At 43.4% G+C, this 104226-nt stretch overlaps 5 protein-coding genes across 15 annotated transcripts; 4 read left to right on the forward strand and 1 right to left on the reverse strand.

Moving 5' to 3' along the window:
• Window positions 1-8873: 8873 nt before the first annotated feature.
• LOC149306950 (POU domain class 2-associating factor 2-like) lies at window positions 8874-27698 on the reverse strand. Of its 5 annotated transcripts, none has more exons than XM_089537493.1 (6): window positions 27550-27698; window positions 23003-23264; window positions 19255-19364; window positions 12989-13031; window positions 11884-12182; window positions 8874-10617 (listed from the first exon to the last, which is right to left on the reverse strand). In XM_089537493.1, the coding sequence occupies exons 2-6, from the start codon at window positions 23010-23012 to the stop codon at window positions 10210-10212; spliced, it is 870 nt and encodes a 289-aa protein (XP_089393619.1). In that variant the 5' UTR covers window positions 23013-23264; window positions 27550-27698; the 3' UTR covers window positions 8874-10209. The 5 variants fall into 5 exon arrangements, with proteins under 5 accessions (XP_089393619.1, XP_089393621.1, XP_089393622.1 ...); XM_089537495.1 differs by lacking the exon at window positions 27550-27698 and adding an exon at window positions 27244-27322; XM_089537496.1 differs by lacking the exon at window positions 27550-27698 and adding an exon at window positions 25998-26056.
• LOC149306951 (histone H4 transcription factor-like) lies at window positions 26190-36165 on the forward strand. Of its 5 annotated transcripts, none has more exons than XM_089537490.1 (10): window positions 26190-26246; window positions 27538-27716; window positions 29101-29327; window positions 30851-30962; window positions 31948-32100; window positions 32699-32776; window positions 32869-32989; window positions 33210-33348; window positions 33819-33943; window positions 34273-36165. In XM_089537490.1, the coding sequence occupies exons 2-10, from the start codon at window positions 27551-27553 to the stop codon at window positions 34745-34747; spliced, it is 1596 nt and encodes a 531-aa protein (XP_089393616.1). In that variant the 5' UTR covers window positions 26190-26246; window positions 27538-27550; the 3' UTR covers window positions 34748-36165. The 5 variants fall into 5 exon arrangements, with proteins under 5 accessions (XP_089393616.1, XP_089393618.1, XP_089393614.1 ...); XM_089537492.1 differs by lacking the exon at window positions 26190-26246 and adding an exon at window positions 26279-26304; XM_089537488.1 differs by lacking the exon at window positions 26190-26246 and adding an exon at window positions 26317-26548.
• Window positions 36166-36230: 65 nt separating this feature from the next.
• Window positions 36231-43076, forward strand: LOC149306952 (inactive serine protease PAMR1-like). Of its 2 annotated transcripts, none has more exons than XM_089537500.1 (7): window positions 36231-37978; window positions 38243-38375; window positions 39342-39476; window positions 40654-40821; window positions 41384-41587; window positions 42310-42370; window positions 42935-43076. In XM_089537500.1, exons 2-6 carry the CDS (start codon window positions 38288-38290, stop codon window positions 42321-42323), a joined length of 609 nt encoding a protein of 202 aa, XP_089393626.1. In that variant the 5' UTR covers window positions 36231-37978; window positions 38243-38287; the 3' UTR covers window positions 42324-42370; window positions 42935-43076. The 2 variants fall into 2 exon arrangements, with proteins under 2 accessions (XP_089393626.1, XP_089393625.1); XM_089537499.1 differs by having other exon boundaries at window positions 36232-37962.
• Window positions 43077-49563: 6487 nt separating this feature from the next.
• ABCG4 (ATP binding cassette subfamily G member 4) lies at window positions 49564-84570 on the forward strand. The gene is made up of 15 exons (XM_089537529.1): window positions 49564-50258; window positions 54241-54479; window positions 73419-73536; window positions 74732-74864; window positions 75578-75628; window positions 76206-76351; window positions 77146-77269; window positions 77453-77567; window positions 78298-78437; window positions 79057-79155; window positions 79916-80084; window positions 80913-81013; window positions 81554-81712; window positions 82689-82807; window positions 83830-84570. The coding sequence occupies exons 2-15, from the start codon at window positions 54251-54253 to the stop codon at window positions 84053-84055; spliced, it is 1929 nt and encodes a 642-aa protein (XP_089393655.1). The 5' UTR covers window positions 49564-50258; window positions 54241-54250; the 3' UTR covers window positions 84056-84570.
• Window positions 84571-92153: 7583 nt separating this feature from the next.
• On the forward strand, window positions 92154-103455 carry NLRX1 (NLR family member X1). Of its 2 annotated transcripts, XM_089539154.1 has the most exons (9): window positions 92154-92365; window positions 95808-95954; window positions 96939-97014; window positions 97826-97923; window positions 98828-99444; window positions 100090-101510; window positions 102031-102117; window positions 102297-102548; window positions 103073-103455. In XM_089539154.1, the coding sequence occupies exons 2-9, from the start codon at window positions 95831-95833 to the stop codon at window positions 103389-103391; spliced, it is 2994 nt and encodes a 997-aa protein (XP_089395280.1). In that variant the 5' UTR covers window positions 92154-92365; window positions 95808-95830; the 3' UTR covers window positions 103392-103455. The 2 variants fall into 2 exon arrangements, with proteins under 2 accessions (XP_089395280.1, XP_089395279.1); XM_089539153.1 differs by lacking the exon at window positions 92154-92365 and having other exon boundaries at window positions 95795-95954.
• The last annotated feature ends 771 nt before the right edge of the window (window positions 103456-104226 follow it).

The raw sequence follows: 104226 nt of genomic DNA on the forward strand, positions 1-104226 counted from the left end.
TTGATGAAGATTTTGCAGAACGCAAAAGCTGGCACACTTTTGAGGAATTTGGTTTCGTCCCAAAGATCTGGCTGGCCTAATCCCATCTCAACCGCAACAACATTCACATCCGTCTGCTCACCTCAAAAATTGTTCTGTGATTTCTGGAAAACACCCCAACATCCAGGGATTAGAGGATTAATTGTTTTAGAGGATTTCATTCAGGGAACATTAAAGTACTAGGAGCTGGGGTCTTGGAAGTCCTTTATGGCAAAGTCTTGAGATTTAGGTGGGGCCAGATGGAATCACTAGATCCAAAAAACACACTGCAGAAATAATCCAGTTTGAGACTGCTTTAACTGCACTGGCTCAGCACTAGGGAATCTTGGGAACTGCAGTTTTGCGAGGCATTGAACCTTCTCTGTCAGAGAGCCCTGGTGCCACAATAAACTACAATTCCCAGGATTCCCTAGCACTGAGCCAAGGCAGTTCAAGCAGTCTCAGATTTCTGCAGTGTCTTTTGGACCAAAGTCAGTCACCCAAACTCCACATATCATGGAATTACCAATTCAGAGAGATTATATCAGAAATTGGCATTTGTTCAAATCCTCTGAATTTTATATATATAGCAGAACTCTAAATCAGAGTTTGGAAACTTTGGGGGAGTACAGCTCCCAGAATCCCCCCAACCAGCAAGGGATTCTGGGAATTGAAACCCCTCCCAAAAGGTTTTATGTGACTACTCAGTGCACAGTGTGCAAGAAATAAGTATATTGCTCTTCCATCACACTGTTTGCCTGCAAGTCTACATTTCTAGAATAATCTAGATTGGAAAGGTACCCCTAAAGGTCATCTAGTCCAACCCTCCACTGCTTCCATTGAGGACAATGGACTCCCCCCTCCAAAATTAAAAGGTATTCAAAGTGAAAAGGTATTAATAGATGATTAATGTAACCTGTCCTGGGTTTTTGTTGGCAAGATTTGTTCAGAAGAGGTTTGCCAATGCCTCCCCCTCAGGCTGAGCTGCATCCACACTGCAGAAATAATCCGGTTTGACACCACTTTAGCTGCCATGGCTCAGTGCTCCGGAAATCTGGGAACTGTACTACAATTCCAAACTGCAGTTCAAACTACCAAATTACCATGCCCAGATTTCCAAACTACAATTCAAAAAACTACCAGATTCCCAGATTCCCAGAGCATTTGAGCCATGGTAGTTAAATTGGTGTTAAACCGGATTATTTCTGCAGTGTGGATGCAGCCAAAAGAGAGTTGTGACATGTCCCAGGAAAAAGATGCCCCCAAAGATGCAAAAAGTTCCTCCCTCTTTCTCTTTCTCTTTCATTTCTCCAAGAAGTGCATGGGTTTCCTCGGGAGTCAAAGCCTCCTTTGGGTCCACCTTTGTAAGCTCTCCAATTCTCCATCCACACTGCAGAATTAAGCCGGTTTCACTCCACTTTAAATGCCATGGCTCCATGCTATGGAATTCTAGGCACTATATCCTGGGGATTTGTAGTTTACATTCGAACCCTTGATCTCCTAGTCCGAGGCTTAAACCAAGAAAAGAAGAAAATGCACCTCTGCACCTCAATAAAATGGACCTTCCTGCCCATCTTCCCAATTCTCCCTCCAGGTGTGCATCTACACTACAGACATAATGCAGTTTGACACCGCTTTAACTGCCCTGGCTCCTTGGTACAGCATCCTGTGGGTTGTAGTTTGGCCAGGCAGAGAAGGCTCAAGACGTGGCGGAGTTACAAACCCCAGGATTCCCATAGGATAAAGTTACAGCACTTAAAGCAGTGTCAAACTGCGCTATTTGTACAGTGTGGATGCATTCCCGCAAGAGGCGGCTGGAGTTTTTAGCCCGGCTGCGACGCGCCTCCGGGGGAAGTTTGTTGCGCGGCAGCGCCACCGCTGGCCACTATGGGAATGACAACGGGGAGCGCACAACGCTTCCAAACCAAGTGGAGACCCACTTTTACAAATCTAAGCACCCCCTTTTTTGTGTGCTTTAAGGGTCACACTGTTCTCCTTTCGTCCCTTTTATTCCCTGGGAGATGAACAGCGTTGGAAAGAGTGTCTCAATGGCAAAGCCCCCTAAAAGTGACCATTTGGGGGGGGTTCAGAGCATCCCCAAAATATATCCTCTGTGGCATTGTGCACCCAAAGTTTTTACAAATCTTGGTCTCTATGGAGGTGGATGGAACTCCTTTTGCCATTTTGTGGTGTTACATTCCTCCCCTCTCACAGGCTTTGAGACAGAGAAAGTGCCAAGAGTTTTTTGATGGAAAGAAAGTGCAAATTTGTTGCAAAGCAAGAAGCATTTTTTTTAAAAAAAGATTAGCTCTCCCTGCCTGTGTGTGTGTTTTGTGTATGTGTGTGTGTGTGTATAAAGAAAAGCCTTCACACAAAGCAGCCACATTCCAGAGTGCGCACCTGGAGAGCTGTTTCTTCCCCCCAATGGCCCTGGCGCAATGGCGTTGGGTGTGTGTATATTTTATGTATATGAGTTCGGTGCAACCTTGCGCACTTAAAACCCATTTGATTTCATTGCAGTTTGGAAACAACTTGGACTTCCTTCTCCATTCCCTTTCTTCCCTTTCCTCTCTCTCCCACCCCATGCTTTCTTTCCCTCCCTCCTCCACCCTTTTTTTATTTGAAGGTAAACTCTCACTCTCACTCTCTGGAGGAAAAAAAATAATACATGGAAGCAAATTTAATTCAACTTACCTGACATTTTTGCAAGAGCAGAAGATGGATATAAAGTTGCTGGGTTGTGCTTTTTTTTAATGTCACTGGAAAAGACCAAAAAAGAGAGCCCAAAAATGTTGCTGGAGGAGAAAACACCACCAGCCCAAGTCCTGAGTCCTCAGCTTGGCTTCCTAAGGCAAAGGCAGAAAACACCCAGCAAAGAAAAATCAGATTTTTTCCAGGAAAAACCCCTTCCAAATCTTTTTCTGCAGGTCCCAAGTGGCAGGCCGACAATATTAAAGTTTTATACCTACGGATATAAGTTTGAATTTTTCTCTCCCCAAGCCAAGTATTTAAAAGCTCTAGAAACCAATGATTTGACAATCAATGATTGCGCGATACTTTCAATTTGAATATTCAAAGGCTCCACAAAATGGACTACCTTGGAGTGAAATGCAGCATCTTCCCATCTAGCAAAGGGTCCCAGGGAATAGGATATCTTCCCGGGGGGCTCCCCGTGACTCCATTCGGGGGTGTTTGGGGACTTTTTAGGTTTCTGGTCACAAATAGGGCAGAACCCCCGAACCTTGGCCTTTATTTTCGTGGGAGAGGGAAACCAAGTTTCTTGGAGGGGTCCTCTTTCAATTCCTGGGTGCTGAGACACCCCGTCACAGTTTGGGGGTCTTTGGGGTTTGGGGTAGACTTGGGGGGCCACACAGGAGACATTGGGGTGCCAAAATGGCCTACAAACATGGCCTGGGAAGACACCCGAGGCCTGCAAAGGACGGTCACATATGTGGCCAGGCTGTCGTTCCACCTCCCCGAATATTTCCTATATCTGTTCCCCATCTTGCATTGCACCCCCTTTTTTTGCATCGTATTGACTCATCGTGATTGCTTCCCCTTAATCCGGTTTCAGGTTTGCATTTGGGGAAAGAAAGGTGTCGGGGATGCATGGATTTTATTCCCCCCTTCTTTTCCTTTTTCCCTTCTTTTATTTGCTGTGTGTCTTGCAACGGCACTAGAGGGAGGAAGAGATTATTTTTCTTCTTCTTCTTCACCCCACCGTTGACATTTCGTGGTCTTTTTTCCTTCCCAAATTTTTGTTTGCACGCTTTTCTTTTCACACCTTTTGCACGGCTCCCCATGAGGTCGCCGAAGGTTCTGGAAACAGCTGGGTCAGCCCCGATGTCGGCAAAGCTGTTACTCATCTACTCTGGATATAATTTGGTCATTGTTCCAGCTCTTTCTTTTTTTCCCAGAAGGAAAAGGGAAAAAGAAAACTTCCACAAAGAATTCTCGGCTGGGATTAGGGAGCAGTGCCTTGCTGCTTTCAAGACATATTCCTTTGAGATCGTGCCATTTTGCCTGGGCAAAAGCTCACAGATATCTCTGACTTTTTGTTTTTTGACCTTATTAAAATCTCTTTTAAAATAAAAGTATTGAGAGGAGGGGTTTCAACGATTCTTCGGAAAGGTCAAAGTGAAACTGAATCCTGCCCTGCAGAATTAATGAAGTTCAACGCTGCTTTAATTGTCATGGCTCCGTTTTATGGACTCCTGGGATTTGTAGTTTGTTGTGGCACCACGGCTGACTCTCTCACAAAACTACAAATCCCAGAATACTGTAGCAATGAGCCGTGGCATTTGAAGAGGTGTCAAACTGCATTATTTTTTGCAGTGCAGATTCAGCCCAGGATGGATGTCAAAAAGGAGATACCCTTCCCCAGCAACCCACACATCACCTTAAAATGCAGAGAAACTATAAAGCTGCTGTTGGAAGTGTGGCAGGGGTCTACTTTCCCCATGCGGGGAAAGTGACCCAGAGGATGTGTACATTATTGGGTGAGGATTGACCTCCTCCGTTGTGAACTGTTTTCCTATAAAACAGACTTCTCCTAATAACTGCTCACTTATGAACATATCCTTGCAGAAAAAGGATGTTAAATTTTAACCAGAGAGATCCTGGATCTCAGCGTCAACCATGCCCTGATACTATGATTGCTCGGGGAAAGAGTTGCCCTCTGTGTATGCTCAGAAGCACCTCTGTTTTGACTCTTCCATAGCTGGTTCTGACACCATTGAAAGGAGGCTCTGCATGCAACTTTTGTGCAATCCTCTGTACATAGATTTCTGGAAGGACCTTGCATTTTGGAAGCCAATAATCCCAGTTTATTGCTTGTTTTTAATGCACATCAGCTTGGGTTCTGTGGGTTTGCTTGAACATAGGGTGCATCTACACTGTAGAAGTAACCCAGTTTGACACCATTTTAACTGCCATGACTCAGGGCCAAAGAATTTGGGAACTGTAGTTTTGTGAGACATTTAGCCTTCTTTGTCAGAGAGCGCTGGTGCCACAACAAACCACAAATGCCAGGACTCCATTACATTGAACCATGCAATTAAAGTGTGTGCCAAACTGGATTGTTCCTGTAGTGTGGATGCATCCCTAGTAAAACCTTTGAGTATTTTTAAGTACCTCTCCCTACACTGCAAATCCCAGGATTTCCTAGGATCTTGCTGTGGAATTTGATGTGGAATTAGAGTGCTACCATTGTGTAGTGTGGAAGGAGCCTCTGATGAAGTGTTGCTGTGTGCCTTTTCAATATCTTTCCGACTTAAGGTGACCTTATCATGGGATTTTCTGGGGCTGAGAGTGTGTGACTTGCGCAAGGTCAACTTCCATGGCCAAGTGCAGGACTCGAACCCTGATCTCCAGCATCGTAGTCCAACACTCAAACCACTACGCCGCACTGGCTCTTCTGTGATTCATGCCATTAAATCAAAATGGTCAACCTTCCAGGTGTGTCACATGCCTCCTTGTTTTGTTCTTGTTGTTATTGCATGCCTTCAAGACATTTCTGGCTTATGGGAACTTTAAGGCGACCCTATCATGGAGTCTTCTTGGCAGGTGTCTTCAGAGGGGTTGCCATTGCCTTCCTCTGAGGGCTGAGAGAGCGTGACTTTGCCCAAGGCCATCCAGTGGGTTTCATACAATTTAAATATTGACGGACGGACTTAAAAGAAATGGATGGCCTATTTTTCCAACCATTGCAAAACTTGAGACAGGACCCAGAGGCTATCGAGACGGTCTTGCACCGAGATCCTTATCACGCCAAGGACCTCTTGGGTGGCTACTTAGTCACAGCCCTTCAGGCCAGACCTTTTGAGGCAACCATATATTACATAAATTTGCATTATTTCTACAATGTAGAAGCACCCCCAGTTTAAGTCACTGCCAACTGAATTTCCCACAATGCCATGAGCGCAGCATCACTCAAATCAGAATTCTGGAGGAATCTGCAGCAAACTGTCAGGCTAAACATTGGGGGCCAGAACGTCCCCAGTACATTTTTAAATACCTTTCATTGACTGAGTTCAGGGTTTGGTTAGGTGGTTTCGCTTCCTTCTCAATTTGGACCTGCACAACAACCCTGTGAGAGGTTGGTTATGTTACGATGACAACAGCTAGGAACCCCAAAGCCACAATTCGTATCTACTTTGTCCACCTCCCCATCCCAAAAAATAGAAATCTGTCACTGTAATGCCTGGCAGTTTGCTACGTCTATACTGTAGAAATAATGCATTTTGACCCTACTTTAAGTGCTTTTTGGAGCACAACAGCTGTAAAAAACACTTTAATTTCCCTTCCAGAAATCTGTGTGGGTCTACAATTATATTCAATTTGTGACATATGGTCTTATACCTATGTGTATATGAGTTGCAGTCCCAGAGAAGGGGGCATGTTGCACTCTGTACATGCTCCAAAGTGTTCTTGTCTTTGTCATTAGGACTCAGAAAAGGTGATATCCTGGGTGCTGCTGGAAATAGGATGGTCAATTACTTATTAGTTTAAGGTGGCGCTTGTAGGTTTTCGCTTCCTCCCTTTATCGCACAACCCAGTGTGGCTAGTTAGGCTGAGAGAGTGTGACTGGCCCAGGGTCACCCAGTGCATTACAGGATGCTGTGTAGTTTTGAATTTGGATTTCTCCATTCCTACAGACCACTGCTAGTGCCTTGGTTTGGCTCAACTGGACTTTCCTTAATTCTTTCCAAGGAAACTCAGTGCCAAAACACACTGTGGAAATAATCCAGTTTGAAACTGCTTTAAGTGCCCTGACTCAAGGCTATGGAATTTTGGGAATTGTAGTTTTATGAGATATTTAGCCTTCTCTGCCAGAGAACGCTAGTGCCACACCAAACTACAGTTCCCAGGATTCGCTAGCACTGAGCCGTTGCAGTTAAAGTGATGTCAAACTAGATGATTTCTACAGTATGGCTCCAGTTCAGGAAGGAGAATTTCACATCCTTCTAGATACTACTGGATTGCAACTCCCAGCAGCAATAGCCAATGGCGAGGAGTGATACCGTGATACCATCTGGAGGGTCATGCAATTCCCATCCTTGCTCTAGATCATTGCAGGACATTGGGTTGCAACTCCCTGCATCCCCCTGCCAGTGGTGGGAATTGCAGAGACAGAAAGTTAGCTGACTAAACCCCTTTATTATCTGTTCCCCAACTGGTGATAGCCAATCTGTGTTGGATTGCAACTCCTGTCATTGGCGGCCAATGTGGGGCAGTTTGCCTGAGAATGTTGGGAATTGCAGTCCAAAGTGCAAGGAAGGCACCAGGTTGGAGGAAGGCCACCTTATCTCTTTGCCCCTGAACTGTGCATTGCAGTTGCAGATAGGATCAGAGAGCTCATGGGCTTTTCGGTTATCTGAGCTAAATCTGGGCCAAGCCAAGCTCATGGCGTCTGCTTTCCTTGATCCGTTTGTCTCCGGGGCAAAGTCCACAAGGACTTGACTACACTCGACTATACTATATATATATATATATATATATATATATATATATATTCCTCCACAGGTCTTGCAAGACAAGATGTGGCAAGTGCCCAAGGTAACTTGAAGACGTTGGGTCAGCTGCACAGAAAGAGAGAGAAAGTGAGCCTGCAGGGATTGTGTTTCCATCTAAGCAAGTCCAAACAGGATTTGGAAAGCAATGCAAGATATCCAAAGCAGGGAGGGAATGCCGAACCATGAGTGGGTTTGGCAGGACATCTGAATGGATGGCACTGAGGTCCAGTCCAAACTGGAAAGATCCCTTCTTCTTATCAGGGGCTGGGCAGATGGTTATCACATTGCTGGGCACAGTAAAGTAACTGGTTATCCCATTGCTGGGCACAGCAAAGTAACTTGCTATCCCATTGCTGGGTGTAGCAAAGTAACTGGTTATCCCTTGCTGGACATATCAAAGTAACGGGTGCAAAGTATAGCTGACTATCAAAAAAAGAAGAGGTCTCATGTAAACCTGGGACAAATATCCCTTCTGCCCAATGGTAACCTCAGCTCAAAACTCAACACCTTTTTAGCCAGTCTTGGCATAACCTTTCTTAAAGATACAAATTGGCCTCATTGGAGAAAGCAAATATTTTACCACCAGGAAGAATTTCTTGCATGTTGTATGTATCCTGCAGCAAAACAGAAAGTGCCATTTTCCAAAGGAACATAAAATGCTATGAAAAGGCTTTCTAATCCCGCTATGACAGAACTAGGAAATGTACAAATCTCTAATACAGTAAAAAGTGTTCATCGTATAAATGTGTACCGATTTGCCATACTTTATTATCACAGGCGGAAACCCTCCTCCATCAACTTTGTCTGCTGCAGATGCCTTTCTTGCATTCCCCATGGGATCATTGCATATTACAAAGGACTTGGGATGCAAGACCACTACCTTCCATTTCAGTTTAAGTGGGATTCTGGTGAGCATATTTTGGGGCACTTGCCATTGATCCCATACTAGTGGAAGATGTTGAGTTTCCCAGGAGTGGAAAATCAAGTAGTAAGAGCCTATATTGCATTATCTTTTTCTTTGGTAAACACTGCCCCCTAATGCCCAGATTGGTGAATGTCACACAGAAAAAATGATCACAGCTGAGCTGGAAATCATGTGGATTTAATTCCTAACACGGGACCCGTACAGACAGGCCAAAATAAAGCTGCTTTGGGTCACTTTGGAGGTATGCTTTTTAAATGATGCATGTGTCCTAAGAGTCCGGAAGCCGTGCCAAAGCCATGCCCCAGTCATAAGGACTGAAACGTGGCTTTGCTGCAGCTTCTGGCCTCTTAGGACACATGCATCATTTAAACAGCATACCTCCAAAGTGACCTGAAGCAGCTTTATTTTGGCCTGTCTGTACAGGTCCATTGGGTTCTTCCAAACTGCCAGGACCAGATTATCAATGGTTCATTTGGAACAATAGCTCCAGGCCCCACACAAGCTAGGAGCCCAGTGCTGAAGAGGAAAGGATATAGTCTGCTTCTTGTTCTTTCTCCAGTTATTTCCTGAACCTTTCCATGGTTTTTGACAGCATTGATTTATAAGCTTGAGTAATGAGCAAAAAATCTATGGGACGAAGCTCTTATTTGCGTCGAAACGCAGGGTTGAAAATGAGTTTACAGTGCTGAGTTTTGTGCTGTTGTCCGTTATACTCACTATTTTTAAAAACGAATTCATTTCATTAATTAATAGGTCACATGAGTACAGAAAGAGACAGCATGGTGCAATGGTTTGAATGGTAGAGTATGACTCTGGAGACCAGGGTTCGATTCCCCACTCAGCCATAAAAACTACTGGGCAAGTCACATGCCTCCAACCCCAACCTTTAATGGAAAAAAGAGAATAAATGGTTAGGGATTTGCAAAGGATTCATTCCAGCAGAAAAGAGCGAAACAGCTGCCCAGATGTTGAAACAGGCAAAGTTGTTGCTGGTGTGCAAAGAGCTCCCCCTGGTGCCCATGAAATCTCTGTGAAAGAAACCCACCGTCTTTTCTACCATTTGTGGTGTTTGTTGTGTTTGTGTTGATGTGATCTTGTATGAACACCTGTGGTCCCTACATGCACCAACCACAACTCCCTTTGCATGGCGCACCATTTTCCCTCCTCCTTTCCACAGAAGGGATGCTGTGAAAGATGGACAACGCAGGGAAGGAGTAGGGATGGAAAGAATATTTGCAATTATTGGTTTCCAGGTTGAAAAAAAATGTCCCAACAACATGGAAACCTTGTCACAAAGAATAGCAATGGGCTTTTGCGTGGTTTCCTCACTATTAGAATGTCCTGGTGTATTGTGGAAGAATGCAGAGAAAATGATGTGGTTTGTTGTGAAGGATTTCTGCTGCAGAGAAATGCACATGTGGCTATTTTGTGCAAAACAAAAAACAAAACAAAAAATCCAACAACCTAAATTGTGTAAACTTCACTGCTGAGTAATTCCTTTACAACATTTTGAGATGTTCAAATATGGGGAGAAATATTCGTTTGCTCCCGCAATGCAGAAAAACTGCAGCGATCACTTGTCCTCTGAAGAAAGGACGAAATAGTCAAGGATGTACTCTCTTGGTAAGCAGCGTTGACTATGTAAGATGTGTCTTCAGCCCAAAGTGAAAGATGGGTCACTCTTGATGCCAAAATCTCAGTATTTGCTTATTTTTATTATTTCTTAAAGTGGCTTTGGTTTTCCCTGTTGGTTTAGTAAGTCCTTCGACATTCGTATGACCCCCAGAGTGGGTTTCCATCTTCCTTTGGCCAAAGAGAGCTGCTGTCATTGAGAGATGTTGTTGTTGCGTCTGAGGGGTCTTCTGAGGAAGCGTGGAATCCCTTTGGGGTGAAGTCGCTGGCCACGGGGGCCATAAAAGACGAGAAAGGATATGAGGAGGAAGCAGAGTAGCCAGTCGCATAGTGGACATCTTCAAGTGCGTGGAAGGAATAGGCTTGTGTTCCAGAGATGGAGGAACTCCAGCTGGGGCTTCGGTACTGGGAAGACGTTCCTGCTTCGTGAGAGGAAAGGCAACTGGTGGATGGAGGTACCTGGAGGGATTCTGAACAGGTATCTGATGGACTGAGGCTGTCAGGTAAGGACTGGTCCCAGGTGTCTCTCTGAGAAAAAGACAAAGAAACACAGCTTCAACAACATGAAGAAAGCAAATGGAGGAGAGGTGGAGAAAGTGAGGACCACAGGCTCAGAGTGACCAGATGTCATCACCGAAAGAAGGACAAGGCACCTCAAAATGAGGTAATTCAAAAAACCACACATGTCTATGAAGGTGGTGGGATGGAGAGACAACCCTCTTTCCTATGGGCAGGCTCATAGTAGGAGGTATGATATTTTAGGTAACCTGGACATATAGTATAGGGCTTTACAAGTCATAATCAGCACTTTGAATTGTGCCCAGAAACAAACTGGTAACCAATGAAGCTGTTTCAACAAGGGAGTTATACAGTGCGCCCTTGCTTTACATGGAGGATCCATTTCGAACTCCCCCGCGTAAAGCAAATACTGCCTATGCTCAAGCCCCATTTAAATGAATGGGGTTCATGCACGTGGCAGTATGGCAGTGCAGTGGTATGGTGGTACACCCACGCCATGGGTGCGTGCCCCATTCATTCCTATGAGAGGCGCCGCCCCTTCTCCCCACGCAGCTTTCAGCGTATGCTGAAAGCCGCGTAACGCATGTATGTTCCCTGTAACCAGCCCCAGTTAGCAATCTGGCCACAGCATCTTGGACTCGCCACAATCTCTGAGCAGTTTCCAAAGGCAGCTCCACATAAACTGTATTACAGTAGTTCAGATGTGATATAACTATGCATGTGTCAGCATGGCCAGATCTAACACCTCAAGTGTTGTCTTGTCTTTTTAGTGTTAATACTGTTGTTGTTGTGTGCCTTCAAGTTGTTTCCGACTTATGATGATGCTAAGGCAATCCTATCATGGAGTTTTCTTAGTAAGATTTGTTCAGAGGAGTTTTGCCATTGCATTCCCCTAAGGCTGAGAGATTGTGACTTGCCCAAGGCTACCCAGTGGGTTTCATGGCTGAGCTGTGAATTGAACCCTGGTCTCCAAAGTCGTAGTCCAATGCTTAAATCACTACAGGCTGACCCCATGAATTAGGGTTTACTTAGGCAAGGAATACTCAGAGATAGCTTTGCCAGTTCCTTCCTCTGAAATATAGCCTACAGTACCTTGTATCTTGTTACTGTGTGCCTTCAGGTCATTTCTGACTTATGGCGACCATAAGGTGAAACTACCATGGGGTTTTCTTGGCAAGATTTGTTCAGAGGAGGTTTGCCATTGCCTTCTCCTGAGGCTGAGAGCATGTGATTTGCCTAAGGTCACCCAGTGGGTTTCATGGCTGAGCTACTTACGGCTAAAAAGTGGGCTGAGTCGCTGGGAAAAGATGGCACAACCGACGTCAATGGTGAAGCTCCAAAAAGTGAGGATGCTCCAGAGGTGACTGAGGTGGCCCGGTGATCAACATATTGGTCAATGAAATGGGTGTCCAGAAGGGAAGGATAACCTTGAACCGCTGGAGAATCATACGCAAATGGCTTTGCGATGAGGGAGGAAGCATAGACATCACTTGAGATCTGCTTATTGGTTTGCAAATCCATCTCTGTCATGAGGGACCTTCGGATTCCGTAGTAACTGGACATGGTGGAGGAACCTTTATGGGCAATGGAGAAATTGGGGTTACCATTTTGGAAAAAAAGAGGTGAACTGAAGTAGGAACACCATGCAGAGGAATCTAAAGTGTTTATATTGGAACTATCATCTGATTTTGCTGTTAGTTTTGTGCCTTCAAGTTGTTTCTGACTTACAGTGACCCTAAGGAGAACCCATCATGGGGTTTTCTTGGCAATTTTTTCAGAGGGGTTTCCCATTGCCTTCTCCTGAGGCTGAGAGAGTGTGACTTGCTCAAGGTCACCCAATGGGCTTCATGGTTGAGCTGAGAATCACATTCAAACCACTACAGCCTAAATAAACCTTTTTTTGGCTGAAGCTCAGATATAATGGTGACATCAGGTCATTTCCAATCACCCTTTTGTCTGAAATACATCCCAAAACACATTAATCCCATTTTGGGAGAAGCCAGGATATAAATTCAATCAATCAATCAATCAATAAAATCTCAGGGTGTTAAGGTTCTAGATATAGGTAGAAAGGTATTTCCACCCATTTGAGAGTGTTTTGTCATGGCTTTCAGGTGGCAACCATCCATTTTTTAAAAGGGGGGAGCTTCATCTTTACTGTCATGTCTCTCATATTCATTATAAGATTGCTTATTTCTTTTCTTTTTAATGGGAAGGAGGGAGAAAGGGATCAAAACTTTAATGCTCATGTGCTTTGTTGGTTTCCCAGAGTCATAATCCAACAACACACAACTCACTACTGTACTGCCTTTCCTAAGATCACTGGAGGAACATATGCAGATGTAATAAAAGTATTTTCCTGGGTGGGGGATATACTTACCTGGCAATGGGACAAATGACGACTGGGTTGTGGTGACACTACCCTGTAAAGGACAAAACAGGGTGTTAAATATATATAAATTTTGCAACAATTTAACCCAACACTCAAACCACTATGCCATGCTGGCTCTCTTGTAAAGGCATATCATTAAACATCAAAGTCAGAATCATCCAGGCCATAGTATTTCCAGTTTCTATGTAAGGGTTTGAAAACCAAGGCAGTGAACCTATGGGAAGAAAATCAACTCATTTTAAACATGGGGCAGGAAGAAAGTTCAATGGATACTATTGACCATTCCAATGACAAATGAATGGGCCCCAGAGCAAACCAAGCCTGAACTCTCCCTAGAAGCCAAAATGACTGAAATGAGGCTGTTGTACTTTTGACATACAATGAGATGATGTGACTAAAGGGAAAAAATAATGCTTGGTAAAGGGGGCAGGTAAAGAGGAAGACTGATTTTTAGATGTATGGATTCAATCAGGGAACACATGGCATTTCTGAGTTTGCAAGATTTGAGTGATGTTGATGACATTCTGAAGGTGTCTCAGGCTGCATCCGCACTGCGGAAATAATCCACTTTGACACCATTTCAACCTCCATGGCTCAGTGGTATGGAATTCTGAGAACTGTAGTTTTGTGAGATATTTCGCCTTCTCTGTCTGAATTCTCTGATGCCAAAACTCAGGATTTCATAGGATGGAGCCATGGCAGTTAAAGAGGTGTGAAAACTACATTAATCCTGCAGTGCATTTTACTATGCCATTGTATTTAATGGGACTCGAGCATCCATAGAATTTGGTATCATTTTGTTCATTTTTGTTTTGCCATTTTCGTGTTCAGCAATGTTTCTGCCTGTTTGGATTTTGCTTCTGTTTCCCACTCTTCTATAGTTTTCAGTTGCAATTGAAAAAGTAACATTTCCAATTTCGACTCAAGGGCAGCTAACAACAACAACAAAGACTTCTACTATAGATAAGATTCTCAACCAGAGTGGATTGCTTAACATTTGTTGCAGGTGAACATTTTTCTGACCCTTGAAAACAGTTTTTTGGCTAGAGTGTACACTTTGCAACAGATTAGTTACACTTTTACGCTGCAAGAGATCCTTAGTACGCACTCTTGATTTGTATATTTAAATCATTTTGGATCATGGAAGGTCCTGACAGATATAAAATAGATTAAAGCAGATTGAATTTAATGCTCTTCCATACCGACTAATACCAAAAGACTGGGGATATTGTAGAAGACTTGCATACCATATGGAGATGCCCAGATGAAGTTTCCTGCGCACTCACTTCATTTTGGACAAGCTCATTGGTTTGGATATATCATAATACATCTCACTGGAAATAGACAATGATGTTCAGCAAAGTGGAAGGCAGTAGAAAGAGAGGAAGACCGATTCAATCTAGGAAGCTTTTTCTGTCTCCAGAATATTCAAGCAAGTTCTGAGCTGGGCTTTCATTTTAATTTCATAAGCCAAAGCAGACTTAACAACAGACTTGACAACAACAACATTCACTCATTTCCCATCCCCAAAAAACATATCCAGGGATAGCCATGTTGCCATACAGCAAAGTATAATAACATCCAAAACCCACAAGATAGAGATACCGTTATTGGGCCAACTGAAATTACTTTATCCAGATTGAGATACCTCTCAAATGAATGATCTCTTTGAGTTGCTAATGGAATTTAAATTTTATTTCCTAGACTTTACGGCCCACTGTCTGCCAGACTCCAAGTGGCCAGAAGGAATAGTTGCCTGATCCCTCCATGTCATCTTAACTAAAAACCACAGCTACAACATCTTGACAAAATGCTGTGACTCTAACATGGTAATAATTTTCTTCCTCCTGTATGATCTTTAACACCTTTGCCTGAAGAAGAAGCAAGTAAAAGCTTTGAAAGCTTTCAACCTGTATTTTGTGCATTTTGGTTGTTCCAATAAAAGTATCATTGTCTTGTGGGTTTTGGATGTGGTTGTACTTTTCCATCACAAGTGAGACAAGCTGAGCCCAAGTTCAGGACTTGCTTCATCTTGAAGGCAGGATGATGGAGTGTCTCTCTCCTTTTGGAACAAACCAGACTGTTGTCTTACTATCTACTTTTCCACGCCGAGACCATTAAACATGAGATGACTGCCAGAGAGGACACGTTCCCATTGGTTTGGAACCTGGAGTGTCAGAGTATAATTTCCCCCATTTTGCATATGGCAAACAGGAGTTTCCTGCCGTGGCAAGCAACCAAATTTAGAGGTTTAAATTTGAATTAAAATTTGCCAGTGTCAAGACTTCCTTTTGGTTAGCATCTCTCGGCTCCCACCTGGGCATGTGCTCATCCAGGAAAATAAGCTCATCATCTCAACATAGTTACAAGCTACACTTATTGAGAAATAAAAATAATGTGCACAACAAAGGTAACTGAATATTGCCAGCCCATTGAGATGGACATCTTTATGAAGATTTGTATTGAAACTGACAGAGTTTGCTCTTGGGAATATAAGAACTTGTCTTACATATCTAACTCAGGGGTGGGCATTATGTGGCCCTCTGGATGTTCTTGGGCTGCAATTCCCAGCAGCCCTGGTGAGGATTGCCAGTGATGAGTAATGCTGGGAGATATGATCTGACAAGAGCCGGGAAGCCCGTAATCTCCACCTCTGATCTAGACCATTCTTCTGCCTTAAACAATGGCTATACTGGCCTAGAATGAGGGGCATGGTGGTCCATCATATCCAGTGGGCACCAGTTGTGGTGGGAGGTTGATTTAACCCAATACAATGGGGCCCTTGGCATCTGCTTGGGTTTGGGTCAATCCCCCCCTTGGTGGATATCAAAATTTGTGGCTGCTCAAGTCCCATTAAACACAGTGGCATGCTAAAATGGCATCCCTTATATAAAAATCAAGGTTTGCTTTTTAGGATTTACATCTTTTTATGAATATTTGCAAGCCGTGGATGGTTGAATCTGTGGATATAGAGAGCCAACTGTCTTGTTTGCACTGACTGGATGTTGACTTCCAGGCTGAAGTCTTCTCAGCAACTTGTACTTGATCCTTGGGCAGAATTTAGAACTTGGGCAGTTTAAGTCATCAAGAATTTTATCTCCCTTGCAACATCATAGCATAGAATCATAGAGTTGGAAGAGATCTCAAGGGCCATCCAGTTCAACCTCCTGCCATGCAGGAAGGCACAATCAAAGCACTCCTCCAAAGAAGGAGACTCCATCATACTCCTACTCTCAGGAAGTTCTTCCCAATGTTGAGGTGGAATCTCTTTTCCTGTAGCTTGAGTCAATTGCTCCGTGTCCTATTCTCTGGAGCAGCAGAAAGCAAGCTTGCTCGATCCTCAATATGACATTCCTTCAAATGTTTAAACATGGCTATCATATCACCTCTTGACCGTCTGTTCTCCAGGCTAAATATACCCAGATCCCTAAGGGCTTGTTGGTTTCCAGGCCTTGCACCATTTTGCTCACCCTCCTCTGGACATGCTCCAGCTTCTCAACATCAGCGATTTGCAAGAGTCAGTGCAATGCAGTGGTTTGAGCCACTGGACTAGGACATTGGGTGACTCCCTGCTCTGCCATGGAAACCCTCTGGGGTCTAATCTGCATTGCAGAACTAATGCAGAACTGACACCACTTTAACTGTCAAGGCTCAATGCTATGGAATTCTGGGACTTGTCGTTTGTTGTGGCACCAGAGCTTTCTGACAAAAGAAGCCTAAATAACTCCCAACACTATAAACCCCATAATTCCATAGCACTGAGCCATGGCAGTTAAAACAATGTCAACCTGCATGTATTTCTGCAGTGCAGATTAGTCCTGGGTGACCTTGGGCAAGTCACACTCTCTCAGCCTCAGAGGAAGGCAAAGGCAAATTCCCTCTGAACCAATCTTGCCAAGAAAACCCTGTTACAGGTTCACCTTAAGTTGAAAGCGCACAATAACAACAACATTTGTTTTGACTGCACCCTAGTCTGAGATCAGTTAGTTATACATACTTTAAAAAATAAGATGATAGTAAATAGCTGCACGGTGTCCGCTCTTGCATAATGGTAGCTTTTTAGCCCATTGAGATTTGGGGGGGTCATTTAGAGTCCAGAGGGCACAAAGCAACCACTAAACATGCCCCGGCAAACCATCATTAAAATATAAATTTACAGTGGCACACAGTGCGTATTTCAAATAGAAATGCCCGCAGGCTCCTGAAATAATCTTTCTTGGAAATAGCTTGCCTATAGCAGGCAGAGCCAAGCAGGTGCTGTGTGCCGGCATGCCGCTTGGTTAACAGTAAACCATGATCATCAAGAATTTTGGCTTGCACGGCCCTCGCCACCATTCCTGGGAAATCCAAAGTGCAAACAGTGTGCACTGCATTGCCATGCAAATGTGGCTGCAATGGTTATTTGGAAGATAAAAGTTGTACATTTCGGCACCCCAAAGAACGTCTAGTGTCTTGCAGCTCCAGCTGCTTTTACACACAGAGACCCACATACAGCTGCCCAACTGGCATCTGTCAGAAAGGGCATTTTGTTTTAACAAATTGGAGGGTTCTGAGGAAAAGGTGGTTCCTCATTCATAGATAGTGTGCATCCCATGCCCAAGTGCCTGCTGTTTGCTTTAAAGCTTACAATGTACATTTTGTGGCAATGCACATACACACGGTTGCATGTCCAACAAGCAAGAAGGCTATCTGTACAAACAAGGAAGTTTGCCCAGTGCTGTAGCCTTTGAACAGAGCTGAACAGGCCTATTAACAATTGCTCTAAGCATAATGTAACAAAGTACTGCATCATCCAAAACCTACAAAACAGGGATATCTTTATTGGGACAACCAAAATGCACATTAAAGGTATCACTGGGTTGATTTTGGATGCTGCAGTAATGGCTACCCCACAATATGTTTCATAATATAACAAATATAAATATAAATTATAAAAAAATTAAAATATCAATTACATTTTCATAATATAACAGGAGAGGCATGAACCAGGATGTTTGATTCCCCTTTTGGCCAGGAGGACATGCTATACTGGGGGATTCTAGGATTTGCAGACTGCTTCTTCCCTCGTTATTTTTAAAACTGAATTAAAAACGTTCTTATTTTCTAAAGTATTTGGCACTTACATGTTTTATAATCATGTATATTTTATTGTTGTTGTATTGTTGTTGCTGACTTATGGCGACCCTATGGGTGAACCTATCATGGGGTTTTCTTGGCAGGTTTTTTTCAGAAGTGGTTTTGCCATTGCCATCCTCTGAGGCTGAGAGAATGTGACTTGGCCAAGGTCACCCAGTGGGTTTCATAACTCAGTGGGGATTCAAACCCTGGTCTGAACACCATGCTGGGTCATGTACTGATTAGTTTGTTTTATATTATATTGTATTTTTTTATCTTATCTAGCTAGTTTGTTTTATCATGGTATTGTATAGTTTTATTTTATTATTCCCTCCTTCCTTCTGTGTGTGTGTGTGTAAATGCATGCCAATTGTTTACAGTTGTTGTACTTGTAAAGAGCCATGCAAATTGATGGTACTATATAAATAAGCAATGATGATGATGATGATGATACCACTACCTTTTCCAGGCTCTGAGGACAACCATGATGATGATGATGACGATGATGATGATGATGATATTGGTCATGGTCATAATCGTGATCTAAGGCTGACTTCAGTGTTCACATTCTGAATACACTTTAAAATAGTTAAAATCCATCTTTGGGGGAGGCGGGGAGCGGGTTGTGTTACAGAAGTTAACATTTGCATCCTTTAGGGTTTACCATGGAGCCCTGGTGGCGCAGTGGTTAAATGCCTGTACTGCAGCCATTCACTCGAAACCACAAGGTTGCGAGTTCAAGACCAGCAAAAGGGCCCAAGCTTGACTCAGGCTTGCATCCTTCCGAGGTCGCTAAAATGAGTACCCAGATTGTTGGGGGCAAATTGGCTTACTTGCTAATTAGCTTACTTGCTGTTCACCGCTATGATCTTTGGAATAGCGGTATATAAATAAAACAAATTATTATTATTAATTAATTATTACCTGGCAATTCTTAGTGTTTTATCAGGCCTCAGATATGAAAATTCTTAAGTGGCTGTTAAATATGAAACACCAGTCTTCTGCATGCCAATAGAATGACAAAATCACCCTGTTCTAGAAAGTCTCCAACCACACACCAAACAGACCCAGGCTTGCCTCACTTTAGGTGCCTCCAGACCACAAGCCCTGGGATTTTAGGTGCCCAAATATTCACTTACATTCAGCCGTGAGTTGCTCGTCTGTCTCAAACGCTTTTCAGCCAACAGGTCCTTCACTGTGTGCTTCACCCGGACGCCTTGATAAATGCGTTTGCCATAGTCTGCAGGGACTGAGCAAAAGGATGAAGCATCAGCATGCAGGACGTCACAAAGGGAAGAGATCTTGTGAAGGGGAGGCCCTGATACGTAAGGATGCTCTGATCTTCCCAGACCCGATTCACCATAGCCAGACATGTAATTCACTATCTAAATGCAGAGCTGGCTCTGTTGTTCAGAAGAGTGAGGCAGATTTTGTAGAATTTTGGGTGTCAAAACAGTGTAGACATCTTTAGGTATCAGGTAAAAATGGGAAAAGTTAGCTTTTTAGACCACTAGCAGAATCCACTCCAGGCTCCAAACTGTTCTTGGAGCTCTCCATGGTGCTCAATTCAATCCCTAAACTATGTTCCACACTTGGAATAGCTCCTCTGAATCTTCTTTAAATTTGGATAAACCACTGGAGTGGATCCACCAGCGGCTGGCATGGAAGATGCCAGCTGTTGTACAGGGTCAGCTAATTTGGAAGTGTGAAAAGGTGCGCATTGCTGAGGCTCTTACTTGGAGATCCACTAGCTAGGGAAAGTTTCTTCATGCCCGCAGAAGCTGTCTGGGGCTCCAAAGATGAGTCTGGGTCTTTTAAAAAATTATCAGACCATTAATATTTCAAATAAGTTGAAATGTTTCCTCAAGGGCAAATGAAGAGCCATCTGGGACAGGCTCAATGCCATCTCCCAGGCTAGTGGATCCCCCTGCCACAAACATCTCCTTCTTGTATAACACTGAGTCAAAATATCCTCAATGCATTTTCCTGTCCCATTCACAGGGTGCAATGTTGAGGAAGTCATTTTATCCAGTTTTCTACATCAAGAAGCAACAGTTGTTTGGATTTAACAGCAAATGCAATTCTTCAAGGGGCAGCTGCCATTTTCTTCCCATAGATGTCCATGGTATCAGCTCAACTCAAGAATCAACATATTTGAAATGAATGCTGGAGGACAGCTCTGCGGATACCTTGAACTGCCAAAAAGACCAATAAATGGGTCCCAGAGCCAATCAAGCCTGAACTCTTCCTAGAAACCAGGATGACTAAAGTGATACTGTCACACATAGGACATATCACAAGAAGACATAATTCATTAGAAAATACAATAATGGTTGACAAGGTAGAAGGCAGTAGGAAAAGAAGAAGAACCCACTACAAGCGAATCCACTCCAGCACAGCCCTGATTTTGCAATACCGGAAAAGTGCCATTGATAACATTGATAATGGCGGTCTTTCATTCATAGGATCGCCATAGGTTAAAGTTAACCTGAGCGCCATTAACAGCAATAAATTAATTATTTATAACATTTCATTCCCTGCAATGCCAGAAATGTGGAGACTGAAGGAAATGTTCATTTCATAGAATTCAGATTCTGCCACTGTTTTCTTCCAAAGAGAAAATAACAGTATTTATTTTGTTTTACTTTATTTTATTTATTTTAAATACCAGACAGCAGTTAGCAACAGGGGTGTTGGCAAGTCTCTGAATCAGCCATTTGGCTTGGTTAGGTGTGTCTCCTTTCCATAAGTATAATGATGCTCTATGCATGTGCACCATTCCCTTAAAATAAAATATATAGTGGGTTAGGGAAGAGTTACTCTCAGAAACATCATTATGCTTGTGTCTGAGCTGTGTCTTTAAATCTGCCATTTGTTTATTCCTTTTGCTTTTAGGTCTGCCCATCCCTGCCTCTCAATCAGCCTAAGATAATGAGTTTTCCCTTTCATTCCCCCTGCTTGCGTTCAGCCCATGCACCTGTGGAAGCCAACATGGAGCTGGAGACACCTTTTAGTCAAATGTTGCAGATGGGAACTTGATGTTCTGCTTAATCCTTTGGGGGGGAAAAAGATGAACATTTCCTGAGCTAAAACAAACATTCACTCCCTATTCCATTCAAGGGAACTCTTTGATCTCCTTTGAATTCTGGTTTCCCTTTCTAAATTTAGACCTTTTTGTGGGTTAGCATTGGAGCATTTGCTCTGCATAGATGACTAGGGACAGATTGGTTTTGCCCGGGGTCGAGTGGGATAGGACTGCGCAGAAGCTCTTTTCAAAAGTTAGATAAGCTACTAGAAAAAGAAGCCAGGCATCAAATGTTCAGGTCATTTCTGGATTTGGATTTCCAGTCTCAGACGCTGAAATTTCACAGGACTTAGTAATGACTCCTTGTGATGCCACGGGGAAGGACTCTGGTGATGTTACAAGGCATAGCCTTGGTGAAACCATTAGATACGATTAGGGTTACCGGTTTGGGATCATCCCAGGCCCTGAAGTTTCCAGGCAAAACCAGATTAGAGATGATCCCTGTAATATAAGTGCTATACATTTGGTACCATACTTGCTCAAGTTTCTCATTCAAATACACAGACAGAGAACATATTTTCCTTTTTGGAACTTAAGACAGAAATCGTAGCTAAAGGGGCTGTTCCCAAATCATGGTGAAAGAAGAGATTATTCCTTCTCATTTAGAGAGATAGGACAAGGAACATTTATTCAAAGGACTCATACTATACATACATGTGAGTACAACACTGCTGGGTGCAAATCCACAAATTTACTCTCTTCCCCTGCCTGTTCACACTATGGGGAAACAATGCTTCAGAAGTGCTTTAAAATAGAAGAGGGAAGATAAGCTTGGACTGGTTTTAAGGATGGAGAAGGAGAAAGCAGGGCTGGTGCAAAACCTCAGCCAGAGCTGTCCATTAGGCGATGGCTATTGAGAAAGCAAGGGTGGTGTGAAAGGCTGGGGAAGGAATTGCAGGGTATATCCACCAGGATTTGCAAGCTATACCCATCAGGAATTGGGTAGAGAGTAAACCATTCATGGGAAAGCCGAGGAGGGGATTGCAGGCCATTAAGTGAAGAGGCAGAGGGTTCCCTATGTCTTCGATCCATCAGGAATTGGGTAGATAGGAAGCCATTAATGGGAAGGGCACCTCATAATCTCAAGATGGCAACAGGGCCAAAAAACCACAACAGGGAGAGCTAAATTTCTAACACTAATGTATAAAATAACCAGACCAGTTGTCTATGAGCCTCTTGTCTTCTTTGCCAGTGCCATACAGCAAATTCCCAGTTGCATCTTTTGTTAATCTGGGGATAGTTTATGCTGGTGGCTCGCATGTTAGTGGGGCAGCGAATACATTCCAGGTTTTAACTATTTTTAGAAGAGCTCTCCTTGGTGCTGTACCTGTTCAGGAATACGTTTTAGTACCTTTGGCCAAAGTCAAAACAATATGTGGCGCAAAGGTTTAAAACACACTAAACAACCAATCCATTTGAAACATTACTTTGAAGAAATACATTAAATGTTTATTTTAAAATTGTTTTCTTGTGTCATTCAGTTTATGCCCTGCCTCTCTCCTGGGGTGGGATCCAAGGTGGTTTACAGTAATTTAAAACAAGTTAAAATCCTATTTTGCAAAAGTTATAAATAGAATTAAGTAACAGGATTGTCACATTAACAAGAAAAACATGTACAGCAACAAGTCACTTTTGTAATATTGTGACGGATAATGACGGCAGTAGACTATTCTGGCAACTAAACTGCTTTAACTACTAATGGAAACTGGTTTCTTTTCATATGATGGAACCTTCCAGGCTCTGCTTCTAGATAAATGTTGCCACTTAAATGTTTGCCATGGGAGCATCACCACAACTCTTACCAGTTTCCATGATCAACACGGCAAGGGCTTTATCCTCTGAATTCAGCCGGACGCTCGGGATAGCCAGCCTTCATGAGCTTTCCGTTCAAGAATGAAGTTGCATCGCAGTCAAGTTTGCTTCTGAGCCGGACGGAAATGGTCCTCTTTTTTCCGTAATTTTAGGCGATGCCTCCAAAATGCCTGGGATTTGTGTACATGCAAATACTTTGATGTCTGTTTAGATGCAATTTGCATGGCCAGCGAGGAGTGTGATGAAAAGGCTCTTTCAGTGGACCAAGAGGAAGGGAAAAAAAAGAGAGAGAGATTGAGAAATAACATTAGAAGTGGAGCATGGTGGTATATCATACACATAAACACACATCATACATATATCAAAATATTTGTAAGTTAAAATTATTCCAGTTCAATCATTCTATGATTTTATAAGTCCAGAATGCTTCACATTGAGCCGTGGTGGTTAAAGTGGTGTCAACCTGGATTAGTTCTGCAGTGTGGATGCAGCCTAAGTCAGAGTCTATTGGTGTTTTGCTCAATACTGAGAAACAACACTGGGCTGGAGCCAGATTACCAACATGATTAGAGCAAACCCATTGAACCCATTAAGGCTTGACTGGGATAACTCTAAGCATGGACCCAGCCCATTAATCTTCAGGATAAACCATTCAACTTTATCAATAGTCAAATAGTTAATGTTTGCTTCCATTTAGTACTAACCTGCAGCTGCCAGGAGCTGAGCTATAGGATGGGATGGTGCAAAGCATGAGTTGTTTACACAAGTCCTGGTGTCATTTTCCAGCATAGCAAAGGTCAGTACAACAGACAACGCACCGTGTCAATTACAAAAAGGAGAGTTGGAGGCTTTCGTGGCCCACATCCATAGTTTTTTGTAGGATTTTCGGGCTATGTGATCATGTTCTAGAAGAGTTTATTCCCAACGTTTTGCCAGCATATGCTGGTGACTCTGGGAGACCAGGGTTCGAATCCAGGTTCGGCCATGAAACCCACTGGGTGACCTTGTGCAAGTCACACTCTCTCAGCCTCAGAGGACAGCAATGGCAAACCCAGTCTGATGCAACATGCCAAAAAAACCCCACTTTAGTGTCGCCATAAATCGGAAACGACTTGATGGCACAAAGCAACAACAATGTACTAACGCAGCACCTTTTAAAAGTAAATAAGGCAACCAAATCTTGAAATTGGAAGAAAGTGGAAAAGAAGTATATTGTTTTGAATAAGACATATTGTATAAAGAGCCATGCTTTTTTTCTTTTTTATTTCTAATGTATTTTTCTTTTTTGTTAAGCCTGAGGGGTTGAGAACAAAGAATCTCTTGGGAAATTAGCATTACAAAGATAAAATGTCATAAAAGGGAAGTAAATGAATTTGAGTCACTGATGGTTAAAGGAAGGGATGTAAAGAACATGTGTTGAAAGTGATATTGTTCAAACAGTAAGGAGACGGGTTTCATAGGATAACTTTTGTTCATTATATTGTTGTAAATTTGGAATAAGTTTAATCAAATTTTATATATATATATATATATATATATATATATATAATCAACAAATTGGTGTTTTTAAACACAAAGGTAAATGGTATTACTTTGAAAAAGGAAGATTTTGGGGAGATTCTGCTGGGGCATTTGTGGGAACAAAGTCCTGGACCAGATACAACACAATTTATCTTATGTGACACCGTCTGAATTTATCTAATGTCCTTCTGTACAAGCCTTCCTTGTTGAGGCTCACTTTCATAGCAGAAGCACTGTTTTTATGCGGCGTGTCTTGGATTTGCCTGCCCCTATTTGCCTGGCTTTCATCATTCACGATTGTCAGCTTAAAAAAATTAGTAACTAAGACCTCCTCCTCTTACTGGAACCCACAAGGCTGGAATGAGAGCTAGGAAAAGTTACTGTTTTGGGACTACATCTCCCAGAATCCCTCAGCCACCATGGAGTAGCTGTGCTGGTTGTGGGATTTGGGGAGTTGCAACACACACATACACACACAATACACCCCCTTTCCATATACTGGCTAGACTGTAAAGCTATAAGGATATGTTTTGTGTACGCAATCGTCCCAATAGGTAGGCTGTGGTTTGGACAGACTTGTCTGTACTTGAGGGGTGTTTACTTCAGAGGAAGGATACACAACACAGGATTGTTTCTGCTACACAACTAGTGAAGAAAACATGAGAATAACACTCTGCGTATGTTCAAAGGCTCTCTCTTCCCCCAACTATTCTGCATTCATCTCTTGGCCCCCCCATGATTGATGGAAGCTAATGTGAAAGACTGAACTCCAGGATCCAGGGCAGAATGCAAGCCACAAACCTCTCTCCTTTCATCTTATCCTTTTATTTTATTACCCCCTTCTTTCCTCCCTTCATTCTATAAATACTATAAATAAACAAATAATATAAAAATTGTGTTTGCGTGTATTCTATTAAAGCCAATAAATATATAATATATACATTGTGTGTGTGTGTGTGTGTGTGTATATATTATAAAAACAATAAATAAATAATATATAAAGTGTGTGTGTATAAATATATATTCTATAAAACAATAAATAAATATATAAATCATGTGTGTATATACATATATTCTTTTAAATATATATATATATATATATAATAAAAAGAATAAGATATATATATATATATATATATATATACACACCCCTCTTTTCTTCCTTCATTCTATAAATACAATAAATAAATAAATAATATTTAAATGGTGTGTGTGTGTGTGTGTGTGTGTATATATATATATACACAAAAACAATAAATAATGTATAAATTGTGTGGGTGTATATATATATATATATATATTCTATAAAACATCAAATAAATAATACACAATAAATACAAATATTGTTGTATTTATTTATTGCTTTTATAAAATATATTCTATAAAAATAAATAAATACAACAATAAATAAACGGATTTTTTGGGGAGGGTTCAACTAGACACCGGAACTATATTACTCCGGACCTTGTTCCCAACCGGCCCTAACGCTCTGGTGCGCTGTTTATATAGTGACGGGTCGGCCCTCGCCCCGCCCCTCGCGCGACGTCATTGGCTGCCCGGATCGCTTCTAGGGCTGTGATTGGCTGAAGGGATTCATCCGGGCTTTCCGCGCGATGGGCATAGGTGGGAGTGGGAGGGGGGAGCTGCCGTCGCGTTCGAAACCGAAAGGGAGGGGGGAAGAGGAGGAGGAGGAAAAAAAAAGCAACCTTGACGGTAACTATGGAAACGCGGCCTAGTGCCTCCCCCGAAGCCTAGATCCAAGGCCTAAAGGGTAGATTCGGGGTGGAGGTTAATAATGGGTGGGTTTGAACCCAGAGGCAGCGTGGGGGTCCTGTTGGGGTTTAGGAGGGCTAGGTCCTTCACCTTCACCTTGGCTTGGTTCCTTGGCCTTCTCAGGGTGGCCTGCCTCGCAGGGTTGTTGTTGAAGATAAAATGGAGGGAGGGAGGGAAGGAAGATCCCTATTTGCTGCCTTGGAGGTCATGAGAGGAGGAGGAGAAGGCTTATGGACATGTAGGTGAGAAAGAGAGAAAAGCCCATAGAAATGACTTGAAGGCACACAACGACAACAACTACAACAACGAAGTAGTTAAAGAACATATTCAAATAACTGCTGCTCCAGAGACTGGAACATGGAGTCTCCTCCTTTGGAGGTCTTTAAACAGAGGCTGGATGGAGTCAGGAGTACTTTGATTGAGAGTTCCTGCATGGCAGAATGGGGTTGGATTGGATCAGGGCTCCTGGAGTCTATCTATTCCAGCTCTGATCCATAGGATCCCTATGAAATAATTGTTTTGCGCCTGCGAGTTGTTTCATTACAGCGACTCCGATGCAAAACCTATCGTACGGCACGGCGAATAAAACGTCAAAACGGGTGTGAAATGCATGTTGATACTGATGACATGTTTGCGTTGGGATATAAAACCATCCCTGATCCCAATCGTAACCCTCGCCATTACAGAATAACGAAGCACAAGAATGATACAAAAAAAATGTACAAATACATAACATAGCATGGATTCATAGGAGGAGTTTTGCAGGTGTCTGAAGAAATAATGTGAGTTGGGGGGAATTGTGCACAAATAATAATAACAATAATGGATTTTATTTATATACCGCCTTTCCAACAGATCAAGGCGGTTTACAAAAATGCATGAACAGTTCCATAAACAATTACAGAACACATACAAAACTAAAAATCCATCCCCTTACCTTAACTAAATACAGTTAAATCGACAGGAAGAGGAGGATGCTCGCTCTATCTGCTAGGCAAAGCTTGGAAAAGTTACTTTTTTTGGATTTCAACTACCAGACTCTACCTCGCTAACATGGCCACTGTTACGTGGTAGATTCTGGAAACTGCTGTGAAAAAGTAACTTTCCCAAACTAAGTCTTAGTTAAGGTAGTTCCTACTGTGTTAGAGGGCATCACAAAGGTGGCCATTGTCTCTTTCTCAGAATGCCAGTGAGATTGTATTTCTCAATAAGGTCTCTTCTTCCTTTCCAGCGGTGCGCTTACCATGCCTCCCGGGAAGCTGGGCAATAAGGACGCCTTGGTTCTTCAGTGTGAATGGGAGATGTGCAGCTTTGTGGCCTCAAAGATGGAAGAGTTCTGTGAACACGTGTCCAAGCATCTGAAGCAGCATCTCCATGGCAGAGAGGAGGAAGACGAAGTGGATCCACTTGGTAAGGGCCATAGGATACAGTTTGCAACTGACCTTAAAGTTCTTTTTAGTGTAAGTTGTAATGTTACTTTCAGCTTTTTAACAATGCATCCCAGAATTACTTTGTGCCTTTTTGTCAAACATTGGTGATGATTTGCTTGATGGAATTTAATTCTTCAAAATCTGAGAAGCATCAGTGTTTTAGGAACTGGAAAGCAGGTCTCTTGGAGTGGCGTTGGGCATTGTTAGAGGGCACATAACACTTGGCAGTTTTCATTGGTGACAGCTCTATAAGCAGTTAGTACTTAGCTGCACTATGATTATGATTCCTGGTATTGCAGATCCTTCAATGCAGTAGGCTATTTGTTTCATCCATGGAGTTTATGGAGCATGAGGGCAATGCAAGGTGCTGATGTTAGCACACAGTACCCACATTTGCACATCAAGCTAAATCATTATTTCTTTTAGTCCTAATTTTCTGCCTTATCATTAATTGCCCCATAGGCAAGCAACCAGATTATAGTCTGTTTTCTTCCTTTGTTTTTCTTTTGCTCCTATTTTTTCAGCTTCTGTTTAGATAAGTTCCTGGGAGAACAAGCCAGGTGCAAACCATGATTCTAGGTTCAGAGATAACAACAAAATCAGAATTTATAAGCCAACAATAAACTTAATTTCTAATTGTAGTTTGCAGCTCACAAATAAAACGTGGTTTGTTTGTTAAATGTGTTTGGACACAAGAACAAGCCAGAATTCAACAAACCAGAACTTGACTGGTTATTATGTGCAACCTCAGCTAGTTAATGCAGGAGCAAGGAAGATATGCCTGATAATGTTTGTATGTAATGTTAGAAAAGTGAGTACAAATGATGAAGTTTAAGAAAACACAGGCTTGCACATATATATATATATATATATATATATATATATAAGCTGAGATTCCACTCCCATTCATAATTTTTTTTTTACAAAAGGTATTCAAAATGCTAAAGATGGAGCAGTGAGGGATGCTCTAGATGCTTCAGCTGTCACAGAATAGAGATGTTGGCCTGTTACAGACTGCCAAAATAAAGCTGCTTCGGGTCTTTTTGGAGGTATTCTATTTAAATGATGCATGGGTCCTAAGAGTCCGGAGGTCACGCCAAAGCCCACTCCATTCCTAAGCACTGGAGTGCAGCTTTGGTGCAGCTTCCGGATTCTTAGGATGCATGCATCATTTAAACAGCATACCTCCAAAGAGACCCGAAGCAGCTTTATTTTGGCAGTCTGTAACAGGCCATTGTGAAGTAAGTTTGCAATACTTCTAATTATGGAGAGCAATACATCTGCTTTGTTTCTGTAGGCCCCAGCAACTCACCCCAAATTCAGTTTCCTCTGTTCTTTCTCTTTTTCCCCCCCTCCATTTTCAGAAGAATACTCTTGCCTTTGGCAGGAGTGTGGGTTCTGTTCTCCAGAGAGCCCTACAGAGCTGATCCGCCATGTTTACTTCCACTGTTACCACACCAAGCTAAAGCAGTGGGGACTACAAGCCTTACAGAGCCAGTCAGACTTAACCCCCTGTCAGTTGGACTTTCAGAGCCGGAACATCATCCCCGAGATTCAGGAGAACTTCCTTTGCCTCTGGGAATATTGTGAGGTAAGCAGTTCAGGAAATATCTGGAGGTGAAGTTGAAACATTTTGTCTGATATGACTGTTGCCCATTAAGCTTGCTTTGCTTGGGACAAGTTAGGACAGACAGATTCTAAGGACAAGACAGTTGCTTCTAAAAACATACCACCTTGCCAGAAGGATTGTTAACTAAAATTTATTTTTTTCGGGCCACTAAAAGTCTGTACAAATTTGCTTAATTTGTAGAAACAACAGTCAGCCTGTACACTTTGTACCCTAATCCAGAGAACTTTGGGAAATGGTTTGGCAAGCAGAGGAGAAACCTATCCCCTTTTCCCGCCCCAGTTTCCTGAAACAAACACCAGATTGTTTTTCCCGAACACCTACCTTAAGTTTAACAGACCCACCCTGGCCCAGCCCTGGAGCATATAAAATAAAAGCGTGTCTTTTGAACAGGTGCAGGGTGCTTCTTATTGCTAAGTAAACACAACTAGACTTCAGGTGTATACCACCACACTTTAGGATGAATCTGTAGGGCTTTCAGAATCAGGGGTGCATGACTTCCCGAAATTATGCTCCTTATTGACATCTTTCTTAGAAACCTACCACCAAGGCTGTAGGTTTCCACTGTTCAAGGAGCAGATGGCTGCTGCCAATGTGTGTTTTCTTGATAAATTGGTAAAAGAAAAGTGATAAGGATCCAGATCATCTGCAGCAACCAAACCTCCCTTATAACACCCAATCCTCAGTGCACTGCACTGAAAGCTGCTACTAAAAAAAAAAGGGGGGGATGATCCCAATGTGTGCATGCAAGCTTGTTGTTGTTGTTGTTGTGCACCTTCAAGTCATTTCAGACTTATGGCAACCCTAAGGCAAAACCTATCATGGGATTTTCTTGACAAGAGTTGCTCGGAGGAGGTTTGCCATTTCCTTCTCCTGAGGCTGAGAGAGTGACCTGTCCAAAGTCACCCAGTGGGTTTCATAGCTGAGTAGGGACTGGAACCCTGGTCTCCAGAGTTGTAGTCCAACGCTCAGACCACTATGCCATGCTGGCTCACATATGCACTAAGAGCAGCTAAATGGATTACAGACCTCCTTCATTCTTTTCTTCTTGAGAAGCTGCTGATTTGGACGATTCATGATTCATAGTAGTGATGTACTGGATGAGAAAGAGATAGTGGTATAAAGGGCAGTGAAAATCATCTGTTTTTGCTCCGAGTGTTGGGAACATTGTAGATGTTTCTCATTCATTTTCAACTGACCTTACCAGTGAAGGCTAAAAAGCTGGTACAAAACGTCAAATGTCTCGTTCTTTTCTTGTGTCCCTTCACGTCAGTAGTGGATTGAAATTTAACTGTAATAGTAGATAAGTTTGGGAATTATGCTGAGATTTACAGGTATCTAATTCCTTTTTGAAGGACCATTTGTTTGAACCCCCCCCCCCCCCCCAAATAACTACATGTTCCCTACGGAGCTTTCAAAATGGATCTGTTTCTTTGTTGTCATGGTGTACCCTGGAGAATATCCTAATTTTCCTGCTTCCCCATCAGCGAGCTTTCGATAACCCCGAGTGGTTCTACCGACATGTGGAGGATCACAGTTTCTGCACAGAGTACAAGGTCATTGGGAAGGAAAATCAAATGGTCTTCTGTGGCTGGAAAGGTAATATGGGAATCTCTGCGGTTTGGGAAAGATGTGGTTGTGGAGAGCCTCACTCTAAACCAGGGTGGGCAAAGTGTGACCCTCACAAGCCACATGCAGCCCCTCAGCTTTGTTTCCATGACCCTCTGAGTCTCTCCATTCCTCAAAGCCTTCCAACCCAAGCATTTCTGGTATGATTTCAGATGTCTTGCACCCAAAAACCACATGGAAAGCCCCCCACCCCCGAACACCCAAGCATTCCAAAATACTTCTGTTTTCATAGAAATCCTCAAAATGTCAACAGAAAGTGACATGATGTCACTTCTAGTCCCCATTTTGAGAAGAACTCTGATGAAGATAGAGGTACTTAGGAGCACTGGGGATCATGTGGCCTGTGAGAGGGATGGCCTGCGCAGTTGTCTACCCCTGCTCTGAACTCTTTAGCAGCATGAAATTTTCCTGTTGCTTTGGAGTGACACAAAAGATGTGCAGGGGATGGAGTTTTAATATTCAGTGATACTGAATATTATGCAAAATTAACATACTGATAACATCACTTTGTTCAGAATTTACCAAACAATAAGTGCCTCTTGAGGAGCTGCTCTTTAAATAATTTGTCAGTAACTCACAAGCTCTCACCATTTGTTCTTTTCCTGAGCAGAAATAAAAGAAACTTGGCGGAAGGGCTTAAATTTAACTGTGTGCATGAATGACTTCATGCTGTGTAGAAAACTTGGTTATATCATTTGGCTTCTGTGCAGTACTTAGCACAGACCCTTAAAAACATTTTCATGCATATAAATACCAAAAAGAAATTCCTTATGTTTGAGAAAAAGCATCTGAGAAATTTGAGGGGAGTGCTGAATCCCAGTGTTTCTAAAAGACTGCTGTCCCTGTGTAAATCCAAGTATCTTCCTTACTGGCATGCTAAACGGGGTAGTCAGTCTTTGGGCTTGTCCCAGTTGGGAACAAATCTGACTCTTTGAATTGTTCTCCTTGGATCTAGATTGCGACTGCACCTTCAAAGGCCGGTGTAAGCTGCGTGAGCACCTGCGCAGCCACACGCAGGAGAAAGTGGTGGCTTGTCCCACCTGTGGTGGGATGTTCTCCAACAATACCAAGTTTTTTGACCACATCCGCCGACAGACTGCTTTGGAACGTGAGTATCTGGAAGCTGGTGCCTAAGAGCCAGAGATGCAGCAGCTGTGGTGTGTGTTTTGATAAAGAGCTATAAAGGATATGGAATATTCTTCCTCCTGACCCTTGCAAAAGCTATTGGAAAGCTCTGCTTTTGCCTTCCTGAGGTGTATCCTTGAGAACTCTAAATTCTGCCTTTCTTAGCATTAACACTTTTGCCTTCCTGAGTTGTATCCTTGAGAATCCTTGAAAACTCTATAAATTCTGCCTATCTTAGTATTAACACTTGCATTTATATTTCCTCTGTCTGGTTGAAATGTCACTATTTTCACATTCTTAGAAATGCTATCCGTCAGTCTTTTTCTCATACAAACATGAGAGATTTTCCTCATTCTTTTCGAAGTGACGTCGTAGACCCTGTTTGTTTCTGGTAGAAAAGTGGCAGTTAGTTGTGGTATGCAGTGGAATATTAAAGCCCCATTTTATCACTAGAACTAGAAAGGATATTACCTAAATTTAAATAGTTTCGTATCTAGAGTTCATCATGCATAACAAAATGATTGAGTTTTGCCTAATGAGTCAGGTATAGAAAAACTCTCACTCTCACCCATTCCCTATAGAACAGCGATTCCAGTGCTCCCACTGTTCCAAGAGGTTTGCTACAGAGAGGTTGCTGCGTGATCACATGAGGAACCACGGTAAGTGGTGGTGGTGATGAAGAACCACGGATTTTTCACGCCTCCTGCCACCTCTCCCAGCAATGACCCCACCTCTCATTTTCTTTGAATAGTCAACCACTACAAGTGCCCCCTATGTGACATGACCTGCCCTCTGCCGTCCTCTCTGCGTAACCACATCCGCTTCCGACACAGCGAGGATCGACCCTTCAAGTGCAATTACTGTGATCACAGGTAAACTGAGGCTGACCAAGGGAAAAGGAAGCCAAGGCTCTAGGTTTCTTAGACTGAGGTGGAGAAGTCCAGGGACTTCTCAACTGGTGGCAAGTGGAATGGTGGTTAAGGCAGTATGTCTCTTTTCCAGCTTCTAGCTACTGCAGACCATCACAAACCACTGTTCCAATATTCATATACCAGAGTTTTACTTCCTTTTGTTTTTGCATGTTACTTTCAGCTGTAAGAATCTCATTGATCTACGGAAACACTTGGATACACACAGCAAAGAGCCTGCTTACCGCTGCGAGTTTGAAGCCTGCGACTTCAGCGCCCGGTCCCTTTGTTCCATCAAACTGCACTACAAGAAAGTCCATGAGGTAAGATGAGAACAGTGGAAGTCATGGACTCCATGGCTGATTTCCAAATGTTCATTGGCATGGGGGGTGGGGGTGGGGCTGCCAGAATATCACTCGAATTCCCACAACAGAGAGCCTTAGTGTTGCGGCCTAGAGACAAAGAAAAATTGAGTTAGGTCCAAAACTACTCCACAGAAATAATCCAGTTTGAGACCACTTTAACAGCCCTGGCTCAGTGCTAGGGGATTCTGGGAATTGTAGTTTATTGTGGAACCAGAGCTCTCTGACAGAGAAGGGTAAATGTCTCACAAAACTACAGCTCCAATTCTCAGGGTGCTGAAATTCACACCTAGGGCCAGTTTCTCTCTGTGTGCTGCCAGGTTACAGCTAGAATCCATCAAATTGTTGACCAAGAAGCATACCCAGTATATTAAGTGTATAGAAATATTTTCTTTCATGCCTTTGCTTTTATCTCTTTGGCACTATTTCAGGGTGACTCTGAGCCTCGCTACAAATGCCACGTTTGCGACAAATGCTTCACACGCGGGAACAACCTTACTGTGCACCTTAGGAAAAAGCACCAGTTCAAATGGCCTTCGGGTCATCCTCGCTTCAGGTATGTGGATGGAAAGCTGGGCTGGAATGCCCCCTCTCCCATTTTGCAGGGCCCAGCTGGCCAGCCGGCCAGCTAGGTCCTGCACGGCTCTTCCCGCCGCTGCAGGAGGCCTCGCCACAACAAGGCCTCCTTCTTCAGGGCCCTGTCCTGTCCTGTCCCGTCCTTTCCTTTGGATCACTACAGAGTTGTCCTCCCACATCCATTTTTCCCTTATTGTCCAGAGTTTTAATTGTACAATGGCCCTGGCAAAGTGATGAAATTGCTTCCTATAGCAGCTTGTCACCGTGGCTTAGTCCCCCACTAATGTCCCCTTCTTCAACCTTGCCCAGGTACAAGGAGCATGAGGATGGCTACATGCGGCTACAGCTGGTGCGCTATGAAAGCGTGGAGTTGACAGAGCAGCTGCTGAAGGACCGGGAAAAGCAGGGCGAGATTCTAGATGACACAGCTCAGTGTGTGGTTCTGACTGGGGCAGAGGACAGCCTGCAGGGAATCATCCTGGAGCCATCTCCTGAGGAGACAGCTGACGCGGACTTGGAAGTGGCCATGCCTCCCCAGGACTCTGCTCAGCAAGATACCAGTGCTTCCCCAGACCAAGAACTGAGTGCACCGTCCAGCCCTATCATCCGTGTTGTGAGCAGGACCAATGAGCATGGAGAGAGTGAGACCGTCTATTACGTCATGGCCAATGCCCCCTCTGAGAGCCGGGCAGTTGTGCCTACTGAGTTTGCCACTGAGTCAGAAGAAAATGTCATGGACAGGCTTCAGAAGACAGCTGAAGAACTAGGCATTCAGATTGTATGAGTCACTTCCTGCCTGCTTCTGGAGCTCCAGGCCTTTTCCCCAACACTCCCAGGGGCTGGTCTGGAACAGCACAAGCCTCACTTTGGTGGCTCCCAGTTCTTTTTGAATTATGAGAACCACACACAGTTGCTGGTGCTACTTAGAAAAAAGAACAAGGGGCTTTATTTTCTCAGGAGAGCACTCCTGGCTCCACATAAGGCTTCCTTTGGTGTCCCCTTACCACTAGGACCCATATGCACCTTTTAATGGTGGGTGGGTTGGTAAAAGGAAGAAGGAAGGCCTTATTTCAAAGGTGCTTAATGTGGAAAGAAGGGACCATCTTGTGCCACAGAGAGGTTGAGGATGTTGCATCTGAGGTACTGATGGTGCTAAGGAGCCCATCCTGGGAACATAAAACATCAGGATTGTTTTTGAAGTGTTGGAAATACTCCAAGAGGAGTATGTGCTGCCCATCCCAGTAGATTCCATTGTCCTTTGCCAGAAATGGTTCTGCTTCCTGCCAAGTCCTCTTCCTTGTTGTGAATGCCACACTCAGAAACTGTTGTTCCTCTGGTCCATTCCTAAACCATGATGATCACACCTCTGCTCCCCTTCCACCTTTGAGATCTGATTTTTCTTTAGTCAGTCTCTAACTGGTTCCACGGATTCCCTGCATATGTAGTAGGGCCTGTCTCCATCTCTTCTTCCAGCCTCTTCTGCATTGGAATGTTCCAAGATAGTTTGAACCCTGATATCTCACTGGCTCACCTGTCCCTGGAGGGCAAAAAACACAAGCCTGTTTTGAGAGCCTGTTTTTCCCAGCTGCTGTGCCACAGCGTGTTGCATCCTGCTGTTTTAATTTTATGTTGGCTAGCCACCCTCCCCCTTCTTGTTTGCATTATCTTTGTGGCACGGGAACCACGTGGAACGCTGTGGTTTTTGTGGGCAGAGCCTTCCATGGTTCCTCCCATGTTAACCACGCAGCACAAGAAGGGAATGACCTACCATGGCTCCCTCAACACAAAGAGGCAAAGCAGTGGGAGGCGGAGGTTAATTCTTGCCAAGGGGTCCTTCCCCCATATTGGGGGTCTCCAGTTCCTGCCTTGAAAAGTTTGTGTTAAGATAAAATAACAATAAAAGCAAACAATGACAAGGTCTTGCAGTGGCTGTGATGTTTCTTGCAAATTTTCCTGGAAGCAGCATTTCCTTAGGGCAAAAATGGGAGATGGGCTTTGTAGTGAAACCCAGTCTCTGACAAATGGCTATCCTGGAGCTTAGGAAAGACTTTCTGCCCTACTGAGGGTGTTAAAATATTCTAATACAGAAACATAACAGGAGGAAGGGGGGAAAGTAATGCAGTTGCACCTTTAAGGCCAGCTACTTTTTTATTTTAGCATGAGCTTTTGTGTGTATAAACCCACTTCAGATGCAGTCTAGAATGAAGAAGTGGGTTTATATCCACTAAAAGTCATGCTAAAATAAAAACCGGTTAGTCTTAAAGGTTCTACTACATTCCTTTCCCTTCCTCTCCCTTCCTTTTCCTCCTGTTTATGCTGCAACATGGCTATTTCTTTGAAATCTAATACAGAAGCAAGGACATCCTAGGCTGACTTTCCATTTGCTGGGACTGGCCTGATCTACCCTATTTGTTTATTCAGAATGCTTGATACTGCCTGGATTTCTAGGCTTGATTAAATAAACTTGTTTCTGGGTCTCTCCTTTACATATTTCCACTCCTTTCTAGATTTTAAATCTCTTTCACACACACGGTATGAAGTGCTTGCTGCTCTCCTACCACAGCCTCACCTAATCTCATTATCCAGCCCTCTACAGAGCTCATCTCACAAGGAAAAGGCCTTCTGTTCCAGAGGTGACCTCAGGTTGCTTTCTCTGAAATTCTTTGTATGGTCTTGTAGCCTCACAACAACCCTGCCAGATAGATAGTTGGTACGGTTTATACCCTCCAACTGCCTTGATTTGGTAGGAACAGTCCCAAGTTTTCAAGTGCATTTAGGATGTCCCAGTTTCCTTTTCCTCTCATTTTTCTCCCTTTGCGCTCAGCTTATTTTGATCTCTGGAAAGTGAGTTCAAAGTGCAAGAATAGTTTGCACACAATTAACTCAGTGTTGTGTCAGGAGAGGACAGGAAGGCAGTATTTTGCCTTGCCCTTCCTAGTGCATTCTAGCAAAACCAAACTGCTGCAGCTTTTCCTGGCTTGGGTATTCTTCATTCATAACTTTACCACCTTGCCCATAGTAGTCTTATATTGCTTGGCCATACATGTCCCAATTTTCATTGTGAAATGCTGGTGGGCACAGTATCGGTTATGCTCAAGAGCCAATGTTCTCGGTACCCATGTGCTAAGCTAGAGTTTGGAGGGGATTCTTTGAAGGATCATAGTTTCCCAAATGCACAAGTCACCCTAGCTGGAGGAATTGTGAAAGTTGCAATAATGCCATACTGTGATTCTAGCCATTTAGGATGTTTCTAGGGGAGTCGGGGGTTCAGACTGCACCAGGTGACACCTCAGAAGTGGACATCTCCTGGTGCACTTAGGAGAAGGAACTGCCTTCTGGTGTGTACTGCTGTGCCTGTCTTTGGTAGAACAGGACTCCTGGAGACTGAATGTCCTGGAAAGGACCTAGTCAACCCGCCAGGAAACACCAAGTATGCTTAGTTTTTTGTGGGGTTTTGGGCTACGTAGCCAAGTTCTGGAAGAGTTTATTCCTCGTGTTTCTCCAGCAACTGTGGCTGGCATCTTCAGAGAATGCTGGCATGGGATTGAGTGGGGTATATATATAGATATATATTGTGTGACCCTGGGTTGAGAGCATGTGACCAAGGATGCTGTCAGTATGCCACAGCAAACCCTTGGACTCCCTGCACCGAATGGGGCCTGGACACCTTTGGGAGTAGCAAACAATCACTCTGAATGTCCCAGTCCATCATTTGTTGGTCTTTAGTAAATCAGAGCAGCCCAATCTACTACTGCAGGACCGTTGCCTTGGATGGGGCATCATATGCCAGGCAGCTTGGGGGGGCGACAACATGAGTTACTGCATTGAGGTGACAACATCCCTAGTTATGTCACTGCTGCTAACCACTGTTCCTTTCCATCCGCAGGTGATCTGAGAAGCATCAGGGCCACATCTCTACGTTGTTCCGTCAGCTGGGTGAAATTCCAGGCGCTTGGGTCCTACTGAAAGGTTCCTGGAAGTGGTGGAGAAAGAGAATGAGTAACTGCTTTATGCTGTGAGATTATCCCCAGCATGCATGGAGGAGGGACGGCGAGGGATTAATGGAAGCTTCCCAATCTCGCCCATGTGTTTCTTTCCCTTTCCCCCCCCCCCACCCTGCAATGCATGGATCCTTGGTCATGGGAATGGAATATTGTTTCCTCTGTGCCGAGAATGGATGTGGGCCTTCCCAAGGCATTTGGGCAACAGGTTCAGTTTAGCTGAGCCCATGATGGGATGGTGAAGAGGCTTCTCTCCTAAATTCCCATGTCTTTTGAAGGAACGAAACAACCGGGGTAGAAGAATCCAAGGGTCCAGATCCACGATGATGCACCTTGTGGCCCTGAGAGCAACCTTCCTCCTCTTCTTTCTCCTCTCTGTGTCTGAGTTCCTCTTGGGCGAAGAATTGGAAGGTAAGTCACAGATAAAAAATGTTGAAAGCAAAGGATTTCCAAGACAGGACAGCAACTAGTGGTGTCCGTACTCAAATAAGCACTGATTTCTAGATCGGTAGTTGAATAGTAGCAGTAGGAAAGGAAACCTGATTTCTTGAGAAGCCTGTTGTGAAAAGATAATTTCAAAGGCTGTAATGTAATTGGGGGGGGGGGGGGGGGAATAGCCCTGGTTTAAATCTCATTTATCCATGGGCAAACTGCTCTCCTCAGTCGTACATCTGCAAGATGTGGATAATGTTGACCAATTTTTAAAAAATAGTAGGGTTTTTTTTTGGGGGGGGTTATAATAAACTTTTACTGGGACACGTGTATTTTCTCTGCTGTATTGCAAATACAAGTAAACCAACTTAAAGCAAAACATTCACCTGCTTTTCCAGGGCGGTTGAAAGAAGCGCCAAGCTAAATATCTCTAGAGCTCTTTGAGAGGTTTTAGCCAAAAGTAGTTGTAAGCTGTAATGTCGTTTCTGAATCTAAAATAACATTAAATAGCTTCCAAGTTTGAAATATGATGGATTTTACAAAATGCCATCTGAAAATTATGTGTGGTTGTGTGTTTTTTTTAAAAAAAATGCGGAGCAGAACATTATATTTTTAGCAGCTTTTTAAAAAGCCTCTTGGTACAGTTTTAAGGCAAATAAACGGAGAGCTCCAAAATTATTTATTGGTATCCCTCTTCCAAACGTAAACCCAACAACATTCATGATTTGGAAAATGGATTTGGCAGAGAAGGCAAAAGACCTTGTAAAACTTCAAACACCAGGAACCTATAGGATGCAGCACTTAAAGTGGTGTCAAACTGCATTATTTCTCCAGTGTAGATGCACTTAGGTCAGACATAAATTTACACTTAATGTATGGTGGTTTTTGGGCAGAGAATTGGGGAGGAATTATTGTTTTTAAAAGAATTAATTTCACTTCTTCCAGCAATCTCGGACACCTACTGGTCCGGCACAGCACCCATCTGTTTGGGCGGATGCAAAGGGAAACACAAGGAATTGAAGAGAAGCCCATGTGGAAATGGAAGTTGCTGCTGGTTGGGCTATAAATCGTTTTGCAGAGGTACGAGCTGCTTGAAAGCCCTCAGGATGGGATGCCACTCTTAATGTGGCATATATCCAGGGTAGCCATGTTGGCCATACAACAATTTATTTATTTATTTATTTATTTATTTATTTATTTATTTATTTATTGTAATTTATATCCCACATTTTCCCCATATAGGACTTTTATTAGGCCAGTCAAAAGGTACATCAGGCAAGTTTTTGAGGTTCACAGTCTTCTTCATCAGTCATGGTCACAGTCCTCTTCATCCGTCTCCTGTTATTTCAGGAGACAATATGTTACCTTGGACCACTGTCTTCAATTCAGCTTTAACATCTCAAGAAAGATGCAGATGTGGGAGCCTCTGTCGTCACATTTCCTCCTCTAAAATGACTTCTGACATCCTCGACTGATGAAGAAGCCTGTGTGCTTCGAAAGCGTGCATTGATGTATTTTGAGCCTTCTGGTTGGCTTGAGTTTTAATCCCACCCCACTGCAATCCTTTGGTGGCCAAGTCAGCCTCTTTCACCTGCCCCAGTAAAATCTGGATGGATCTGAGACCATGGGTTGCTAATGAGGTCAAAACGTAATGAGCGATTGTAAAGCACTTGGCTAATCGTCTGTTAGTAACTGTGGGAAGTGGAGGAGAGGTAGGATTACCAAAGGATTAATCTTTTTAAAAGGATTAGTCAATTTCATGGAGTCAAGGAGGCCTATTTGAGTTAGCAATAAGAGTTTAAGTCCTCTTTGTGTTTTCAGCAGGAGCCCAGCTTGGGAAGTTACTTTTTAAAGTTGTGTGTTTTAAAGTAACATGACTTAGCTTAGGGGTGGGAGTCATAGAGCCCTCCAGTTGTAGTCCCAGCATCGCTGACCAACATAGCCAATAGAGAGGGATGATGGGATCTGGTGTTGCTCAGCCTCCAGAGGACCACATGGTTTCCATCCCTGCCCTAGCATTGGGGGGGGGGGGATTCAGTATTTTGACCATGTATTGCAATGGCATACAAGTGATTCCTCATTTTGCCTTGTTTTTTGCAAAAGAGAAGGAGAAGGATTAATTAGGGAATGGCATAAGGCTGCGAAAAGGCAATTTAGGATGTCTCTTGGGATATTTTTAAAGGCCCTTAATAAGTCGCTTTCACTGCTGACAAAAGAAGAACCAGATGCCACTGACTGTCCTTTCCTTACCCTCCAGTGAACTGCGGGCGACCAGAAGCGGAGTTCAATTCAGTGGTCTATGGCAATGACTGGTGGGTGGGATCTGTAGTCCGTTACAGCTGCCGGCCGGGCTTCCTGCTGGTGGGTGACCCAGCGAGTGCATGCCAGTCCAGTGGCCACTGGACTCCCAAACCGACTTGCCTCCGTAAGTAATGGCCTGCAATGGGTGAGTAGGAGATCCAAAGGTCCAGCCCAGAAGTTGCTGCACAGTTGGAAGGGGGAGACCTTAATTTCAGCAATTATCCTGCAATGTAGGCTCTGGAGGGGAAATAGTCATAGACCAAAAAAGTCAGCCTGTGAGGTGCATGGCTGGGTCTTGTATTCATTGATTTGTTTGACTGATATCCCACGTTTTCCCCCAAGAACTAGGACTCAAAGTGGTCCATGGGAGATTAAAACAGGTGCAAATAACAACAGACAAGAAGTGATAATGGTGAAACACAGTTTAACCAATTATAGTATTCAGACAGTGAATTATTAAAAATACATCCATTAAAAATATACAGCACCAGTATGTTAAAAGTCACTTTCTCAGGATGCATCTACACTGTAGGAATAATGGGATTTATTGTTTTACATGGTTTTTGCCTTCTTTGCCAAAGAGTACTGGTGCCTTACATAACTGCTTTTTGCTCTTCCAGACTCCTTAGTTTTGGTGTGCTTTTTGTTATCTGTTTTGTTTGGGTTGCCTTTTCCTGCTTGGATAGGGATCTGCCTTCGGGGCCGAATAGAAATCAATGAGCGTGACATTGATGGGAGCTGCTCCTCTACCTGTCCCAACAAGGCCCACCTGGGAGCCTTCCTCAACCATGGCTGCATCAAGATCTCCTCCTGCGTCACCAAGCAATCTGGCTGGACCCGCTGGTTCTCCCGCTGTGACTTTTGCGAGTGTGACTGCTACGTCCCTTGCAGTAAGTATTTTGTGTAGTTCTGCCTGGCAGCATAGAGGAGGGTGCACTATGCTGCTGTTGTTGTTGTCATTGTTGTTGTGTGCCTTCAGGTCATTTCCGACTCATGACAACCCTAAGGCCACCCTATCATGGGGTTTTGTTGGAAAATTTATTCAGAGGGAGTTTGCCATTGGCATCCTCTGAGGCTGAGAGTGTGTGACTTGCCCAGGTTCACCCAATGGGTTTCATGGTTGAATGGGGATTCAAACCCTGTTCTCCAGAGTCATAGTCCAATACTTGAACCACTATATCACTCTGGCCATAATGCTAGTGATGTTTAATCTTTGGTTGTCCAGAAGTGGTTGGACTTCAGTTCCCAGAATGCCTTGTCTGGCCAGTGGTAGGGGATTCTGGGAACTGAAATTCCATACAGCTAGCAGCTCAAAGCTGAGAGCCACAGCTCTGTGCTAAATAAAATCATAATTGTGCACTAAAAATTTTGTTTTGGTGATGTGCAAATTAAGCCAAGTGACATAGATTTGGCATCCTTTATCCTTGCTGCCTCCTTTTCATGTGGAAAGATAAGATCACTGGATTGATGGGTGTTGTGTTCTAGCCCTGCTGGGAGGCAGCAAGTTGGGCAAGGTGGCATTAGAACAGTCTCAGCTGTAAAGTGTGATTGCCAAAAAGATCCCTAGCAGGATCAGTACCAAATTCAGTGTGTGTCCTCTTTTTCTCCCTAGCTTCATCAAGATAAAAGCCACTGCCAAAGAAAATAAGATATTGCAATATGCCAACTTCTAGGTAAGTTTTAGGCACACTTGCACCTATGACTGCGACTTTTAAACCAGGGGTGAGGCAGCTTTGGCAGGGCAGGGAGTTCAACATTTGTTCTTAGCATTCACCATAGGCTGTGCCCAGCCCAAATACATCATGAAGGGGACACAGGGGAAACAATGTGAGATCAGAATTTGGAAGTGATTGGACATCTACCTCTGGTTTTGATTTCTTTGACTGATCATTTTTGTGGGCTTTTACCAGTGTACCATCCTGCCCAATCCATGATTCTTTTTGTGATCCTCCCATATGAAGTTCTGGCCACATTAGCAAAGTCCTGCCTGCCTACATTCCTCCAGTGATGTTGTCTGGCCAACCTGCGTATGTGCATGCTGCCATCCACACTAGACAAGTCATGGGTAGAAACACAAACTAGCACCTCCTGGTGTGTGCATGTGTGTGTGTTAACCCCTTAAAAATCATTGATTCCATTTATGTGTGCAGATTTGGACAGTCTGTTAAACTTATTGCTTGGTTAAAATCTCTTTAATGTGGTGGAGGTAGACCTTGCTGTCATCCTTTTGATTCCAGGAGATCTTCAGCAGGCGTCTCTTTCTCTGGATTTTGACCCGTGGCTGAAACGATTCCTGGTTGGCTGGACTCTCTTCTCCATCAGGCTGGTTTCTGGGACAAACAGATTGTGCTGAGCAGCTAATTTTTAATTTTGCATGAATAAAACCCATTGCAAAAAAAGAAATAGTTATGCATTTTGACTCTCATGGTATACCAGCGATTTCTCTGGATCGATGGTTTAAGATGCTCCCGTGTAACTGAAGTCCTCAGGTGTTGAGACCTATAGCTCAGGGACAGAGCACCTAACTGACAAGCAGAAAGTCCAATTTAAGGATCTCTCCCCCAGCCCACGTTCTTTTTAAATTTTATTCCTTCTGTTTCTTAAAACATTTTGGTGGTGGTATGCCTTCAAATCATTTTCAACTTGATAGTTAATCCTATCATGGAGTTTTCTTGGCCAAAGGGGTGTCATTAGAGGGTGTGGGGAGTGCGAACCACACCAGGTGGGGTAAACAACCTGGGGTTTTCTGGGGCTGAGAATGTGTGACTTGGCCAAGGTCACGCAGTGGGTTTCATAGCCGAGCTGTGCCACTGCAGAGAAGACCCTCTCCCATGTCCCCACACATGAGACACGGAGGAGGATCCTCCATGACTTCAATCCTTGGTCAGGCACATATAAAGAGAGTCAGCATCGAGGTCCCTAGCCATGAATGAGTATTTTATTTTAGAAATGCAAGTGAAGTGTGAGCAAGAAAAAAACCCATCAACCATAAACGATGTATGCAGTCTTTTTTACATTATTCATGGCACGTTCCCTGTATGTGTTGTAGAAGTCTGGACATTGAAAGTGCGTGGGTGTTTCAATCCATCTGACAAACACAACTTGATCAGTTTTCAGCCGTCGTCTCGACCTAGTTACACCTTTCCAGAAATAGGATGAATGCTACACCTGCCTCTGGAATCCTCTATATCGGTGGCTTCCAAAACTTTGGTCTTGCAGATATTTTGGACTTCAGTGGCCAGAATTCCTGACTGTTGAGATAGCTGGCTGGGGCTTCTGGGAGTTGAAGTCCAAAACCCCTGGAGGACAAATGTTTGGGAATCGCTGCAGAATATGATTAACTGGAATGAATTGTATAGTTAGATGAAACCTCAAGGGCCATCTACTTCTCCTTTCGGCTGGAAAACCAAAGCATAGTCCAGTACTCAAACCACTATGCCCCTGTGATTAAACCAGGAGGAATGACGATGTTGGGCATGAAGTTCCTTAGATCTCGATGCACCTCCGTTCTGCGACAAAAACCTTGCGTGAAAACGTCTTGGAAACGGAGGCTGTGCCTGAAAACAGAATGAAAAAAGTGGTGAAGGAAGAGACTGACAATGCAGCAAAAAACAACTTTCCCCCTCCCCAAGATTTTGCGAGGTCACCTTGTAGCCCAGCCACAACTCTGTGAAAAGAAACCCCCGGAGGGTAACTTCAGCACCATGTGCCTATCTGCAGGGCTCCTGCAGCAAATACTGGAGACAGGTGATGCATGCTAAATGCATGCTAAGCCATATGACTTGACTAGTAAATTGGGAGACGTGGAAGGAGAATGAGAGAGAGAGAGCTGGGTGGCTGTGTGCCCTATTTTACAGGAGCAGAGAACCGCAGTGGGTCAGATGTGTAGCTACCCAGGTGGAAGGCAACATCACTGCACATGTGCATTTAGAGCCAGCATCATCATCATCATCATCATTATTTACATTTCTTTTAAATTTTATTTAAATTTCAAACATTAAAAACATTTAAAAACCAACACATATTACAAAACATACAATATACACACATTAATAAATTAGGGACAAATTAACATACATCCACATAGCAACATACATACACTCATACAGACATACTCTAAGTTTCTATTATTCAATGCTCTCTAAACAGGCAGCATTGTTTTAAATCGCTTTCGCCGGTTTTAAATCGTTTGGTTTTCAGTGGTGATTTGTTGCATTTTCAGTCTTTTCCGATTACGGTTGGACCTCTGTATCCACAGATTCCATGATTTGAAAAAAATAGTATATATTAAAAAATTCTGAAAAGCAAACCATGATGTTGTCATTTTACATAAGGGATACCATTTTACTATCTATTGTATTTAATGGGAATTGAGCGTTTTGGTATTCACAAGGGGTCCTGGAACAAAACCTCAGCAAATACCAAGGGCCCACTCTAGTAGTAGTAGTAGTAGTAGTAATAATAATAATAATAATAATACCAATAATACCCCATTGTATGCAATGGGATGAACATCCATGGATTTTGGCAACCAGAAGGGGTCCTGGAACCAAACCCCAGAGAATACCAGAGGTCCACTGTAATAACAACAATAACAACAACACATTGTATTTAATGGGACTTGAGCATCCACAGATTTTGGTATCCACTAGGGGTCCTGGAGCCAAACCCTAGCAGATACCAAGACCCCAATGTACTGATTTTATTGTATGCCACCCTGAAATCTTCAGCCACAGGGTGGTGTATAAATATTTTAATAAAATACATAATTAATAAAATGAGGATGTTGCTTCTCCCAAGTAAGAATTGTGCCGTCCCCTCCCCCCCAATTGAATTTCCCTTGGTCCCCAGATTTTCTTGCCTCCCAGGAACTTAAAACTTCAGCTGAACATTTTGAAATACAGTTTAGACATCTAAAGAAAAGAAGCAAGCCGGCAAAGTGACCCAAAGGAATGCAAACGCAGCAAACAGAATCGGTGTTGGTGTGGATGATGTTTAGCGTTCTGCTCTGTTGCAATGCTAGAAATTTGGGGACTGACAGAGAATTTCATTTTGGGTGCAGAAGAACCATACATTAGAAGAAGAAGAAGAAGAAATTATGATGGTGTTAGTCACAAGCCTGTTAGTCACAAATGCAACAAATCACCACTGAAAACCAAACGATTTAAAACCGGCGAAAGCGATTTAAAACAATGCTGCCTGTTTAGAGAGCATTGAATAATAGAAACTTAGAGTATGTCTGTATGAGTGTATTTGTCAAGTGGTGGTTGCTGTCTAATGTTCTCCTCTATCACTGCAAATCTTTGTTGTGGACACAAGAGGGCATATGAGAACCATACACTGGAAGGCACATTGCTTTGTGGCATCAGAGATGGTTTCCCAATTCCCATGCTTGCCAAAAGCAAAAGAAAATCAAAACTTGGGGGGACGGGGGATGTCTTTATGAAGATCACTAATGGGTTAGAAAAATGGTGCCGGGTTTTGAGTTCTCCAGAATTCTTCAACATTGTTAGACAATCATGGGGACTATTCAGGGGGATGGAGGGCCTTGCATTTGGCTCGACCTATCTGCTTTAGTCATCTGCTTCACCCTCTGTCACCTTGCCTGCAAGACAAGCAACATATGGAAGTGAGTGATTTTAATTGATGCCATGCCTGCCAAGCACCATCTGCTGCCAGCCTCTCCCAGTGCCACAGCAATTGGGGCTGGGAGGGATGTTGTGTGTGTCAAGAATGATCAGCATGCAAGATGGGAACACATCACCAACAGATAAAACAACCTCATATTAAAAGAAGGAAAGGAAGAGTTAGCCTTACAAAATTACGGCCGGCCATAGAGACAAATCTCTGCCTGCAAGGTGCTTGCAATCTGACCGGGGCTGCAAAAATAATCTGGTTTGGTGCCACTTTAACTGCCATGGCTCAGTGCTCAATGCTATAGAATTCTAGGGATTGTTGTTTTGTGGGACATTTAACCTTCTCTGTCAGAGAGCTCTGGGGCCACAACAAATGACAAATCCCAGGATTCCATAGCATTGACCCATTGTGGTTAAAGTGCTGTCAAAATGGGTTATTTGACCACTAAAGGACACAAAAAGGTGTTGCACATCCTGGCTGGAATCCTGTTTGTGAGCTACGCATGTGGAAGTCATGCTAGAGATGCAAAGCAACAACCTTAATATTGCAAAGCGGACTTATTCCACCAATCGTGGCAGAGCTGCCCATTGCACAACATTGCCAATTGTAGCAGAGATGTGCACTGCAGAGTTGTGCATTGCATATCGCGAGTTGCACAATGCTCCCATCTGTCTGCCTGTGCACGTTGCGCAATCTCTCTCCATCTGCACATTAATTCCAGGGAATTTTTTGGGTTATATGTGTCCATCGCTCCCTTCTTAGTCTTTGGCCAAGCTTCATCCCATAATTACAGGCAAGAAGTTTCTTGTTAATTTAGGATCACTTTTTTTCTTTCTCCCAAGCAACCGATAGGTCTCAGCCAAGCCAGACAGGTGCCAAGATCAGCTGGCATTACATCGCAGCATCCCAGATCTGGAAAGGAAAATATTTTCTGGAGCTGGACTGTATTCATGCCACATCATACCTTTAAAGAAACAGGGTCTGGCAAGATTAGTGTCCACACACAGGAAGCAAAGCAGCATTACGTTTGATAGCCTAATGTTGGTCAGCCTCCAATGGTCTAGCCAGGGCTGTTTGGCAAAATGAAGCAGCTGCCTCAGGCAGCAGACACTCTAGGGCATCATGGGCAACCCTACAACTGTACTTCTCTTGGCCATTCCCAAGAAAAGAGAACATCTCCTAAAAAAGGTCAGAGATGTATCTACCACGCATGGTAGCACAGGGCACAAAATCAGTGGATCCAAATAGCAAGAAAAGACATTCCACCTAAACATTAGGAAGCATTTCTTGATGGCAAGAGCTGTCTGATCGTGCAAAGGACTGCCTTGGCAGATGGTAGACTATCCTTATCTGGAAGTCTTCCGTTTAGGAAGGACATGGACAAGCTGGAACATGTCCAGAGGAGGGTGAACAAGATGGCCAAAGCTCTTGAAACCAAACCCTGTGAGGAAAAGTTGAAAAACTGGGTATGTTTAGCCTGGAGGAGAGAAGACTCAGAGGTAAGATGCTGGTCATCTTTAAAGGGTTGTGAAGTCGACGATGGATTTCTTTCCTGCTGATTCAGGGAATAAAATCTCAACTAATGGGTTTCCATTGCCAAGCGAGAATTCAAATCCTAGTCTCCAGAGTCCAGTGCTCAAACAGCTGGACCACATTGGCTCCTTTAAATAAAAATCCCCCGCAAAATACCAAGTTTTGTTTAAAAGTCCCTGCCAAAGGCTTCTAGACTTAAATTACAGCCATGGATGTTCCTATCGCTGACCACTCACTGTGCTTCTGTTGCAAGATATGAGCCGAATTGCAATTTCTTTAATGCCTTTTGTTTTATTCATCTTCTAAGATACTTAGAAGATGCCAATTGGACTTCCCAGTAAAAGCTTCACCTGGAAGCATCCCATAGGTTTTAGTAAGCTTTTCCCAACCTTTAATAGTTATATGGCAGCCAGAAATTCAACAGGGAATGTTTCTTTCACTTCATGCCATTATATGATAAAGAATGGTGAGTGCAAGAGGGAGGAATTGTGAAAAGCTATTTTTCCCCACCATAAACTCTCAGGTTCTCCAGATGTTTTGGACTTCAGCTCCCAGAATTCTTAACTGCAGGCCAAGCTGGCTGGGTTTCTGGGAGTTGAAGTCCAAAACACCTGGAGGTCCAAACTTTGGGAACCATCGACAGTGAGTGTTTTGTGGGGTTTTTTTGGCTATGTGGCCTTGTTCTAGAAGTTCCTGACGTTTCGCCAGCATCTGCGGTTGGCATCTTCATTGAAAGTGATTTTCAAGCTTTGGCCCTCCAGCTGTTTTGGACTTCTGTTCTCAGAAGCCAGCAGGAATAATAGTATGGAATTCTGGGAACTGAAGTCCAAAACGCACGTGAACCTGTGCTTTAAAACCTGGACCTACTTTTTAATTCAAAACGGATGGTTCCTTAGTGCATATGTGGCCCTCCTTTCTGGGGACATTTCTTGATGGCTCCAAAACCAGAGCTAGGGAAAGTTAATTTTTTTGGACAAGAACACCCAGAATCTCCCCAGCCAGCATGAGTTAGGAAAAGTCCCTCTTTTTAAAGCTACTGGCTATATTGGTTGGGTGAGAAGGGATGCTGGGAATTGTCATCCCCACCAGTAACTTTGTTGTTGTTGTTGCTGTGTGCCTCCATGTCCTTTCTGACTTATAGCAGCCCTCAGGCAACACTATCATGGGGTTTTCTTGGCAGGTTTCTTCAGAGGGGTTTTGCTATTGCTATCCTCTGAGGCTGAGAGAGTGTGACTTGCACAGGGTCACTTAGTGGGTTTCATGGCCATGTTGGGAATGAAACCCTGGTCTCCAGAGTTAAAGTCCAAAACTGGAACCACTACTGGACTTAGCTTTTTACTCATCTCTTATTAGCTGAAGATTCTTGGCAAGGTGGAAAGAAGCACTTTCTGTGGCTGAACCTTTGTGGCTCCGAGTGAAGGCCTGTGTAATGGCTCTGACCTCCTTGAGGACAAGGACCTTGATGAATGAATTGCACGGAATAAATGGCAGGAAGCATCCCAAACCTGCTGGGAAACAGGGCTGATGGTGCTGGTGTTTGCTTGCTCGCTTGCTTGCCTTCCTCCTCCTGTCCAACCTCCTTTAAGCAGATAATCCACTGTCCCCTTTAAGGGAAGCTATGATGCTGGCTCAGAAAGCAGAAACCTGCCTGGAAAAGCTAGCCCTCCCCTTCTTTCCCTTCCCTCTCTAATGCTTCGGTGACATTCAGCAAAGAAGAGAGAGATGAACCTGGAGGGAAGAAAAAGCAAAGAGCTGCCTGCAAGCAGATGGAGGAGGGAAGGCCTCCCCAGCCTGGCTGAAGGAACCTGCTAGGAGGCAGATGCTTGGCACAGAAGAAGTGGGCAAGGGTCCCCTCTTTTTATCCCCTATTAGCCACTTATCCATCCTCATGCACAACTGGCTTAGCTAGTGGCTGAAAGGATGGAGAAAGGAGCCAGAGCTGCTGCAATAAACCTGTCTTCTGCTTGCAAGAGCTGAACCAGCATCCTTCTCTGCAGTCTTTTGGTCCTTGCCCTGCCCAGCCTGGTTCAAGCCCAGAGCATCCTCAAAAGAGCCCAAAACAGAGCCAGGACCAGCCTCAGCAACCTCTGTCAGCATCCTTTCTCTCTGAGCATCCTTTCTCTTCCTCAGTATCCTTTCTCTTTCAGCATCCTTTCTCTTTTGTCTCTTCCCAAGAGGGCCACTGCTCTGGAGGAATTGCATGGGCTTTTCTGCTGCGAAACAATATATTATTTAAAAGAGAAAAGCAGGACGGACACATACACACCCCTATGTCTGCAGTTTGTGGGGGGCACCAGGAGCTGCAGCGAGGATTTAAGAAGGTCCCCTCCTTTTTTCACATCCAGCCAAAGGGGCTGAGCCAGCAAAAGAAAGACAGAGAAAGAGACAAAGGTGAGTCTCAAATGTGTGTCTGGAGGGAGGCAAGGGATGTTTGCAAACCTGCAACATTTTTAAAGAAAATCAGATCCAGTTATTGTATTACCTTCTCTCCCCCCCCCCCACCCTTTGCAAAAGTGGTCCCCTGTGGGGTGTTTTTTGGAAGGGGAGGATTGGTACGCCGGGCACAAATTCAGGATGAGAGAGGATGATGGGATTAGTGTATGATAGAGAATGCACCTCACCTTTTCCAATGGCTGGGAGTGAGAAAGGTTTGCTGAAGAAGGATGAGGCATGATGCCAGCTTTCATTTTGGGTGGAGAAACTGCCCCTGCCATCTCTCTCCCTGCCTTCCTGATGCATCAAACTTTTTAGCATTTGTGTTTTTAAAAATCCTGTTTTTTGGAGGGTGATTTATTGCAAATTTTGCAGGTTGTGTTTGAGATTCAGCTGCAAAGAATGAGGAGATGAAGAAGAGGGCAGGGTGGAAATCTCTGGCCTGGCCTGGCCTGGCCTTAGGAAAGCATGATGGTGTGAGCTCAAGAGGTGTGAAGTTCCCTCTTTGGTTGACTTCACCTTGACTACTTACCTTGGGTACTTACCTTTCTATGTTCTCCTCCACTCTTACTTGGGTTGGGTTCTTCCCTTGGTGAAGATGTTCCATCAGTAAGTTCATTTGCTTGGTTTAACTGGCAACCTCTTCTAGACCCAATGGATACAAAAATATACCTTTTATCAAAATAATTATGTTATTATCATTATTATCTTGCCACGGAACCCCCATAAGTTCGCCTTAGGTTCGCCATAAGTCAGAAACGACTTGAAGGCACAACAACAACAAATTATACAACAAATTGTTTGTTTTATATTGTTATATGCAACATATTTGGTATAATTTGTTGTTGTTTGGATGTGTTTTTGTTGTTGTCCCCACAAAGAAGGGCAGATAGGTGAGATTCCTCTCTATTGTTGTTGTTGTTGTTATTGTAACTCCTCAAAAAACAAACAGGCCAAAATCTCATTTAATCAATCAATTAATTGATTTCTAGCCCACCTTTCTCCCAATATGGGTGCCTAAATCTAAAACAACCCCATCCACTGGCAGGTGCCATATTGGATTTCCATGTTGGGAAGAGACAAGATTGCAGTAAATTGGAGGCAAGTTTCCCAGAAAACTTGCCCACCCTGGTGCCCTCCAGATGTGCCAGGCAAAGGATCCTGGGAGTTGTAGTCCAACACATCTGGAGGATGACAAATTGTTCCCTTTGAGATCAGATTTCAATGAAGTTTTGCATTCTGGTAGCATTTAGGAGCTTACAGGAATAAAAACATTCCCGAGACATAATCAAATGTGATTTTAATTGAGGTGGAAGGGGGACATTTGGAGATAGGCCCCTTCTCTTTCTTTTTCTCTCTCTCCTTCCTTCCTTCCTTCCTTCCTTCCTTCCTTCCTTCCCTCCCTCCCCTGGCACTGCTTCTGTCCTATGAAGAATATTTGGAGGAAGAACCTGAGTGTCTATATGTGGAGGCTCTTGTATTAAATTCAGGGAGCGGATATAATGCAATTTGAGTTCTGGAACAGGGTGGCAGCTGGGGAGGGGAAGGGTGGCGAGAAAGCCTCCTGCCAGGAAATGGGCAGATCTTTAGCTGATTATGCCAAGGTGAGTTGTCAGTTTGTCTGGAGGGATGGCACTGCTTAGATCACTCTGCCAGGAATCTGCAGTGCTCCAAAAATGTAGGTTAGAGCATTTGCAATTGCAAGTGAGCCATGGGACCATGCACTGAGCTCGGGAGAAGAGATGAGGCCTCCCATGGATGATGGGCACCTGCAGAGTAGAAACCTGCTCTGCTTAAATCCTCTAGAAGAAGAACCGTCTTTTCAAAATCACAGGGCTGGATTCAGTCAAATCACAAAGGAAGGCTTGGTTATATTGCGATAACTGCAATGTTATAGCAGTTGGAGGCCATTTAAACTGCCATGGCTTTACTCATTGGTATACTGGGGTTTGTAGTTTGGCAAGGAACTTCTGTGCTAGAAAGGTTTAGTCTATTCCTGTGAACTAGTCTCTCAGTAAACTACAGGTCCCAGGATTGCATGGCAGTTAAAAAGTCGAATCAAAATGGTGTAACTGTATAGAGTGAATATGTCTCTGGACACTGTTGAGGTGGGAAGGAGTGCAGGTCCCACCATCCCCAGCTAGCAGATGGTGATGGGAGTTCTGTAACCCACTACCTTTAGAGGATCCCTCCCTGAGATGGTGGAAGAAGCAGGCCCCGTTTTTGAAGCTGCAGAAAACTGAGAAGAGGGAAACTGATTTGGTGTAGAGCAGTGATGGTCCTCCAGATGTTTTGGACTTCAGCTCCCAGAATTCCTGACAGTTGGCCAAGCTGGCTGGGGCTTCTGGGAGCTGAAGTCCAAAAACACCTGGAAGACCAGAGTTTGGTCTTAGGTCAAGGTTTGCAAAGTTGGCATCATGCATTGTTAATGTTTTGCCTTGGCAATTTAAGATGTGGGGAGGCTAGCTCTACTGAAAGGTTGTGATGTGCAGAATTTGGGGCCATTAAAAGTGTTGATGTGCCACCCAACCCTCCTTTGCATATCTTCTTTGACTACAACAGTAATACAGTACTACCAGTGCCAGCATCTTGGGGTTTTCATCTTAGCCTTTCAGTTCAGCTGCAAGAGTTGTTGTTGTGCATCTATGTGTATTTTTGCAGCTGGCAACATTCAAGTTGCAAAAGCAGCAGCAGCAGCAGTAGTAATATGCCCTCTCCAAATGTCTTCAACTACAACTCCCATTGTCCTGGGGATGATGAGAGCTGCCATCCAACACATCTACTCTGCCCCCAGAATGTGGGGGAATATATGCACAGATATAGATGCAAGAGAGAGGAAGAGCAGAATTGAATAATTATTTTATTAGCATCCCTCAAAGCAATAAAGAAACCTATTGCCATCAGAGTCCGCCCAAGATAGTTTGCTACCTGAAGCTGTATCGGGGACTATAGGAGTCAAGAGTAGCAAAGTTATATTGGTACCTGTGGCAGAAAATCCCACAAACACCTCTCCCTTGTTCTTTTAAAAAGGACAACAGCAATAAATGTAATAATAAGCAAATGCATTGCCTTTTCATTGTACTCAATATCTGCCTAATGGTTGGGCTGGCCTGCATTATATTTGCATCTGCAAATTTAAGTCCAGATTTAAGTTGGGCATCCAAGATGAGTGAGATGTTTCAAAAGGGATCTAAGATGCCAAACTGTATCCCTCCTGTGTCTTTTTTGGGGGTATTAAGAGTAGTTCTGGAGGTCTCATCTGACCCTGGGTTGGCTTTGGCTCACCTCTGCCAATGCCATCCTTAATGCAATTTCTTTCGGAAACAGTATCCACTAGTATCCACTCACTCTTTTTTCCCAGTTGGTGGGAGAGACTCAGGAGGGAAAGCACCATGGGAGGTACCACCATTTCTGTTCTGCTGCTTTCAGACCAAGAGGCAGCAGAGATAACAAGGGGAAAGGCCATGCATTATTAAACAGTGGAGTTGCTGCTGCCGGCTTTCAAGCCCCTAGTGCCAAGGCAGAGGTTGGCATTGCTGTGCAAAAAAGAGCCATGGAGCAAAACTCAGTACTGTATAGCATGGCATTCAAGGGTTTGCATTCTCAAAGCAGAGCTTGAGAAATGTACTTTTGGGGACTATAATGCCCAGAATCCCCACGAATTGAGATATACTGGTGGACCTCTCCTCTGGGCCACACCATGGGATAGTATGAGAAGACCTTTTCAGCAAGACCTTTTCAGCACTGGGTGCCCTTGGGCAAGTCACATATTCTCAGCCTTGGGGGAAGGCAATGGCAAACCTCCTCTGAACAAACCTTGCCAGGAAAACCCCATGATAGATGCACTTTAGGGTCACCATAAGTCGAAACAACTTGAAGGCATACAACAATGAGTTTTGTTGTTGATGGTGAATTTTTTTCTGACCCTCTCTGCTCACAGTCGGGGGACTATGGCTGAGAAGACCCTTGACCCCACTTGCGTCTCCATTGCCTTGGAGGACCCCATCTGCAACTCCGGGGCCCCAGATGCTCCCCTCTTGACCACTCACTTGAAGAAGGTGGAGAACCACATCACAGAGGCCCAGCGGTTCTCCCATCTCCCCAAGCGCTCTGCCGTGGATATCGAATTCATCGACCTGTCCTACTCCGTCCGCGAAGGGTCCTGTTGGCGGAAGAGAGGTAAGGGGTCTTTTTTAAAAATATATTATTTTATTAGATACATTTTACATAATAAAATAAATCACACAATCATAGTCTTTTACTACATGTACATTTCAATCTTCTTTGCTTCTTATAACTAAAAACAGGCTTAACCTTAAACCTTAACAATCACTCTTGAGTCTAACCTATCATCCTTCTCACCAATACATAAAGCTGCATAACACCTACATTTTAGTTTATTTTGACCATCCTTTGAAAGCTTGACTATTAATGTTATTTTCTTAATCTTTCTTCCCTAAACTGATGTTGTTCTCTCCACTTTATCATTGCATGCACTTCAATGCCCATTGAATAGGATTCAGTTTTCTTTCTCATTGACTCCGTATGTTTCATATCTCAAAATCTTTAAGTTGGTGACTCTTCCTATTCTTTTTCTGCTTCTCCTTTGAACTTTTCTAATGGAGCTCAGTCCTTTTCTATAGCATCTGTCATATATCCATTAATACTTCTAGATAGTTTATCCATCCTTTTCATATCTCTTCATTTGATAATCCATCATGATGTTTGATTCATGAGGAAGGACCCATTTGGATGGTGATATTTGTCTGTGCATTTGCAAGCTTAGCTGATTTGCCTCTCCTCCTTGCTTTCATGCTCCATGGTGGAAGACTTGTACACACGTACATATCCATACATGCACACGTTTGCAAATATACATGCATGCATGCAGATGCGCATACCACAGTTAATGAAGTAGGCATGTTCATGGCACCAGAGGGAGAATTAACATTAATAGAGATAAGTATGTTGAAAGATCTTGTAGCACCTTGGAGATTAACTGAAAGAAAGAAGTTGGCAGCAGGAGCTTTCATAGACTTAAGTCTACTAAGTCAGGCCCCATAAATGTGAGGCTGAATATTTGCCAATCCCAAACAATATATCAAATATACATGTGCGCAAACCCGCCTTGAATCCCATTGTGGGAGAAAGGCGGGATACAAATCCTTCAGATAAATAAAATAAATCAATATGACTCATAGGCCACAATTTCCCCATTCCTCCTGTACATGCCCATGGCTGTGCACACATACACAACCATGCATATGTACACATATTTTATATATTCTGTGTGCCTGAACAAGGGAGAATTTGCCCGTGTTCCCTTCTCGCCAGAACGTAATGGAAGGAAAATATTACAGAATGGTGACTAATGTACCCTCTAAGCTGCATTTGCTTTTGAGTCACAAGAACAGGCACATCTCCTTGTTGGCTGGCCAAAACAGATTGCTTGGGCGAATCGCTCTTCCTTCTTCAACGTGAATTTGGTGGCTTTGGTATTTGGACAGAAAATGGGACAGAAAGCCACTGCAACAAAATATTGCAGAATAGAACCTTCCTCTTAACCATTTTGGTCACCCTGATGCTCCATGCCATTCCTTCTTTCGTACAGTTTTCTATACCCCACCTCACCATGTTCAGCCACTGTTTCCTACCCAATGGACACACACATAAGCCTAAATCCAATTGTTGGTCCCTATTATAGAGTCAGACCCATTAAATAAATGGGCACTTGGTAAATCACATAGGGGCAACTGTGTTGGGGACATGGCCCAATTTTTTCCCATTTGCTCCAAGCAGATGCATTCCAAACCATTTTCACTTCTAGCCAAAAATCAGGCTATTCTTTTCTCAGGTTATGGACTACCAAATGAGTGCATTTTTAGTGGTATAGGGCTGGTTTTGATCAATTCCTAGCATGCTTCATCCTTGGCTTGGATTGCTAAGGCTGCTGGGAATTGCAGTGGATCAGTTTCTGGAGGGGCCACATGATTCGTGTTGTAGTACAGGGAGCCGAAGCTGAATGGTGTTTCAAAGTGCTTTGTGTTGATCTAGTGCAAAAACAGAAATCAGGTTGTCCTCCAGGTGCTGTTGGACTGCAACTCCTAGCAGCAATAACCATCAGTGCCAATGGTAGGGAATGCTGGGGGTTGCAATCCAGCAACTTCTGGAGGGCAGCATGATTTCATCTGTGCGATCTAGTGAATTGAGCTCAGTTCCACATAATTCTCAAGTGATTCTCCTTTACTGATCATTGCATTGGATTAAGGCAACCTTAACAGTGCATAAGGTTTTTGGCAATGGAGACTGCAGCACTGTGCACTCTCAGCCTCTTTCTGTCCTGGCAACTTATGGGGTAGCCAGTGTGGTGATGGGTTGGCTTTGGGGCAGAGTATGGAGGGGACATGATAGTGGATGATGGAGCCTAGCAAGCAATGCATGGTTGAGGTTAAGTCAGTTGCTTGGTCCATTTGCCCAAGATTCTGAGCTATGACAAGTCTCCTATATTGTAGGCTGCATCTGCATTGCATAAATAGCCCAGGTTGACACTACTGCTGTGGCCCAATGCTGTAGAATTCTGGAAATTGTAGTTTTGCGAGGTATTTAGATTTTCCTGACAGACAGTTCTCATGCAACAGTTCCCAGAGTTCCATAGCACTGGACCATGGCAGTTAAAAGTGGTGTCAACCTGGATTATTAATGCAGAGCAGATGCCGCCTTGGTCATCGTTTCCTAGATCCTGTTAACTGGAGAAGCCCTGAGGTTCAACCTGGGATTTCCTGAAAAGACAGGTTGATTTAAAGAATGTCAATTTGAGTGGCTTTCAGGCCCAGATGGTATGAGCGACATGACAGGAGATGGATTTACCTATGAAATACTGACTGGCTGAACTTAAGACTTGCACTGAGTTCAGAATATTAGTCTATTGAGCCCAGTACTGTTCTGGAATGGAATTGCAGAGTATTGATTAGCAGGGATGATGGCATCGCCTGCCACTCACTACAAATATCCTTGTCGCCTTTGAGCTTTGTTGCAATCTTGGACTTTAATTTTTTAGGGAAGTTGGTTTCCCAGGGAAGAAAGATATTGTTGATAGTTACCTTCTTTTGCAATGCAAAGCGTTTTCTGGTGGTTTAGTCTTGGATGGCTATGCAGACCAATTAGCTTTCCCCTCCAGAGGGAAATGGAAACAGTTTAGGATTGGTTTATTGACATGGACCAACCCAAGGGTCGGCATTTTCGGATTCTCCTTGTGTCCGGTGGCTGTAAGAAGCATGGATTTTCTCTAATAGCCACAAGTGTAGAAGTTTGTTGTGATGAATGCCTACCCTTCAGAATTTAATCCCCCAGCCCCAATTGTCAGATTTGAAAGGCAACACACACACACACACCAGGATTTCAGGAACAGAGGGATCTTTTCACCGGAGATGCCAAGGATCAAATCCAGGCGATTGATAATTCTACCTCCCAGGTTTCTGCTTCTGAAATAGATGAATGCTGCAGTTACTTTTAGGGGCACTTCAGCTCTCCAAAATCCCCCCAATTATGCAGGCTGGCCTGAGCTATGTAGTCTCAACAGTTGCATCTAGCAATTCTCATTGGAGCGATGAATCCTTTCCACCTTTTTGCTAACTTTAGGAGGTGCAGGACTTATTTAGACAGACTTGGAGAGCAATGGTCAAGCCTGATTTTCTATCCTGAAATGGATTCACCACCCTAAAGTGGATTCACCTACCACTGGCTGCTATGCCTTCCAAGAAAGCAATCTTCCCAAGCTTTAACATCATTTTTGAAAGTCGGAAGTAAAATCCCAGATCTGGGATTGCATCTGAAGGTCTGCCTAGATTTTGATCTTGATTTTGCTCCATCCTTGTGAGGAACCAAGGCCTTGCAGGGTGGCAAACAAAGCCCAAGATAATAAGGAGATAAATTTAGCATCTCTTTCGTGCCCCAGCCTAGGTGTCTTTCTCTCTGAGCTCTCCGGGAACGTTATCCTGCGTAGGTGGCTCTACTGCTCCTTGCATATAAATCAGTGCTGCAGAAAACCGGGGGAGGCTTATGGCATGTGGTAGATGGTGGCCTGCCTTAATAAGCTCCTTTTAATGGGGTGCTGGTTCCTGCCCCCCAAGAAACAGAAGGAGAAATGGGGCCAAGAAGAATGACAGGGAAGTGGAGGGTTTGGAAATGTTAAAGGTTTGGTTTGCACTCCAGATTACTTCTCAAGGAGCTATTTAATACCTCACCTATAGATCAGAATATATTTATTTAAAAGAAAGTACAGTCGCCCTTTAGGAACTTGCGGGGGATCCATTCCAGACCCCCCCATGGTTTCCAAAACCCGTGCCTATTAAAGCCTCATAAGCTTGAATGTGGGGCGCACACCATGGGTGCGCATCCCATTGGGGTTAATGGCAGTTGCCCCTGATTTTCAAGTCCGCAGATTTCAAGTCTGCGGACTTGAAGAGGCAACTGTATTGATGTCCAATGAAAAACTGTATAATCTTTCTACAAAAGAGCAAGCGTATCATTGTTCCATAAATAACAAAACTGTCCAGTTTATCACACTGGGGCTCATTTCGGCATTAAAGAGAGATTAAAGCACATAGAAAGCATCCCACACATAAAGCAGAAATGGTGAGTAATTGCGCAAATGATTATCACACACAATTGCGCAAAGAAAGTGATCTCGGAAATGCATTGTTGCCGAAATCCCGAAGGTAAAAACATGTGTTAATGCTTCTTTGTGACTACTTTAACGGCGGGTTTTGTGCAATGTCATGTGGCATCGTTCTGCATAATTACGTGATTTTTTCAGGATATCTACGGGATAAACGCCTGCTCTCCTTTGTGTAATAATCTCCTGTCTGTATAAACTTGCAATCTTGTTTGTCAGATGTACAGTTACATTATTCATGAAGTTAGGGGAAAGCACTGGTGTTTTGGGGTTTTTGTTTAGTTAAAAAAAAACCTTTGGAAGAACCCTAGTGCAGATCTGAAATATGGTTACACACAGCTCCAACATTAAGAATGGTATGATTTGCAATGACAACCAGCTCCCTAGGGAGCTACAGGTTGAGTCTCCTTGATCTGGAATTCCAAAAACCACTTTTTTCATGGCTGGCCTGTTATAGAGATGCCTTTGTTTTCTGATGCTTTATTTCATTCACAAAATTATTAAAATGAGGCATAAAAATTATCTTTAGGCTATGTGTATATGAAACTTAAATGAATTTTATGCTTAGACTTGGCTTCCATCTCCAAGATATCTCATTAGTGGGATATAGTGAGCCAATGTGGTGTAGTGCTGTGAGTGTTGGACTATGACTCTGGAAACCAGGATTCGAATCTCAGTTCAGCCATGTAAACCCACTGGGTGACCTTGATCAAGTCACACTCTCTCAGCCTCAGACGATGGCAATAGCAAACATGCTCTGAAGAAACATGCCAAGAAAACCTCATGATAGGTTCACCTTAGGGTTGCTTAAGTTGGAAATGACTCGAAGACACACAACGACAATGTATATGCAAATATAGGTGTTAAAAAATAAAATAAAAAATTCAGGATCCAAAACACTTCTGGTGCCAAGCATTTCAGATAAGGAAGACTTAACCTATATATCATGGGAAGCCAGAGTTGTATATACAGGGATGCAAAATGAGGGTGTTTTGCTCCCTCAACAAGGATCCTGCCTTCCCCAATGAAAGTTTCCTTCAGGCCTCAAATGCCTAGCTTTGCAGTAACTTAAAACTACAGCTGAGCATTTAGAAATACCTTTTGAGCATCCAAAGCAAAAGGGCAAGCAAAATGACCCAAGGATTGCGAACACAGCAAAACAAAGAGTTGTGGTGTGAACAGTTTTCTGTCTCTTTTTTTCCCTGAAATGCTACAAATTTGGAGATTAAAGGGGGAAAAATTGCTCCTGCCTAAAAAAAGATATTTCCTAAGACCCATTCAGTCTCAACCACATAGCCCATTATCCATGAACAGCAGATATGTAAGACTGAGGTGATGGGCTACAAATGCAAGAGATTCCCAATGCTACCGGAACGCCATCATTCACTATGGTCTACGTCTTTAGTTTGAGGGTGGATCCAAAGGTTTGTGATCCTCCACTCTTGTGCTGCTTCATTCTTCCCATTGTTTATGGGAAGAAGGAAGGGAAGAGTGGGTGGTTTGGAAGGACCTGAATCTCAGCGTTTGTTTTCTATCCCTGAGCTCCAGGAGATATTACTCTGCTTAAGCTAGACAGATCCAGGTTAATCCCTCTTGCAACCGACTTTGCCAAGCCCTTGAAGACAGCTTTGCTACACGATCCTTGCCTCTAGATTGGAGGTAAGGAAAGTGTGGACTGTGTTCCGCATGTGGCCCCCCTGAGCCCCAGACATAATATCAAATTAATAATAAAAAAGTGGTTCTTGGAGTGATACAGATTGCTAGAGCCGTGGCATAGTGGTCTGAGTGTTAGACAATGGAGATTATCATACACAAATGGGATAGGGACGGGATTGCTCCCCTGTCCTTATCCCATACATGACAGCAGTTGTGCAAAAGCCTTTCATAACGTAGCACTGATCCTGTCATTATCCTGTCGTTGAAGTGGCATTGCATTAACAGGAACTCCTGTTAATGCAAAATGCTGGGCAATGCCACTTCAATAGCAGGTCAATGATGGGACAATAACAGGATCAGCACGACGTCATTTGAAAGGCTTTTGCGCGATCACTATCATTTTCTGGATAGGATAATGTCCAAATAAACACAACGTCATCTGAAAGTCCTTCCCCCAATTGCATGGGAAGGACGGGACAGGAATGGGGCAATGGTGTCTTGTCCCCCGTGTGATAATCTTCTATGGTTTTTTGATTCCCAGCTTAGTCATGAAACTGACAGGACATCATGAAACTTTTTGGAGTGTGATGGAGTCTCCTTCTTTGGAGGCTTTTAAACAGAGGCTGCATGGCCATCTGTCGGGGATGCTTTGATTGTGATTTCCTGCATGGCAGACGGTTGGACTGGATGGCCCTTGAGGTCTCTTCCAACACTATGATTCTATGATTCTATTATTCTTAAATGTTGTTTTTTGTTAGATGTTGCAGTGCATTGGCAAAGTGGCATGCTTGCATGATAGCACTACAGCTCCATTTTTTAAAAAAATTACAAAATCAGAATAGAGAAAATGTGCACTACAGACTATAGAACTGAGTTAGCAAACCAAGTCATGTATTGGAAATGAAACAGTTATTTTGGAAGAGTCCTAAAATGTAGGTCCAAGAAATCATTACAAACAAACCCTCTCCCACAAAAAGAAAGAATGGAATGAATAGAGCTGGAGGTGACAACAATCATCCAAAACCAAGAAGCTATCTTGCAAGAAGCTGTAGTTCATTAGATCAATCTAGATGAGCCTAAATAAAAGTACCAAACATCAGCTAGGTGGCTTTCATCTCTCCTCAACCCCCGGTCAAGATATTTGTGAGAGATTTGACTTCTCCTTAAAGGGAAAGTGAGAGAGCATTGATAGAAACATTTAGGCCCTTTTTCAGAGAGCCTGGTGGGAAAAGCTTGCCTGTGCTTGCATCCATGGCAGTAGGATCCTTCAAGGTGACAAACAAAGGGGTAGAGGGAAGCTGGCTATCTTATAACTAGTGTGGGCAAATGCTTGCGGTTCTAGACTCTGCATTGCATGCGCCCATCCACCCATGGATTTGTTTTACTTTTTAAAAAATTCAAAATGTCCAGTTAAGGTGATCCAAGCGATGGCCACCGATGAAGACTTGGAGGACTGCTGTCGTTCAGTTTGGCCATTGCTGTGTGGGCGGACCAAGGATGTGACTCATATGTCCATCTTTTCTGCCAAGAGACGGGCGTCATTGTAGGAGTCATTGCAAAACAGAGTGTACTTCACAGAAGCTGTCATGTCAACAACACTGTTGTCTCTTAATGGCTGATGTCATATGTCCCAAATTGATGAGATCACACTTTCCGCAGCCTTTTAAAAAATCATATCACAGAATTCTAGAGTGGGAAGGGATCTCGAGGGCCATCCAATCCAACCCCATTCTGCTACACAGGAATACACCATCAAAATACCCTCGACAGATGGCCCTCCAGCCTCTGCTTGAAAGCCTCCAAAGAAAGAGACTCTACCACTCTCCAAGGCAGCGTCTTCCATTGTCAAACAGCTTTTACCATCAGGACATTCTTCCTAATGCTTAGGTGGAATCTCTTCACCTGTAGTTCGAATCCTTTGCTACATGTCCTAGTTTCTGGAGCAGCAGAAAATAAGCTTGCTCCATCCTCAATGTGACAGTCTTTCAAAAGACCATTCCCAAAATTCTTTTCTAACTTGGGTACACTTGTCTCTTGTAGGGTTCAAGGAAAACTGAGTAGACTCTGTACTAAAGAATAGGTTGGCCAGGTTGAGATCATCCCAGGTCCTGAGGTTTCACAGCCAAAACCTGAGACAGACTCTGGTGATGTTGCAAAGGTGGCCCTATTGATGTCATTAAGAGTAATACCTCACAGTTGCACAGAGTCTGCCATTCAAGTAAAAAACCTCCAAGTCTAACAAACATGTTTTCAACACAGGATTTTCACCCTAGGATTCTTCCTTCTGTCCCAAGGACCTGATAAGGCCAGGCTTTGAGACTGCAGCTGAGACTTCGCAACACTACCTAAGAGTCGTGTTTACAAAGCAGTCTTCCCTTGACTTCCCTACTATCAACATTGGGGCCTTCATTGCTCTCCCCCCAATTTACTGGGCCTTCAGAATCCAGGTGTTCTGGTTTAACCGGGAGGACTTTCCAAGTCCAACCCAGTTGGAAGAAGATAGGTTGCAGGAGGTTGCAACAGGTACAATCCTTCAAGCTGCACTTGTGGTAGAGAAGCCATGGCAGGAGTCTTTTAGTGAACTTTATTCTGCTAAGATTTGCTTCTGCAGATAAGACCTACGAGCTAAAGAGACCAACAGGACAAAATATCTGACAGCCCAAGCTGAAGGCATAGAAAGAACCCGTGGGAGTGTTTCCGAATGAACTACAATTTCTATGCTCAGGCCTGCTGGCCTGTTTTATTTATACCTGGATAATTGCGCTGAGCATGAGCACTGACCTGTGTTTCCCATCAGCACAAAAAATGACTTCTTTTTGCACGCCAGTCACATCATGAGCCAAACAATGTGCAAAGGTATTGTGAGCCCCCACAGCCCATGCCCTCCCCGTGAATGATCTGATCTGCTACAACCACCACGGTGTGGTCCAAGGAAGTCAGGATGGGGTGGGATGGTAACAGAGGCATCCCTAGACTTTGATGCTGCAGAGCTCAATGAAGGAGTGGGGTCACTGAATGGCAGCTTCTGGAGAAAGGGAAGAATGCTGGGTGGGGAAAGGTGAGGATGCTAGGTATAGAAAGTTGAGGATACTGGGTGGGGTAAGGTAAGGATGCTGGTTGTGGAAAGATTAGAATGCTGGGTGTGGAAAGGTGAGGATGCTGAGGGCAGAAAGATTAGGATGCAGGGTGAGGATGCTAGGTGCTTCTGGAGCAAGGTGAGATGCTGGTGGCCCTGTTGAGAGTGGGAAGAGGATGCAGGCCATCAGCCGTGCCCTGGCTGTGGCTCAGGAAAAACTGGAAAAATCCTGCAGAGCAAAAAAGGCTGTCCTCTCTGGCGTTCCTGAGCTGAGCTGGATTCATTTGCAGCTGCTGAGCTAGAGGCAGACAGGAGGGTTACTGGCAGTCAATGAACTCGAGTAACCGCAGCACATTTCCTGCTCCGCCGCATCCCTCTGAGTGGCAGGCGAGGGAGCAGAAGCGCTTCTGGTGCAGCAGTGCAGCCGGGGATGAGCTCTCCTACAGTCGCCCACAGAAGAGGACCAACTGCAGAGCTGCCCTCTTGTTGGTCCTTTTGCAAAATCCCCTTCCCCAGCTTCCCAAAAAGCCATGGGTGTTTTGCTCAGGGGCCTCCTAGCTACGCTTTGGAGATGTCAAGGCTCAATGTGAGCAAGGTTTTTTTCACTGGCCTAGTTTGACCCCTCGGATGTCTTCAATAGGGGTCAGTTGTGCCAAGTAACCCAGGGCAGGAGAGAGAGGAGGCTTTTTAACTGAGCATGTGCAAAAGGGCTTTCCTAGCAATCAGTAATTGCAGATTTCTGGGATATGGAGAGAAAATGAGACTTGGGGCACACTTGGACACCAGCACTTATTTGTCTGAGAGTTAGGGGGAGATTGGGTTACCTTGGAAGCAGAGAGAATGAGAGACTTTTGTTACGATCGGTTATTGTTCTGTGCCTTGAAATGAAGTATTTATACGTTTCTTGCTTCTCTTTGACATATACAGAGATTGTCAATAGGCAAGATGGACAGAGGTCACACCTGCAAAGGAGGACAAGGCATTGCAAAATGTAAGACATTCAAGATGAATGCCGGACATGACAAAATCAAAGCTAAAAACATGAATGCAATTAATGCTTCTTAGTGATGCTCCAAATGGAGGACGTTCTGACATTCCTCCTGGACAGAGAGGGTTGAAATGTAGGGCATATCCTGGAAAAGGAGGACGCTTGGTCCTCTTGAAATGGGCCAAAAATGTTTTCCGGGTTCTTGCAAATTTGATGGGGCTATGCACTGACACACTCCGTGATCCTAGTTGGTTAACTTGTAAATATATGGTTTCATTTAGTTGTTCTTCTTCCGGTGTCTTAGCGTAGGTTGTGGTATGGATGGACGTGTCAGGATCTCTATAGAAATCCATATTAGCAAGACAGAGAAAGAGGTTTTTAGAAGGAAGAAGATGGGATCTACCAAAGGGGATAGAGATTAGATTAGGTGGATTACAAAGGCAGCATGCTTCTAATTTATTGGATTGTTCTGGGCAGGGAAATGGGTTGCAGCAAGCTGGCTGGGAAGAGCGTGTCCTAACTTTCCCCCTCTCCATTACATAGAACAATTTATAGTCATAGCTTTTACTTTTGTGTAATAAGGTCCCAATCCATCATGGTTCAGCACCCCCATGGAAAGGCCTTCAGCATTCAGCATGAGATCACCCTCTAACACACATATCCTGTTTCTACATCACTGGTGTCTTCTAATGCCTCATTTCGCACAGGGAGCATGTGTATGTTGGGAAAGGGTTTATATTGCCCCAAGGGAAAACCAGCAATGCAACCACAATAGTTTATAGCAATGGTGCGAAATTTCTAGAAAGATTTGGAGGGGGGGAAAGGCTTTGCAAGAGCTTGACTAATGTCCCTGGAGTTGGATTGGGCAAAGGGGAAGATATCGCATGGAAAGTCCACAGCCCAGTTCATAAGGTAATACCAAAAAACTAAATGAACTGCAATGGAAAGTGCACATGTGAAATTCAAAATATACTAGGAGAAGGAAAACCTCTGCATTCAGTTAAGGAGTAAACAGTTGCTGCAACTGACTGGAATGATTAGGAAGTATATTAGGGCAAGATGGATGTGGTTTGGCTCTTAAACATAAGAGGGTATGCACCTGTGCATTGCCAGTCTCTTCCTTTTATCACTATTGGCCACCCCATATGGTCCATTTATGCCCTCCTTTTGCCATGTTTCAGCCATGTTTGTGGGCTGTGAGAAGGCATGTCATAGCAAGCCAACCGCAAGGCTGCATTCACAAAATATGGACCATGGCACACCAGAGAAGTGCTGCACTGCACTGCAGAAAGTTGATTCCAGAAAAAACGACTTGAGCTGGCTCATGGCAGTGAGCCAAACCACATCCAGGAGGGAAAATGCAATTCTTTCCTTTTCGTCCCTTAGCCCAAATGTTTCTAAACTCAGGCACTTTAACATTGCTGAGTTACTGCTTTTCCAGAATCAGCTGGAAATACCTGGTCTAGATGCAGAGTTTGGTCAAATTAATTTTGGGGATATTATAAATCCTAGAATCCCTTCACTAACTTGCTGTGAGTTTCTGGAATTTGTCATCCAGAAAAGTTAATTTTTTGAAGGGGTTTATCACACTGGGGCTAATTTCGGCATTAAAGAGAGATTAAAGCGCATTTAAGGCATCACGCAAATAAAGCACAAATGGTGAGTAATTGCATAAATGATGATCACATGCATTTGTGCAAATAAAATGATATTGGAAATGCATTGTCACTGAATCCTGAAAGTAAAAAGATGTGTGTTAATGGTTCTTAGTGACTGCTTCTTGTGTGACGTTGTATGAAATGTTTTTGCGTAATTACATGATTTTTGGGGGATAGTCACGGGATAAGCTCCCAATCTCCTTCATGTGATAAACTCCTAAGCTCTGCTCAGAAATGAGTTTCTTTTAGCAAAGGCCCCCATACAATTTTAGTTAGAAGCTTCCTGTTAGTGGTTTCTAAGTCTTTTATGCTATTCTTCTATGCAGAGATAGAATAAGCGATTCATTGTGGACCAATTGCCATAGGATTACTCAAACCCTATCCTCACTTTCAGGGAGAAAAGCCTTAATCACTGGTTTCCTCTCATTTCTCATTCTTTTATTGTGAAACTTTACTTTATTTTTCAATTTAATTTTGCAATCAAAAGTGGGTTGGGGATCAAGGCCATTTGTACTTGCAATCTCTCCTTCCCTGACTCCTGGGAATAGGAGCTGAGTAATTAAATGGCAATGAATGAGTAATTAATGAATCTCAAATCCCCAAATGAACAGAAGCAAGAAAGGGGAGGAGGACGTTAGTTGAGATTGGAAACTACAACTCCCAGAATCGCCTGCCCGCTAGTCTTGTTTTTATAGCCATTTAGATAAACTAAGGCTGCATCCGCACTGCAGCATTAATGCAGTCTGACACTGCTTTAACTGCCATGGCTCAGTGCTGCGGAGATCTGAGATAGGTGACACTTTTGCTTTCTGATGGTTCAGTGTACGCAAACTTTGTGTCATGCACAAATTACTTTAAAATATTGTGTATAAAGTCACCTTCCAGCTCTGTGCACCAGGTGTATATGAAACATAAATGGGTTTCGTGGTCAGACTTGGACTCCGTCTCCAAGATTTCTCAGGAGTCAATATTCAGAAATGCAGCCTGCTGGGCTTGCAACCTTCTTTTGCAAAGAGAGGGGATCTGCAGCTGTTTAATCATATGCCTTCCATCTTCCTTTAGAGACAAAAAGAACGGGCTAATCGGACATTTGAGTCTCTACTAATGTTAGGTGAGATTAGCGACAGACTAATGATGTCCCTGGATGGATGCTAAGGAGGTTACTGTCGGACACTGACCTAGTCAATGCCAGCAAGAGTGCTACCTCAGTGGCTGAGCACCAAAGCCTAACTAAATACCCTAAACCACCAGATCCTGTCTGATCTTGGAACCGAAGCAGGGTTAGCCCTGGATAGTACTTGGATAGGAGGCTGTCAATGGATACTTGGTGCTGTACAGTATATTTCAGGAGAATCACTGGGCCTTTCCAATCAGCTGACAATATTTTAAATTGGACGGTGCCAAAATACTGCAGACCTTTTCTCTCAGCCAGATGCAACCTTTTCTTTCCACCGAACTGCTCCAAGCCTTGTAATGATATGGAAGTTGAGTCGATGGAGCATTTTTCCCCCTGTAGTTTTTTAACAATTAGGTGCGCCGGATTAACCCACTACTGAGAAAAGTTGTTGGATGTTCTGCCCAATTTCAGATCAAGTTCCTGGTGGAGGATTAAGTCCCCAAATGTAACATTGGCTGTTGCTAAAATTTATTTCAGAGGTAAAGAGGATTAGAGCTCTCTATGCAGCAGCATCGCCCCAAATCCACCAAGCAGCGATACCTTTATAGGGCCAACCAAAATGCACGTTATAAATGTTGCAAGCTTTCCAAGCCCCACTGGCTTCTTCATCAGGCAAATGTGTTAAAAACCACATAGGTTTCTGCCTTGGAAAGTGCATATGTATCTGCTTGAGTGTTTTCCTCATCTGTTAGTCTTGGTGCTTTTATCTGAATGTTATAATCTGCGGCTAAAGTTGATGCTGAATATATTGGCCTTAATGATATCTGCAGGGCTTGCTTTTCCGCAACATCACAAGCTGTGTGGTTTTGGCCCTGAAATTTCAGCGACTGGGATATTCTTGACCTTGCAACCCAAATACCTGTGTATCTGTGCATCCAGGTCGCTTGTCGATTTATGGCGACCCCCTGAATTTTGTAGGGCTTTCTTAGGAAAGGAAGACTCAGACTTTTTTTTCCTCTGAAATATGGTTTCCAGCCCCTGAGATTCCTGATAGGCCCACAGAATTTGGAGGAAGAGAAGGGAGAGACATTTGGGAGAATCTAGGCATTTTGAGACAATATTGTCGGCTTCAATGTATGCACTGGAGCTTCTTCCCTTGTACAGACTGGGCTGATGAACCTCTTCTCCTGAAAACCAAGGGAGGAAAGATTTGTAATGTTCGGCGGCCCTCTAGCGGCGATGTTCAAGGATGGCTTCCCCAAATCCTCCAACATTTTGCAGATGAAAACTAGGATGCATGTGGCCAAGCAACATCAGAGTATGGTCAATATTTATTGATCAAAGAATCATAGAATCATAGCGTTGGAAGAGACCGCACGGGCCATCCAATCCAACCCCCTGCCATGCAGGAAATCCAAATCAAAGCATTCCCGACAGATGGCCATCTAGCCTCTGCTTGAAGACCTCTAAAGAAGGAGACTCCACTACACTCCGAGGGAGTTTGTTCCACTGTCGAACAGCCCTTACTGTCAGGAAGTTCCTCCTAATGTTGAGGCGAAATCTCTTTTCCTGCAGCTTGCATCCATTGTTCCGGGTCCTGTTCTCTGGAGCAGCAGAAAACAAGCTTGCTCCCTCCTGAATATGACATCCCTTCATATATTTAAACAGGGCTATCATATCACCTCTTAACCTTCTTTTCTCCAGGCTAAACATACCCAGCTCCCTAAGGCGTTCCGCATAGGGCATGGTTTCCAGACCTTTCACCATTTTAGTCGCCCTCCTTTGGACACGCTCCAGTTTCTCAATGTCCTTTTTGAATTGTAGTGCCCAGAACTGGACACAATATTTCAGGTGGGGCCTGACCAGAGCAGAATACAGTGGCACTATTACTTCTCTTGATCTAGACACTATACTTTTATTGATGTATTGATACAGTCAGCCCTCCATATCGACATATATATTTTTTATCCTTGGATTCAAGCATCCACAGCTTGAAAATATTTTTAAAATATACAAATTCCAAAAAAGCAAAACTTGATTTTGCCATTTTATATAAGGGACATCATTTTACTATGTCTCTCTCTCTCTCTATATATATATATATAATGGGACTTGAGCATCCATGGATTTTGGTATCCACAGAGAGTCCTGGAGCCAAGCCCTAGTGATACCAAGGGTCCACTGTATTGATATAAATACTGAGTTATTATTTATTGGCCAAAGTTATTAATGATGATGAACCAATAAATCCTTTGTCATCCCTTTTTTCAGCAGCTTTTAAAATGTTCCAGTTTCTCTCTCCTCCTTGTACTTGTTCTCCTTTGTCCTCAGTTTATTTCAATTACTCCAATGCACTCAATTCAACAGGGATGAGAAGGAAAAAGGAAGCAGAATATGGCCTCCCCAGCAGGATTGGGCAAAAGCAATCTGCTGCAGCCTCTCCTAGCTTGTGTGTTCTTCCTCATTCATAACGTTTGCCATCTTGGCCATACTCTGATGTTGCTTGACTAGACGTATCCACATTTTCACCAGTGAAATGTTGGAGGGTATGCAAGAAGACCCAACAAGGCTGCTGCTATCCTTATTCCATCCACATAGTAGCAGCTTCAGGTGGGTGTTTTCCATTGATAAAAAGGAAAAAAAATGGTGGAATGAAGGGTTAAACTCTTTCTTCCGAAGCAACCTTTCCCCAGTCTTCTAAGCACCTCAAGGGGCTGCCGATTAGACAAAGAGAAAACACAGGAGATATTATTAAGCAGATACTTTGCATGTCTCTTAGGCTTTTTTGGATTTATTAAATTCAGATATGCTTTCATTTAGTGGTGCATTGCTCACTCTTCCTCTCTTTTTTAAACAGCTCCAGCTCCCATAAGTAGAAGGTAGTGGTAGCAGGTAGCTGCTGTGATCATGGGTCAAGGAGAATGCTATGGATTTTAATCCAGATTTTGAAGCAGCTATCCGAGATGTTTGGCATCCTGAAATGCCAAAGTCAGAATCCTCCAGGCTATCGTATTAATTTTTCCAGACTTTCAGTACTGAGTCTGGTAGTCTCCTATGTCGATGGTGCAGTGAATCCCCTCTGAGATTAATCTGAATTTTCAAGGCATTATCCAAGGCGCTGAACCCATTGCCGAAACGACACCCACACCTTGGGCAAACATAGTCCAAAATGTAATGTTTCCAAGCGCTGGGCCCAGTAATATTCCATATCAGTGGGGTAGTAAATCTACTCTGAACTTTTCATTTACAATTCAGACAAAAACCTGGTGTGGATTCATTGCCCCACTTGATACAGAAGCCACCAGTCACCACTGACTAGATCCTAACTGGACCTGCAGTACTTTAGGGAGCGTTCTGCTGAAACCCAAAAGCTTACATCAGTTCTTTTTGGAAGTTGCTGAGTTCCCGGGAAGAAAGCCGAGGCCGTTGTTCCCCATGCTGGCTCCAAACACACTGCAGGGTCTGGCGAGTTTCCAAGGGAAGAGCATGTCTTTCCTACCAGGGGCAACAGCAACATCAAATCAGACAACAAAGAGAAGCAGAGGACGAGGAATAGATAAGATGGATAGCATATCTGGAGAGCAGAGAGAGCAAACAGCCTAATGGAAGCGGAGATGACTCATAGATTTGCAGAGATAGAAGGCGTACTCAAGGGCCATCTAGTCTGACCCCAGCTGGGATCTGTAGCTAAGTTATCCTTGAGAAGTGGCCATCGAACCCATGTATAAAAACCTCCAACAAAGGAGAATCCACCACTTTCTGAGATAATCTATTCCACACAATCCAACAGCTCTTCCCCTTAAGAAGTTCTTCCTAAAGCTGAACCAAAATCTCTTGCAATTTGAATCTCTTGTTTTGGGTCTTACTCTCCAGAGCCACAGCAAACAAAGTCAATCTGTCTTCTAAATGACAGTTCATCAGATGTTTGAAAATGCCTATCGCTGTTTGCTAGACAATGAGGAAATAAGAATAGTAAAAGAGTTCTCATATCTGGGATCCAGCATTGATAGAAATGGGGGCTGCAGTCAGGAAATCAGAAGAAGATTAAGATTAAGGATTTTGATTTGAGTATTGTATTAGGTATATGTAATGTTAGACCTATTACATATACATAATACAACGCTCAAATCAAAACTCCATTGAAACAAATATAATTGCTAGTTGTCCCCAATTTTCTTTCCACTTATGACTTTTGACGGCTGGTGGCTGCTGGATAGTGTACCCTGTCCTCCCCTGAAGTTAAAGATGGATGATCATGGCACTATTGAAAGAAACAATTTGTCATCAGAGAAGAATCGAGGGAGGAGGAGGAACAGAAGTCTGAGTTTCACAACTGAGAAAGAGTTGTGTGGGGTAGGAGGGAGGCAGAAATGCCTTTTAACCCACACCCTTCCTATCTGAACCCATGGAAGGACTGTAGCAAGGACTGAAATACTTGCTCAATCCTTGCACTTTGTGGCAAGCGGCTCAACAGAAGATGGAAGATGGAGAGGCAATATCCCATTATCCTTTTGCCAAAGAGGAGATGGGGCAAGATGCTAAATCTATTGAGAAAGCAAGAGGAAGGGAAGGGAAAGATCTTGGGTGCTGAGCGGTCATGAGTTTGCAAAACTCTCCAGTGCAAGCTCTAGAGATTCCTAACCATCTCAAAGGAACTATCTTTCTATGTTGCTAATGGAGTTTAAATTTTATTTCCTGGACTTTATGACTCTTTTGTCTCCCAGAGCCCCCGATTCTGAAATCCGAAATACTTCAAATACCAAACTGCTGAGATAGTGACACCTTTGCTTCCAAAAGGTTCGGTGTACACAAACTTTGTTTCATGCACAAAATTATTAACAATATTGTATAAGACTACCTTCAGGGTATGTGTATACATAAAGTGTACTTGAAACATAAATGCATTTAGTGTTTAGGTTTGGGTCTCCAAGATATCTCATTGTATACATATATGCAAATAGAGATATTCCAAAATAAAACAAAAGAAAATAAATAAATCAGAAATCCAAAAGACTTTTGGTCCTAAGCATTTTGTATGAGAGATACTCATCTGTACTTTCTTTTTGTATTCTTCTCTATAAATTTATCCAACCATTCTTGCTGTTTGTATATTATTTTCAGATGGAAGGGCGGTCTGACTATAATACCTGTCACCTCTTTGACCTCCAGGGTTGATTTGGCATATCATTTCCATACATACCCTCCAACTGTCCCAGTTTGTCAAGGACAGATTAATCCTCTGCCATCCTACTTTTTCCGCTGCTTGTAAGAAGTCCCAGTTTCTCTCTCCTCCTCTTTTCTGCTTTGTCCTCAACTTACTTCCATTGGTGCAAACAGTTCAAAGTGCAAAAAGCGTTTGCACTCCATTAAGGAGAGGAGAGAGCAGAAGCCTGTCCTTCCCAGAAGGTTTTTAGGCAAAAGCAAACTGCTGCAGCCTTTCTCGGCTCTTCGGCTCTTCCTCAGTGATTTTTGCCATCTTGTCACACTCGAATGTTTTCATCTGCCTCATCTATGAAATATTGGAGAGTATGGAACTGTTCATAAGTAAAATACTATGTTTTATATTAGAATTCAGTGTGCCTAATGATGGAGATTTTAAGTTGTTTGGCTTGCACAGTCCTGCATTCTGAGCCTTCATCGAACTGTTTCGGATGTGTCCGCAATTCAGACTGCCTTTTGTATAAGAGACATCTTTTCTTTGGCTTTGAAAGAGGTGTTCTAGTGCTTTTATCATTTTATTTTTGATGCTGGTTGCACTTTGTGTTTATTATGTTCTTTACCCCTTATTTAACTTCTGGCGTTTTGTTGTCATCCTCTTGTGGTTTTGTATTTTATGTTTTTCATTTATCCGTACACCTCCCAGAGGCCTTTGCTTATTGGGCAGCCTAAAAATATAGCAAATGCAAAAATACAATGTCATCCTTGCTTCCTCTTTTGCGTTTCTCCTAGGATACAAGACGCTGCTAAAATGTCTGTCTGGGAAGTTTTGTCGTCGGGAGCTTATTGGGATTATGGGCCCTTCTGGAGCTGGGAAATCGACCCTAATGAACATCCTGGCTGGTTACCGGTGAGGCCAAAAACCCTGGCGATACTTAGATTAATTTATATTATTATTATTATTATTATTATTTTCTTATATCCCACCTTTCTCCCAATATAGGGACTCAAGGCGGAGATATATATGCTATATATAATTGACTATAAGTCGACCTCATGTATAAGTTGAAGGCAAGTTTGGGGGCCAAAAATATGGATTTTGATATGCCCCTTATATAAGTCGAGGGTAAAACTTAGGGGCATATAATAAAGGATCTAAAGGATGAAGTAAAGGAAAATTATGCCAAAAAACTTACAGATCTCCAGCAGGCATAACTAACTGTTTATGCTCACCCTAAAGGCTGGATGAATGAGAGAGTATAGGGTTGTCAGTGCTTCCAGGTACAGTACTTACATTGACCCATGGAGAAGTCGATTCAGGATTTTGGGTTCAATTTTTTGACTGGAATTTCTAGACCTATACATAAGGTCATAGATAGATGATCATAGATTATACAAATGATCTGTTTTCATATTGCAATAGTTTAATTCCATCTCAGTTATCACTTGTAAGTTTTTAATATGTACTGTGCTTTTAGACTGTAAGACACTTTGGGTCCCAATTTTGAATGGAAAGCGGGATACAAATTAATAAACTAATAACAGCAACAACAATATTAGTATATACAATATTTCTCATAGGTATTTTCAGTTGCATGTTGTATAGTTGATGAGCACAGCATTTTCCAGTGCAACAAGAAGAAAGCAGTGGCCACAGTGCTGCGTGTCATCATTATATCCAATTCAGATTACTGTAACACACTCTGGAGACCAGGGTTTGATTTCCGTGCTCAGCCATAAAACCCACTGGGCAACCTTGGGCAAGTCACACTTTCTCAGCCTCAGGAGACGGCAGTGACAAACTTCCTCTGAACAAAGAAAAACCCATGATAGGTTTGCCTTAGGGTCACCATAAATTGGACTTGAAGGCACACTACAACACACTCTGTGTGAGGCTTCCCTTGCAAAGTGGTCTGGAACTGCAGCAGGTCCAGAATGTAGTGGCCAGAATGCTGACTGAGGTTGGTACCACACTGCAGGATTAATGCAGTTTCACACTGCTTTAACTTCATGGAATCCTGGAATTTATAGTTTGTTGTGACACCAGAGCTCTCTGACAGAGAAAGACAGCTATCTCACCAAACCAAATTTCTCCTTCCTTTCAGGGAGACAGGGATGAAGGGCCAGATTCTTGTGAACGGACGGCAGAGAGAGCTGCGCACTTTCCGAAAGATGTCTTGCTACATAATGCAAGATGACATGCTGTTGCCCCATCTCACCGTCCGCGAGGCTATGATGGTGAGGGGGAATGGGGTTTGCAGATGTTGGCGTTCCCTTGTGTCAGGCAGGGGCAGCTGATGGATTCATGTCAATGGGCTGGTGAATCCACCCTCTCCAGAAATCAAATTGTGTTGCTCCCCAAATACCCTCTAGGGGATACGTGGGACATTTTCACCATGTTTTGGGGGCATTGTAGGCTTAGGAGATGGGCCCAAAATCCAAAATGTGGCGGAAATGCTCTCCTCTCCCTAGAGAGTATTTAGAAACAAACAAACAAAAAAAAATCTTGAAAACATTTTGTTGATCCCCAGGGGTCTTCAAACATGCTGGCAATATAGCCGCCCCCCTCCAGAGTGCACAAAAATGCCCCTTGGTGGGCTGCACATGATCCATGGGTTGCAGTTTGCCCACCTCTGTTGTAAAGGATCATCGGCATGGAACGGCTTAACTTCTTTTTGGAAGTATTTGGAATTTTCTGTCTGGAACTATCTCCATAATAATGGAACTGCAAAGGACAGAAAATAAAGCTTGGAAAAGTTAGTGGGGTTTTTTTTTTGGGAGGGGGCGGGGATACAGCTCACAGAAACTTCTAGTGGACCAAACTTTTTAACACTGGGATGGAAAGCATGCATGGCTTCTGGGGTGTATTTGGAGGTGTATCCTTGAGAAAGTTCATCTCTACAATGCCTGCTTGGTTCCTAAGTGATGTGTTTGCTCTCCTTCTCACATAGGTTTCTGCAAACCTGAAGCTGAACGAGAAGCAGGAGGTGAAGAAAGAGCTGGTAAGCACTCTTACATGCTGCTTTGAAATCCAGAGAGTGGGGAGAGAGTGTGAGTTTAAATGGCTCAAGACGCATCTGCAGCCCTGGTCCAAAATGAGCAGAAAAGCAAGACAGTGAAGTCCTGATGTTCATTCATTTCTTTCCCCGCCCTCTTGTGTTTTAAAACCCTCTGGGAAACAGTTGTTTATGTTGGTTATGTCACAATTATTGGCGTGACATTCAGTGATATATGAAAATTACAATTTATGAGTGACATTGGTAAAGAAAGCATTACTGGGGTAGTATGGGAGCAGATCAATGGGGAGAAATGACACCATGAGTTACCACACTGGGTGACACCAACTGTAGTGACACTACAGCATTTGGCAGTCCATGGTATCTGCAGAACTCTTCTCCACAACTCAAAGGAGATACTTCTCTTTTGTTCGACTTTCATCACTGTCCAGCTTCCACAGCCAAGCATAGAAATCAGAAGCACGATGTAACAGACAATCCTAAATTTGACATATATCATTGCACTTGTGAAGTTTGGGGTAACAAACACTTTCCCTCTGCCTTTTCCTCCCCATGGATGCAGGTGGATGAAATCTTGACAGCACTGAGTCTTCTGGAGTGTTCTTACACCCGCACTATATCCCTGTCTGGGGGGCAGCGCAAGCGTCTTGCCATTGCTCTGGAGCTGGTCAACAATCCTCCAGTCATGTTTTTTGATGAACCCACCAGGTAGGAGTCAGTCTTCCCTGGTGTCTCTCATCCAGATCCATAAAACCACTTGGGTAAGGCAGCAAGAGCTAATGAGTCCTCCATCATCACGGCTATAAAGGAGAACCTGCTGGAAACCTCACAGGCCATGTCTACACTGACCGAATCATAGAATCATAGAGTTGGAAGAGTCCCCAAGGGCCATCCAGTCCAACCCCCTGCCATGCAGGAGCTCTCAGTCAAAGCATCCCTGACATATGGCCATCCAGCCTCTGTTTGAAGAACTCCTGCACTGGACTTGTGGTATACCACTTGTAACCCAGATTTTTAAAAGTCGCCTTTTACAAGAATGGACGGTTGTTTATGGTTGGCCCTCCATATCCACGGATTTTTTATCCATGGATTCAAGCATTCACAGCTTGAAAGTATTCTATAACGGGACTTGAGCATCCATGGATTTTTGTATCCACGGAGGGTCTTGGAAGCAAACCCCACCGGATACTAAGGGCCCAATGTACAATGCATCCGGCTGTGCCACCCGCTGCCAATGGCATAAGTTACTTCTTCTGAGGTCAGAATGGCAATGGGTGGTACACCAGAGCATTCATGCAAACAACAACTGACCCACAACTCAAATTTTAAAGCCAATTTTTTTTTCAAAAACCTACCAGAAGCATGCATACAGCTGAAACAACCACTCTTCCCATAGCAGTACACAGAAGGGGTCTACCCTATATATCTATTCCTTCTCCTTCTCATTATTTTTGACTCTGGCATTGTCTTCCTCTGGCTTTCTACCCTTCCCACCTCTGCAGCGGCCTGGACAGTGCCTCCTGCTTCCAGGTGGTCTCCCTGCTGAAATCCCTGGCCCAAGGTGGACGCACCATCATCTGCACCATCCACCAGCCCAGCGCCAAGCTATTTGAGAAGTTTGATAAGGTAAAGACACTTGCAGATGGTGTAGAGAAGACCTTTGGATGGTTCGCTCACTGCTCCTTCCAGATGGAACATAGACATTGATTTCTATCAAGGCCTCCTTGCAATTGAGACCCTGGAAATGATCTATGACATCAGGCCAGATATGTTTGAGCTCATGGTGGCTTTTTCTCTTCTTCCTTCCAGCTGTATATCCTGAGCCAGGGTCAATGCATCTTCAAGGGAGCCGTGCCCAACCTCATCCCGTACCTAAAAGGTCTGGGACTTCATTGCCCTACCTACCATAACCCAGCTGATTTCAGTAAGTGATGGTGGCCATTGATGGTGCTTCCTAGATATGATGAATACATGGTTCAGTTCATAGTATTGTTCATCTAATGCAGGGTGGGATTCATGTGGTTCTCCAGATGTTGCTGGATTATAAAAAAAAAAAAGACCACAAGGGGAGTCTGGAGGGATTGCATACTCAGTTAAAACAAAATACAGTTAAAACAATGAATGTTGAATTGTTAGAATGACAGCTTCCAGAATAGTGATACCCTAAAGGCACCAGATCCCATTGATCTTGGAAGCTAAGCAGGGTCAGTTCTTGCTAATACTTGGATGGGACACCACCAATGAATACTGGTGTTGTAGGCTCCATTTTAGAGGAAGGAACTGGCAAAACCACCTCTGAGGATTCCTTACATAAGAAAATCCTATGAAATTCATGGGGTTGCCAAACATTGACAGGTGACTTGAAGGCACAGACACATACAGAGAGATAGAATCACAATATCACAGTTAACAAAATGATATTACTTAGAACACATCACATAATCTGCCAGTTCCTCACCGATTCCTAGATTCTTGGATAGAACCTTAATCATTGATAGCTGAGAACTCCAATCTGTTGATACTTGGTAGGTCATGAAACCAAGACAATAGTAATAATAATGGGCTGAGGGATGGAAACCACCGGGAAGTATGTACCCATTTGCACAGTCACACATGTCTTGGCTCACTCATTCACGCTGCTCATTTCCTTGCAGTTATCGAAGTTGCTTCGGGAGAGTATGGTGACCTCAACCCACTCCTGTTCCAAGCGGTCCAGAATGGACTGTGTGCCATGGCCGACAAGAAGAGCAGTCCAGACAAAATGGATTCCTCTTGCCCAGGTCCCTGCGTGGCCGTAAGTAGGAGTGCATTTCAAATGCAATGGAACAAATCTCTGGTAGAAATCCAGAGGAGGTTGGGGGTGTGGAATGCATTTTGGACTACAGCTCCCAGAATCCCCAACCAGCATGTTGTTGTTGCATGCCTTCAAGTCATTTCCGACTTATGGCAACCCTAAGGTGTTCCTATTGTGGGATTTTCTTGACAAGCTTTGTACAGAGGGGTCTTTGCCTTTGCCTCTCTCAGACAGTATGACTTGCCCTAGGTCCCCCAGTGGGTTTCCATAGCTGACCATTTGAACCCAGGTCTCCAGAATCATAACCTAATGCTCAGACCAGCGATTCTGAAACTTTGGTTCTCCAGATGCCTTGGACTTCAGCTTCCAGAATTCCTATCTGTTGGCCAAGCTGGCTGGGGCTTCTGAGAGTTGAAATTCAAAACCCCCAGAGGATCAAAGTTTGGGAATCACTGCACTAGACCACCCTGGCTGTAAAGGCCAATAAAAACCAGTATGGCCAATGAAAAAGTATAAAGAGAAAACAAGCCAGCTGAATCTCATATGTTTACTGGCTAAAAGGGATCCTTTGTTTCTCTAACTTTCCACTCTCTCTTTTTCGGCAATGCGTCACCTTCAGGATCTGGATCACATTGAAAGCCACACTTTTGCTACCAGCACCTTGACCCAATTCTGCATCCTCTTCAAGAGGACCTTCCTGTCCATCATGAGAGACACGGTAAGCGCCCCACAAGGTGTAAGTGGGCGGTAAAGAATTGAAGAGGCAAGGGCGAATAGCAGTGGGTCTAGGGATGCTGGCACTGAGACCCTACAATAAGAATGTCATGGGTGGGTAAGGGTGCCAGTGCAGCATTGTCCAGCCCCAAATCTGAGACTTAGAGACAATGGGGTCTTTCACACATTATTAGTGCAACTATGCAAATAATTTTACTCATGCATTCTGGGTTTGTTGTTCATGTTATGGAACCATATTTGTGCACATCCCTTTGAGTTTGGTTGCTTACATATGTCAGCACTGGAATAAAGATAGAATCGATGACAGAAATGTATTTGAAGTACACTCATGGTATGCAGAGTCTTATCCTGGTTTATTCCAGGTCTATTCACATTGGTTATTCACACAGCTGACAATCTGAGTCTTTTAGAAAAACTCAGAAAAAAATCCAACATTGATGATCCCAGGTTAAGAGGGTTTTTGGGCAGGCCCCTGCAAAACTTAATCGGATGCATTCGAAATGCATGTGAACAACAAGGAGTCAACCCACATTCTACTTGGATTGTTTTCACCAACTGAATAACCCCAGTGGTGTCACTATGTATTATGCAGCATCATGTACTGAGATTTTAGCTCAGAAATCCAAATCTCAGTGTAAAACAGCAAGCTTGATTCAGAAGCCAACCATATTCAGGAACCACCCTACTGTTGCCTGTAGGGCCGGAGCAGGAAGAGTAAACATGCTACCTGTCCCTTTGCACAGGTGCTCACCCACCTGCGGTTCATGTCCCACATCTGCATCGGTGTCTTGATCGGCCTCCTCTATTTGCACATCGGCAATGACGCTGCCAAGGTCTTCAACAACACAGGATTCCTGTTCTTCTCCATGCTCTTCCTCATGTTTGCAGCACTCATGCCCACTGTCCTCACTTGTAAGTATGTGCTCCCCTTCCCTCATCCACCATAGCGAGGGAAAATGAAGAAATGCTCACAATTGTTCATTTCTGCATATATTTATTTTATAAAGTATGGATGGATGTACACTCGGCCCCCGGGTTACGAAAATAATCCGTCCCGCCGCCATTTTCGTAACCCGGAAGTCTTCGTAAGCCGAGAAACCCATAGGCGCTAATGGAGGGAAGCCGCGATTTGGTGCGAAATAGCGCCAAAAAGCACCAAAAGGTTATTCGTAACCCGGAATAACCTTCGTAACCCGGAAATAATTTTTTTTTTTTTTCGTAACCCGAAAAGTTCGTATCCCGGCGCGTTCGTAACCCGAGGTAAGAGTGTACGTTAGAAGCAAGGAGGAAGCATGACTCTAAAATCTACCCTCCTTTAGTGTCACTTTTAACTTACGAAAAGGCCCAAGAATGAGGGATAGAAGCCATTGAAGTTGCTAGCGCTTTCAGGTATTTAGGTAAAATATAAACAGAACAATATATAATAGAAACTTAAAATAAAAATAAAAATAAAGAATCCATTTAAACATAGTAAAAGCAGACAACATATCCAATTTTAAAAATTTCTTCTGTCTAAACCATCAGGATGCTCAGATCAAGTCATACAGGCACTTGCGTTGATGCCAAATGCTCTTTGCAATAATATACTTCCCTCTTTCCTTTCTGTTACCTGGGATTAAACCTGCAACCGTTTACATGCAAAACTCCATAAGCTTCAATTCTTTGTGTTCTGCCACTACATTTGATGCATGAAATGCTGCTGTGTTTTCACCCATCTGTACTGTCTCCTTGTTGTTACAGTCCCTCTGGAGATGTCCGTGTTTCTGAGGGAGCACCTAAACTACTGGTACAGCCTGAAAGCCTATTTCCTTGCCAAAACTATGGCGGACGTTCCTTTTCAGGTGAGGGGTAGGCAGGTCAGCTTTAATCTGTATTGATACTTGGTTTCACCCCATGTTTTCTCAACAGAGGCTCTGTGCTTTTAATACAGAAGCACAACTATCTCATAGTTTTTTGTGGGTTATTTGGGCTATGTGGCCATGTTCTAGAACAGTTTATTCCTGACATTTTGCCAGCATCTGTGGCTGGCATCTTGCCCTAAAAGCCCAGAAAAAACTATGGATGCCGGCCATGAAAGCCTTCAACTTCGCAACTATCTGTTTGCCCAGGATATCCCCAATTAATCCTCTGTCATCCCACTTTTCCAGCTGCTTTTAAAATGTCCCAGTTCCTCTCCTCTCTCCCCCCTTTGTCCTCAGCTCACTTCAACTGCTGCAAATTCAACGTGCAAAAGTAATTTGCATTCAGTTAACCCAGAAGGGGAAAGGAGAAAAGGGGGTGGGCTTTTGCTTCTTTTTGCTGTACCTGGGCAGGTAAGGAATGGAGGAGATATCCCACACTTTAAGCAGAGTGCCCACCTGCCCTTCTGCTGCTTCCTACAGGTCATTTGCCCCATCACCTACTGCAGCATCGTCTACTGGATGACAGGACAGCCCCCCGAAGCCACTCGCTTCCTCCTCTTCTCTGCCCTAGCCACGTCTACTGCTCTGGTGGCCCAGTCTTTGGGGCTCATGATTGGAGCAGCATCCACCTCTTTACAGGTAAGGCTGGCAGGGGAGAAGGTGCGTTAGTTTCATGATGAAATTGCATGGGAATGGAAGCACTAAACTCTCTCTCTGGCCCAACAGCAATCCAGATTAGTGCAGTAGGATCCATTCCGGGACCCTTCACGCATAACAGATTTCACTTATAAGTTGGAACGGTATTTCTCTTAGCTGAAATGAAATGCTTAGAGAAATGTCCTCTCCAGGCATTTTATAGTCCTCCAGTGCAAGAAACACATAATAATAATAATAATAATAATAATAATAATAATAATAATAATTTTTGTGGGTTTTTTGGGGCTATATGGCCATGTACTATAAGAGTTTTTTCTTGATGTTTCATGAGCATCTATGGCAGGCATCTTCAGAGAATGCTGGCATGGAAGTGAGTGGAGTAGATATACAATGTGTGACCTTTGGTTGGAATGAAGTGATTTAAATGTTAATCTCTGTGGTGGTATGTGTTGAATAGCAAGGATCCAGGCTGTATATATACCCCACTCACTTCCATGCCAGCATTCTTTGAAGATGCCAGCCACAGATGCTCCTTACAACTGTTTATCGTTTGTGCTTTTCTCCTCGATTTATTTCTCTGACCTTTGCAAGATTGTAGCTTGAAATGCTGAAGTTGAATTCTTTTAAGAGGCAAAACCTTGAGTCATCTGTTTATAATTTAAACTTTAGATGAATGTTACATGCCTCATGTTAAAAATAAAACCTACCGTCCATTATGACTTCTGGGAAATTTAATTCTGGATTTTCTTATCCTCAGAATCTTTAGAAGTCTTATCTGGAGTTCATCTAGCATCGCTTTCTCAAACTCAGTGGCTTTCAGTGGTCTTGGACTACAAGTCCTATCTTCCCCTGCCAGGCTGAGGACCTCTGGAGGTTCTTGGGTTGGGGAAGGCATGTCTTGTTGCAATTCATTTTTAATTGTCTATACCTGGCCCTGTTTTTTCTCTGCCCTTCCCAGGTAGCCACCTTTGTGGGTCCAGTGACAGCCATCCCAGTCCTCCTCTTCTCTGGCTTCTTTGTCAGTTTCAAGACCATCCCGACGTACCTGCAGTGGAGTTCCTACGTCTCTTATGTCAGGTGTGGCATCTCTTTTATGGCCCTGTCACAATACACTGTGGTAATGCTATATTCCACTTTAACAACATCCTATGGATTCCTGGGATTTGCAGTTTAGGGAGGAGTCGATGTGGTGTAGTGGTTTGAGTGTTTGACTAGGGTTGCTACCACCCTGCAGAATTAATGCAGTTTGGCACTGCTTTAATGGTTGCAGTTCAGTGCTGTGGAATCCTGGGATTTGTAGTTTGTTGTGATGTCTTCAAACGGAGGCTGGATTTCCTGCATGGCAGGGGGTTGGACTGGATGACCCTTGCGGTCTCTTCCAGCTCTATGATTCTATGATTCTATTCTAATAGAGAAGGCTAACTATCTCACAAAAACAAAGTCGAAGGCTGTGCTATAGTCTGTAAAGCACATGCTGATTTTCTTCTGGAATTCTTTGGTGTGCTCCCTTAACCATTGTATATTTGCAACGTATGTTTGAGTTGATAAGGTACCTTTAAAAATTACTTTGTTAGGACCTAGTACCGCTTGAGTATTCCTTATTCAGAATTCAGAAATCCGAAATACTCCAAAAACCAAAACTTCTGTCATGGGTGCTTGAGATGATGACGCCTTTGCTTTCCAATGGTTCAACATACAAAAACTTTTACTCATGTACAAAATTATCAAAAACAATATTGCGTAAAATGACCTTCAAGCTATGTGTATCAGGTGTATATGAAAGAGAAATAAATTTTGTGTTTGGACTCAGGACCCATCTCCAAGTCATCTCATTATTTCTATGCAAATGTTCCAAAATCTAAAAAACTCCGAAATCCAAAGCACTTCTGGTGCCAAGCATTTTGGATAAGAGAGAATCAACCTGTACCAGGTAACACAAAAGCATTATTTTGCCAGGATTCGGTAATTAATAACAAAAATCAGATTATTTTGCTGGAAGAACTACACCAAGCAACAGGATTTGATTATTATTATTATTTAAAGGAAGCTTCCAAGCTCTGGCCCTGATAATAATAGTATCGTTTTATATCCTGGTTCAGGTATGGCTTTGAAGGCGTCATCCTCACCATCTACTCCTTGGAACGTGGCGAACTGGAGTGCAAGGAGCCTGAGTGTCCTTTCAAGGATCCCATCAAAATCCTCAAGGAACTAGACGTGGAAGAAGCCAAACTTTACCTAGACTTTATAGTTCTTGGGATTTTCTTTTTCATCCTCCGGCTCTTGGCCTACCTCACTCTCAAGTACAAGGTGAAATCCGAAAGATAAAAAGGAGACTTGGGCACACAACCCCTGTCCCCCTTCGTGGAGGCTGTGGGCTGTGCCATAAAACATTTCCTAAAGGACCTCACCAAAAAAAAATACTCTGTGTAGGTCACACAGGGAAGGAAGGGATGCATCCGGTCTCTGGAGTGATGATGATGATGACAATGATGATGATGACCAGCGTTGGCTCAGTCGAGAAGAGTTGATGGAGACGTCTCGGAACTGTTTTAACCTTTGCAAGCATTCTCTTCGTTGCAAAACGGTCGCTCACGCTCTCCGTTTTCCTGTTTGTTTTTTATATAATTCTGGAATGTGTCAAAAACTTTCTTCCCGGAGCAATATCAGTTGGAAAGAACATGTCTTCGGTCATGCGTTCCCAACCTCTCCATAAACCCAGATGTCTTCTAGGGGAAGGCATCGTCTCAAAGTCAAGCTAACTAAAATTGAGGCAGCTTGGTTTCTGCTCCATTGGGGGAAGTTGGGAAGAGGGGATATAGGGATATTTGGGGGGTGGGAGGGTAGGAAAGTAGGGATGGGTGGGGATTGAAGGGGGAAAGCCAGACGTCTCCAACCATCAACAGTGTCCTCTACAAAGCACAGTTTTCTAGCGCCATTGTCCCTGTGCCGTTTTTGACTTTCTCGCTTACGGACATTAACTTGTAGCATGTGTATCAATATTAAGAAACCGAGAGAGCTGTTAGGAGTGTGTGTGTGCTGCACAAGGCTTTCAATGCTTACCATAACCGTAGCAATGGAGGATTTTGTATCTTCCCTGCCCTCCTCCTTAATCCCATTACCTTCCCAAAATCTCTTTTTGTGTGTATGTGTTTTTAGGAAAAACCAAATAACAAGTCATGAGCGTTTGGGGTGAGAATTACAGGTAAGCAGGACAGAACAATCTTCCCCCAAATTATTCTCAGACCTTTGACTCTTTTTTTTTTAAACTGCAGCTCACAGAATCCACCAGTCAATATATCCCTAGCAAAGATAGCTGGGGGATTCTGGGAACTGCAGTCTGCAGAAAAGGAAAGTTTCCAAATGCGTGGGTATAGCAAACCTTGTGCATATAGGATGAGGTTGGGCTTAGATTTTTTTTCTAGCACTCTGAAATCTTGCAAGTCTCTGATAAGGCAGACATTAATGTGAATTGGTGTTATTATTCTGCCAAAGGCCAGAATTTTGTCTTGAATGTAGAATCCAACGTCTTCAGTTTTTGCTTGTAGTTTAGAGAGGGGAAAAACAAGTGGCCAATACAGGCTGTTTTTAAAAACCCTCTCTGTAATTATCAAACGTGTGCAGGTGCAGGGAAATAATTAAGAATCGTAGCGTAAAATTGCAAAAGAAAGTATGCAAAAGAAGACAAAAATTATGCAAATTGGACAATTTTGTATTAAGGTACGCAGGTTGCAGAATCCAGCTGCTGCTTGGCAAGGAAGTCTTCCTCTGTGCCATGCTGAAATGAGCAGAGCTTGTTTCGGCATAAGTGTGAATAAGATTGGGCAACACAAAATCCTGGAGCTGGTATAGGCTGGAGTTAGACAATCATGAGAATTGAGAGGAATGCCATAGAGGAGGCGTGGGAAACGGGGAACTAGGAGGAATCCACCCCATTGCACCCCAAATGCCTCCAAATGGTAGCATTTTCACCATGCTTTCAGCCTTCCTTAGGCCATGTTTGTGTGCCCTATAGCAAGCGTAGGCAAGTACATTGGGGGCAAAGGCCAGTTCTCACCCCTTTGCCCCACTCTTGATGAGTCATGTCAACACATCTTCAGCAAAGTTAAAGTGACTTCATTTGCTTGCTTGATGGCCAGTTTTCAGCCTTCTTCCTTCTCCTGGCTTGGAGGCAATAGAAGACATCATTAGGCCCATATTTGGGTGGTTTGGTGGCAATTCTTCACCCCCAAAGCTTTTTTATTGAGCCCATGGCCACAACATTGCCTTTTACTGAGCTTTAAAAATCCCAAGATATAAACTAGTGGCCACATCATATGCAACAGCAACGCCACAGTAAAAACTCAGTCTTCCTTATCCAAAATGTTTGAGACCTGTTCCAGTGTTTTGGATTGTGGAGTTTCTTAGATTTTGGAATATTTGCATATGCATAATGAGATATCTTGGAGATGGGACCCATGTCTAAACGTAAGATTCATTTATGTTTTGTATGCACCTTACGCACATTGCCTGAAGGTAAATTTATACACAACATTTTTCATAATATTGTGCATGAAACAAAGTTTGTGTATATCGAACCATCAGGGAGCAAAGCACGCCAATGCAGACAATTTTGAATTTTGGAGTATTTCAGAATTGTGGATAAGGAAGACTCAACCTGTACAGTTTAAACCTACTTAAAGGGGGGGGGGGGGACAAACATCATTTTTCTACCACTGGTTTACAACTTTCCCCCTGGGGATTTGCCATTTGCCATGATAATTCCAAGCTACAGGTAGCTTTCAGTGCTAGTCCTTTACAGGGATACAATCTTTAAGTCCTGAGACAATCAGCAGTGTGTCATTGCTCTTTCTTCCCTGCTGCCTTATTTAATAATCGCCCCAGTGTTTTTAACATTTGCAAAAATGCCATACAGTATGTTTTGGGCCAGCTTTGGCAACAGGCCTTCAAGGAAGAGACAGGTAGCACTTGTACCCATTGTATGGGCAACAGATCCGAGGCTAAGAGACAGTCACCTAAGGTCATGCAATGGGTCTCAGCCAGAGGTAAGACATGAACTCATGTCTCTGACCATTTCTCCAATCCTCCACTACTGATGGTTAGAAGATTACTCATTCCTTTCAAGTGCTCAGTGCTAAAACTAAAGGGAAAAAATTAACTCTTCTTTCTGCGTTGTTGCGGTGGATGAGTCCAATGTTCCTTGCGAGCTTATCTCTAGTGTTGTCAGCATTACAAAATACTATTTTGCTTGTGCTGTGTATTTCTGTTCTGTAGCATTACTGCAGGCACCATGAAATTATTAATAGACCAAACAGCAGCAGCAGCAGCTGGCTTCCATACGAATCCATCCTCGGGAACTATTTTTAAAGTTCAAGCTAAAACCTGTAGCAAAGTCACTGCTCCAGTGACATGGAAGCTAATAGCTGCCATTTGCACTGACCATTATTTTCTTAGGTGGATGGCTCTGGAGAGGACACAGCAATAATGGCCCCTCTCTTTTCCGTACACAGCCTGGCCAAAGCTCAGCATATATTTTCTTATCTACAAGTGTCTCCTCTGTAACACCTCCTCCTTTGCACCTATTTAGTGTTGGAGCACTAAAAAGTAAAAGGATATTCCAGATCAGGATGCACTTCTAAGCAGTGGCAGCAATGGCTTCCATGTCAGTGGGGCAGGAGTCAATTCCAGGTTTTCTTTCTGTATTCAGACTAATAGGTTCAGCAACCTGAATAGTTCCTTTAAAGCTTGGAATAAAGCCTTCAGTGGAGTCACTGCTCCATTGATATGGGAGTCCACAGCCACTGCTACTTTCAAAAAGCCAGTGACTTGAGAAAGGTCAAAAAAGGATGAATTTTAGGGACAGAAAGTGTACCTTTCCTGACCCATCTATTTGCAAATGGCACTTTTATTTGCTGCTAAGAAAAGAATAATGTATGTGTTCATAAAGTAGATTTCAGAGAAGCAGGTGGGTTTGGAGGCAGAAAACCAGGGGATTGATATTTGGCGATCTTGTACAGTCTTTTTCACATCCAATCTGAGAATGGAGCCATCCACCAAGTGTCTCTTTGCCTTGAAGGAAAAACATAACATTTCATTTTTAATGGCTTTCCTCTTGCTAAGGCACTGAGGAGCCAGTTATTTCTCTCATTTATGCTCCTGGGAGGTTGCTGTTGCTACAGCCCCCAGAACACCCAACCAGCATGGCCAACAGCAAAAGATGATGGGAATTGTAGTGTCCAAAGAAATTCTGAAGGGTCATCAATTATTCCCCTCCCCTGCCATAAATGCATGGATAGAAGGAAGCATTAAGGCTTTGACCTCCCTGACTTACGCAAAAGATTTTATCAGTATTAGCCTTGGCTTATGAACCAAAGACACTAGGAAGGTTGCACAGCCTGAATGTAATGCAGCTAAATACTGGTGCTGAAAAGTGGTAGGACAGGCAGATTTTAAGTCTATTTACTATGAGGAATCTGTGCTTTATCTAGGATTATTCTTCCCCCTCAGCAAGGACATGGCTGTGTAGAAAAATTGGACTACAATGACCGGTTAGAACAAGGATTTGGGGTTGGGTAGGTGGCCTCTCCATGGGTTGAAGACCCTGGGACACTACCCCTTCCATACCAATGGTAGCTATGCATCTATCTACAGACTTGTACTGTTTTTGGAGTCTAGCTCCCAGAATCTCCAGCCAACATGTTCCAAAAAACCAACTTTTCCAAGCTCAAGCCAATGAGCATAACTCAAGGCAGGCTTGTGAACTTTATGGTTCCTACAGGTGGTCTTCCTTGAGTTACATTCATCCACCAGGACTTTAATTTTTTTTTAAAGTTACTTTTTTAGAACATGCTGGCTGGAGAATTCTGGGAATTGTACTCCAAAAAATGTCAAGTTTCCAAACTGTGGTTTCTCTCTGGCTACAAGATGGAGCCCATTCTCAGTAATGCGGTTGCACACCCATTCTCTCCTTCCATATACCCAAGAAGTAGATTTGCAATTCTAACCATTGGTGCTAAGACAAAGGAGGACGGGATGTTGGCAGGGGTATATGTTAAGGTCCTTTCTGCCCCTCCTTGTATTCCCTCCAAAGTCATGCAATAAGTAAACGGTTTTATTTCACGTTTTGTGTGGATCAAGTGTGAACAATTCTGCACTAAAAGGAACGTGTGCGTGTTTCCCTAGAAATCTGAATTGCAGCACCTCTCACATTATCATTTCAGTAGCTGCGGCCATCTGGGAATAAACCCAGCTAGTTTCTGGTTTTCCTTCTCAGTGTTGAGATCTGTGGTTGGATATAGATTTCAGGGACCTTGTATGTGTAGCATTGCAAAAGACAGCCTACAATTTCTTAAATACATTTAAGCAGTTCTTTGCTCACAAAAGAAATCTGACTATTTTAGAAGAGGAAACAGAAACATTGTGCCAACCTGTTTGAAAACTGGAAATGAGAGACCCAAGAACAATGGGACATCATGTGCATGCTTACTCACAGGTGTATCCCACTGTAATAATGGGATTTACTCCTTAAGTAGCTGTGCTTGGGACAGCAACCTTACAAATGCACCTTGAAATTCGTTTCAATGCATACAGTGGGGATTATTCCGAAAGACGCATGATCAGGGGCCATTTCACATTAAGCCATTATTCGCACTGTGATCCCGCTTTATTTCTCTCACCTGCATCCCATGGAATCCAGGGATTTGCTTCCAAAATGCATTGGAGAGTTTGGGCCGGTTTCCACTTTACGTCTAGTTCAATTGAAGCTGCTACATTTGGTCAAAGGGCTCTTCAGTTTTCCCAATCCTCTTCTGGGTCCATGTTTTTAAAATGAAAAATCGTAATGTGGTGGGAAAACCCCATTTCTCTTAGCTTTTGAGGGCTTTCTATGGGCACAGACAGTTTAGAGAAGGAACCGGGCCCACAGAATGGTTTCGGAAGCATACCTTTGGGTTAAGAACTTCTCAGTTTCCCAGGGCAGATGGCATGTTTAAAATATATGGCCAGAGAGGCCTGAGAGAGCGGCTGGTCTTTGCTGTTCATTTCAAGGGTTTGTGCAAGGCCTATGGTTGGATTTCACACATTAAATAAAAACTATATTTATACTGTAACATTTGACTGTTATTCTTGGGCATCTCTGACATTGCATATGGGAGGAAGAAGACATCATTAAGTATATTTGAATACATTCTTACGTACTGTCAGAGCTTGAAAAAAGTGTTTTTTGTGGCGTGACCATTACAGTTAACTAAGGCAGTGTTGTCGACTTACGGCGACCCCATGAATTTCATAGGGTTTTCTTAGGCAAGGAATACACTCAGAGGTGGCTTTGCCAGTTTCTTTCTCTGAAATATCACCCACAGCACCTGATATTTGTTGGCCATCTCCCAACTAAATACTAACCAGGGCTGACCCTCCTTAGCTTCCAAGATTAGACAGGATCTGGTGCCTTTAGGGTAGCCATCCAGATGTTGGTGGACTGCCATTTTTATCATTCTTCCACAAATAGCTGTGTTGCTCAAGGTTGAAGGGATTTAATTTTAGCAACATCTGGAAGGCCACATGTTCCCCAGTCTTGCTTTAACACTTCTTTGGCCTCATTCTCACTGCGTTTTAAACTGGTTTGCAAATCGGTTTGAAACGTTTTAAATGACCCTGAACTGAATCGCTGAATTGATTCGGAGAGGGAGGCCATGCGGTAGACCCATTTAACTTGCGTCTTTTTGGTGCTGATTTTTTGGATAAATCGATTCCATGCAAGTGTGAACCAGATGCAGATCGAAATCGATTTCAAGAATTGATTTGAAGAATCAAGCTCACGAATCGATTCAGTGTCAGTGTGAATGAGATGCAGATTAGAATCGATTTACTATGATGTGATAAGGAGTCGCCAGGTGAGGAAGCGGAAATTAACAACTCACCCTTTGACCCTCATACAGAAGTACATAAATGTAACTGCAGTGATGGAAAGAGAAAAATGAAATCCCATTGAAAATGCTTCAAATTGAACCGATTAATTTGCCAATGTGAACTACAAATGGGTTATTTTGAGAGACTCCTGCAGGAAATGGTTTAAATTGAATCGATTCATTCGTCAATGTCAACCACAAATGGGTTATTTTATTTTATTTTATTTTATTTTACAGCAAGAAAATGCGATTGGGACAAATGTAGTGTGAACCTCGCCCCACTGCCAATCCATCAATTCAGATCACAAAGCAATTTATTTGTAAGTGGGAATGAGACCTTTGTTTCTTTGCAAAGCCATCAAATAAAGGAATTATTTTTTTCTTTTCCTCTCTTCCTTCCTAGCAAAAGTAGGAAGGGAGAATTGCATAAATCCACCTACAAAGGAAACCCTGGCTGCTATTTAATTAATTTGTGCAAGGCCACAAAGAACAGGAAAATCTGGAAATGTTCTCCTTCGTCATATCTCAATGCGATTCCCTCCCTTCAGTCCAACACTATTTATGCATTTGGTTGCTTTAAAAAGGTACGGCGAAGAATGAGGGAAAGACCAGGGTAGTAAATAAAGTTGCTTTGTGGACATTTCAAAGTGATTCTTTATCCACTGATTCAAGCATTCACAGCTTGAAAATATTCATGTATGTATGTATGTATTCCAAAACACAAACCTTGATTTTGCCATTTTTATATAAGGGACACCATTTTACTATGCCATTATATTCAATATGACTTGAGCATCCACAGATTTTGGTATCTAGGGGGATTCTGGAACCAAAACCCAGCGGATAACAAGGGACTACTGTACTTTTGCACTTTGAACTCAGTTTGCTGCACTTGAAGTAAGTTGAGGACAAAGCGGAGAAGAAGAAGGAGGAGGAGAAATAAACTGGGACACAGAAGTTTATCACACAACGGAGATTAGGAACTTATCCCGTGAATATCCCAGAAAAATCACGTATTCCCGGGATAATGGCCATTTAATTGCGACGTCGTGTGAATATGCGATTTTCACAGGATAAACCCTGTTTATATTTCCAATTGTCCTCTTGTGATAAAGTCTATAATAAGATAGAGTCGCTTTAGGGTAAGCATAAATCAAAAAATGACTCGGAGGCACACAACAACATCAGCAACATGCTGCACACCAAACGGAAATTCAAGTGCAGCAGCAGTTTTTTGCACAATGATGCAGCTGCTTCTTCTTCTTCTCCAGCTGTTCAAAAGTGCAGAGAAAGAAATTTGAGATCTCCGGACTTCAGTTCTGAAGCCAAATCCAATAGGACAGGCCATTATTTGTGCTGCAATATATAAGTCACTGGGGTAAACCAGGGCCATTCCCTCTTTCTGTTGCTTTCCTCCTCCAACTCCCTATTTGGTTTTCTTGGACGCTTTCCCAAATGCAAAAGAGTCAGTTGTAAAGTCAGAGAGTGGGAAGGGCTTTGCTCGCTTGCAGGAAGTTACGGTGGCAAAGAAGCTGTCAGAAGCTCTGTAAATAAAACCACCGAGAGAAAGCGAGAGAGGAATAAAGAAGCAAAACAGGCCAAGGAGCGGCTAAGAAAGGTCATCTTTCTTCTTTAAAAATCCATGAAGGCACCCACTAGAAAAGACTGAATCCAAAATGGAGCAAAGGATGTTGATGCACCGAACATCAGCTGGGAAGAAGCTACATCGGAGGTAACTTCTCAGGGTCAAAAGAGTCATGTCAACCATGAGCTTTTCTTGGGGTTGAACATGGATGGGTTTGAAGATTCCCAAAATTTGGGATCCTTTTATCCAATGTAATTGTAGTGCCATGTTTCCACCATGGTTTTCATCTGGGACATACTGGGATTTGCGGAGCAATGCTTCCACTATAGAATTGCACTGGAAATCCCTAGAGAAGTGTTTTCTCTAGGGATTTCTAGGTCCACTTATCACGACAACTTTGTGGTCAACTTCTGGCAGAGTTGCGCTGATGAACCTCGCAATTCCCAGAGAGAACGTATTACTCAAATCAGAGAAATAATCAAATCTGCAAAAAAATCAGATCCGCAAATGTGGAGGGATGATTGTACTGGAAACATGGCAGCACTGAAAAGTAGAAGCCAGTAAAAGCAGGACTTTTTATATGTGTCTAATTATGTGCTCTTGTTTGCATTTGTTTTAATTTTTGTAAGGTGCCTTGCATCCCAATTTTTGGGGAAAGGGAGGATATACATGCATTCATAGCAACAATAAATGTAAGCAACAAGAAGACATTTTCCAAAATATAAAGATTTTAAAGCACTGTCTAAACTTGCCAGACTTCCTAGGCACTGTCATGGTTCAGTGCTATGGAATCTGGGAATTGTAGTTTGTTGTGGCACACTCGATTCCATAGCACTGAGCCATTGCAGTTAAAGTGGTGTCAAACTGGATTATTTACACAGTGTGGATGCAGCCTATGACAAACTAGCAATAGTAATTCTTGCACACAGAGGCACTGCAGATCTGAAAAAGGCACCTAATATACTTTTATTATTATTTTAATTTTCTCCATCCCTTTCAGTTTTTCCAGTCCAAGTGTGCTCTTGTTGTTGCTGCTGTTGTTGTCCTCTTTCCTGTTTCCAAAGAACTTGGGCATTTGGTCTGGATAATCATTGACTCTGAGAATTGAGATCCTTCCCTGTCCTGTCCAAGGGCTGAAGGAGAGGAACAATGTCTTATTTATCTCTACAAATAACCCATTTGGGCTGAGAAAAACAATGACTTTTCCAAATGACCCTCAAGGTATGCAAATACTGGGATGGAAATTTAAACACAGAAATACTGAGCCCCTTTCAGCAAAATAAGTCGGAAGGTCACATCATGTCACCATATAAATTGGAGAGAAAGACGTCACTAAATCCAAACGATTGGAAACTGACACATTGAACGTTGCAAATATTTCCACCACCACGGAAATTACTCCACAAGTTCCTAGGTGTGGTCACCTTTCCATCATGCATAGACTGGAAACGCAAGTCTTTGTGCGAGTCACACACTCTCATCCCCGGCCCGATGTTTTGGACAGTTCAGATTAAGTGTGTAGTGCTTCCCATAGTTTATCTTTTGAGCCATTTAAACACATAAATCATTGATTTTAAAAACGTTATGCTTTGGCATTTTAGATTTTACACTGTAGGGCAGATGTTATCTTGTTTTTCATGTTGGTGTAAAACACTGTTTTTGATGTTTATGTAAAGCGCTGTGTAAAACATATGGCACTACATAAATAAACTTTAATGATAACAATAATAAATCTTGCCATGGAAACCTCGTGAGAGTTGGAAGTGACCTGAGGACACTACTAACACAACAACAACGTTGCTATCTAAACCAGGGGACAATAAGACCACTGTGTCCAAATGACCGCTGCAAATTTCTCCATTCATTGTATTGCTTGCAGACACACCTAAATGCTAAAGTTGTTGAAGAAAACAGACAAAAAGCAATAATTCCTATACTGGGTAAATTAGAAAACACACACACACACACACACACACACACACACACACACACACAATGTATATGTGTGTGTGTGTTTTCTAATTAGTCTTTTGAAATTTGAAATTTCTAATTTCAAATGCATGACTTGGCCCTAGCATCAGGCACTGCTGACTCTGGCTATCTCTGCACCCGGCCTCTTGCCAGCAAAACCATTGGTAATAAATGTGCCACTCTTGTTTCCTTGGCACTCTCCTCTAGCTGCCTTTTCCTTTAAGAGGAGGAGAAAAACCTGGATTATGTTCAGCCTGCTATGTGATTGCATGGGTAGTGTGAGAATCCAGCCTGGCATTGCAATGACGTTTGAGGCACTGGCGAGGGTGGCAAAGGAAGCCGCTGGCACAACTAGGCTGGGCAAGATTTATGGCTTTGCTCAGATGGGTGAAAGATGCACTGATTTGTCCTTGCTTGGGATGCTGGACAGCAAAAAGGCAACCCTGCAAACAGCTTTGGGCCAAGAGGTACTGATGGGTATTTATGATGCACTTTCTTGATTTTCCTATCCTTTTAACCTCTTTGCTTCTCATCCCCATCCTGTCTTTCCTCTTTCTTTCTCCTTCCTTCTGTCTGGGTTTTTCCATGCCTTCCCTCCTTTCTTCATTGACTGCCAGAGTTGTTACCTCTCTTCTAGCCTGCTCCTGCTTTGGGCACAGAGCTGCTAGATTGAAAACTGGAAAGTGCTCCTGTGCTTTTAATGGTTGTGTTGTTGTTGCCTTCAAGTCATTTCCAACTTCTGGAGACTTGAAGAGCGAGCCTATTGTGGGGTTTTCTTGGCAAGACCACTGGGTGTGTCTACACTATAAAAATAATGCACTTTAACTGCTATCCTACAGAATCCTGGGATTTGCAGTTTTGTTTCTTAGACTTAGGAGTTTATTACACAGGGACTGATTTCGGTGTTAAAGAGAGATTAACGTGCATTTAAAGCATCCTGCAAATGAAGCGGCAATGGCAAGTAAATGCGCAAATGGTTATCACATGCAATTGCGCAAATGGAGTGATATCGGAAATGCATTGTCGCAGAAATCCTGAAAGTAAAAAGATGTGTGTTAATGCTTCTTTGTGACCACTTTAATGGTGGGTTTTGTGCAATGTTGTGTGAATTCGTTTCACGTAATTACGCGATTTTTCCGGGATATTCACGGGATAAACTCCCAATTTTCTTCGTGTGATAAAACTCCTTAGAATCCTGAAGTGCATTCCTTCTAATATAATAATACTGTGTTCTTTCTAATACTCAGAGTGTCCTCTTTGTTGAGTGTGCAAACTGCAACGCCAGAAATTACAGGTAATAGCCCCCGAAGAAGGTCAGCTGGTGCCAAAGCCAAAAGACATTGGGCTTTTTAAAAAGATAATAAAGCTTTTTCACCATCAACAGCATGTGGGACCTTGTTTCCTATTACTCTTCTACTGTGAATATGTGATTTCTAGTTTATTGTTCTGTATGAGCAAAAGATAATGACCACGGAAGAACTACAGGAATTCATCTTAGATCATGAAAGAACAGAAATAGTCTGTGCAAAAATAGCAGATATAGCAGAATGACCCCCCCCCCAAAAAAAAACCCCCAACAACTCTCTTTTATGACCTTTGTGCATTATGTGTTTTGCAGTTGAAGGGCCGGATCCAGCTGCCATGCCATTCAGGAGATGGCTGCCCCAGGCGAGGACTGGTTGGAGCAGACTGAAGCAAGCGGATGCCAGGCAGAAGGTTGGAGGAGGCCTGGTAGCATCAACAATACAACTGGATTTCATAAATGGTAAGGCAGAGGTCCCAGTTTTGTTGGCATTAGTGTGGCTTTTTGGAGGTGTTTACCAATCCATTTCCCCAGTTAAAATTACACTTGCAAAAAATGACAGTTGCAAGTGTCATTTTCGCCAGTGAGCGGCTGCAGTTCCTTTTTGCAAGGGAACCATTCCAGTTCACTTTTGTGAGTGAAGAGTTGCAGTTCGCTTTTGCAAAAAACGACTTCCCTAGTGAAAAACGACAGGTTCCCTGAGAGCATTTGATTTTAGCGAAGTCAAAAGAACAGGAGAATGTGAGATGCTTTGCTCCAGATACTTCTCTCACCTTCAGTTTTACTGAATGGAAGAGAGTCTTTCAAAAGAACGAAAGAAGAACCCACACCATCATATTAAATGATTACGCAGTTACTAGAATGGAAAGCTAATTGCAAGGGGGAAAGTGGCCTGTTTTCCTACATGTACATATACATGTACACACACACACACACACACACACTCACATGCTTGTATAATGTTCTGACCTTTTATTTGTTGGTGTTGTTGAATATTTTTATGTTTTTTTAAACTGGCTTTATTTCTTTTTTTATAACGTTAATTGCATTTTAACTTTTGCATGCTGTGAATTTTAGCTGTGCTTATTTTAACTGTTGCAAGCAGTTGAATCCCCAACCAGGAAGATTCATATTATATTTATTATTACATTATGTTGCATTATATTTATATTTATTAGTAGTAGTAGTATTTATAGTATTATTAATAGCATTATTTAATATATTATTATAATATACTATACTATAATATAAACTTTACTTGTTTATAATAAATAAATATCTGTATCCTGCCCCTTATACTTGAGACTCCCTCTCGCATCAACTAGATGGTTCCTCTTAGCCTCTCATTTTTCTATAAGAACCCCCCGCCCCCCAAAAAAAAAAAAAACCCTTCTCTGCAAGGATATTTGGCCTATATGATAATCTTTGTGATCTTATTTTTCTAAGGCACAGCATGCAACTTCATTGTCAAGCGGATCTTGCATGTGGACCGGACTTTATCCTCCTCAATGCCACCCCTCAGGTAATAAATGATGCTGGGCTCTAGGCAGCGTTGGAAGTTAGTAGGACAGAAAACTGGAGGGATACATTCCTGTGACCGAAGGGAGTGTGGCAAGTGGATGGGTGAGGACCTACAAGGCACAACCATGGACTAACATCCGGTGGCTAAGAGAATGGCCTAAAAAACCTAGGAAAGACATAGTTTAAATCCTTCTTATACTGTACCACGAATTCACTGAGTGGTTTTATATCTGGACAGAGGCAAGAATTGAGCTTTGAATACATTGGGTGCATCTGTGCTGTAGAAATAATGCAGTTTGACACCACTTGAACTGCCACAGCTCCATTCTATAGTGACCTGGCGTTTGTAATTTGGTGAGGCACCCGCTCTCTTTGGCAGAGAAGACGAAAGACCTTGTCAAAGTATAGATCCAAGGATTACATAGAATGGTACTACAGCACCTAATGCGCTTAACAGAATGATAGTAAAAAGCTTTAAAGCTTGGAAAGACAGCATGGCATACTAGTTTAAGCATTGGCCTACGACTCTGGGGACCATGGTTCAATTCCCAGCTCGGCTTCGAAGCCCACTGGGTGACCTTGGGCAAGTCACACTCTCTCAGCCTCCAAGGAAGGCAATAGCAAACTCCCTCTGAACAAGCCTTGCAAGAAAATCCCAGGATAGATTTTCCCTTAGGTTGGAATCCTAGGCTCACCGTAGGTTGGAAATGACCTGCAGGCACACAACAACAATAAATAAAACACAAATGGCATATTGATTGATTGATTGATTGATTGATTGATTGGGTTTTTTTTAATAAATGTCTTTGCAGGAGTTTTGTTTGCCAGCCAGGAGGACACCAGCGGGCACCACCTCAGGCTTCTTCACCCAGAGCGAGCCAAATAGCACTGAAGAATGTGGGCACTTCTGGTAAAATCTGCAGTCCTGATGCTTTGAAAAGAGAGGGTCCATATCCAGCATGATCCTTGCGGCTAGGCCTTCTTGGACTGCTCCTTTTGTGTTTTTGGCAGAAAGACAGGGAATACATTAAAAAATAAATATAAATGTCTCCGATCAGCTTCTCCATAGAGCCAGCATGCTGCTAATGCATTACTCCCAACAAACCTTTATGCCCAGCAGAGTTGGGAAAAGTGGTTATTGGAAGTAATTGGATTTGGTCCTGATCTTTAGGGAAAGAAAATGAATTTTCTGGAAGATTGCATAGAAAAGAAATGTACATATAATTACTCTGGAAGTCTATCGCAGGATAAATGGGAAGAAAAATCATAACTGACTTACAGAAGCATCTAGAGCTGGCTTTTCTAAGTGCAAGCATGCTCACAGCCATTAAGGAAGACACATGATGTGCCTCTTCCTAGGACAAAGAAAGAAAACAATCTTTTTGCAGAAAATGCGGGAAGGAAACAGAGTACCGAGAGCAATCTACATATCAGCAATGTGTTATTTAGAAGACAAGAAGGGAGAAACACTGGGGCTGCTGCCTCACTGCCAAATTCATGCAGTTTGACACCACTTTAACTGCTTTGGCTCACTGCTGTGGAATTCTGGGATTTGTAGTTTGTTGTGGCACCAGAGCTGTTTGACAGAGGCGGTGAAATATCTCACAAGACGACAAATCCCAGAATCCTAAGGCACTGAGATATGGCACTTAAAGCAGTGTCAAAACTGTATTAATTCTGCAGTGTAGATGCAGCCTGGATTTGCCTGGGTATCTTTATTTCCCCCGCTATGGGTTCTAGTTACTTTTGAAAAGACCTGGTGTTCAATTTTCAGTGCCTCTTCCTCTCGCTTTATTTCTGCTTCTCTGTTTCAGAAGCCATCCAGAAACACCGGAAGAGCCTGGCGGATTGGTTCCTCCAGCAGCCCAACGAGGAGAGGCTGTTTGGCCCTTCTTTTGCCCTGGACTCCATCCATGTAGACCCAGTGATCCGGGAGAGCTCTCTGGAGGAGATCCTAAAGCCCTCTCCTGACCTGACCATCCAAAACCAGCTCCAGGCCTCCTGCAACCAGACAATTGCCCTCCAGAACCTCTTTGACTTGAATGTCTGCGGGCAGCAGGTGAAGAATGTAGTTCTGTATGGCACAGTGGGCACTGGGAAGAGCACCCTCATTAAGAAGATGGTGATGGACTGGTGCCATGAGCGTCTGCCACGCTTTGAATTGCTCATCCCGTTCTCCTGTGAAGATCTCTCCCAAAGCAATACGCCCATCTCTTTGAGGCGCATGATCACCAAGAAGTACCTCCACCTCCGGGAGCTGGTGCCAACCTTGGGCACTACCAACCTCAGGGTGCTCTTTGTTCTCAATGGCTTGGACCGTCTCAACCTGGACTTCCGCCTGGCTCATACTGAGCTCTGCTGTGACCCCAACGAACCAATCCTTCCATCTGCCATTGTGGTCAACCTCCTCCGGAAGTACATGATGCCAGAGGTTTGCAGAATTTTTTCCCCAAACTGCTAGTATTTTATTCATTCAGGGTTTTAATATTATCATTTCATTAGTTTTAACACAAATAATCTAATTTATAATCAAGGTAAAATATATTTTTTTAAAAAAGAAACAGGAAAAAAAGAAAAAAAAAAAGAAAAGCAATGGCATACCATGATATGGCCAATGTACCACAACCACAGATGATGACATTGTTAGATTTCGTATTTCTCAAAAACATCTATGAACTATTTACATGGCATGCTGTTGACTTGCCCAAATGTACATCAAAGTTGGGCAGCTGAGTCAGATCCAGGGGCCATTGTTATGTCTTTGGACCCTCTTGTTTTTGGACTGCCAAAAAGTACATCAGAAAACCCAAAGATCTACTTCTGATTCTCCCAAATCAAAGTGTTTTCTTTAAATGTCAAACAGAGCAGGGAGTCCTTGCAAACTATATGAAAGATAAATAGTGCTCTTTTGCAGAAGCCGCAATTCACCCTCATTTTTAGTTATAAAAAGGAAAATTAGGGGATTCTAGAGGTGTTGAGGACCATAAACCATCCTAGGAGGAGGAGAGGCACATGAGGCCCCAGGGCTGAACTTTGTCCACCTCTGATCTACATGTTTCTCCTCTCATTCTTCCAGGCGAGCATCATCGTCACCACACGACCATCTGCAGTGCGCCGAATTCCTAGCAAGTTTGTGGGCCGCTATGTTGAAGTCTGTGGCTTCTCTGACATCAACCTCCAGAAACTCTACTTCCAGATGCGCCTCCGCCAGCCCAGATGCATTGGGGTCTCTGGTCCTCCCACGGCCGAGGAGGCAAGCGAGCAAGACAACCTGGTGGAAATGCTTTCAAGGAACCTGGAGAGGCACAACCAGATTGCAGCCGCCTGCTTCTTGCCTTCCTATTGCTGGTTGGTTTGCACCACCTTGCACTTTCTGTATTTCACCAAGTCGGTGCCCCCAGCTCAGACACTCACTGGAATCTATACCAGCTTCCTGCGGCTCAACTTCAGCGGGGAGGTGCTGGACAGCACGGACCCCTCCAACATCTCCATGATGAAGTATGTGGCCAAAACAGTGGGGAAGCTGGCCTATGATGGAGTGATGTCCCGGCAGACCTCTTTCTCAGAGAAGGACCTGCGCCGTTGCTTTGAAGTGGAGATGAAAACAGAGAGCGAACTCAACCTCCTGAATGTCTTTCGTAGTGATGTCTTCCGTTTCTTCCTGACCCCCTGCGTGCAGTCGGGGAAGGAGCACACCTTTGTCTTCACCATCCCCGTCATGCAGGAGTACCTGGCAGCCCTCTACGTAGTCCTGGGTGAGAAGAAAACTCTGACGCAGCGGGTAGGCAAGGAAGTCTCTGAGATCATTGGCAAAGTGAGTGAAGACGTAGCTGTGGTCATCAGCATCGTCTCCAAGGTTTTGCCTCTGCGGATCCTGCCACTGCTCTTCAACCTCATCAAGATCTTCCCTCGCTACTTCAGCCGCTTCAGCAGCAAGGATCGCGACACCATCGCCCGCACCATGGCAGTGGAGATGTTCAAGGAAGAAGACTACTTTAACGATGATGTGTTGGATCAGATCAACTTCAGCATCCTTGGGGTGGAAGGCCCAATGCGCCATCCGGATGATGCTTCTGACGATGAGGTGTTTGAACTTTTCCCCATCTTCATGGGTGGATTGCTCTCACGGCGCAACCGGGCCATCTTGGACCAGCTGGGTTGCCCCATCAAGAACCTGGCAGCCTTTGAGATCGCCAAGGCCATGAAGAAGACAGTCATCCGTAACAGCCGCAAAGGCCTGCCACCTTCTGAGCTCATGGACTATCTCTTCTTTCTCCATGAGTTCCAGAATGAGCGCTTCACAGCTGAAGCCATCCAGTCCTTGAGGACTATCAATCTCTCCTCAGTCAAGATGACCCCTCTGAAATGCTCTGTTCTGGCCTCTGTGGTGGGCACCACAAACCATGAGGTGGAGGAGTTGAACCTGGCCTCTTGTCACTTGGATGTCAACCGGCTGCGGATTCTCTTTCCAGTCTTGTTACGATGCAAAAAGCTTCAGTGAGTATTAATGTGTGTACAGCTTGGTACATATACTGATAGCCCAGGCGTAGCACTGTGCTCAAGCTTTACGGTGTAGGAAATGGCTTTATACCACGACAGGAGATTGAGGTGTTTGGCCCTGGAAGCAGGTCTTCCTAGGGATTCAGACTGGATTGGAATGTGTGGGATATGGCAAATCACATTCTCTCAGCCTCAGAGGAAGGCAAAGGCAAACCCCGTCTGAATAAATCTTCCCAAGAAAACCCCATAATGGCATCACCTTAGGGTCACCATAAGTTGGAAGTGACTTGAAGGCATACAACAGCAACAACAATGCCAGTGAGCTGTGGTTCTACCAGTTTTAAACCTGGTGGTAATTATTGGTTAGTTTAATAATTTGGTAAAACAGTTGTAGTATATACCCTTCTCACATAGACTTGCCTTTCCCCACAGGGTGGCAAACTACAATCAGGATTTGATCAGAAGTGAAGGCTGTCAGACTCTGAACTTTTAAAAATTGCTATGTTTTTGTGTCCAGCTTGCAGCAAAACAGCTTGGGACCAGAAGCATGCAAGGAGATCAGAGACCTGCTGTTGCATGAGAAGTGTGTGGTGAACACCTTAAGGTGAGTGTGAAAGAAAATGCAAACAAACCACAAAAGCAGCCCTGGGAGCTTCATGAAATCACTGGGACACCCTTTGCCCAGCCTTGCTTTAGACCTATAATTGTAATTAAGCACTTTTAAAAAAGTATATTTCCAAGCTGTCTTCTCACTGCCTGTCCCTCTTTTTGCACCATGTTCAGGTTGGCAGACAACCCTGTGACGGAGCAGGGTGCCCGCTACTTGGCAGAAGGCCTAGCTGGCAACAGCTCTTTGAGCCACCTGTCGCTGCTCCACACTTCCCTGGGGAACCAAGGTGTGGAGATGATCACCCAGCACCTGGCACAGAACCAACACCTGCGAGAATTGGATGTGGCTTACAACTCGGTGACAGATGGGGCTGCACTGGCCCTGGTGGAGGAAGCCAAGAAGCATGCCACCCTGGAAATGGTGCAGTGAGTATCAGCGCATCGCTGCAGAAAAATTTCCTAGTTAGATATTTTATGAGTGCTTGCACTGGGAACTGGTGCCTTTAGATATGGTATGGTGCTGGCGGTGGTACTGATTATTACAGCTGGTCCGCCTTATCCATGGATTCAAGCATTTATGGCTTGAAAATATTCCAAAAAAGCATAAACTCCAAATAGCAAGCCATAATTTTGCCATTTTATATGAACACCATTTTGCTAGGCCATTGTATTGAAGCAGACTTGAGCACCCATGGATTTTGTTATCCATGGGAGGTCCTGGAACCAAACACTAGTGGATAACAAGGGCCCACTGTACTGTATTATTATTATTATTATTATTATTATTATTATTATTATTATTATTATTGGCAGGCTGACCCTGCTTAGCTTCCAAGATCAGACAGGATCTAGTGTCTTTAGGGTATTTAGGCTCTTTCTGGACCCGAAGACCTTGAAATTCTCCTTATGCTTTCTTGTTCCTCCTTCCATCTCTCGCCACTTCTGTCAAGCTTGTACTTCAATGAGATCAGCGAGGAAGGGAAGCAAGCCCTACACGAGATGCGAAAAGACCAGAACAGCATCCGGGTGCTCATCTTCCTGACCATGGGGGCTGACGTGTCAGACTACTGGGCCATCATCCTGAACGTGGTCCAGAAGAACCTGCCCATCTGGGACCGGGACAGGGTACGGCAGCACCTGGGTCTGTTCCTGGAAGACTTGCAATGCAGCCGCCGTCAGACCGCCAACCCATGGAAGAAGGCCAAGTTCATGCGTGTGGAGAACGAGGTCAAGAGGATGCTGGGAGACCTAGAGCGGGGGACACTCTAACTTTCTACTCCCTGCTTCCAAAAATGGTGCTAATGCCAATTCTGTTTGGGAAAAGACAGTTGCCATAGGGGTAGGGTTGAGCTACCGGGGGGGGGGGGGGCGGTACTACATAGCTTTAAAACTAGAACTGGAACAGATTTTCACACCCATGGGGTTCAGCATAGGCTTCATGCCCTGTCTGCCTGCTTCCCAGAGATGTCTATGGAAAACAAGATGCAGGACTAGAGAGGCCTTTGATCAGATCCAGTATGACTCTTCTTATCTTTCTTATAGCTTCCTACTACCTTCACTATGCAGATGACAGATAGACATAGCCATTCAAAGTCTGGTTAAGGTGTCAGCCCTATTTACTCTTCTGGGAGCAAATGGTTGCCTTCGTTACTATTTTAAAAAGTCTCCAAACTATGCTGTTCACATCTGGAGGGTACTATCCTAGCTAGTGATATCCAGATGTGTTGAAATACAGTGCCCTCCCCTAGGTCCATTGCACTTATGGAGGGCACCAGTTTAGGGAGGTCCAGTTCAAATGGATTTTTTTCACCTAATCTGTGTGTGTGGTTTTTTTTTAAAAAAATAGCAAACGGTTTTAAAGTTGGAAAAGTGTGATGACGCAGGTGTTGGGCACTCAGTGCTATACAGAACTGGATTTCCTGGTGCTACTTGATCCTATGGAGAAAATTGTTTATTTTAACAATGTGAGGTGGATGCAGTTCTACAGTGAGTCTATTTTGGAAGTAGTGTTTTATTTGTATGCACCCCTAGACAATGTGGGGCCTTGTGATAACTAGCTAGGTAGATCTCTTACACCAGTTCAGTAAAGACAGGTGTTTTGATA

Source organism: Sceloporus occidentalis, unplaced genomic scaffold (genome assembly GCF_023333645.1).
Source record: "Sceloporus occidentalis isolate IW3139 unplaced genomic scaffold, rSceOcc1.0.p SCAF_9, whole genome shotgun sequence".
In the NCBI taxonomy this organism is placed as follows: Eukaryota; Metazoa; Chordata; class Lepidosauria; order Squamata; family Phrynosomatidae; genus Sceloporus; species Sceloporus occidentalis.

Coding starts and splice junctions, on each gene's coding strand:
- LOC149306952 (XM_089537500.1), top strand. CDS start 38,288: ATGATGCACCTTGTGGCCCTGAGAGCAACCTTCCTCCTCTTCTTTCTC. Junction 38,376..39,341: donor CTTGGGCGAAGAATTGGAAG/GTAAGTCACAGA, acceptor CACTTCTTCCAG/CAATCTCGGACACCTACTGG. Junction 39,477..40,653: donor CTATAAATCGTTTTGCAGAG/GTACGAGCTGCT, acceptor CTTACCCTCCAG/TGAACTGCGGGCGACCAGAA.
- LOC149306951 (XM_089537488.1), top strand. CDS start 26,466: ATGGAGGGAGGGAGGGAAGGAAGATCCCTATTTGCTGCCTTGGAGGTC. Junction 29,328..30,850: donor GCCTCTGGGAATATTGTGAG/GTAAGCAGTTCA, acceptor CTTCCCCATCAG/CGAGCTTTCGATAACCCCGA. Junction 33,349..33,818: donor ACTACAAGAAAGTCCATGAG/GTAAGATGAGAA, acceptor GCACTATTTCAG/GGTGACTCTGAGCCTCGCTA.
- LOC149306950 (XM_089537493.1), bottom strand. Junction 13,032..19,254: donor CGAGCAACTCACGGCTGAAT/GTAAGTGAATAT, acceptor TGTCCTTTACAG/GGTAGTGTCACCACAACCCA. Junction 12,183..12,988: donor GTCATTTGTCCCATTGCCAG/GTAAGTATATCC, acceptor TTGCCCATAAAG/GTTCCTCCACCATGTCCAGT.
- ABCG4 (XM_089537529.1), top strand. CDS start 54,251: ATGGCTGAGAAGACCCTTGACCCCACTTGCGTCTCCATTGCCTTGGAG. Junction 74,865..75,577: donor CCGTCCGCGAGGCTATGATG/GTGAGGGGGAAT, acceptor CTTCTCACATAG/GTTTCTGCAAACCTGAAGCT. Junction 77,270..77,452: donor TATTTGAGAAGTTTGATAAG/GTAAAGACACTT, acceptor TCTTCCTTCCAG/CTGTATATCCTGAGCCAGGG.
- NLRX1 (XM_089539153.1), top strand. CDS start 95,795: ATGTGTTTTGCAGTTGAAGGGCCGGATCCAGCTGCCATGCCATTCAGG. Junction 97,015..97,825: donor TCCTCAATGCCACCCCTCAG/GTAATAAATGAT, acceptor ATGTCTTTGCAG/GAGTTTTGTTTGCCAGCCAG. Junction 102,118..102,296: donor TGTGTGGTGAACACCTTAAG/GTGAGTGTGAAA, acceptor CACCATGTTCAG/GTTGGCAGACAACCCTGTGA.